The sequence below is a fragment of the Camelus bactrianus genome, chromosome 5 (genome assembly GCF_048773025.1).
Source record: "Camelus bactrianus isolate YW-2024 breed Bactrian camel chromosome 5, ASM4877302v1, whole genome shotgun sequence".
NCBI classification, from domain to species: Eukaryota; Metazoa; Chordata; class Mammalia; order Artiodactyla; family Camelidae; genus Camelus; species Camelus bactrianus.
The window spans coordinates 97,232,094-97,376,272 of record NC_133543.1 but is presented as its reverse complement, the minus strand read 5'-3'; the positions used below and the strand labels follow the sequence as shown (position 1 = coordinate 97,376,272).

The 144,179-nt window shown below is 42.0% G+C and overlaps 1 protein-coding gene, 2 long non-coding RNA genes and 2 pseudogenes across 11 annotated transcripts; 3 read left to right on the top strand and 2 right to left on the bottom strand.

Annotated features, from left to right (window-relative positions):
• Positions 1-24,795: 24,795 nt before the first annotated feature.
• On the top strand, positions 24,796-26,715 carry LOC105069816 (proliferation-associated protein 2G4 pseudogene; annotated as a pseudogene).
• A 12,249-nt stretch (positions 26,716-38,964) lies between these two features.
• On the top strand, positions 38,965-58,213 carry LOC105069815 (nuclear body protein SP140-like protein). The gene is made up of 5 exons (XR_006725229.2): positions 38,965-39,274; positions 50,418-50,571; positions 51,478-51,646; positions 53,940-54,008; positions 58,048-58,213. It is a non-coding gene; the product is annotated as a nuclear body protein SP140-like protein (long non-coding RNA).
• A 97-nt stretch (positions 58,214-58,310) lies between these two features.
• Positions 58,311-68,252, bottom strand: LOC123617139 (nuclear body protein SP140-like protein; annotated as a pseudogene).
• SP100 (SP100 nuclear antigen) lies at positions 66,513-137,989 on the bottom strand. Of its 6 annotated transcripts, none has more exons than XM_045517449.2 (19): positions 137,857-137,989; positions 112,529-112,691; positions 111,266-111,434; positions 108,623-108,706; positions 107,239-107,301; positions 104,204-104,353; positions 103,669-103,752; positions 100,887-101,033; positions 99,802-99,882; positions 97,079-97,153; positions 96,829-96,882; positions 96,126-96,206; positions 92,828-92,881; positions 80,116-80,187; positions 76,429-76,476; positions 75,090-75,194; positions 73,854-73,996; positions 71,580-71,618; positions 66,513-66,594 (listed from the first exon to the last, which is right to left on the bottom strand). In XM_045517449.2, exons 1-18 carry the CDS (start codon positions 137,883-137,885, stop codon positions 71,583-71,585), a joined length of 1,638 nt encoding a protein of 545 aa, XP_045373405.2. In that variant the 5' UTR covers positions 137,886-137,989; the 3' UTR covers positions 66,513-66,594; positions 71,580-71,582. The 6 variants fall into 6 exon arrangements, 5 of the variants coding, with proteins under 5 accessions (XP_045373405.2, XP_010954336.2, XP_045373406.2 ...); XM_010956034.3 differs by lacking the exon at positions 66,513-66,594 and adding an exon at positions 66,744-68,368; XM_045517450.2 differs by lacking the exons at positions 66,513-66,594; positions 73,854-73,996 and adding an exon at positions 66,744-68,368.
• LOC123617143 (uncharacterized) lies at positions 137,115-141,794 on the top strand. Of its 4 annotated transcripts, none has more exons than XR_012507197.1 (3): positions 137,226-137,440; positions 137,717-138,219; positions 138,944-141,794. It is a non-coding gene; the product is annotated as an uncharacterized LOC123617143 (long non-coding RNA). The 4 variants fall into 4 exon arrangements; XR_006725224.2 differs by having other exon boundaries at positions 137,232-137,440; positions 137,717-140,125; positions 140,517-141,794; XR_012507198.1 differs by having other exon boundaries at positions 137,234-137,440; positions 137,717-139,846; positions 140,039-141,794.
• The last annotated feature ends 2,385 nt before the right edge of the window (positions 141,795-144,179 follow it).

Here is a 144,179-nt window from a genome sequence, read left to right as displayed (position 1 = left end):
TTAATATTTAGTGAGCTCTGACAATATAGTACTCTGAAGATGAGTGATAAGCCGGCACACACAGTTCCTGCCCTCACGGGGTTCACAGCCTAATGAGAGAGACCCTTGTCATCAAAGAAGCTTGTAAATTACTATAAAATGACAACTGTGATAAAATGTTCACAGGATGAGCTGCAGCTGAGATGAAGCTCCCCAATTTGGTCTGCTCCCCTGTATTTCCCACCCCTTCCCCTTGCAGTTTATGTTGGAGTCAAGTGATTAATTCTGGCCCTGGACCACAAGGGACGTGATGTGCATTACCTCCAGGGAAAGACTTTAAGAGCTGGTCTTCTTTCAACTCTTTTTGTTCTATTTTGATACCTTGGACACCATGTAGATGGTGTAGCTACAAGTTGAAGGAGAGCTACCCAGCCCAGACTGAGCTCTACATTTAGGGAAAATAAACCTCTATTGTGCTTGCTCACTGAAATCTCCATTTGACTCAGTAGCTTGCCTTATCCAAATACAGAATCACAGTTCCTATGAGGGAAAACATGGAGAGAACTGACCAGGCAAAGGGCCAGGAAAGGCATCCTTAGGAAAGTGATATTTAGGTAAGGGTCCAAAGGAAGAATGGGAGTTAACTTGAAAAACAGTGCGGGGAGGAGCATTCTAGGCAGACTGACAGCCTGTGCAAAGGCCCTGTGGTTAGAGGGTATAGGACACATTTGCTGAAATGGGCAAAGGGCAGAGGGACAGGAAGAGTGCTGTATGAGGGGCTCATCTACCCACTGTCTGGCTGATCTGAGACAAAGTCTGACATCCACAGTGGGACACCACTGCTGCCCAAGTCCCCTGGACTGCCATGGCCTGCAGGATGGGTCACTCAGGCTTGAAATGGGGAGACAGCTTTACTCTGTTCTCCTCCAAGCCCCTCACAGCCAGTTAGTAGCCATTTGAGAAGTGTCTAGCCGGCGGTCTTCCCCTCTGTGTTTCCCTGTCTATTCTGCTATGGGAGCAGGGTCCTGGGGAGGGGATGGGAGCAGGTTCCTGGGGAGGGGATGGGAGCAGGGTCCTGGGGAGCTCCTACCCAATGTTTTTGAGGGATGAAACCAGAATACTGTGAGAGGTGCCTGAGGATTGCTGGGCAAGAGGACCAGCAACAAATGAGAGGCCATGGTGAGGACCGCAGGGCATGGGGAAGAGGCTTAGGGGTGGGTGGCACTATGGCCCATCCACCGTGAGCCACCCTCTTATGGCCTGCCACAGGGCCATTCCTCCCTCTCGTGAACCAAGCAATGGAACAAAGCAGCCTGGGTTGCTCACTTCATGTTTCTGGGGGTGTGCAGAGGCCTAAAGAGGGTGTGGGAGTCTGGGCAGCCCCTGCTCCCTCCCAAACTGGTGCCATGGTCCTCCCCTGTCCACCCTTCGGCTGACCAAGCCTGTGTCTCCATCTCCCTGTGTGCATCTCTACCTATCACACACCTGCTGAAAACTCTGCTAAGAGCTCCCCTTTGAGTACAGAGTAAACTCAGGCCTGGAGTCCAAGGACCCAAAGCTCTGGCCTCGACCACTTTCCCGTTACTCCCCTCCCAATTCTGCCCTCAGCTGGACCCAACAACTGTCCCATCCCTCACTGGCCAGAGTGCCAACCCTTTGGGGCAGGATGAGTTGCATTCACTGCACAGGGGAAGCACTGAGGTAGATCTCATCTTTGTCTAACCAATATCCAATTCCCATTTCTTTCTTGAACTTAATCCCATGCAGTAATGTGCCCAGACTCAGGGCTCAAATTTGTCATGGCAGATCTCTCAATTTTCTTGTAGATAGGGAAAGTTGTGTGCGTCAGCTATCTTAAGAAATGAGGAATCTACTGTGGGAATCTGTGTAGGGATCTATGCGGGAATCTGCTGGAGGTGAGGGAGTATTTTCTGGAAAAGCTTTTTTTTCCCTGTTAACAGGAGACATGCACAGCTGGTACCACCTTTCCTCCTTTCTTCTTTGATTGCAGATGTGATGGTTGGAGCAGGGGCAACCATTTTTGAACCATGAAGAAATGAATGCTAGCAGCCTCTGGGTCATCTAAAGGCTATTGAATCATCACCAACAGCCTTCTACTTCTGGGCTTCTTATTATGCATACTCCTTACTCATTTAAGCCACTGGAGTCATGTTTCTGTTGCTTGCGGCTGAATGTTATTTCTACCTGCTACACCTATGCAGAGCCTAGCCTCAGATTTCTTTATCTCCTCGATTCCAGTGACTCTTACCTCTGCTCCATTTCAGCACCATACCACATTCGAATCCTGGACCTTGTTATCACCTAGAACTATTCCATGCCTGAAATACCTGACACAAACTGCCCATTTTCTGAACCAGATTTTGATCCTTATTCGCGGGATGACTGTAAAAGAGTACTAGTTTTTGGAATTGGAGAGTTATTCTGGACTGTGTTTGGAAACGGTCAGGATCTGCATGTAAGCTCTCACTCATATTTCTTTCCAGTATTCACCTGGGTTGAGCGCTGCTACAGCTCCCATCATCCTGCTTTCCTTGTGTTTCATGGAGACTGTCCCCTTACTGTCCTTGAGGACAAGATGGCCCTCTTCATGATCAAATCCAGTCCCCCTACAAGTGCACTCGATTCTGTTCCTGCTGGCACCTCCAGGACTTGCTCCATCTACTCCTTCCTCTCTCTGATGTCTTCAACCTCTCCCTCCTCACCCGCCACCTGGAAACATGCTCAAGCTTCCCCCAGATACCTTCCTTTGACCCAGCACTTCCCCTTTGCACTCCCTCCTTCCTTTCCTTTTGCCCTGAGCTTAGCAAAAGAGCCGCGATCACTGGGTAACTCTATCCTTCACCAATCACTCCACACCCCTCGGCACTCAAGTCCTGTCCCTACCGCCCCACTGTAACTACCTGCAGAAGTCTCCGGTGACTTCCAGATTATCCAGCCCACTGGGTACTTTTCAGTCCTTATCTTTATGGGCCACTTTGTTGATGTGACATGGTGACACACTCTCATTTTTCAGATTTCTTACTTCCTTGACTTCCAAGATAGCCTCTCGCCTGGCATTCCTTGTAATCATCAACCAATTCTTCCAAGACTCTTTGATGGAGGCTGGGTTACTTAAGACCCACGTCTTGCTCCTTGGAGTTCTATGTTTAGTGTAGCACTCTTTTCTCTCATACTCTGCGTCATTTCTCATCCATGTTAGAATTTCTATCACTTCTATGCTGCCAATGCTCTGATATGTATCTTCAGCCATGATACTGCCTCTAAGGTTTAAAAATTATTCTATTACCTATGGATTGCATCTCTTGCTCCTCCATGAGCATGGCTGGCCACCAAGTCTGAGTTCCTCAGGTTATGTACCCTCAGGTCTCAGCTCCTGCTCCTTCTTTAGTCTGACTCCCTGTCTAGTCATTCCAGACTCACTGGACTTCTCAGGACAAGCCATGATGGCTCATGTCTCTGAGTTTTGATATGTGCGGCCTGAAACTCCCTTCCTCTTCTTCCTTCTCTGCTTCATAACTTACTCATCATTGGTGCTCACCTTAGATATCACCTCTCTGCCAGGAAGCGTCACCTTTCTGGCATCCTCTGGCAGAGCCATGTGCCCAGACTCAGGCATGCCTTTACCACCGCACGTATCACAGCCTGTCTCTCTCCCTCCCTCCCTCTGTCTCTCTCCACCTCTCCATCACTCTGTCTCTGTCTCTCTCTCTTGCAGCCCCTACCACTCTGCACACTTGCTCCACTCTTTCCAAGACAGCTGGGGAAGCTTTGCCTTTATCTGTGGCACTGACTCCAGCTTCCAAGCAGCAGCAGCAGCACATCTGGGACTCGAGACTCACTTCTGCATCCCCTGGCTTCCTCAGGAGAAAGAGATTGGGCCATGTCCGGTCAGGGATGATGCATGGGCAAGTTAGGGGTGGGGATAGAAAAGGGATCTCTTGGAACACAGGGCTGTCTATTTGAGCTGTGGCCAGCAAGAAAGTGATATCCACCTCTGGTATAACTGACTTAAAATAAACCATGAGCAGAAACTTCTAGAAAGAAGCACTGAAGCTGGGTCCTCTTTCCCATGCCCGGAGCCAGCCCCTCTGAGTGGATTATGGTTCCTAGGAAGCTGCTATCTGGGCAGGTTTGTCTTCTGGTGCATCTGACTATTCACGCTGCATTGTGATTCATATGTTTGTTGAAAATCAGAATTTTGTGTCCAGAATTTTGATTCTTTGTCTGAAAGGCTCACAGAAATGATATAGGCTGGATCCTCAGAATTGGTCTCAAGAAAGCCTGAGCTGGTGTTCCTTGAGTGGTCCCAGGATCCTGTGGAAGATGTGTCTTGACTTTCCTGGGCCCTCACTCCTTGGAGACTGGTTGGTGATCATGGATTCAAAAACCCAAGGGATCTTGGGGCTCTCAGGGGGCAAGTGGCTATGCATGTGGCAGCTCTGGTGGTGAGGACCACTCAGCAGGATGCCTTGGCTAGGCCTGGAGGCCCAAAGAGGAACATAGCTGAATGCCTGTCCCCCAGGAGCATGAGGTGAGAGACACACGTAAGTGACCCCCTCAGGTCTCATCCCCTTTGCAGCTTTATCTTCCATTGAACCTCGAATCTGCCGTGTAGCTTACTTACTCATTTATTTTTGTCGCCTTCCCATACACTCTAGAATGTAGAGTCCATAAGGGCAGGAATTGTTTGTTTGCTTGTTTCTTTTGCTCACTGCTGCATCCTTAGGGCCTAGGACAGGTGCATAGTAGGTACTTAAGTATTTGTTGGTGGAATGAATGAAATACTTGGAGGAAGGTCTGTGCAGGGCGCTGAAGATGTTTAGTCCATACTAAGGATTCAGAGATGGCTTTCTGCAGCCAGTGTGCCTAGCTGCGTCTCTCAGCATTAGCCAGGTGATTCCAGGTAGGAGGAAGAAGGCGGGTGTCACAAGCAAAGGCTCAGAAGGAAGGAATAGCCTGGTGTATGCTTGGACTTGTTGCCCTTCGTGCAGAAAGGCTTCTGGCTGTGGGTGCAGCTGCAGGGGCCCAGGCATGCAAATATTGATGAGGTAAAAGTAGAGCTTTGAGGTGGGTAAGGCCAGGGGACACACTCACTCTTGTGTTGGAATTCAGTACAGGACCAGGAGGGGGCTGGGGCATGTGGCAGCCTCTCCCAGTAACTGGACAGCCAAGCCTCCCTGCCTTCAACCCCACTGGACACAGAGCAGGGGCACTTTGGGAGAGAGGCTTAGGATCTTGGTCAGCAGAGGGACAGAAGAGGCCTGGCAACAAGCACCCCAGAAGGCACAGGACCCCAAATGTCAGGGGGACAGTGAATGATGGTGACTTCAATCCAACTCATTTCAGCTGCCCTTGCTCTGCTCCTGCCACATGGAGATGCTGCTGGGAAAGGTTTCCCTGCAGAAGAAGGCTTCCTTGTTCTCACTTGGGATGGTGCCCTGGCTCCACTTTTAGTCCAGACGGCAGAGGAGCCCCACCCTTGGCTTCCCGAGGTATGAATGGTCAATTTACAGGCTCGTGCTCAGCCGCAGTCTCTGAAGGCTACTCCCAGGGGCAGCCGGGTCAGGCCACAGGCTGAGCCCCACATTCTGAGCCTTCCTATTGAACCTGGGTCCCAAGTCCTATCGCCACCTGTCCTCATAGTGAGCTCCCCTCTCAGGCCCTTCCTGCAAGCAGTCTTCATCTGGAACAGTCTCAGTTCATCAGAGATGCTCTTGCGATGCTGAAGGTCAACAGGCCCTGGGGCCAGGGTCAGGCTTGCTTTGGTTCTGGGAGGCTCCTTGGCCCTATGCAAATGTGCCCACTGTCCCAGGCCAGCCCAGCAGAGCAAGGGCACAGGGCAGTGATGTTGAACTCTGTGGCTGTGCCTCCTTGGAGACCATTCTGTGGCCCGCATCGCTCCCAGTGGCGTCACAACACAGACTCACCCTACCCAGCTCCCGCGGGGGCAGAGGGCCCCTCTGAGGCCGGTCGGGAGCTGGCACTTGGTTCCGAGTTAGCAGTTCGCTTACACCCTGACTCTGCTACTATGGCCCCTCTGGGAAGTGCCCCATCTAGACTCGCAGCTCCTTCAAAGTCCAGCCCATGCCCCCAGGTGCCAAGGGTGGCTCTGGTGAAACTCAAGTGTGGGGTGGGCCTTGGCTAACCGAGATGTACTCCCAGGTTGGCATGGATGCGGGTGCCTCCCAGGCAGGTCCAGGCTGCCTGTCCCCAGAGGCCTGAACGGGGAGTAGGAGTGGGAGGGTGGGGAGAGGAGGAGGAAGCTTCCCTCTACCCTCCACCTTTGCTCTGCTTTACATCCTCCCCGCCTCCCACTGGATGGCTCTGTGTCCCACGCCCAGACCCGCCTTCAGCTGAGCTGCTTGATACATCCTGGGCTGGAGGGGCCAGTTCTTCCCTCGTTTCCATGCAGGGTGGGGAGAACACATTTTGATAAAAGCTAACTTGGAGGTCGAGGTCAGAGTAGGGTGGGAGATAGATTAAATAATTTAGAATTCTTTTTCAAGGTAATAGTCTGACGTGCAAGGCTTTTTTTTTTTTTTTTAATTCCTGTATCGAAGTTGAACAGCAGCTCGATTTTTTTTTCTTAACTTTTGTAACAAATCCTAAAATTTCCCCAGGCAGATGGATGAAGCACAGATAAAGGTGGATGTTCCAATCTCATTAAAACTTTTCAAACCCATTGCACACTTTTCTACTCATCCAGTCATCATATATGAAGACAAAGGCCTTGTTCCAAAAAATAAGTTAGTTAAAAGGTTTTGTTTGGCTGTTTGAGGAAAAGAACCGAGATCTCCTCTTCGTTTGCTGCTTCATATTTTCCGGATAACGAATGAGTCAAACAATGAAGGAAACTGCTGGGGGCCGTTTATTCCTGTGTCTCAAGTTCCACTCACCCCGCTCCCTTTCTGGCCTCACTTGTCACCCCCACAGGTGCCCTACATATTTCAGAAGAATGTGGGGTCTCTCTCCCCTGGCCGTCTGCTCTGGAGAAACCGTTCCCCGGGAGAACATGGCAGGATGTCAGGACACCCCCGGACCAGTGAAGAGGGGCGCCCTGCAGCTGTCAAGGGGACTCACAGTGGGGTCAAGGCTTCCCCTGCACTCTGACATCTGGACATTTGCCTGGGGGAGGGGGGTGATAAAGGAGAAATAAGTCATATTTCTTTGTACCTGCCTGTGTTCACTGAGTATTCAGGGAGCACCTGTTGTGTGACATCCAAGACCTGGGCTAGAAGAGACAGTTGTCCCCTTGCCCTGTGGGCCTCCCTCTGCAGGAGAATGCAAAGCTCGCACTGGGAAGACAACCACGGCAGCGCTGACACGGCCGCTCATTCCACGGAGCCTCAGCTGCCTTCTCCCTCACCCCCACCCACTCCGACCTGCGTGGGGCCACACAGCCCCCTTTGCCCTGTGTCCCATCTCTGGCACCCAGTGGTTAAACATCTAGACCTTGTCTTCTGAGTGACCAGTTCAGATCCTGCCTGTGCAACTTACCAGTTTGTGTGACTTCTTTTATCTCTCTGAGCCTCCATTTCCTTGTCAATAAATTGGGGATTAGGACTAGAAATCACATCACAGGGTTTTGTGAAGATTAAATGTGACTGTGTTGGGAAGGGGCTTAGCTCAGTGCCCGGCATGCCAGGAGTCAGGGATTCTGCGAGTAAAACTTAGCACCACCTGCCTGGAGCCCCTGGCAAGCTCTGGCTGGGAGCCCCCAGCTGCAGCAGGAAGAGGAGGGTCTTCAGCTCCAGTTGGAGAAATAAGACTAATTCATGGGAGAAAACAGAGGACAAATTAAGAACTAAATTGTGATACTGGCCACAAAGAAATTATGGATTTATATAAGAAGATAAGGGAGCACTTGGGTGGCTAAGGAGGTCTCAGGGTATGTAGAGTTGGTGACCAACGGGACGAGAGGGATCTTCAGTTAAGTAAAGGCCACTCTTGCGAGGCTAATTTAGGGCCAGCTCAGGCTGAGCCAGCCCTGTGCAGCCCATGCAGTGGGCTCTGACGACCTTCTACGGCCCCAAGGCCGTTTGCACTCAGATTTATTAAGCACCTACTGTGTGACAGGCATACATTTATAGAACAGCTCCAGTTTCACAAAACGTTATTTTGGGAAGTATAAATATGACTTGGAGACTTGCTGTTAAATATATACCTAGAGGCTTCCTGGGTAGATAGATGTCTGGCAGAGCTGAAAAGCTGACTTGTTTTTCTGTGATGAGACCCCAGTTTAGAAGTTTTTCAAAACAAATCTAGGCTTGGTTCGGTATGATTTTACTCTGCAATCCCTGGCCCTCCCTTATTTATCTAGTCATGCAAGTCTTCCTTATTTAGAAAAAATATTAGTTACAAGTTGGGTTTTTTTTTTTTTTTTTCATTCAAATACCCATTACACTTGGTTTTGTGGTCGTGGAGGAGAATGGACCATTCTTAGGAGATGCAGCTGAAGCGTTTAGGGCTGACGTGTCGCCGTGTCTAAACTCACCCTTCAAATGTTTCAAAGGCTGATAGACACAAAGAGAACAGGGCAAAATATTAGCAACTGTTGAATCTAGACGGAGGGTTCATCAGAGTTTGTTGTCCTATTCTTTGCATTTTTCTCTCTGTTTGGAAATTGTCACATGAAAGGGTGGAGAAAACCCATTGACGTCTAAGGGAAAAGATGAGGTAAGAGGAATAGCCATCCTCTCCTGGCCGGTGGGCTTGGGATCTAGCCTAGGGCACTTCCTGTTTCATGCCTGGAGCTGGAGAGGCTTCCCCTCACACTTCAGGGTTCTTCAAAACTTGGGCCATTCCCACCTCTGATTTCTGCTCTCTGCCTTGGGGTCTCCTCTGTGCCTCTCCCTGGATTCATCCTCAGCCTGCTGGTTTTTCTGAGGGTCCACTAGACCCTGCCTCGGCTGCCATGGCAACAGAGGAGCAGCCCCCGGAGGAAGCTGAGAGAGGCTGGAAAGCAACCACTTTTAAGACTTCTAGATGTGGGTTCTTTTGGGGACATGTTGCATGAACCTTGAGAACCCCTGAGCAAGCACCTGTCAGCCCCAAGTTTCAGACAGAGGGCTGGGGCTGGGGAAGAGGACCAAGTCCCTCTCCTTAGGTTTGGAGGGGGAGGCTGAGGAGGCAGGTCCTATGGAGGGAATACGGTCACAACAGACTTACTGAGAGATTGATGTCTTCCTGATGGAGTTTCAAGGGTAATATAAACTCTGAAGCTCTTTTGACCTTATTTGCTAACTTTAGACCTAACCTCTATGTAGCACGCGATGGCCTTGAGTAATGAAGTGCTCATTCATTCCTTCCATGCTTACTGACTGATGCTTATTTTGGGCCCCACATTCTGCCAGCACTGGGGACACAGGGCTCCACTTCAGACTGCAGTTGCCTCAGGCACTGGGGGAGGAGGTGGGGGTCAGGGCAGACTTCCTCAGAGGGGTGGGACTGGGGCAGGTAAAAGAGGGCTTGAAATTAGACAGAAGGAGCTGCTTTCTTGGGGGGTGGGAGTGGAGACACCGTGCGTGAAGGCCCTATTGGATCAATGCATGTTCTCTCGGTGAATGGAGAGTACTGGGCCTCGGTCAAGCTGGGAAAAACCTAAAATTAGCCTGACCAGCTGAGCCTGGGCTGTGCGGGATTCCCCCTTACCCCCCTGGCCTCCTCAGGTTTCAGAAAGCATGAGTGTGTGTGCAGGAGCAGCGTGCTTTGCCCAGGTCAGGGCGGGCGGAACAGAGCACTGGGCCCAGGCAGGGCTGGGGATGGAGGCGTAGCTCCCAGCAGGGACGTGGTCCCCCAGTCCTGTAGGGCCTGACAAGAGCGAAGGGGGAGCCCCTGCCCTTTCCCTCTCCTTCTTGATACCACTTCCCCCTTCGCTGGTCCGTTCCCCTTCCAGATCCGCAGGCCTGGCAGCGTGGCCAGCGGCAGGTCAGATCACTGCCTGAGCCAGCAAACCGGAGCCTGGGGCAGGGCAAGCTTAACCAAGGGGCAGAGGCCTGGACAGGCAACTTCCCGGGGCACTGGGGGAGGAGCGACCAGAAAACCGCATCCTCACCCATGGTACCCTGTGCCCGCCTCCTTTCTGACCTTGCCTGAAATTCCCCCGTTACTCACCACCAGCAAAGAGTGGGTGCTGACATCAAGCCTTAGAAGCTGTTTCAGAAGCTAAACTTGCTTTAGAAGGCGCTGGAGCTGGGCTGAGCGGTCAGGAGCAGGAAGCAGGCGGGTGCGGAGGTGGGAAGGAGACGGCCCAGCCTGCTGGTTGTGGCAGACGTGGGGGCTGGGTAGCTGCCTCTTTAGTGTCCTCCACCCCTTGCCCATGCAGTGCCCGTACCCACACAGACAGCCGCAGTGGGATTCCTCTTATGGGCTGAATTGTGCTCCCCTGGCCCCGATTCATTTGCTGAAGCCCTAACCCCCAGTACCGCAGAATGTAACTTTGGGAGATACGGTCTTTAAAGAGGTAATTATGTAAAATGAGGGTGGGCTCTAATCCAATACGACCAGTGTCCTTATAAGAAGAGGAGACTAGGACACAGACACAGAGAGAGGGAAGACCATGTGAGGACACGGGGAGAAGACGGCCGTCTGCAAGCCACGGAGAGAGGCCTTGGAAGCAACCAACCCTGCCAACTTGATCTTGGACTCCTAGCCCCCAGTACTGGGAGAACATAACTTTCGGTTGTTGAATTCCCCCAGTCTGTGCTGCCTGTCAGGGCGGCCCTGGCCGACTAACGCAGCCCCCTCCTCACAATGCTCTGCCTGGTGCCCTCTGGCTTCTCATCTTCTTCCAATATGGAGCCTCTTCCCCTGGGTCACCAACCCCAGCTTCCACATGGCTCTAAGATGATTTGCAAATGCCACCTCTGGTCATGAGGTCTCTTTGTCTGCAGCTGTGCAGGAAGCTTCTGGAGAATGAAGCAGCATGGAGCACAGGAAGGAGGGCCCAGGAAGGCTTCGGAAGAAAGCGTGATGATCGCGAGCCTCTGACACCCTGCCATAAGTCGCTCAGCCTCAGCTAAGGGCAACAAAAGCCCTTCCGTACTGAGTTGTTGGAGCCTTACTGTGTCCCCTGCACCTGCTAAGCACCCCACATGCCTGGCAGCATAACTTGTTGACATGCTAATTTGGGATTCCTCTCTCCACCTGCCTGCCTGTGCCCACTTTCCAGTACAGCGCCGTGTTTGCATGTCCGGGTCTTGGGAATTGGTGGAGCCTAGAATGGCTGATTACCAATGACAAATTGGCTATGATTCCCGAGGAATAATATTACAACTGGTGCACAATGCCTGCTTCCCAGTTTGACATCCTTTCTTTGGCAGAGTGGAGGGGGAAAACCTCCAAGAATCAGTGATAAGGGGCATTGGCCAACTCCAGCCCCCCAACCCCTGCCATGGGCAGCATGCTCACAGTGTCCGGGAGCCCCCAGGGTGAGTGGTAAAAGTGGAGGCTGCAGGATGCTGGTGCACAGGGGCCCCACGTGTGTGAATGAGACAGGAGGGTATGTGGTTAGAGAAGCAAAAACACCTGCTCACCACTGGCCTGCCCACACCACGCAGGCCCTACAGACCCGCAGCCCTAGGCTCCGTCTCTCTCAGATCTGGACTCTCCTGCCAGTCCTGTGATCATTGCTGCTGCTGGGGGTGGTCCTGGGCCAGGCTTGTGGCTCCAGCACTGGCCTCACCGGGGGTCTGATGCACCTCCCCACCCCCACCCTCACTGTACTGAGCTCTGCAGAGAGCAGCGTGCTAGGCATCTACCCAGTGTCTAGTTTCCCCTTCTTTCTACTAGCAGAACCCTGATTTGGGGGGAGAGATAGCAATGTGCCCAGCTAAAACACTTCCTAGGATCCTTTGTAGCTAGTGGTGGCCTTGTGGACCTAGTTCTGCCCAATGGAATAAGAGGGGAAGTCAGCAAGTGGATATTGAAAAAGGAACTGACTCAACTGATTTGTTCGTCAGCTCTTTACCTCTAATTGCTGACTTTTCCCTTTCCCCTTTCTACCTTCCTGGAAGACAGGTTGGATGCCTGGAGGTGCAGCAGCCATCTTTCAACCATGAGGATAAAAGCCAGGGGCTGAGAGTGGTGGAGGAGAAATATAGAAGGAATCTGGCTGACACCCCTCAGTAGTGGCACCGGCCCTTGACTGCCAACTCAACTTATTTTTTGCACCAGATTAAAAAAAAAAAAACAAAAACCTCTCTTTGTTTAAGCCCCAGTTACTCCAGTTTTCAGTTACTTGCAGCTGAACATAGTCCTAACTGATACACAGTCTTCCCTGCACAAAATCTGATAGCTGCTTCTCAAACATCAGCACCTACCCCAGCCAACCCTAGAGCAGCTCTGCCCAAGGATGGCCATGCCTTCCTGACCCCACCACCCTGAGATGATTGCCCAGAGGAGTGCAGGATGTAGGTGCAAAGGCTCAGAGAGGTTAAGTGACTTGTCCTGCGTCACACAGCCAGTAAGAGCAGAGTCAAGTGTTAAGATAAAATCTTCTGTCTCAGAGGCACCGTTTCTTTTCTGCTACTAGGGTGGGTGAGGGTTGACAGAAATGTGGAAGTTCACAGACCAGCAAATTTGATCTGATTCCCTAGGAATAATAATAATAATAATAATAATAATTATTATAATAATTATAATAATTATAATAATAATTATAATAATAATAATAATAAACAATAGATCTAAGCCTCTTTGAAGGCTTTGGCAAATGTTGCCTCAATGAAGTCTACTCTGAGCACTCTATTCAAAATTTCAATCCTTATTTCCTGATTCCATTACCTTGTTCTATATTTTTCCCATAAAATTGATCACCTTCTAGTGTACCATGTAATTTACTTTTTTAAAATATTTTTTTATTGATTTATAATCATTTTACAATGTTGTATCAAATTCCAGTGTAGAGCACAATTTTTCAGTTATACATGAACATATATATATTCATTGTCACATTTTTTTCTCCATGGGCTACCATAAGATCTTGTATGTATTTCCTTGTGCTATACAGTATAATCTTGTTTATCTATTCTATAATTCTTAAATCCCAGTCTATCCCTTTCCACCCTCCGCCCCCTTGGCAACCACAAGTTTGTATTCTATGTCTATGAGTCTATTTCTGTTTTGTATTTATACTTTGTGTTTTTTTTTTTAGATTCCACATATGAGAGATATCATATGGTATTTTTCTTTCTCTTTCTGGCTTACTTCACTTAGAATGACATTCTCCAGGGACATCCATGTTGCTGCAAATGGCGTTATGTTGTCAGTTTTTATGGCTGAGTAGTATTCCATTGTATAAATATACCACATCTTCTTTATCCAGTCATCTGTTGATGGACATTTAGGCTGTCTCCATGTCTTGGCTATGGTAAATAGTGCTGCTATGAACATTGGGGTGCAGGTGTCATCCTGAAGTAGGGTTCCTTCTGGATATAAGCCCAGGAGCAGGATTCCTGGGTCATACGGTAAGTTTATTCCTAGTCTTTTGAGGAATCTCCATACTGTTTTCCATAGTGGCTGCACCAAACTGCATTTCCACCAGCAGTGTAGGAGGGTTCCCCTTTCTCCGCAGCCTCTCCAGCATTTGTCATTCCGACTGGTGTGAGGTGATACCTCATTGTAGTTTTGATTTGCATTTCTCTGATAATTAGTGATATTGAGCCATGTAATTTACTTTCATCATGCTGGCTGTATGATGTCTGTCACCTCTCTCCCCATCCCCAGGATGAAGTCCCACACAGATAAGGGTCTTGGTCTGCTTTGTTCGTGAATGCATTCTAAGAGCCTAAAATAATGCTGGCATGAAGAAGGTGTTTGTTGAACTGAATTAAATAGTGACGTTCCCTGAGAACCAGCTATTAGGGGCTGAATTGTTTCCTCCTCCCAAAATTCATGTGCTGAAGTCCTGACACCCAGTACCTCATATTGTGACTGGATTAGGAGTCAGGGTCTTTGAAGAGGTGATTAAGGGAAAATGAGGTCTTTGGGGTGAGCCCTGATCCTACGCGGTTGGGTATCCTTATAAGAAGAGGGGACCAGGACACAGACGCAGAGAAGGAAGACCATGTGAAGACACAGACAGACTACAAGCCAGGGAGAGATGCCTCTGAAGAATCCAACCCTGCTGACACCCTGAGTGTGGACTTCCAGCCTCCAGAATTGTGAGAAAGTTAATTTCTGTAGCTTAAGCCACCCAGTCTGTGGTTCTTTGCTGTGGCGGCCCTAGCAAACGAAAATAGCGCCAAGCCTCGCTGTGTTGGAAGGGCTTTGCACAGCTTGTCTCCTTTGAGCTTAACCACAACTCTAAGAGATAAGTCCTTCCTTCTCAGATGCAGAAACTGAGGCCCAGGAAGTGATGATGAGGGGGCCTGAGGAAGGCTGCATCTCGGGCTGCTGGGGGGAGGGAGCCCCAGCTGCTGACCCACCAGGGCCCCCTCCTTATCTGGGGTTTGGTCCTGTCCTCCATCTACCCCTCTCCCAACCCCACCCCTAAACGGGCCTGTGTTGGACCCCTCACCCCCAACCTGCTCTACCAGCAGCTTTGTGCAGAGTCCTGAGATCTGAGATGCTGCCTGGTGCTACCAGAAGAAACAACTCTCTACGGAACCATTTCAGACACTGAGGCCAGTGGAGGAGGAGAAGTAAGGCAGCTTCGAGGGGAAGCATTTCCTCACTGTCCCTTGAAACCGCCAGTCCTGATGCACTGACTCGCAGGCCTGTGCAGAGGCAGATTCTCCAGGACGAGGGTGTGAGTGTCCCACAGGTTCTTCAGCTGCCGCTCCCAGTCAGGGTGACAGTGGTGGTCAGTATTTGTGGAGGTCCTACCAGGTGCCAAGCCTTGTCCCAAGTGCACGATGTCGAGTTTCTCATTTAACCTTCTGAGCAGCCCTCCGAGGTGGTCACGGATACCGTCACCACTTTACAGGTGGGGAAACTGGGGCTTAGGGGGCTCAAGTGACTATTAAGCAGTTGGGTCGGGATCCTGTCTGATTCTAGTGCTGGGTCCATTAACTGACGCCGGCTGTATCCCCTGCCACGTGCTGCCTTAGGCTGCTGTTTGTCGGGCCTGTTCCCTAAGCCCCTTGCTCTTTTAGGAAAGAATTCATGGGAAAGAGACGGAAACTCTGACAGCCCGCGTGACAAAGGTCTGAACTCCTGAACACGTGTTCTGCAACCTCCCCTGCCTGTGCCCCTCCCCCGCTGATCCCTCTACCTGGGAGCTGTGATTGTCCCCTCTGTCTGATGTTTCCCCCTCCAAGGCCACCCCGTGCTCATCCCAGCTAGGGTCACAGGGAGGAGGAGGTGCCCCTGCTGCCAGCTCTCTGTGATCGGTAGCAGTCTGTGGAACAGCCTGGTCAGTCCACAGCAGTGGGGGAGGGCATTGTCCAGGACTTCCCAAGGATCAAGGACCACCTGGGGACAGTGTGAAGCCAGACCTGTGGGTCCTGGTTGGTGGCCCGCTTGTGCTCTGCCCACTCCACTCTGGCCTCCGGGGCCTGTGCCCTTTACTCACTGAAAGAGTGCCCAGGAGGGCCCTCCGGGACCTTCTGACCACGGGCTGTGAAGCATGGTTTTGGGAGTCTGGCCGGGAGCCTCTGCCTTCCCCTGCTGGCCGCACAGCCCTGGACACTCTGCGGGTCGGAATCTGGGTGAAGGTGAACCCGGGCAGGCCCTTCTCCTCTCCCCAGAGCCAGAGGGCAGCTGCCTGTGACCCAGCCGCCTCTCCCCGGGGTGAGTGTGGCAGACTGGTGGGGGGGACCCGTGCCCTCTGTGTGTGTGTAGGGGGGCCACAGGGGATGGAGCGCGTGTGTCCGTGAGCATGGCCACGTCTATGGGCGAGCCTGGCCCCCGGCGCGTCCCTGCCTCCGACGGGAAGGTGCTTGGCACAGGAAGAGGGCGGTGGTGTCAACAGGCCAGGCCGGGACACAGAGGCAGGTGGACTGGATGGCCTTGGTGGGAAGCCAGAGGGCATGACGAGGCTGCCTAAGGCTGCGCCCGCTTGGCCGGGTCTGAGGAAGCAGCGGGGCCCCAGTTCCGGGCGCACCGCCCCCTCCGCCGCCCTACCTGCCCATCGGGGCCGCTCCAGCTGCGGCCGGGGGGCTGGCTTGGCGTGGCGGGTGGAGGACCACATGAGGGGCGCCGCTGTGCCTCCTGGTGGGGCTCTCCCCTCCACCCACACTCATCCTGCCTTATGGGCTGGCTTCCGGGCTCTCCTTCAGGAAAAGTAGTGTAACTGCCTTTCCCTCTGAGCCCTTCATAATTTGCAATCCACTAACCCCTGTCTTCCCTTATCAAACACCCAACACCCCGTGTCTCATTTCCTGGATGATTCTGCAGTTCTAGAAATGATAACCTGTTAATGTTCTGCAAAGGTGCTTTCTGTCTCCCCTGGAAAGTGGGCAACATATATTTTGAGATTCCACAGGACACCTCTGGCTACTTCCAGCTGGAAGGGGCAGAATGAGAGGACCCAGGGCCTGAGTTAGACCGGCTAGGCAGGGTGGGGTGACTCAGACAATGGGTGTGCTTTGAGAAAGCTGGGCGGGCAGGTGCATGGCGGGTACTGGGAGGGGTCTGAGAGGGCAGCGTTGGTGCATTCCTGTTGGGTGGTTGGCCATGGTAGGAGAAAGATGGGAAACCAGGAGCAGGGGGTGGGTAGGGCAGGGGGTCCAGGGACGGCAGCAGAGGTCTGGCTAAAGATGCGAAAGGCACACCAGGCCAGGCAGAGCCGTTCTCAGTGGGAGCTGGAGCGTGGGGCAGGGACTGTCCCAGGAGCTGTGGTCACCAGGGCTGTGGCCGAGGGTCCCAAAGGCATACTTGTGTGGCCTATGAAAGGCCTGCTCAGAGCAGGTCAAGGCTGTTGAGAGGGGTCACTGGAGGCTTGAGAGGAAGCAGGTAGCCTGGACCTATACCTGCTGGGCAGGTGTGCAGGTCGGGGCAGGGTCAGAGACAGAAGGATGAAGAACTTTCCTTTGGAAGAGCCTGCAGAGGGCGTGGCCACCATAGGGGCCACGAGTCTGTGATGGGGGTGCTACACCCAGAGCGGGGCCGGTGGTCGGCGGAGGGAGGTTCGGCCCGTCCAGGAAAGGGTCTTTGCGGGACATCTGCCGTCCGGTCACTGCAGGGCTGTGGCAGAGACCTGTGGTTTGGACGCAATGGCCAATGAGGGGTCTGGGTCTGGAGAGCAGAGGCCCCCACTCGCCCGCAGCCCCCTTTCAGGGGGGACCCTACCCAGTCTAAGAGCTGGATTCTTCCCTTCATGGACTAGTTCCTTCCAGATGCCTGTGAAAACCCTGACATGTGCAGGACTCCGTGGAAGCAGAGCCCGGCTTTCAGCCCCACGACAAGGCAGAAAGGCCAATGCACCCAAAGACGTGAAGACAGAATGTGGGCTCCAGAGTGGGGCCGTCAGGTGGCCGGGGCCATGGAGCAAGAGGCCCGAGCTAGGCCTTGAGGGCCGTGTGAGCCACAGAAAGGGAGACCAGGGGGCCAGGATCATGCGGGGAGTGGCGGCATGAGAAAAGCCTGAAGAGCCACAGCTAAAATGACACCAGCTAAAGCAATGAGGGATTAGCACTGTGCCCCCAGTCAGCAGGGCAGGGAGGAGGCTGTGAAGCGCTGGCTCCAGGCCCGGCAGAGTGAGCAAGTGTTAATGCGGGTAGATGGCCGTGGTCTTCAGCACTGGAGGTGGGTCTCCAGCAAACTGTGAAAGGCGGCCTGAGTTTTGAGTGTCAGCCTCCTTTGGAACCAACCCAGGTGCCCTTTTGCATCCCTTCTGCCCTTCAACCCCTTCCCTGTCCCCGTGGGCAGGGCTGGACCCCTGGTGGACCCAGCCCTCCATTGCCCGGCCCTCCTGAGCTGAGACCCTGTGTGACGGCAAGACAGCTCCATTTTCCTACAAGCCCCGTCCCCCATCTGCCAGGTACCACAGTGCTGGCCCCACTCTACAGTGGATTAAGATGTCCTTTCACCTCTGCCTGGCCGTTTCCACTGGGGGTGGTACCTGGAGAGGGTCAGGGACAAGCTCCTGTGAAACTTGGGGGGCTGCTTCAGCCTCTGGAGAGATGCCTGGATCCCGTGGTTACTCCAAGAGTGCCCTAAGGCACTTTAGAGAGTGCTCCAGAACCCAGGTGAGGAAACCTAACCCTGATCCCAACTCAGAGAGGCCAGCGCATCATTCGAATGACCATCCATGCATCAAAACCTGCTCCCTGTCCAGATGTAGCCCTGTCACCTACCCAGATGTTAATCTCCTCACCTGCTTTGGGACACCCCTCCCACACATATCCAAGTGACCGCAGTTCATTCGACCCAGACTCTACCCCCCACCCCCCAGGCCCTCATCTCCCCTGTTGCCTGTTATTATTACGTTAGTCTCTCAATGTCTGGCTCCCCTCCAGGCGCTCCCCTTCAGGGCCATTCTCCAAAGAGCTAAGCAAGAATCTTTTAGAAGTGCAAACCCCATCACCCGAGTTCCCCTTAATGCCTTTCACTTGCCTTCTAGATAAAACCCCAATCCCTCAGCAGACAAGGCCTCCTCCCTGTGGTCAGCCTGTCCCTCTCCCCTCCTGGCCACTTCTTGGACCTCAGGGCCCAGGCCTCAGAAATCTCCCCCTGAAACCCCTGGACCTTTCTCTCTTGGAACCACGACACTTTTGTACCTGACCCCTCTGCCTGGGACACCTACTCACCCCAAACTTTTTATTCCGTCCTAACTCCAACTCACCTTGAATTTTATTTCCAATGTTTATGTCAAATCTTACTTAGTTTTGTTTTTGTTTTTATTTTCTTAAGTGGAAACGTCTATTGTGCTTGTCGGTGTCCTGCCGGGTGGCTCTGCTCAGGGTCCCTGGGTCCCCGCCTTGGGATGCCTTCCTCACTCCCCTTCTGGGTGCCTCGCACCTGGGCTCCCTGCTGCCTCTGATGAGCACACGGGTAGTTACCCCTGTAATTGTTCATGCCTGTTGGTTTCTCAATATTTTTTCCTCAGTACCCAGTAGTTCCTGAATTATGTCAGGTGTTAAGAAAGGTATTAATTAAAATATCTTTAATGCATATTCTATTTCAAAGCTATAGATCCAAGTGTGTGAATCTTTAAAATTAAAATTTAAAAGAGCTTAATTATTCTACAACTCAATTTCTATCTCAAACCCCCTTCCTGCCTCATGGCGGATACTTTAGCCAGGAAATCCACCCACTCTGTGACTCCCCCTCCCCCATAGTCCAATTTATGCTTTTTATTCTATTTTCTTCCCCTCACTTCTGTAACAGGAACCAAGTCAGGGTGCCTCTCTGAAGTGTCCGGACACTGAGGGGAAGAGCTGGTTCCCTGGAGGCCGTGCAGACACGCCCCTGACGTCTGCCGTGTCCTTTGTCTGGCAGTGGACATCTGTCCCCCAGCCTTTGCTGAGATGCCTTCCCGGCAAATCCAGAAGACAGAAGGGAGCAACCACTGATTATGGGCCGGTGGCTTCAGTCATATCAAAGAGCACCGTCCCTCAACAAACCCCAAACCTCAGGATTCTACCTTGAAAGGGGCCTTAGAGCAGAAAGGGTGGATGTGAGTAATAACCCGCCTGCTTCCCACCTCCTGGCTCCAAAGTGGGGAGGGGCTGGAAGAGAGGCTGAGCCTTGGAGAAGGTGCCCCTTATCTGGGGGAGCACAGTAATGAGACTTTGCATATGAAGGAGCCCTGTGGGGCCCGGGCTGGTGTAGGAAGTTCTGGTGGTAGGAATGGTTCTGCATAACAAAGAGGGAGGGATATTTTTGGAGTGAGTTGGGGGTGGGGTTCAGGGATTGCCCCAGCGGGTGAGTGGAGAGGGTGGAGCCACTGCTGGCAGAAAGGCCAAGGGACTTTGTAAGAATAGGGACGCCTCCTTTGTCCCTGCACCCAAATTGGAGTGCTTATCCTGGGAACAGAAGGGAGGCTCTTTCCATCTCAAGTTCAAACTCCCACTCTCTTGCCCTTGGGGAAGCCCTGGGGGAGGTAGCCTGCGATCCTGGTGTGACTCCAGCAAAATGATCAGTTGTCCCCTGTAAACAGACAGTTCTGGGAAGGGGTCAGCTTTGAGGCGCGAGGTCACTTGGACAAACCTGGGGTATGGAGGAGTCAGCTCCCCAATCTCCTCTATAAACACATTTAGCACCTGGGGTGATTTTAATACAGATTGTACACCAACCACCTGTAAAAGAAAAATGGTCCCCAAACTGGTTGGGGACAGAACTTTTCTTCTGTGATGCAATGAGCAATTTCCTTCTGGAAAGACATCAGCATTCCTGATGAATTGCAGGAGCAAGTTTCTGATAAGCTTTGATGGAGTTAAGACTGGTGGGAAACCAGTGCTCAGCCCACCCAGCTGCCCCTAAGAAGGAGGGGGTGGCAGCTCTGCCTCTGTGCATCTGAGGGGACATGGAAATAGTTCTTTCCCAGCTGCTTCCACAAAGAGAGGTTAAAACACAAAAAACATGCCCTGAAATAGCAATGAAATGTGTGGTAGAGGGTCTACTTGACTCCAACTAGGACTCAAGATAGAAACGGGCTTATGCGACCTGTATGGTCAGATGGGTTTGGGGAGGGAACGCCACACGCTGAGGGATGAGGGAGCTGGACCCCATGAGGGTGACCGTTGTCCATACAGGTGATAGTTGCCTGGCCTGCCTCCCTCCGATGTTGTGATGATCAAATGACATAAGGATCAGATGGTAACATAATTGGAAAAGTAGGAGGTGGTTTGTAAATCAGGGAGTTAGTATTAATCTCATCCGACTCAGAGATGACCCGCCCCATGCCAGAAAAACTCAGGATGCAGGATCCACCCCAGCCTCCCTAAAATAGGCCTCTTTTCTATGGCATGCAATTTCCCCATCATCCAAAGATGCAGTTCCCCCTGTGCAATTTCTCTATGATTTCTCCATGATTTCTCCAGCTCTAAAGCCCTCTGAAGTGCGTGGCTTCCTTCCTTCCTGCAGCAGCTTCCTCACCCCTCTCCTGTAGCCTCCCGTCCAGGCTCCCCCACAGTCAGTCCAGCCCAGGCCCTCCCCAGCCTGCTGCCTGCTCTTCAGCAAAGCCAAGGCCACCGGAGCTGGTATTGGAAGAAAAGGGTTAGTCGCTGCCGTCTCAGCTCCTGGCAGCCCCGACCAGCCTCTCCCCACCCCCAGCTCAGGCACAACGAGGATGTCTGTCTCCCTGCTGATTATGAGATAGCTCATGGCTGTTAGGTCTGCTTGAATAAGTCCTTTTGTCTAAGAGAATTTTCCCATGTCAAACATTTAGTCTGTTGTGTTATGGGTCAGTGAGCAAAGAGATAAGTCTGAATTCTTAAACAACCTTGTGAGCACAAGACATCTGCCTGAAAGGCAATCAAACAACATCTGTCACACTGTCCTCAACTTTCAAGACCCTTTCTTAAAAAACAAATCATCGTTTTATGTTTACATGTCTTTTAAAATTCAAATATTACAGAAATAAATACTTTAAAAAAATGGAAGTATAGTGAGTTACAATGTGTCAATCTCTGGTGTACAGCATAATGTTTCAGTCATACATATACACACATATATTCATTTTCATATTCTTTTTCATTATAGGTTACTAGCAGATATTGAATATAGTTCCCTGGGCTATACAGAAGACATTTGATTTTTTAAATCTATTTTATATATACAGAAATACATACTCTGGAAGATGGAAGTCCCTCATAAATCTGCACCTCCCTTTCCCCCTCCTTCCAGTACCAGAAAACTACTGTTAATACTTTGGAGTCTGTTGCTCAACTTTTCTTTTCTGCACCTACTAACATAGATATTATTATTATCATTAACTTCTTTTTTAAAATATATTTTTACTGAAGTACAGTCAGTGTACAATATTGTGTCAATTTCTGGCATCATTATCTTTTTTATCATCATACCATAGATATGTTTTGCAACTTGCCTTTTGACTTAACATATAACTTGTTTCAGTACTAGGATCTCATTTTTAAACAATTGTAGTGTTCCATTGAGTCTATGAATAATCATGTATTTAATGAGCTTCCTGTTGACAGATACTTGGAACTCAACCCTTTCCAACCCAATTTTTCCTTTATATAAACAATACCGCAGTGGATACGCTGGCACATACTTTTGGGATACTTGTGAGAGGGTTCCTAGGAGTACAGGCTACGTTTCTAGAAGCAGAAATACTGAGTGAAAGGTAGAAACACTTAAAACTGAGTAGGAATTGCCATATTGACTGGGCAAGCATGGATTTCTTGCAGGTAGAAAGTGCTACTGGGCACCTAGAGGGGTCAGTGCCAACAATGGGAAGAAGCGGAAGCTCATCCGGGTACCCCTGGGAGTGTTTCCCCAGCTGCCTACAAGGCTTGAGGACCAACCCAGGAATAAACTATCGGTCTAGAAAGGAGTGAGCCATCAGCGGAGTGAATCCCAGGAAGGTGAGTCCTGAATGACGTGGACATTGTCTGACTAGCACAATCCTTTTGAGAGACACCCCTTCCCACTCCCCATCTCCAACCACCGAGTGCTAGTAGGAGCTGCTGATGCTGTTGTTTGCCGGCCTAGCCAGGGGTCAGCAAATACAATCTCTGGCTGATTAGAAGCCTTCCCTAGCGCTTTTTGATTGGGAAGTAAGAGAAGAGAGGTCTTGTTCCAGGTGAGAGGTTGGAAATGCCTGAGTCCAGAGTCAGCCAGGGGCCATGGTTTGTACCCTGTAGAGGAAGCCATTTGGGGAGACTGCAGTTGACTCCCAAACAGAAACTGAGACAAGAGGCAAAGAGAGCTCCAGAGCCTGGTGATAGAGGTTCTGATTCTTGCCTTCCCTGAGGCCCAAGGGCTAGTCCTTTTGATATGGGCCAAATAATTAGATTTGCTTGGTTTTGACCTTTGTATAAATGGAATTATACGATTTGTACCCATTTGTCCTCTTTGATGCAACAGTAATCAGTGAGATTCATCCACGTTGTTGCACGTGGCAACAGCTTTTTCAGTTTAACTGCCTCGTAGTATCCCAATGAGCTTGAGTACATACCTCTGAAAAGGATTTTGGGGCCGCGTGATAACTCTATGATAACATCTGAGGAACTGCCAAACTGTTTCCCAAAACAATTGCACCATTTTTAAGTTCCCACCAGCAAAGCATGAGAGTCTCAGTTTTTCTACATTCACATCGATACGTGTCATTGTCTGTCTTTTTGATTACAGTCGTCCTAATGGGTATGAAGTGGTGCTCCACGGGGGTTTTGATGCATGGCTAGTGATGCTGAGCATGTTTTCATGTGTTCGTTGGCCATTTGTTAATCCTCTTTGGAGAAAAGCCTATTCAAATCCTTTGCCCATTTAAAAATTGGGTTATTTGTCTCTTTCACTAATGAATTACAAGAATTCCTTAAATAGTCTGGATACTAGACTCTTATCACATGTATGATTCGCAGATATTTTCTCTTATTCTGAGGCTGACTTGTGTTTTCAAAAGATCACTCTGGTTACTCTTTCGGCAGCAGACTGCGGGGAGAGAGCAGAGCTGAAGTAGGGAGAACAGACAGGAGGCTAATGTAGTCATCCAGATGAGAGACGATGCTGGTCAAAACACATTCGGAGTCTCTGAGTTGTAAAGCAGAGCCTTGGGTCTGCTCTAAAATCTCTGTCTGGTTCTGGCCCTGGCACTGCCTTTGACCCTCCCCGGTTCTGACCTGGTTTTTTGTCTGCAGCTTTGCTCACCCCTACCTGATTTCAGTTTATGTCCACGTCTCCATTTTCTCTTTTATTTCCTTATATATTAATTTCATCTCACCAAATTGTGGGCAGTTTTGTGTATCACCCCACATTCCCTCTGTAACGGGCACAAAGCGTGGGGAAATAAAAGGGGTAGAGAGGGAAGCGGGTGCACAGACTCCTGGGCCTTGTGGACTCACAGAAGCTGGACTCTTTCTTCTGATGCTTGCCCTCCCTTAGTTATTTATCTGGCCCTGCTTTCTGGTTCCACTCCCTGGATTCCCAGTTGCCCATGATGTACTGCGAGCCTGGTAAGGGACTCAGAAGTGGAGGGATGCGATAGAGAGCCTTGGGGGACATCCCACAGATACTTGAAGACACAGACACTCCATTCTTTTTCTATCTGTGGGGAAGCCCCTTCCGAATCTGCATGTCACTGAGCTTTAACAGGCACGCGTCGAGCCCTGGACACCCTACTCTCCTCTCCGGGAGTTAAGAGTGGCGGCTACAAAGCTTGCTGGACACAAAGACTGTACCCAAGATTTGATTGAATTTTTACATATTAGAAACAAATTATTAGAGATAAAAACTTTAAGGAACTATCATGTAAGACGGCCAGGGCTGGGACTACGGTAAAGCTAGACCCAGACACATCCGGGCACAAAGTTTAAGGAAGCATTCACTCTTCTTCTAATCTCTTGTTTTACTCTGGTCCTGACCTTAAGAAAGTAAGAAAATATCAAATACCCAGGAAAAAAATCTAATGAAAGAGATTTAAGATTTCTATAATGAATACACTGAACATTTAGAGAGAATTTAAAGTAGGACAAAGCAGGTGAAGAGCTATACTTTGTTCATGGATTAGAGGACTAAACATTGTTACAAACTAAATGTGACAGTTCTTCCTAAATTCACCTATAGATTCAGGGCAACAATAAAAATCCTAACTTGTGACTTGGTGGTAATTGAGAAGACGATTCTGAAATTTATACAGAAATCCAAATAATTTAAAATAGCCAAAGTAATTCTGAATAAAAACAAACCTGGAAGACTTACACTACCTGATTCCAAGACTTACTAAAAAGCTACAGTAATCAAGACAGTCTGGTGGTGGTGCCAGAATAGACAAGTAGTCTGATGGAACAGAAAAGGGGGTCAAGAGACTGTCCTCATATTTATGGTTCTTGAATTTGTGGCGAAAGCTCCATGGCAAGTCAGTAAAGAAATAATTTTTTTCCAATAAATAATGTGGGTCAGTTGAACAACCTTATAAAAAAAATTAATCTTGACCCCTTACCTCACACAATATACATTAATTAATTTGAGATGCATCATAGTCCTAAATGTGAAAGTTAAAGCAGTAAGTATGATGGCTTATCTTGACCTTGGTGGTGGTTATATGCCTCTATGAACATGTTAAAAGTTTGTCCACTTTCCTACAATTCCTCCAGCAATATATCTACGTTGTACACTTTTCTAATTTATGAATTATAGTCCACAGCAAAATTTATTTAATAAGTATAAAAGGAGGCTGTTGCTCACGCTCTGCTTACAGATCGAAGGGGCTCTGGCCACAGCCTGTGGCTGGGAAGGGCAACAGAGGCGGTGGCTCAGGAAAAACGAGGCTGCGGTGGTGGTGGTGGTGGTGGGAAGATGTCGGGCAAGGACGAGCAGCAGGAGCAGACTATCGCCAACGACCTTGTCATGACCAAGTATAAGATGGGGGGCAACATCGCCAACTGGGTACTTCGGTCTTTGGTGGAAGCATCCTGCTCAGGTGTGTCAGTACTGAGCCTGTGTGAAAAAGGTGATGCCGTGATAATGGAAGAGACAGGGAAATTTTTCAAGAAAGAAAAAGAAATGAAGAAAGGTATTGCCTTTCCCATCAGCATTTCAGTAAATAACTGTGTATGTCACTTCTCCCCTTTGAAGAGCAACCAGGACTATATTCTCAAGGAAGGTAACTTGGTAAAAATTGACCTTGGGGTCCACGTGGATGGCTTCATTGCTAATGTGGCTCACACCTTCGTGGTTGATGTAGCTCTGGGGAGTCAAGTAACAGGGCGGAAAGCAGATGTCATTAAGGCAGCTCACCTTTGTGCTGAAGCCGCCCTACGCCTGGTCAAACCTGGAAACCAGAACACACAAGTGACAGAAGCCTGGAACAAAGTTGCCCATACATTTAATTGCACACCAGTAGAAGGTATGCTGTCACACCAATTGAAGCAGCATGTCAGTGACAGAGAGAAAACTATTATCCAGAATCCCACAGACCAGCAGAAGAAGGATCATGAAAAAGCTGAATTTGAGGTCCATGAAGTATATGCTGTGGATGTTCTCGTCAGCTCAGGAGAGGGCAAGGCTAAGGATGCAGGACAGAGAACCACCATTTACAAATGAGACCCTTCTAAGCAGTATGGCCTGAAAATGAAAACTTCACGTGCCTTCTTCAATGAGGTCGAAAGACGTTTTGATGCCATGCCCTTTACTTTAAGAGCATTTGAAGATGAGAAGAAGGCCCGCATGGGTGTGGTGGAGTGTGCCAAACATGAGCTGCTGCAGCCATTTAATGAGAAGGAGGGTCAATTTGTTGCCCAGTTTAAATTTACAGTTCTGCTCATGCCCAATGGCCCCATGCGGGTAACCAGTGGTCCCTTTGAGCCTGACCTTTACAAGTCCCCAGGATGAAGAGCTCAAGGCACTCCTCCAGACTTTTGCAAGTCAGAAAACCCAGAAAAAGAAAAAAAAGAAGGCCTCTAAGACTGCAGAGAATGCCACCAGTGGGGAAACTTTAGAAGAGAATGAAGCTGGGGACTGACGTCGGTCCCATCTCCCCAGCTTGCCACTCCTGCCTCGTCCCCTTCCCACCTCACCCCAGGCTCTGTGAAGTGCATTTCGTCTTCTCCACCCAGGACCGCCAGCAGAGCGGGGTCTCCCTGTCCTCATCCCAGTCCCCCAACCCACCCCCTTCCAACAACACCAGCTAACTGACTCTGGTCTTGGGAGGCCAGGCTTCCCAGCCACCGAAGACTACTTTAAATAGACAAGAGAAATTGAATAGTAAAATCAGGAGTAAAAAAAAAAAAGTATAAAAGGAGTGTCAGAAGTATACATGCAAATGATTAAATTTTACCATGAGTAATTTACACTTTAACAAGAAAATGAAAAAACAAATTAGGTAAGGCTATTGGGCTGTTGGGAGTTAGCCACCCTGACACAGATCAGTCACCAACTTCAACCTGATGAACTGTGCACCATGGCAGCCCTGCCCCCACGTACAATTCATCCCATTCCGAAGACATCATAAGAGGAAGTGGAGAGAGAGCTCAGTGGGCAGGAAGAAGGCAGAAGAGAGGTGTGATGAGTATCTGACTCTATTTAGATTCAGTTTCAAGATGTGATGAGCATGCAGAAGAGAATGGAAAACCCCGCTGCCTCCTGTCCCCAGCTTTCAGACAGGAAACTCAGCTATGAGTAAAACCAGAACGCCAGTGTGATTGATGTGTTGAGTGGAGAAGCAGCAAGATGTCATTTTGTCCCCTCATGCCAACTCAAATCTGCTCTCTGAAACTATCTTATCTTTCCCTGGTGTCGTCTTTTGCCTCTCCCCAGAAACAGACCCAGAGACAGAATTGGAGGGCAAGCCCTTTTTATATGGAGGCAATCCCAGGACACACAGGTAGGGGGAGTGAGGAGGTGAAATAGGGAGGGAATGAGCCAACGGGGAGGGAGTTTTCAGGCCTGGTATCACAGAGCCACCCCAACCGGAGGCCAGGAAGCCGTGGTACTTAATCCTGCCCCTCACTGGTGGAGGACAATTTCCAGGTGCCTGAGTTCTGTGGCACTTCTGGTTTGCTTTGCTCAGGGTCGGACACCCACCCAGGTCAGATCAAAACCCTCAGCCGGCGTTGCAGGTATTGGCAACACACAGCCTTCCTGCACAGGGTTACTCCTGAGGAATCGTGGGCATGACAGCGTCCACTAAAGCTGGTAAAGTCTGAGGAGGGCCCATCGTTTTTCCAGGCCCTATTAATCACAAGAATAGACTCCTGTTAACAATCAAAAAAGTCTGATCGGCTCTAATATTCAATATTCTATTGTACTTAAATCCTCTCTGTGACGTTAGCTGGGACCTGCTGTAGCGTGGACACCAGCAGGATAATAGTCTGATTTTTTTTCTGACTCAATCTTTTCCTCCTTTACTACCTGTTCTTTTTGGTCTCTGTAAGGACTTCAGCTCTGTGGGCTGAAGTGAGCAGAGGAGGAGGTAACGGGCAAGAAAGGCTTTGCTTAACTGGTTCCGTTGTAATTTGGCTCTGGTGTTCTCTGAGCAGGCGAGATGTCCAGTTACTGGATTATTTTCTCAAGGAGCATTTTTGGGGGGATCCTCAGGCATTCTATCTTTGGTGGGAAGTTTACACCTCGTTTCCTTGAAGTGAGCAATGGCTCTCCCTGCTGGCTAAATGATTATCGGCACAAGGCTCCCCCTTCTGCTTTCTGATTCATACCCCGTTGTACTTCTGTGTGATTCTCTTGGGGACACTCTTTCAAGAAGACCTGGCCTGATATCTATCTATCTATCTATCTATCTACCTACCTAGCTACCTAACTACCTATCTATCTATCTATCCATCTACCTAAAGTACATAAATAAACCATGTTTACCGTAGGACAATGGGTGTGTGGGGAATATGATCTTGCTCCCCAGGGGACACTTGGCAATGTCTGGAGACATACTGATTGTCACAAAGACACAGGACAGGCCCCAAAATAAAGAATTGTCTGGCCCCGAATATCAATAGTGCTAAAGGTTGAGACATCATTTGTAGAATAATAGACAATTCAATTGAAGAAGCAAATGTAAAAATAATTACTGCTAGAGATTCCGACCAAATTCTTCCTGATAGTTTTTTAATATAAAAAAAAAAAAACATTTGGAAATGATTACAGATATATGAAGAAAGAAATGTGATTATCATATATATACTGTTTTGTAACTTTCTCTCAATTAATAATATTACTCCATTTCAGTGATTTTATATCTGTCATATCATTTTCCATCCCATCATAAAACACACTTTTAGTGGGGAGAGTATAGCTCAAGTAGTAGAGCACATGCTTAGCATAAACAGAGGCTTGGGTTCAATCCCCAGTACCTCTTCCAAAAATTAATAAACCTAATTACATCCCCCACCAAAAAAATAATAAAATAAAAAAACCACACTTTTAAATAACAAAAGTATACATTCATGTAGTTAAAAGTGAGAATTACAAGAGTGAAAACACGTTCTTTCACAGTGGTTACGTACAAGTTAGTTCGTGTGAATTCTTTAAACACCACAAATTGGATTGTGCAATAACCCTGTCGTGTACTCTGCCTTCATTGCTTAATAATGTATCTGAGGACAATTCCCGTAGCTACACATAGAGACCCACCCCATTCCATACACTGCTGCAGAGCATGACCTGTTACTCTACTGATGGGCAGTTGGCTTTTTCCATGTTTTGCCGTCACCGTCAATGATGAACGGACATTTCTATAGCACTTCTCAGTAGACTCCTGAGACAATTTCCCAAAGATTTGGAATTGGTGAATCAAAAGATATGCACTGGCATATTCGGTAGCTTTTACAAAATTAGTTTTTAAAGAGTGTCTAATTTACATCTGCCATTGTCTCTCTCCCAATAGCCTCACCAATAAAATATTTAAATTTTGCTAATCTGGTTTCATAAACATGGTATCTACTTGTTTCATTTGAATTTCTTTAATTATCAGTGAAGTGAATTAAAAAATGCTTTATGACTATTTTCTTTTTCTTCTATCAACTGTTCATTTCCTTTACCCATTTTTTTTTTCTATTGGATTATCTTTTATGTTGTTGACTATCATGATGTCACTGAATTTAAGGAAGGTAGTCATGCATCTATAAATACATTCTCCTGGTTGGTCTATTCCCTTGCAGAAGTTTACCTTTTTTTTAGACAAAAATTTAAAATTTTTTCAATTTATGTTGTCCAGATATGTTGTACTTTGCAGGCCTTTTGTATACCAAGGACATAACTAAATTCACCCATGTGTTCTTCTTTTATGGTCTTACTTTTTTACATGACATTAAAAAATTGATCTTAAATTTATTTTAGGGATAAGGACAAGAGGCAGTCACCCTGAGACCTTTATGGAGTCATCTCTCTCACTCCACTAATCCGAAATGCACCTTCACTGTAGTTTCTATTCTGTATGTGTTTAGGGGCCATTTCTGGACTTCTGTTCTGTTTCATGGATCGGTCTATTTCTCCACTATTGCCAAATTTTTAATTACTGGCATTTTATAAAATATATTTTTAGATACAGTAAGTCTTATCCTCTCACTACTCTCCAGAATTTTCTGGATAATTTATCTATTTATTTTTAAAATTTATATAATAACTAAATATATTAAAATATATAAAGAAAAATATAGTGAACTCTCAGTTTAAAAAATTAAATTAAACACTGCTAGTACAGCTGAAGCCCCTTGGACCCCACCTCCCTTCCTCTCTCCAGTGGTAACAACTATTCTAACTCTAGTGTTTAGCATTCCATACATTTTAAAATACTCTTAATTAACTTCTCTCTATTGATCCCTTAAATTATATGGAGTATTGTTTTTCAAGTTTTAAATGTGTTTTTTTTTTTTTAGAGAACGTACACATTCTTAAATAAACCAACCACTTGTGATGATTAATTTTATGTGTCAATGTGGCTGGGCCATGGTGTCCAGATATTTGATGAAACATTATTCTGGATGTTTCTGTGAAGGTGTTTTGGGATGAGATTAACATTTAAATCAGTGGACTTTGGGGAGAGCAGGCAACCCTCCATAATGTGGGTGGGTCTCACCCAAACAGCTGAAGGCCTGAGAAACACAAAAGACTGACCTTCCCTAGCAAGAAGGCATTCTGCCAGCAGATGCCTTTGAACTCAACTATGACATGGGCTCTTCCCTGGGCCTCCAGCCTGCCTGCCCATCCTGCAGATTTTGGACTTTCCACCTCCATAATTGCAGGAGGAGTTCCTTAAACTAAGTATCTCTCTCTCTCTATTATATATACACACACACACACACACACACACAGCCTCTGAGTGCCTTAAGTATGTCTCTGAGAAAAAAAGAGGAGCGTATCAGAGACATTTTATGTCAGGATCAGTTTCACCTAATTCATTTGTTCAACAAATATTTACTGAGTATCACTGTTTCCCAAGCACTGCTCTAGGCACTGGGGGAAGAGCAGGGAACACGGCAGGGAGCCCCCATCCTGGGGCAGAGCTGGACAGATGGATAACAATTGCACAGGGACCCCCAGATGCCACTGGGAGGGGGTTGAGGCCGCTCTCAACCTACCAAGACATTACAACAGGAGTTCAAATAAGAAAAAATAAAGGCTCAAAGAGCCGGAAATGGTGTGGGCTCCAGGAGGCTCAGTAGGGAGCTTCGGTGAGGGGCAGCATGGAGGCCTGACTTGGAGGAAAACTTGAAGGAGGCAGAAGAAGAGGCTCTGAATGCATTCAGGAGTCTTCCGTTTAAGGGAAAGAGGGCTTGGGTGGGATAAAGAAATAATGAGACAGAAGAGGGGGAAGGAGACACACAGAGAAAGAGAGAAAGATCAGAAGAAAGTGGTAGACCCAGGGGTGAAGGCCAGGGTAAAAGAACGAAAAGACAGAAACATAAAGACAGGAAAATATAGGGCAAAAAGAGTATTTGAAAGGAAATCGCTGTGAACAGTATTTAAATCAAGTTTTCAGATGTTTGCTATCCATACCTCCAACCATCAGAGGCTGGTGGGGGCTCATAGCTGACCTGTGATATGCCCTGCTCCCCACCATTGGAGGCTGAGAAGACTTTCCAGCATCTCATGGCTTCCCTCCCCTTTACCTGGCTGCTCCCTTCTCTCCCTGAGAGATTTCTGGGGCACTGTGGGAGCTGGCTGGGCTGCAGGCAGCAGGACTTGGAGATTCTGAGCAGTTAGTGCTCCCAGGGGCAACCCCAACCAGTGGGCACAAGAATGAGCTCACGGGTGCTGCCACCTCCCCTCTTCATAGGCCGGTTCAGGAGCGTGTGCCGTAGTTTCTCAGCCACAGTGTCCTGGAGGCCGACAAAGAAAAGTGGGAAGAGGTACAAATCTCCAGTGTCTGAATTTAACCTTTTGCTCATTATGCCCTCATTACAATAAAATTAGCCTTGCAGATTAGAAGTACTCATCATGCACCGATGCCATGACCCTTCTGATCCAAACTAAACAAGGACAAAAATCCCTCCTCCCCTCAGGAAGGTAGAGCTGGGATGAAAATCAGGGAATACGACCCCAAACCCTTCCCTCCTCAATAACTATTCCGCCCATTCATTTTCACACCCTGTGTAACCAACTTGCCAAAGAAACTCAGCACAGCTGCTCACCTGAGTCCGCCCGCTCTCCCCTTGAGAGTGGACTATCTATTGCTTAATAAGTCCCCACCTTACTTTCTTAACTTCCATGTCTCATCTCTGAATTCTTTCAGCAACAAGGCAAGAACTTAATCCTGACAACACCTCTATCATCTTAAGTTTTCAGCTCGGCCTCTAATAAAAATACAGATTAACAGGAGAAAGACTGTTTATTAGCTGACTTAGCACATATAACTGGGAGAAGCCCCAAGGAAAAGTGACTGAAAGTGGAGGCTTACAACCCTGGCTTTTTAGCATCTTTGACAAAGAACAAAAACCTGCAAGAAATGACAGGACAGAGGAGAGCAGTTTTAGGTTTCCGAGGATGGCAAACTGTGGGAAAGTAAATACATGCCGGGCAGCTGATAGTGTAAGATTTGTTTGTAGGTTCCTCTGGTGCTGATAAGAGTGTGTCTCCAGCACCAGGAGAATTTATGTCTTGTCTTTAGGCAGAAAAGAAGAGGGTAGAGAGACCATTTCCTGTTTGGTTCTTAATTGTCCTCAGCTCAAAATAATTTTGTGTTAAAGAGGCGTATTTGGGGGGATATAATCTGATTTCCTTCACCTGCCTCTGGGGCAACCTGAACTAGTGCTGGACCACGGGTCCCCCTAGTCTTTGCAAAACCTCTTACAATAAAAGCAGGTCTAAGGATGAATCCAGGGTGGTCACAGAAGTACAGGGAGGGGTCCTAAAGACTGGCTTGATGACTTTGGCTGAGCAAGGTAGCAACCACTGGAGGATTCTAAGCAAAGGCGTGACAACAGCTGACCCACACTTTAAAGGATCAGTGCTGCGCCAGGAGGAGAGGTGCGTGGGTACAGATGTTCAGATAAGCTCAGGGGAGAAGTCTGGCTCGGTGGTACATTTGCGAATCATCAGCTCAGAGCTGATATCCAAAGCTGGGAGGCTGGAGGAGATCTCTGAGGAAGAGTTAGGAAAGGGAAGGAGTCCAAGAATTGAACCCTGGGGCATGCCTTCCTTCAGAGGCCACGGAGATGGGGAGGAACCAGCAAGAGACTGGGAAAAAGCAGCCCTGGAGGAAATCCAGGAGAAGGTCAAGTCTCAGGAGCCGAGAGCCAGTGTGAGGAGGGAGTGGCCAGTTTTGTCAAACGCTGCCAGATGTTTCAGTTAGATGAAGGCTGAAAGTTGACTGTTGGATTCAGCGACATAAAGTTGGCTCATGACTTTGACAAGAGCAACGTTGGTGAGTGGTGGGAGTAGGAGCTTTACTGCACTAGTTCAAGAGAGAGGGAAGAAGAGGAATTGGAGAAAGAGAGTAGAGACCTCTCTTTGGAGGTCTTCACAGCATTTTGCTGTGAAGGCAAAGAGAGAAATAGGAAAGTAGCTGGAGGGGATAATGGGATAGGAAAAGGTACTTCTAGGATGGGAGAAATAATAGTGTGTTTCTGTGCTGCTGGGAAGGACCCAATGTAGTGGAAAACCTGGGGATGCAGCAGGTGGAAAGCAGAACTTCAGAAGAGATGCCCTTGACGAGGTAAGAAGAATGGGGTCCAGTGTACCAGTGGGAGGTGTGGCCTTAGCCAGGGCACAAGTGAATCGTCCATGGTAACTTTCTGAGTCAGGTAATGGAGTATTACACACGACAGTCCCAGGGTAGGCACTACTGCAGCATGCCAAAAAGGGAGCCAGAGGCGTTTCAGAGCTGTCGGCTTTATGGGCGACCCCGCTCTGTTGGGATGGTTTTGCATGTGGAAGTTTACGACACAGCCCAAGTGCTCCCTCCTTACAGAAGCCTTCTCAGCTCCCACAGTCTATCAAATCACCCCGTTTTATTTGCCTCACAGACTTAGTCACCATCTGAAAAGAGCTCGCTAATCAAATAACTAATTCTTTGATTTCCACCTCCTAGAATGTATGCTCTGCCAGGGTTATGACCTTGACTGGTTTGCTCACTGCTGTAGTCTAAAAAAACAGCGGCTGGCCAATGGGATACTGGTAAACCAACTCTTTGGAAAGAACAAAACAAAACAAAACCAAAAAGAGCAAAAGCCTGATTACTATGGTATAAATATTTCCACCAGGTCCGATTTCAAACTACCAACGTGGCATAACTGAATGCGGAGATGAGAAGAGGTGCACACATTGGTTCTCATGAGCCGGCACACACCACCTGTATTGTGCTTGTAGGAGGTGCTCTATACATACTGGCCGAGTGAAAGAATAAACGAATTACTACTAGCCTGAGCCATTAGTCTATTAAATATAGCTCTCTGGATATTCTTGGAAGGTTTATATTTTTCCGGTTGCCTTTTAATCCCCCATCTTTGCTCCTTTTCCTCTCCCCTGGGCATTCTGTATGTCTCCTGCACTGCTTGGTTGAAAACCTCTCAGTCTGAGCAGTGGACAGGAGTTTGGTCATGTCCTGACCCTGGGCGCATCTCCCTGTTTGTCCCTCTGCTCAGAGCTGCAGCCCACAGGGTTAAGGTTGCCTTCCTTTCTTCTCCATCACCTGCCTCTTTGGAAACTAAATGTTTTCCTCCAGTTCACCTCTCTTCAGGCCCACCAAACTAAGCTTGGAGACCATTCTTCCATAGCCCAGAAGTCAGTAATGTGTCCCTTAATCCCAAACGACATCTTTCTACTCAGCCATCTTAGCATCTTCAAGTATCACAGTCTACGCACGCGCGCGCGCGCACACACACACACACACACACACACACACACACACTCTCTTTCTCTCCTGTGATTTCTCTTTTTCTTTTTATACTGGGCAGGGTTAAATCTGTTGGCAGGGTTGCTACTCTGATTTCCACCTCTGCACTCCTCCACCGAAACTGTTCACATCTTAGAAGGCAAAAATGGCTTCGGTGAAGTTATTTTTTCTTCACTGTAAAAAAGCCTTTTCTTATAAGAACAAAGAGTGTAACTGGGTAGAGAAAGACAATTGCAAAAGCAGTCCCGTGGGTCACACTGAAGTGGTTCTACAGCTTCCTTTCACTGTGAGTGTCTGATGGCATCTCTGGTCGACATGGCTGCCTCAGATCCTGCCTGGAGGGTTCTCTAAATTCAAGACTTCAGAAAGACAACCAAAGAATGAATGGAAATGGACAGCCCTAAGATGAACTTCTGATTCCTCCTCTTGAGTGAAAACTCTCCTGAGCAGGGCTCTGGAATTGTCCCTTCTTTGGTCCCACCCAGACTTCTCTCTGGTCCTGTTGCAGTTCAGCCAATATGTGGATACTGACCTGCCCTGTCCTGCCCCGCCCCGTGTAGTGCTGCTTTGCACTGGGGACTCTATCATCCAAGGGCAGGAGCGTTTCGGTCTTTGTACCTGCAGCTGCTCCAAATGAAATCAAGCTTTTCCAGCTGTGCTGGCGAGTGCTTCGGTCCAGTGCTCTCTGCAAAATACCTGCTGCCAGTTATTTACAGATTTGGAAATGATTTTTCCCCCTATTTGGATGGTTCTCTGCCTCTCTTTAGTATTCTCTGCTAGCTGCCTTTGCCTTTTCCCAAATTTTAAATTGTTAGCCTGGGCTGTGTTCAGAAAGGATGTATAAGTGTGGTCCTTTCTTGTGACAGGTGTTCATGACACACAACATAAGGGTCATTAAACTTCCCGTGTAACTCTTTCAAGATTCCTCCTGAAGGTTAGGAGAACTTGCATTTTATCATTTTAGAGTGAACTATAAACCCCCCTGACAACTTTATGAGCTGACACTCGTCAACTTTTCATTTCTTCTTCAAAATACAATGAGAATGGAAATTATGACAAAAATAATTATTACTTATTTAGTACATACCATGGGCCAGGACTTCTGCTCTTTTCACATATTTTTAAATTTAATTCTTAGAACAACCCCAGAATTATTCTAATTATCCTATAAAGAAACAAACACATGGAAAGTAACATGCCTTAGGTCACTGAAAGTAAATTACAGACCTAGACATCAAACCCAGGTCTGGCTGACTCCTCGCTTTTTAATATTTTCACTAAATTTTGAGATCTGTCTCTTCCAAGGACCATTACCAATTATTTTTCTGGACTGGAGCAACAATGCCAAAAGCTATGACCACCTTAGTGGTAATGAAATTAAATCAAGGTCTAGCATTGCTTAGTGGATAGAGGATTTCTACCTTTAGGTTTCTTGTTTCTAAAACAACTTTTATTTCATTGATTAGCACCCACTGAGGTTGCTTCTTTCAAAATTATTTACATGGAGGCCCAAGACATAGCCAGCATCATGGAAGGTATTTATTGCCCTGCATTAGATGGTCCAGAATGACTAATGTAATGAAATGAGCTTGGTATCCATGATGATGATGATGATGATGATGATGGCAGTGGTGATTTCTTCAGTCTGAGTTTATTTCCTGTCTTTCTAACCAAAGTGTCAGATCTGGGACTTTGCTTAGATGTTTTCATTCCTCTGGAATGTACAATGAGCTATCTTTCCTGGTTATTATTCAGGTTGTAATAAAAAGCCCTTTTCCTAAAATGGGACTATATCCCAGGTATACCTCCTTCTATGGGAACTTGGTAGAGATGAAAATTATTTGGCCCCACCCCAGACCTACTGAGTCTGAACCTCTGGGGTGGGGTCCAGCAAGCTGTGTTTTAAGAAGCTCTCCAGATGCCTCATGGACATGTTGACCTGCACAGTCTACAATATGTATTATCTGGCTCTTTATAACACATTTACCCATCCTAACGTGTCTCCAGAAAGGTCAGATCTAGGTGCTGTTCTGTGCTATATGATGCTGAGCCCTCTAGGATGCCAGCCTGACTGTGGGGACTTCACGTGACCCCCACAGCTAGCAAAAACACGCCAGAGTGGAAACAGTGTTATGGAGGAAAAGCAACCCAGGAGCTCAGAATTTAAAAACAAGCGTTGACATTTGTTTGAACAAAGGAGGATGAAATGCTTACAGCCAGAGGCTGGGGACCATCATGCCTAAATTCCTTAACACATCAGCTTACACATTCTGTTTCACACGCTGGCAGGAGAAATGAAGAGATTACCTGGGTATTCTTTTAGTGCAGTGATGGTTATGCAACTGGGACCTTCCATTACCCCAAATACTTAATAACTCTTAAGAGGTAGAAGTTAACTTGCAGAAAACTGATAATAACACAAATGATTCTTATCCAAAAGCTTTGTAAATAATTCTTATCCATAGTAATGCAAATGCATTTTGTCTGGGAAAGATGAAATTGATTACTATCAGGTAGAAAAAATGACTTCAGAGTTTAATGCCCAGGAGGATATTAACCAGTTTTGCATATATTAGCAAATTCATTTCAGCATTTCTTTGACTTTGACATAAATCTCAGTTCTTCAAAATCTCTTGTGAACTAGTTTTAACATCTTTCTGGTTCTCTCATTAATTAATAAATCAAAGTGTTTTGATTTATTGTTATTAAAATAAACACATGTTCATTTTATATGTATATAAGAGTTTTAAATTCTTTCAGAAATTACAGATATGAATACATGGGTTGCTCTGGGGTCAGCTGAGAAGGAAGAACCTCATGACACACAGGTAAGGAAGATGAGACCTAGTGATACTTAGCAAGGGATGGGACAGTGGAACACTGTGGTCCACAATGAACACTCTTCAGAAAGCTCATATGGAAAGAGTACTGATAACTGACATCTGAAAGAGGTCACGTTATTTGTCCAGCAAAACACTGAGGATTTATAAAGCATTCTTAATATTTGTACTGGGGAGAAACATATTAAGGATTTTTTTGTTACTCGGGGTTTTAACTTTCAGGACTTGTGACATGAAGTTCTTTTGTTTATGGAGGCTGTTTCTCAAGGCTGGGGAGCACTTAACTCCAGGCACCATTGGTTGCACCTGCTCCAGATGCCTGCTTGGCCCTGGCAGATGCTCTGTGTAGATATTATTCCCTGAGGCCATGATGCCATCTCAGTTATAGTCGTCAGTTTGGAAAGACCCACCGTGTTCTCCGTGAGGGACTCCTCATGAATGCACAAAACGTTCGGTTCTGTCTGCCAAATGCACATTTCACAGAGGGAGTTCCCATCGCTAAGGAGACCCTTCTTTACATCACCTCTGGTGTGAAGCCACTTCCCCACCACACATCATCTCCAGAGGAACAGTCATATGCTGCACATCAACTCATGCTAGACGGTACTTACAATGCTGCAGGAATGAAGCCCTCCCCGCAAGATGGTGCCCACTTACAACAATCCACTTCTCGTCTCCCCTTAAAAGACAGCTCTTAGCTGTGGTTATGCTCACCTTCATACCCAGACCTTCCTTCTCTGTTCAAGCCACTGTTGAGACTCCACTTGCAGAAGGAATTCACAGAGTAGAAAATCTGTAGGGCAAGTCGGTGGAAGTCCACAGGCTGTGTGCTGAGGTGGAGGCTGGCCAGATAAGCATCCAGGCGCCTTCTCACTGCTCTGCAGCTTCAGATGCCCTGGTTCACTGCGGGAGTCCTCTGAGGGGAGCTCACCTCAGAGCATTCCCAGCCGGTGGGGGGGGGGGGATCCAGAGGACAGGGATGCTTTGTCTTTGGGGGCTTCTAAGCCCAATGAAGGTCTCGGGGACGTAGGAAGACGGACAGCTCAGAAAGGGGATGGAAAAGAGTCAAAAACACAGGGCATCCTCACAATTTGAACTAAGACTTCTCTGTCCAGATCATACATCTGCTTACAGGCATATGAACTGCCCAACAGGAAAATCATTTCATGCACTAATTCCTCGTACTATTTCACTCACTTTTATTTAGAAGGAAATAATGTCACTTCTAACCTTGATTTTGAGCTATTTGGTTAGAGGGTTAAGAAATGAGTCCTACTTTTCTAGGATAGACAACAGGATGAATGAGGAGACGGAAAGGTTCAAGACATTTCTGAAGGGGATTGTGCAATAGCAACATTCAGCCACCAGAGGGCAGTGTAGACTTTCTAGGGGTTCTGGAGAGAGGAAAGAGGTGCCGAGAGAAAGGAGGGTAAATGCAAATTTAAAGTGAAATTTCACCTGCTAAAATTAGAATTAAAAAACAAGCCCGGTCGTAGGGTCTTTCCTTTCATTCTGCTGTGCGCTCCTGATGAAAGCGGACGCCGGCCGAAGACTGCAGCAGGTTCCTGGAAGACCCCGACATCCGGTCGCTGACTAGGGAGGTCTTGCGGGCGGGGTTGCGGGGTGGGTTAGGGAGAGGACGGGTGCCTAGGGCAGCAGAGGGCGGAGGGAAGCCCTTGAAGGGGCTCAGGGCAGCGGCTATTTACCAGCTGGGTGGAAAGCGTGTTTGATAAGGTGTATTGCTTTGGTGGAAAGTCTTGGCTGACGTCTGCCCTGCAAGGGGGAGGGCGCTCTGGGAGAGTGCGCTGCTGGCTCCGCGCCGGCTGAGGTTGTGCCGGCAGCTGCCTTCCGGTGAGCGCGCTCGTGCGGCGCGAACGGAGGAGAGCGAAGCCGGGGCTGGCGGGAGGCCCCCGCCCGGCTGCCAGCCGGTGTTTGCTGGGAGAAAACCGCCGGTGCCGGATCTCTTATTCCCCAAGCGCCGCTTCAGTGTCTCCTCCTGGGACCCTTGCAGGGACCGCATCAGATCAGGATTCCTTCCTTTGGGGAAGAACGAGGTGCCAGGGACAGGAATTCCTCCTCTGCCTGAGTTTCTTCACTTTTGTTTCCTGTTAAACCATGAAGTTCAACTGGCTACACCTAGTCACCCCAAGGTGTGGCGGCATTTAGGAAGGAGAGGAGCAGACCCCCTGGAAGGCTTGCTTCAAGCTGACGGCCAATGCTTTCCGCCACTGCTTGTCTGTAGATAGTGGAAGCCAGCGGATTAAGAAACTCAGATGTGGCTCTGAGATGGTTCTGATATTTGTCATGACATTAGTGACCTGTAAGTTCTCACTCTTTCCTAGGCTGAGAATTTGCCCTCTCCCTCCCCCACTCCCCCATTTACTTTTCTGTCCCAGAATACGCTCAGCTCTAGTGTACTGGCTTTCCAGAAAGCACCAAGTGACAACTCAGTTGGAATAATTAACATAAAGCTCCAGATTCCAATAATATGAGCACCCTCCAATTATTTTTAAAATTGTGGTAAAATGTATATAACAATGTTTATCATTTAAACCATTTGTTAGTGGATAATTTAGTGATATTAAATACAGTCACAATGTTGTGTAACCATCATCGCTATCTATTTCCAAACCTTTTTTATCACCCTCAACATAAATTATGTGCCCATTAAACAATAACTCCTCCCGCCCAGCTCCTGTAACCTACATCCGCTTCTTGTTTCTATGAATTTTTTTATTTTCGGTTCTTCATATAATTAGAACCATATGTTTGTCCTGTGTCTGGCTTATTTCACTTAGCATGTTTTCAAGGTCCATCTATATAGTGGCATATATTAAAATTCTTATTCTTTTTTATAGCTGGGTAAGATTCTATTGTATGTGCACACCACATTTTGTTTATCCATTCATCTGTTGATGGACACTTGGGTTATTTCCACCTTTTGGCTATTGTGACTAATGCTGCTGTAAACATTGGTGTGCAAATACCCGTTTAATTCCCTGTTTTCTTTTGGGTATACACCTAGGAGTGGGATTGCTAGGTTGTATGGTAGTAAGATATTTATGTTTAACTTTTTGAAGAGCTGCCCAGCTGTCTTCCACAGTGGCTGTACCAGCAATGCACGAGGGTTCCAATTTCTCTACATCATCACTAATACTTGTTATTTTCTGTGTATGTGTGTTTTAAAATTATTTTTATCATAACCATCTTAGTAAATATGAAGTGATATCTCATTGTGATTTTGACTTATGATGTTGGGCATCTTGTCATGTGCTTTTTTGCCGTTTGTATATCCTCTTTGGAGAAATGTCTACTCAAGTCCTTTGCTCATTTTAAAAAAATTGAACTATAGTTTATTTACAATATTGTGTTGTTTTCAGGTATATAGCAAAGTGATTCAGTTATCTATCTATCTATCTATCTATCTATCTATCTATCTATCTATATTATTTTCTATTTCTATATACAAATTATTTTCTATTATAGGTTATTGAATATAGTTCCCTGTTAAACAGTAAATCCTTGTCTACTGTATATTGAATATAGTGCTTCAATATATTGAATATTGTTCCCTCTGTTATACAGTACATCGTTGTTGCTTATCTATTTTATGTATAGTAGTTTGTATCTGTTCATCCCATACTCCTAATTTATCCCTCTCTGCCCATCCCTTTCCCCTGACTATAAGTTTGTTTTCTATGTCTGAGTCTGTTTATGTTTTGTATGTAGATTCGTCTGTATTAGTTTTTAGATTCCACAGATGTGTCATATCATATTTGTCTTTCTCTGTCTAACTTACTTAACTTAGTATAATGATCTCTAAGTCCATCCTTGTTGCTGAAAATGGAAATATTTAATTTTTTCTATGGCTGAGTAATATTCCATTGTGTATGTATATATCACATCTTCTAAAGCCAATTGTCTGTTGATGCTTTGCCCATTTTTGAATTGAGTTGTTGGCATTTTTTTTTTTGCTATTGTGGAGCTTCAGGAATTCTTTACATATTCTGAATATGAATCCCTTATTGGATATGTGGTTTGCAAATATTGTCTCCCATTCTGTAGGTTGTCTTTTCACTTTCTTGATACTGTCATTTGATGCACAAAAGTTCTCAGTTTTGATGAAATCCAATTTATCTATTTTTTATTCTGCTGCCTATGCTTTTGGTGTCATATCCACAAAATCATTGCCAAATCCAGTTTTCATGAAGATTTCATGCATCATGAAGATTTTCCCCAATGTTTTCTTCTAAGAATTTTATAGTTTGCCTTTTATTGTTAAGCCTTTAGTCTATTTTGAGGTAATTCTTATGTATGGAATAAGTTATGGGTCAAATTTCATTCTTTTGTGTGTGGATATTCAGTTTTCCCAGAATCATTTGTTGAAAAGACTATTCTTTCCTCATTGAATAGTCTTGGCACACTTGCTGAAAATCAATTGATCACATATATGAGGATTCATTTCTGGTTTCTCTGTTCTATTTTATTGATCCATATGTCTGCCCTTATGCCAGTACTATACTGTTTTAATTACTGTAGCTTTGTACTATGTTTCAAAGTTGGGAAATGTGAGTCTTCCAAATTTATTCTTCCTTTTTAAGATTGTTTTTGCTATTCAGGGTCCCTTGAAATTCTATGTAAATTTGAGGATCAACTTTTCCATTTCTGTGAAAAAGGCTGTTGGAATTTTAATAGGAGTTGTGATCAATTTGTAGATTGCTTTGCATAGTATTGACATCTTAGCAATGTTAAGTCTTCCAATCCATGAACATGGGCTGTCTTTCCATTTATTTAAGCCTTCTTTAATTTCTTTCAGCACTTTTTGTAATTTTCAGGATACAAATCCTTCACTTCCTTGGTCAGATTTATTCTAAAGTACTCACTTATTTTAGATGGTTTGGGGATGGAATTGCTTTCTTAATTTTTTTTAATTGTTGAAAAATATCTCTGTGCTGGGGATCAGCCTAAGAAGAAATCTTGTGGTCTTTTCAGGTGTTTTCTGAGCCTGTGTCCATCCCTGGGCATGTGCAGTGGCTTTCTAAATCCCCTTATGTATATTGTTGCTTTTGAATGTCCTAATCTTAAATGTCTGGCTTCCAAAAGGGGAGAAAAGGAAACAACAAACAAATGAACACACAAAAAGCAGGTGCAACTCCTTCCTATCCCCAGGAAACCGCTTCAGCCGGTGGGAGTTGCAACCATGACTGTCTCTCTCTATGCCTGCACCTTAGCAGTGAAAAGCAGTGATCTGCGACCAGAACACGGAACCCTAATATTTAGAGGACCAATTCCTTGTTGTCCACCCTGGCTCCAGCAAGCACGCCAGAAGTGTGGGCACAGCTGCTGCCACTGGGCTGGGAGGGATGAGGGTAGGTAGCCACTATAGCACTAAGGGTAAAATTGGCTAAAATTAGCCACACTTTACCAGTCAAGCTTTCTCCTGCGAGCCGCAAACATTCAGATTGACTCCAGATTTCCAAAACAATGACTTCAGACAGTTTCTGCTAGTACAGTCATTGTCAAAGTGGAGAGACAGATTCCTGGCACCTCCCACTTTGTCATCTTCCCTGATGTCCCCTCCCATTGTTTAGCCCCATAGTAAAATTAATGGACTGAAATGAAATCTCCCCTTCTTTGTAGGTTAAATTCCCAAAGAAATTGTCACCCCCAAATCCCCCCTGGTTAATGTCCTTATTCTACTCAGACGTAGCTGCGGAGGATGGGGTGAGGTCCAGATTCTCACTGCCCTGGCTGCTGCAGCCTGTGCCTCTTGGGAGATGTGGCTCTTTTGGCACACCAACCAAGTTCCAGCAAACCCTTGCTCTCTTATGTTCTCCTAAGTCCAAGAAGCAAGAAGATTGCCAAAACTAATAATAATATCACAAGTCGTGTTACAACCCACAAAATTAAAAAAAAGCAAGCAAATCTGAAGCCAACCTAACAATATATAATCTGTGACAATCCCCTGATCCCAGGGCACCAATGGCCATAGACTCTCGCAAAGGCTTCTTCACTGGAGTGTGGGGAACAGACAGATCAAACCGCAGAAGGAAGAAAAATCATTGGTCAATATCCAGAATCCATTGTAGAACTTAATTTTGTTTATTTTGATTTTGGTGGGGAGGTATTTGGGTTTATTTACTTTTTTAATGGAGGTACTAGGGATTGAACACAGGACCTCATGCATGCTAAGCAGGTACTCTACCACTGAGCTGTACCCTCCACCCTGCGGAACTTAATTAAAATTGGGGATAGTTTCCATCTGAAGGTCAATTGTAGCATTATGTTTTCCAGATTCTCGGAGAAATCTACCTATTTGAATGGCTTCCTCTTTCAGAGAGTGGCATCTACCTTCTTGCAAATTTTGTAAATTTTTAGTGACAGCATCTCATGTTCCCAAGGCTTCTTGTGGCTTCCTTCTCCCCTGTAGTGTCCACCTTGAATATTTAAAACCTCTTGGTTTCCATTTGCCCTTTGAGCCCTATACTCTGGGACATCAGTGGTGCGTCAGTGTGGGACCTGTCTAGGGAGGCAGCTTCATGTATAACTGGCACCTCTCCCAGCAAAAACTATAACTATGTATCTCCCTCGGTTTTTGTGGGGATTTGAGGGGGGCCCACAACAACACCTTTAATGCGCTTAATTTCAGACTCACTTAAGGGAGAGATAAGAAGTCAGTAGCTGGAGATCATAACATCAGCTTTATTACTAATCAAAACTGGACTGGGGGACATGGCTTAGCTGCGTGACAATGATGGGTTTCTTTGTCCTGGGAACCACGATTAAGGAACTGCTCCAGCCAGGCAAGGCTGCAACGCCTATACCTGGAGCATCCAACTAGAGGCCTCCTCTCTGCTGCCAGGCTGGCTCCAGAAAGATAGGCAGAAAGAGACCCGCCTCATAGCCTGGGCTCCCTCTCCAAAATGTCTAAGAGCCTATCTGTCATAGACAGGAGGGGGGAGGGAGGGACCAGGGGTGTCACGCCGACTAGTGTCCTCCCTCCTGGAAGGAGATTATCTGGAGCCGGGAATGAATGGCCCCACTCGAGGTAACCTGGCTTCTGCTCTTTCCTTCCAGTTCTCACCCACAGGAGGAAACCCAGTCTTTTTATTTTTCAACCACAGTGACCACCGCTGCTGCTGCTGCCTCTTGGCTTTGAATTCTGCAGGCCCAGGAAGTCTACTTCTCTGGGTAATAAACCCCCGGTCTCAGCTCAGACTCACCCCTCCATACAAAATCCTGAACTGAAGCTGTATTTGGTGAAACTGGGTGAGACTTACCTCAGCGGTCCAGGAGGGACCAACATGCCTGCTGGCCCATGCTTTCCCCCAGCTTCAAATTCTCCTCTTCTGAGTGTTTCAGGCCTCGAATAATCTGAGCTGTTTCTGTGAGAACAGAAATGTTACATGTCAGTCCTTTCCCTGTAGCCATGAAAAGGTCTCTTGTATCACATATGTCTTTCAAGCTGTTCCAGCAGGATCTTTCAAAGTTCAGCCTGCCTCTTGGGTTAGTTCTGCCCTTGCCTTCTCTATGTTCAGCCTGCTTCTTGGGTTAGCTCTGCCCTTGCCTTCTCTATGTTCAGCCTGCCTCTTGGGTTAGTTCTGCCCTTGCCTTCTCTATGTGGGTCTCATGCTGTTCCTGGGATCAGAGCATCTTTCCCCGCCAACTTGTCAAGTCTTGACCTCTACACAAAAACCTAGTTCTTAAACTGATCTTTAAGATTTTTTTCCAATGCCTTTTTTCTTCACATACTGAATTCTGAGGATTTTTAAAGCTCGTATACTTTCTGCTGTAAGTTAACAAATACATTGACTCAAATTGGCCTAAAAAAGAGAAGAGATATATATATATATTTACATATATGTTCAACATATAAAAATATTTTATTGAAGACTAGTTGATTTACAATATTATATTAATTTCAGGTGTACACCATATTGATTCAATATTATAATAGATTATACTCCATTTAAAGTTATTATAGAGTACTGATGTATTTTCTGTGCTGTACAATATACCCCTGTAGCTTATTTACTTTATGCCCAGTAGTTTGTACCTCTGAATTCCCTATCCCTACCCTGTCCCTCCGCCTTGTCCTCTCTTGACTGGTAACCACTAGTTTGTTCTCTGTATCTGTGAGTCTGTTTCTGTTTTGTTATATTCGTTCATTGTTTTATTTTTTAATGATTCCACATATAACTGTTCTCATTTTAAAAAATTTGGTTTTCTCTTTGCTGTCCTGATTGGATGATTTCCATTGTTCTGTCTTCTAGGTCACATATGCACTCTTCTTTGTCACTTAGTTTGCTATTCATACCTTCTTGTGTGTTTTTCATTTCAGTTATTGTATTCCTCAGTTCTGACTGATTCTTTTTTACATTTTCTAGTTCCTCATTGAAATTCATACCATATTCCTCTATTCTTTTCCTTAATTTACTTAGCACTTTTATTGCTAATGCTTTCAACTCTTTATCTGGTAAATTATTTATTTCTGTTTCGTTAGTTGTTTTTTCAGGGGTTTTGTCTTGTCCTTTCATTTGGAACAAATTCCCCTGTCTTCTCATTGTGCTTAACTTTCTTGGTCTCTATGATTTAGGTGAAATATTTACCTATCCCAGTCTTGACTGGGTGTCCTGCTGTGGGAATGGCCCTGTAGAGTCTGCATGTGCCCAGGGGCTTTGGTGGGAGAGCTGGATCTGACATGAGCATGAGCCACATCTTTCCCCAGGGTGTCCTGGCAGCTGTCACCTTGGTAGGAGGTGGGGCTGGACATGGAGGGGCTAGAGCCAGGGTCAGTTGTGAACCAGGGCTTCTCCTCTTCTCAGCGGCCAACACCATCCTACTGGGGGCAGGGGTAGGTTCTACGTTGCTGGAGCAGAAGTTCTCAGGGTTTGTGTCTGTGCTGGCATCATTCCCTCTAAGTTTGTGTTATCCTCCCTCCCAGCGCTGGTACCCTCACCCCAGAGGGGAGCAGTGCTGGAGAGAGAGAGGCTGGATTGGGCACTTGGCATAGGTCAGGGGGGTTTTGGCAGTCCCCGCAGCAGTCAGAGTTCCAGACTACTTTTGATCTGGTGCCTTTGTAGGCGCCAGCAGTGACTCCCTCACCTCGTTCAGTGCAGTGCCAGGTCCAAGCAGGCTTCATCCCCTACAACTGTGTACTTCCCTTGGCTGTGGCAGCCCTTGTCCCAGTGTAGAGCTGTGCCACAGAGCAACCAGGGCCCGACAAGTGCTTGGGTCAGACTAGGGCATGTGCTGGGGCAGTCGTGGTAAACCAACCAGAGTCCCAGGCAGTGTCAGTCTGCTTCCTCCACCTTGTTCGGGAGTATACAAACATGTGCATTCTTCAAGAGCAAGGTCCAGGTTTCTTATAGCCCCAGTGTCAGTCCCACTGGCTGTCAAACCAGCTAACTTGTATTCTTGGTGCTGGACCCCAGGAGTGGGACACTCAGTTTATGGATCGAACTGCTCACTCCCCACAGAGCTGAGCCCGTGTAACCCTCCTCCTCTTCTGTGCCCCTTCCAGGGATGCGGGTATCGACCTGATCACTTCTCTCCCCTTCCTACCCTTTTCTGTGTGGCTCTTTTATACAGCCTTTGCTGTGTAAGAAAGAGTCTTTCTCCCAGTCTTCAGTTTGTTTTCCGTGAGGATTGATCCACATGTGTTTTTAATGTGTTCATGGGGGAGGTGAGCTCCATGTCCTCTTACTCTGCCATCTTGATCTCTCCCCGAAATGAGAAGGTATATTCTCTTTAATAACAAAAAGTCTAGCAGGACACAGGACTCAGGGTTGGCAGATTTAATGGCCCAATGATGTCATTAGGCACTTGGGTACTTTCCATTTTTCCTGCTCTGATGCCTCCGCATTAACCTGAGGTTGATGATTCATCTTGACCTAAGTCTGTTGGTAACCTCATCACAAGACCAGCAGCAACTGGGTGACGAGCTGCCTTGTTTAGACCCACAACTGGCTTGGATGGGTCATCTAGGGCAGAGGAGTTTGGAGGAGCCAACCAGAATGTCCTCCTTCTTTGAGCTGAGTACTCTCAATGTGGATCTTTTAATCTCCTAAGCATTTAGGTTTGTATTAATTCTCCTGATATTTCTTGTACCTTGACCAAGAATCTGATTTATCCCCTATAGCTTAAGGATCCTCATTCTTGTTTTCTGAGGAGGAGGAAATTAGGTTTCTTCATTGATTTCCACTTGGAGGAGGTACAGGGGATTGAACCCGGGACCTCTTGCATGTTGAGCATGTGCTCTACCACTTGAGCTATACCTTTCCCCTAGGATCCTCACTCTTTTTAATCTTTCTGCTAATAAATGCACTGCATTACTGGGGTTGAAACAACAATCAGTTCCTTGCAACTCACCATCATAGTCAGCCCTCTTTCACTGGAGGCATGTGGTTCCATCAAAAGAGGAGAAGTGGGGGTTGAGGCAAGCTTCACTTTCACTGTTTGAACCCAGAGATGGTTCCAAAGACAAAGACAAATAGAAGCTGAGACAGTCAACATTGATTGTCTAGCGATTACAAACTTAAATAGCCCGAAGATGAAAAGAATGCAATGTTTCTCAACGTGGGGTCTATGGACTGCCGCATCAGAGCCAGGGTCCCACCTAGATCTCTGATACCCTGTTGTTTTACTTCATGTCCCCGCTCTCATTTTCTTTCTGCTTCAGTTTATATTTAACTTTTACTTATGTATTTAAAGTATTTTACAAAGTCACTTTAAGCCGTTTGTTGAATGCTGGTGGAGTATGAATGAAAAAATCATTGTCTAGGAACATGAATGTAGCTGGATGTTAGCGGTGTTCACCATGTTCTTTAAGATCTAGATGATCTTGGATCCTGTCCTCTTGGCGCATCCCATGAGGAGCCTTCTTGATTTCCTGAATACTTTGCCTAGAAATCTACTTAACCAGATCACTGAGTTTGTTAGGGCTATTTTCTATGTCCCATGTTACTGCAGATGAGAGTTTTATGACATTTTCCATCACTGCATAGCCAGGGTCTCTTTCCCTCCTGCTTCCTCTAATATTTTTTCCTGTAAGCTCCACTGACAGTTCCTTGGGGACCTTCAGGTTTTCATTCACTGCTTGTTCCCAAGTCAATGCCACCTGTTTTATATTCTTGTTACAACAGCAGCTTCCTTGAAAATCTGTTCTAGTTACACTGTTGTGAAACAAACTACCCCAAAATGTAGTGGCTTAAAACAAACAAAAAAATCACTTACTTTGTGCATTCACCTGCAATTTCAGTAAGAGCTCGGTGGGGATGGTTAGCCTCTGCTCTTTGTGGCATCACTGGTATAACCGAACTGAGGCTGGAGGATCTGCTTCCAATATGGCTCCAAATCTACCTACAATATAGTGCATGCACTGCATGCCTGGCTGGCTGGTGCTGGCCAGAATCTCACGGCCTGGGCCTGGAAACCAGCACAATGTCAGTACTGCCATCTTCCATTTAGTCAAGCAGTTCACAGACCCCAGGTTCAAGAAAACGGAACAGACTTCCCTCTCTATGGGAGGAGTGTCAAAAATTCTGGGGGTGTATTTGCAAGTGCCACACTACCTTTAAAAGGTTGGTTATTTTTTACTAACTTGGCTCCTGCCTCTGGCCTCAGTGGCCTAGAGATCTCTCTGTTCCTCTTTGCTTACTTTCAGAAACTCTAAGAACATTTTCCCCAGTTTATAATGCAGCGCATTATAATTTATAAATCTGCATTTATAATACAGAGCTCTCTCCAGTCTTTTGTGTGTCAGTACTACATTTCCCTGAACTGCTGAGTAGTTTCCGTTGTATGAACATACCACAATTTTTTTAATCAGTTCACCCACTGATGAATATTTGGGTTGTTTCCTGTTTGTGGCACCATGAATAAAGCTGCTATGAACATTCTTGTACAAGCCTTTTTGTGAGCATAAGTTTTTATTTATCTTGATTAAATACCTAGAGTTTCTTTAAATTCAGCAAATGTTTGTGATTTTCAGTGTAGTGTTCTTTCTTGTTATGTTTATTCTTTAAATTTGTTTTCCTCACCTTATTGCATGGGCTACAATCTCCAGTAAATGTAAATAGAAATGGTGACTGTGGACATCTTTGTCTTGTTCTCAGATTGAATGGGAAAGTACTTATTACTTCTCCTTTATGTAAGATGTTAAGAATAGTTTTTTTTTAATTAATGAAGTTACTTTATACTCTTAGTTTTCTGAGAGTTAGAAAAATGAAGATATTGAATTTTATCAAGTGTGTTTTCTGGATCTGTTGAGATTATTATATGGTTTTCTCCTTTATTTTGTCAGTTTTTGCATTCTTAGAATAAATTCTACTTGTCATTATGTTTTATTCTCTTTATCTGTTGCTGGATTTGATTTGATAATGTTCTGTAGGAGTTTTTCTATGTCCATAGAGACATTGACTTGTACGTTTCATCTTTGTAATGTCTTTGTCAGGTTTTTGTATTGGGATTCTGCATTCCTCCTAGAGCAAGTTAGGTTTCTTATTTCTTTATTCACTGAAAGAATTTGTGTAAGATTGTTAACATTCTTCCTTAAGTGTATATTTTGAAGAATTCACAAATGATGTCATCTGGGCCTAGGTTTTCATTTGTTTGCTTTTTTCTTTTTTCCTTTTTTGTATTTTTTTTTGGTGGGGTGGGTAGGGAGTGAGAAGAGCATCTTGAAATCTTGGTGTTTATTTTCTCATTGTATTTTTTTTTTTCCTTAGGATGCTTCCAGTTCAGAAGAAGGAGATTTTCCGTGAGATCCTTTTGAATCACTTTAAGGAAAATAAGGTGGAGATAGCAAGTGCAGTAACAAAGCCATTTCCCTTCCTTGAGAGCCTCAGAGATAGCTCCTTCATCACTGAAAAAATCTATAGTGTGAGTAAAGTTTATTATATTTCCCCATGGTAACCCACCCCCACGCTGATTTGTATTTGACATCCTAAATTCAAAATTTAATGTATCACTAACTGGCTGAGAGTCCTTTTATGCTTTTCTTGGGGAGACTCTTTTAAGTTAGTTAATCATCCTGTAAGTTCAAGGGTGACAGAGAAAGCACATATCACTTCTATTCCAATCAAAGCCCTTCTCTTCTGTGACACATGTTGGAGTGGGGATGGGTGGTAATGGTGATATGGCTGGATTGCAACATATGCTTTGCAAGATGTATAGCAATTTATACAACATAACAAAATTAAACTAAATTAAAATAAGAAAATTGGGGCAGTATTTCATTATAATACCCACTTACGGTAAATGAAATCCCCAGGGAATTTGTGCTAGTATAAATCAAATTTCTGCCTTTTTGTTGTCTCCTCCAGAGTGTTTAAACTTTGTTAGGTGGTTCTGGAGTCTTGGAATTCCAGTAAATTAGATCAGTGGACCCTCCTGGGGAAACAGAGGAGGAAACCATCTCTGCACTGCGTGATTGTGCAGGTCCCTGTGTGCTCCTCGTGGCAGGGGCAGGACCATCTCCCTACATCCTGGAGCCCTTTCAGGGCTTCTCACACCTGGAGGGTAGGCAGTGGTTGCTGGGAAATCCACAGAATTGCTATAAGCTTCATTCTTGAAACAGCCTAGGCAGGATGAAAATTCAAAAAGTCAAGAGGAAGGGTTATTTTAAGCAGCTGATCAAGTATTTAAGAAGTTCTAAAATATGGCATGAAAAATACTAGTCTATCTACATTGAGCAAGTAGAATTAGTGCAAGGTGCAGTTCCTTTCTAGATGTCTCTTTAACTCTGAAACTATTATTTTATATTTTTCCCATTGCACCTTTTAAAAGGATTCTCAAGAAGCCTGTAGAAACTTGGTTCCTGTGGGGAAAGTGATACATCATATTCTCTGTCACCTTGAGAAGACGTTTGATAAATCACTTCTACGAGCCCTGTTCATCAGGGTCCATCTGAAGGAGTATCCTGACTCAATTCCGATTCATAGAAGCTTTGAAAATGGTAATCAATTCTCTCTTTTCCCTTCTGGGGTCTAGGTCATTCATTCCATTCATTCATTCACTGAGTCACTCATTTAGCAGCTATTCATGAGATGCTCCCCCATCCTAGGCCCCGTGCTAGGCAGTGTGATGTAAGTAACTGTGAGCGGTGACATTCTTCAGAGGCAACCAGGCTGTCTTTAATTTCCACAGAAAACTTTATCAAAGGCAAAAAGTTAACTCTCCAAATAAAGAATGAAGAAGTCACAAGAGCCCATCAGCCCAGGAGGGCCAGCATGTGGAAAGGTGTGGGCGTGAGGAAGGGATTCAAGCAAAGCTGAGCTGATTCTGCACATGATGGTTAGAGGCAGACTGTGCAGTTTCTGACATCCTAAACTGAGGAATTGGAGTATAATTTTTATAGTAACAGGGAAGTAACACCAGTTTCTTAAGCAAGGGGAAAAAATCAAAAGAAGCTAATTTAAAGTATGGAGGTTTTTTTTTTTTAGTCATTTTATATTGGTTACGTAAGAAAAAATTGAAGTATAGTTGATTTACAATGTGTTAGTTCCTGGTGTACAGCATTTTGATTCAGTTGTACACGCACATATGTATATTTTCATATTCTTTATCATTAAAGGTTATTGCAAGATACTGAATATAGTTCTCTGTGCTAAACAGTAAGACCTTGTTGTTTTTCTGTTTTATGTATAGTAGTTAGTATCTGCAGATCCCAAACAAGTATGGAGTGTATTGATTTATGAAAATAGTAAATTGATTAAAATTAGAGGAATCTAATTTCTATATTGATACATGAGTTAGAGATAGGAATAGAGTAAATCAAAAATCAAACATCTGGGCACAAATTTTAAGTCACTAATTTTTAAAAGATTTATTAATATATAATTCACATACATTGTCAATATATTTGTACCGGGATGTCCCCAGGTCATAGGAGCAGAGGGAATAGCAGTTACCTTTACTGTCCACATCCCAGGGGCTCTGGTCCTCTTCACCGATTGCAGGAACCCCCCCTCCCTAGGCCCAGGGTCCACAGCACAAGTGTTAGTTTCCGGGGCTCCTGGTTCTGGTGCTCCTGTGACTCCCACCTACATTTGCTGTCACCCACCTGCCCCTGGGAGAGGTCTCTGCCACCACCCCCGGGACCCCGCTGTCCATGGGAGCTGTGGGTCAGTGACTAAAGTCAAGAGGCTGGGGACTGTGGTCCATGGCATGGCATCACTCCACTTGCTCAGTGCCCACCTTCATCCCATTCACAGAAGCCCCCAACCCCTTGCTGGAACACCTGCACACAGGCTTCCTTCTCCGAGCTTTGGGCCCTTTGTTCTCTTCATCTCTTCCACCTGATTTTTCTGGGGTTTGAAGCTGTGTCTTGGGGAAGACAAAGCCCCTGTGGTCCCACAGTCCTGTCCATTCTTGCTCCTGGCAGGCATTGTCCTAGGAGATGCTTCTGCCATCAGTCCTGGGACAGCCTGGGCTCCGTTGCCTCCCATGGTGTCTCTTCTCTCAACTTTTGGCAGGGACTTAGCCCTTAGGCTTCCTGGTTTATTTCCTTCCTCTTACATTTGCTAGGTCATCTATAAGCAGGGGCCCTGGGCTGGTCTTCTGACCTTTCCTTGTTGGCAGCCTTCAAGTTTCCTGGTATGGGAGTCATGGGGATGTCCTGTAGTGCTGTAACACCCACTCCCTGCCTGCAGCTTCAGAATGTTCTTCCTGTGCTCATGGGATCTGGGTCACCCGTGGGAGGTGTCTAGCTCCTTCCCTGCCTTCTGGTTGTCTCTTTTGAAAGTGCTCATCCTTCCTGACCCAATTAAGCCCAACTTTCCTCTCGTCTAGTCCCATCTTTAAAGTTCTTGGGCTTTCTCTTTTATACTCATGGATCTCTCTAGGATCCTAGCCCTTCTCCAGAGAAAATCCCTGTTTCTTCCCTAAGGTTTGTACAGTTCACAGAGACATTCCATTATAGAATTTATATTGAAATAAGCTTTCACTCCTCTCTGATCATCTTGATGAGTAATTAATTACTGTTTATGACCTTTCCTCTGCTTCACCATCCTTAAAAATCAGGAGGCTCATCACCTCTTTTTCAGTGGATTTTTTTTTCTCTTTGCTGTCCCAGGGAAAGGCACAAGCAATACCAAGTCAGGAGCCACTGAGATTTGGAGTGATCCAAGGGCCAGAAGTCCCCCACTGCAGGACATGGGTTTGTGGGTGGTCCAGATGTGTAATTATGAAGTGATGTCCCTGAGCACTTACTTGCTTACAGACTCTAATGAATTTTTTCCTCTGTTCAGTGATCCAAGACACATATTTTTCACAGGAAAGTGATAAAGAGACATTGAAATTGCCCAGCTCTGAACAAGGTAATTATGATGGGACACACACTTGTTTTTTTGGTTACTAAGAGAAAAAGGAGACAAAGGAACTGAGCTCTAGAAGGGAAACCATGATTCTGGAAGAAGAAAATCTGAAGGTCAAGGGCCAGGTAGATAAGTGTCACTTTGTATCAATTCCAAAATGACCCAATTCCATGTAGAACCCAAAATGTTAGCAAGAGGTGGCAACCAGAGACTTTCTGCCCAATAACCTGGAAAGTGGAATAAGAATGTAAATGTGAATTATGAGTTTCCATAGGAGACCTTCAGCATAAAGGTGTGAAGGGTTAAGGACTATGGGCCCAAGGTCAACATCAAGACAGACCGTTGATGATGGCAAAAGAAGGGACTGATTTAAATGTGAGGGATGTTGTTGAAGAGTGGATTATTCAAGGAGAAAGGAAATCACAGAGAAGAGAGGAAGTGGAGGAGACATGGAAAAGAGGATGTGGGTATTTGAGAAGGAGAGGAAGAAGGAGGGCAAATGAGGGACAGGGAGAAAGAGACAAAGGATATAATAAAAAACAACCACATTATCTACAGCTCCCTTGAATGAACGTGTATCCTGGCAGCTGTGGATTTAGGCTCATGGCTGCCATTGGAGGGTATTATCACTTATATGCCCATTTTGCAGATAAGAAAACTGAGCTCTAGAGAGATCATGTAATTAGTTGGCCTGCGGTCAAATGGATCCAGGCATTCTGAACTCACTGCCTGCATTCTTTCTTTTAAATGGAAGTAAAATTCACATAACATAAAGATAACCATTTTAAGTGTAAAATTTAGTCACATTTAGCACATTCACAGTGTTATGCAACCATCACCTCTATCTGGTTCCAAAACATCTTGATCTCCTGAAAAGGAAACCTTATATCTATTAAGCTGTCACTTCCCATTCCCTTCTTCCCACTGTCAGGAGACACTGATATGACTATTTTTAGTGCATCTTCTAGTTTCTGTGGGTTGAGTGGAGAAAATCTCAGACAAATAGAATGCAATTGGAGCCTGACATATAGGTGGGGACATGTAGAGGAAGAGATCTGGGAAGGGAAACAGAGATACAAGGACTGAGTTGGAGAGCATCGCTGGAGGGAAGAAAGAGACAGATACATGAAGCGACTGGAGAAGCCAGGGAGACAGAAGCCAGTGGAGACCCAGATGCAGGTATGTCTTCCTAGGATAGAAGCACCAATACCTGGAGATTGGATCCTGGTAGAAAATTGAGAAGCAGAGTGGAAGAGAATGAGGTCTAACAAGATGGAAAGAGGCAGAGCAGAGCTTGATTGGTTTTCCTTGGGGTTCTGGGAGCAGGTGTGTTTCTTCACAAGGAAGTTTTCATCCTCAGAGCTCACTATGACCACACCTTAGTCTATTTCCTGGCCCTTGGCTCTGGTCTCTCCTTCCTTTTTTTCTTTTCAGTGCCCACTGAATCCAAAGCTCTTGGAATAAAAAAGAGAGATCAGGAGAGTTTCACAGCCTTTCACTAAATGGTAGACAAGGTAATTATGATTAAATCCCACATTGTAAACTACCGGTTACCTGATTAGGTTACTAGGTGGAAGGAGGAAAGTCTGTACATGGGAACACAGCCTCTGACTGCTTTCTATGGCTTGAGGGAGGCAAGGAGGGTGAGGCCTTGGGTATAGATTTTAAAGAGACATTCACTGCATGAACCTCATAGTAAGTGCCTCTCCAATTTGATGACTTAGGCCTCTTGCTTGCCTCATCCTAGCCCTGCCTTGGAGGCAAGGATGAACTCAGTGAAGGAAGATGCCCTGAGTGGAGAACATAAGAAGAGCAAGTTTAGAAAAAACCCCAATAATGAGTTGTAAGAGCAGGCCCAGCTTTACCTAAATAGATGAGATCCAAACTTCTCCAGGGTGGTGGAGGGTTGGCAGGGAGATAATTTTTATCCTACTTGCCAAAAATTGACACAGGAATCTGCAAATAATGTGTGTGACTATCAGATTGGCAAGTGAGAGAGATCAGTGTAGAAGACCTTTAGAAGGGAGGAGGTAGGGGGAGGAGGCTCTAGAGATATGGTCAAAACCACAAGAAGAGACCTTTAGTAGTGGAGGGGTGCAACCTCTGAGATAAGGGTGACGGCAATTGGAAGAGAAGAGGCAGACAGAGGGTAGAAATACCAAGCAAGAAAAAGTGGAGGTGAGATAACAAAGAAACCATGAAGACAAAGATTATGGTTTTATTGCCTTGTAGACATCACCCAGTTTGGCCTCTAATTTAGGGAACTTGTTTCGGTCAGCATGCCTTTTCTGGCTAACTTTGTAAGCCTATGTTCCTTGAATTCTGCGTTGGTGGTTCACATGCACTGCAATTAATAAGGAAATTAATTCATTTATTCTGAGAATATCACAAATGTTGGAAAAGAGAACCAGGAAGCTTCTAGCTCACCACCAAAAACTGGGTCAAGCAAGGCAGACAAGGCTTGGGTTTTAGGATTCCAGGAGTCTGAATTCAGAACTACTTTTTCCTTTTTCATTCTGAGTACCAAACACATGAAAATGAATTAGTGATACTAAAATTCCATTCTCTGCATTTCCTTTACTACATGCACAGAGAGACATAAAATCATTATAAATTCATATTTAACAGTATGAGCACTATTGACTGAAAAGATGTGCTCATATTTTGATGTGGTAGAAATATGCTCATAAAATGAGATCCCTTTGGTTACCTGTTGTCATGCCTAATAACTTCAGTCTTGAATTCATACAGTAATTTTCACCCATTCTCATCCACTTCCTTATCTTTTATGGAGCACAGAAGGCTAAGTAGTCCTTTCTTGGGTAAATAATATTGTTATCATTTGTTCAAAACCCTGAGAAAGCTCAGAAATCCCGCTGTCTCATAACATTCAAATAGAAAGGATTCAAATCAACTAGTGGCAAAATCAACTTTTAGATTTTGATGGATGTCCTCCAGAGAGTTGTCCTTTTTTAATCAGTTTAAGTTTACCAGGGGTGAACAAGCTTGTGGTCCAGCAGTGAGATTTATTGGCTGGTTACAAGACAGTGGGACACACACAAGAAGACTGACCTATGGGACACTTTGCCAAACCAAGATATAGATACAGTTGTTGTAGGTTTTGGGAGAGTTTAATGAAACTTAAAACTTACTTAAACTCTTTGGGAGTTTAAATAAAGTTTACAGGAAGCAGTGGTCTGATAGGTTCAAATTAAGCCAGAACTCTGTGTAAAGAGGGCAGGATCAGGTCTGGATTGTGAAATACACTCAGGGTTCTGTTACGAGGAAACTACAAAATTAAGGAAATGTTGACTATTGTATTCAGAAATCCCAATTTGCAGCTGGATTGGAAATCAATAGTCTATCTCTTTATCAAAATAACTCAGACCCTCTAACTTTTATTCTTGATGATATCATTTCAAACAGCAAGTTTTTTGACAGTGTGAGAATTTTGACAACAAAGTTTCTCAGTGAGTAAGAAAGTGGAAGTCATTCAAAGAAGGATTATTGTGATAACTTAACAGCTGTAGCAAGTTCTTAGGAGAACTACTGTTTCCTATTATTTTTTGCAATTGGTTTTCACTGTATCTGTTATTCCATTCTCATGAATGGCAGGGTAGAGTTTTGCTTTCTTAGATTAAGCTAATTTCTACTTTCTCAATAACATTAAGTAGGTGGTGATTTATCAAAGGAGTCTGCCAAAAAAAAAAAAAAAAGTCTTATTTTAACTTTACAGCAATCATGAGATGTCTTATTTTATATGTGAGGAAGCCAAAGCCCATAAATGTTTGAGGTTCTCCCCACTTCTTGGTTCATCATGCCAAGGAAGAGCTAGAATTATCATCCTTGATTTCTAGAACTCAGTCCCATAGCTGTCTGTTTTCTTTAGAAAGAGGGGAGGGAGAGAGACAGAGAGAGAGAGAGAGAGAGAGAGAGAAGTGATAACCAACACATTTTAATCCTGACTGTGAATTGTGTGAAATGTCAAGATTTACCACTTTTCAGTGTACAGATTATTGGTTTTTGTCTCCTTGCTTTATAGATCCCGTGGACATTGGAAACTCTTTTACTTGGGACAGACATACTAGGAATAAAGATATGTGCAAATCTAGAATTCTTGGTATACAAATGAATCTTTAAAAAATCTATGCAACATTAAATCCAATTGTTTACTACATCATTCAAAATAAAATAATAAATTTTAAAGAGTCCAGATTAATCATTTTTATTAGTTAAGGTAGGTTATCTGTTATATGAAATAGAACCTAAACATTTGTAATTGCTAAAAGGAGAAGTTATTTCTTGCTTGCAGGAACAATCCACAGTGTTCCAGACCATGAGTAGGAGAAGGAGTACTGGGAAGAGGATAGGGTGCTCTGCCCCATGTAGTCATTCGGAGATCAAGTGTACTAGAGACTATGCCATCTTCAACACTTGTCTTCCAAAATTACCCCGGGTGAGAGACAGAGTAAAAGCCAGAAGAGATGTATAGAGACAGGTAGGAAGAGTAAGAAGTGGAATGACAGTGAAGGGTCAGCAAAGTTGAAAGTGAGACAAAGCACAACTCCCCACTGTGGGTAAAATTTTCTGTCTCTGGAGATAGTGCTGAAGTAACAGTAACCTCTGTAGGTGAGGTGCACGTGAGAGTCATACCAGGGTACCTTCAGGCAGGCATAGTCCTACTCCTGAGTTGCTGGATCTTCCCTGGTCATCCCTCACCTTCTCGTTACGTGATTTTCTTTTGTGTTGGCTCCTTGGGCACACATTAAGTCCTCTAAGTGATTTCATTTCTCTGTGCAGAGGTTAATAGAGATGACACTCTGGAAGTCAGACAAGCCCCACAAGCCTCTAGTTTTGCACTGAGAAGTGGTCCACGTAAGGAAGATGCAAAATGTCCATCAATACAAGCTTGAAATCAGAGCTCCTGTCTCCTGATTAATTGAAAGTTTTCCTCTAAGATCAGGAACAAGATAAGGGTATTCACTCTCACCACTTCTATTCAACATAGTCCTGGAATTCCTAATCAGAGCAATCAGACAAGAAAAAGAGATAAAAAAAAAGCACTCAAATCAGAAAGGGAGAAGAAGAATTGTATCTATTTGCAAATGACATGGTCTTATATACAAAAATCCTAAAGACTCTACAAAAAAAAAAAAAAACTATTAGAACTAATAAACAAATTCAGCAAAGTGGCAAGATACAAAATCAACATACAAAAATCAGTTCCATTTCTATACAGTAACAATGAAATATCTGAAAAAGAAATAAAGAGAACAATCCCATTCACAATATCATCAAAAACAATTAAATACTTAGGAATAAATTTAACCAAAGAGGTGAAAGAGCTGTACACTGAAAACTACAAGATTTTGATGAAAGAAATTGAAGAAGACACAAACAAATGGAAAGATATCCTGAGTTCATGGATTGGGAGAAATAACATTGTTAAAATGTCCATACTACCCAAAGCCATCTATAGGTTCAGTGCAATCCTTATCAAAATTCCAATGACATTTTCCACACAAATAGAATAAAATTATAAAATTTGTATTATAAAATTTGTATGTATAAAAGATCCTGACTAGACAAAGGTATCCCCAGAAAGAACAAAGCTAGAAGCATCACACTTCCTGGTTTAAAACTATATTACAAAGCTATAGTAATCAAAACGGTGTGGTACTAAACATATAAATAGACACAGAGACTGATGGAACAGAACTGAGAGCCAGAAATAAGCCCTCCCATATGCAGTCAACTAATATTTGACAAGAGAGCCAAGAATACTTAGTGGGGAAGAGTCTCTTTAATAAATGGTGTTGAGAACACTGGATAATCTGAAGCAGAAGGATAAAATTGGACCCCTTATCTTACACCACTCACAAAAATTAACTTGAAATGGGTTAAAGACTTAAATGTCAAGACCTGAAACTGTAAAACTTTTAGAAGGAAACATAGGGGGAAAACTCAAAACTATTTAACATTGGTCTTGGCAACGAGTTTTTGGATATGACACCAAAAACACAAGCAACAAAAACAAAAATAACAAGTAGGCTATCTCATTAAAATGGCCATACTGCCCAAAGCAATCTACAGATTTAATGTGATCCCTATCAAATCACCCAGGACCCTCTTCACAGAACTAGAATAAATAATCCTAAAAGCTATATGGAATTATAAAAGACCCACAATAGTCAAAGTAATACTAAAGAAAAAGAACAAAGCTGGAGGAATAACCATCACAGACTTCAGACAATACTACAAAGCTACAGTAAACAAAACAGGGTGGTATTGGCACAAAAACAGACACATAGATCAATGGAACAGAATAGAGAGCCAGAAATAAACCCACAGACCTCCTGTCAATTAATCTTTGACAAAGGAGGCAAAAATATACAATGGAGAAAAGACAGTCTCTTCAGCAAGTGGTGCTGGGAGAACTGGACAGACCCATGCAGAACACTTCCTCACACATACACAAAAATAAACTCAAAATGGCTTAAAGACTTAAACATAAGACCCTATAAACCTCCTAGAAGAAAACATAGACAAAACATTCTCTGACATACAAATAGCCAACAGGCACATGAAAAGAAGTTCAACATCGCTAGTTATTAGAGAAATGCAAATCAAAGCCACAATGAGGTATCACCTTGCATTGGTCAAAATGGCCATCATCAAAAAGTCTACAAATAACAAATGCTGGAGAGGGCATGGAGAAAAGTTAACCCTCCTGTACTGTTGGTGAAAATGAAAATTAGTGCAGCCACTATGGAAAACAGTACAGAGTTTCCTTAAAAAAATTAAAAAATAAGCTACCCTTTTATCCAGCAATCCCGCTTCTGGGTATATATTTAGAAAAAATAAAAACTCTGATTCAAAAAGATACATGCACCCTAATGTTTATAGAAAAACTATTCACAATAGCCAATTCAAGTGCCCATCAACAGATGATTGGCTTAAGAAGATGTGGTATACAGATATAATGAGATATTACTTAGCCATAAAAGAGAATGAAATATGCCATTTGCAGCAACTTGGATGGACCTAGAGAATATTATGCTTAGTGAACTAAGTCAGACAGAAAAAGGCAAACACTAAATGATATCACTTACATGTGGAATCTAAAAAATAATGCAGATGAATCTAAATACAAAACAGAAACAGACTCACAGACATAGAAAACAAACTTATGGTTACCAAAGGTGAGAGGGAAGGGAGGAGGGATAAATTAGGAGTATGGGGTCAACAGATACAAATTACTACACATAAAACAGGCAAGCAACAAGGATTTACTGTGTAGCACAGGGAATTATACTAATATGTTGTAATAACCTATAATTGAATCTAATCTAATCTAACCTAATCACTTTGCTGGACACCTGAAACTAACACAACATTGTGAATCAACTGTACTTCAATTTTTAAAAAAGATTCAGACTGTTTATCACTTCCATAGATAGCAAAGCAAGAAGAGCGAAGGTGATAGCTCCCCATGTCCCAGTGGGTAGCACCAATGCCAAGGGGGACGTGGATGACATATGATGAAGCAAGAGTGATGGTACACATTCATGTTACCTCATGCCTCTTCAGAGCTTGGAATATGAGGAAAGTATGTCACAACAGAAGGCAGCGCGTGGGAAATAGCCTTGTAGCAGCTCCTTGCAAGCCTCCCAGGCTTTCATGTTCTGGTGGATGATACGGCTTTCTCAAGACTTAGATGAGATCAGCTGCTGGTAGATCTTGCCTATGTGGACATGCAAGTTCCACAGGATGCCATGGCAGAGCCATTCCTTAACAGAAGCAAGGACTGTCAGAGGTTTGAGTGCCCAGGTGAGGCATGCTTCCATCAGATGTACCAAGTATGATTCTGCAAATTGAAAATTGGAAATGCTACGCATCCACTATGAGCTTCCTGATGGCACTGAGGATGAGGCCACAAGCAATGCTATCCAGTATCCACTAAGGTAACCAGTGACTAAAATATATAAATCACAATAGCTTTCTATAACAGGCAAAACTCAGTAACAAAATATATTGGGAAAAGGTCACATTCACAATAACAAGAAAAAGTATTAAGTACCTGAGAGTAAAATAAGAAATGATTAAATCCTGTGGGGAGGAGAAAAGAAAACTTAAGAGCCTAATAAAAGATTCAAGTAAAGCACATAACACAATCTTTTATAAAAAGATGTATTTTCTTCTGTAAATTTCACCCTAAATTATTCAAGAAGATAATCTGACAATTTTAAATTTCATTTAGAAAAATAAATGAGCAGGAATGTCAACAAAAAACAAGTCTGAAAAAGAAGTGTGATATGCTATTTGTACAGCAGTGGGCATAATGTTCAGTGGGGTCCCAGGCATGATCTCTTGTAGCTGCTGGAGTCTCTGAAGGGGGACCTAGAAATGGGTTATGTCATAAAAAAAATAGGGTGGGGCTCAAACTGAATACTGTTTGTGCTTATTTCCTGGATGACAAAAATGTCTGTGAAGTCATTCTCAAATCTGGCCTCTAGATGAAGTCCCAGCCTGATGAATTTCTCCTTGTCCTGAAAAAGCAAAGACAAAAAACAATAATAGCTATTGCCAGTGGGCTTAGGTTGCCAATGAGCTTGACTCCCAATGTTCCGGATAACCTGGAGTTTCATTTTAGACTATCCCAAATGCTAAGCGAAAATTAATCCAGTTGAGAGTAGCTTATGTTCTTTGATTGCTGGATCATTTTTCTTCATCTTGAATACAGAGGAGCAAAAATAGTACTATACTGCATTCTAATTCTTCATGAGAAATTTATTGATTAATTTTTTAAAATCTAGTTATTTGATTTTTGAACACAGCACATATTCCTTGTAGTACTCTGATTGTGCAGAAATGTCTAAGGCAAATTCATGGTGTTTTCTTTTATCCTTTATTCCCATCCCTTAAGGTAGTCCTTGTTAACTTTATTATACACCACAGAGAAATTCAAATGTAAAGAAATTCAAGATTTTGAAATATGAGAAATGTGATTTGGTATCTTTCTTTAGAGATGAGACACACAAGTTGCGTTTAAAATGTGCTTCTAGCAGATGAGAGAACTGGTCCCACTTCTCCACGAGCACCGAGGCCATAAACATTCTGCTTGTAAGAACTCTACCATGCTCTGAATCCGAAGTGCAGTTCTAGAACCACTGGAAATAGGAAGATGCCCAGGTGTGTGTGTGGGTCCTGTCCACACATTCCTGAGGGTCCGGATGCCAGAGGGCAGGAGCACAAACTGCACAGGAACATACTCTGTATCGCGACACCCAGTCTCCCCAGAATGGTCCCTAAGTCTGGGCTGCGTGGGGACAGGAGCCCAGGCCCAGGGCAGGGACTTTTGAGGCACCCACAGAACTGTCCAGATCCAGTGGAAAAAAAAGAAAGAAAGAAAGAAAGAAAGAAAGAAAGAAAGAAAGAAAGAAAGAAAGAAAGAAAGAAAGAAAGAAAGAAAGAAAGAAAGAAAGAAAGAAAGAAAGAAAGAAAGAAAGAAAGAAAGAAAGAAAGAAAGAAAGAAAGAAAGAAAGAAAGAAAGAAAATCACTTCCATTTCCTGTGGAAGGGACTAGGTCTGCAGTTCACTGTTCTCTGTGGGCAAACCAACTATCTAGAAGGAGTAAACTCTGAGGTCCTCGGGCAACGTTTTCAGTGATACCTTCTGGCCTGTTATTATCTTCCCCACCATAGCCCAGAGGGCTTTTAAAATACTGCCAGAATTTTTACTTTGTGGGCTTGCCAGATGATGAGGGAAATTGCAACTTTTACCTGCTTACAAGAAGGTGAAAGACAAAGCAACTTAATCGAGAGAAAATAGAAGCAGGGAGAACCACTTACGCTGGAATACTGTCTGTGGTTCTGGAAGACGAGACGCATGTCCTGCACAAATCCCTCCACCTGGCGGTAGGTATATCTTCCTCAACTTTTTCTTGAGTCTGTTTAACCATGGGCTTCTTCGGCCCGAGACGCCTCTCTACTCTGTTGACAAAGTGCCAAAGGGCAGGCTATTAGAGGGTTCCAAGTCTACCTTCTGTAGACTCCCACTGTTATGGACTGAGCGCTTGTGTTCCTCAAATTCATATGGTGAAATCATCACCCCTACTGTGATGGTGTCAGGAAGTGGGACCTTTGGGAGATAATTAGGTCATGAGGGTGGAGCCCTCATGGATGAGATTAGTGCCCTTATAAGAGACTTCAGAGAACTCCCTCCCTCCCTTGTGAGGACAAAAAGAAAAGACAGCTCTCTGCAACCTGGAAGAGAGCCCTCACTAGGACCTGACCCTGCTGGCACCCTGATCTTGGACTTCCAGCCCCCAGAACTGTGAGCAATAAATTCCTGTTGTTTAAGCCACCCAGACTATGGCAGTTTGTTATAGCAGCTGAGCTTTGAAGGGCTGACTGAGCTGACTAAGACATTCACCAACAAGACAAAGATAATGGCAACTTGTACCCTCTGGACTCATATCACAAATTTGACAGATGCCAGTTTTGGGTTTTATTGCTTTTACTTATATAATGTGGTTCTGAGACAAAAAAGGGGCTTTTGGGAGAGCAATATAACTTTAAGAGGAGAAACTCACATTTCTGCAAAAGAGAGGAAATTTTAAGTGAAAAGCAGCTTGGAGAGAATGAGCCTTATGTATGCTCAGATAGATGCACAACTCCCAAACGTGCAGATTGTGAAACAGACACCAAGTTTCTGTGGTGTAGAAATGTTGGTGTCAGGTCATGTGATCAGAGCACAGCAAGGGACAGCAGTTTGCCTTGGGCACCTTTCCTCCTGCCCCCTGCAAGGTGGTGCTGCTTCTCTTGTGTAAACAGAAAGGAGGAGGCTTCAGGTTTACATTTCAACTCACCAGCTGCTCCTCAGGCAGCATCTTCCTCTTCAGGACCTCAGATTCCTGATGACATGGTTGGCTTTCTGAGTACCTTTCCTGAAGAGCCTTTATCTTGCAGAAGTTGCAACTCCATGGGTTCCTGAGAGGTTGGACATAAGGTCAGCAAAGGGAGGTTCTCTGTGAATCAACCTTTGTGTCTATAGCCACTGGAGTGCTCTGCTCAGATAGTAGTTTCCAGCTGTACCCTACTTCTCTCTGACACCCCTCAGCACTAGAGCCTCATTTGGGCTCAAATGCCAAAGACAACCCTCCCATCAATAGTAGTAGAAGGCTGACAGTCTAAGTGAGGTGTCACAGTGGGTAAAGACTCTCATTCACCTCAAAACTTAGGGTTCCCATCTGAGCCACTGTGAGTTTGGTAATGACTCCTGCCTGCTAGAATCGAGGGTTGGAAATTAGTACCTTAAGCACTGGAGTCTTGGTCCTTGAAGAGTCATCAGATAACATTAAAAATCAGGAAACCAGCTCTTTCTCTCAACTTAGCTGAATAAGCACAGGGCATAAGCCACAGGCATCCTTTCCTCTGGCACTGCCAACTCTATGTCTAGAATCTGGGCTGCAGAAACTTCTTGAAAAGGAAATCTACCAACAGAGTGCCAGATATCTTCCATTTGCTCCTAGATTCATTCTCTCCTCTCCTCTACCAGGCTCTGTACTGCAGACCTCGCGACAATTAGACGGATACAATGATCCATCCTAGAGGTATCGTTTAGCCTCTTTCCTTGGCCACCCTAGTGGTTGCTCAAGGGGCCCATTACAAAGTAGCCATGGTGCAGGGCTGGAGACTATACATGAGCTCAACGACTTGTCTTCCGCCTCTGCAGACTGTCTAACTGCAGAAATTTATGCTGAATCCATAAGTGTGCACATTCTCTGGTTGCTACATGGGAGCAAGTGAATTATACTAGACTCCTCCCATTATGGAGGGCCATGCTCTATTCTATAGGGACAGACATAATCCTGGTAGAGATCATCCTTCCTGGCTACAGCGAGTCTGCTTACACCACCACTTATAGAATGCCTTATCAATCTATGTGTTATCTCACATATCATCACCTCTGACCAAAGATATATCTTACAGCCAAGAAAATGCAGCAGTGGACTAATACCTACAGAATTCAAGGGTCTTATGTACCCTGTGATTCAGGGTCAACTAACTTGATAGACTGCTGTGATCGCCTTCTGAAAGCTCATCACAGCCCCAGCTTTGTCAGCTTTGGGGTGTTCCCATAGCAGGTGGTGTCTGCTTTAAACCAGCAACTAATGTAGGGAGTCATCACCTCATCAAAGTGTATGGGTCTGGGAACCAAGTGAGGGAGGTGGGGGGGTCACTCCTTTGTTTATTATACCTAAAAACAACTTGAAGACTTTTCTCCTCATTAATCTACTGCTGCTAGCTTTGTTAAGCAGCTCTGTCCCTGTTTCTGGATCCCCATACTTAAGGACTCTGCTTCTCAATCAAGACACATGCAACCAGAGACAATCTTGCAAGCTGAGTGTGCATGGTGGGAGAAGCTGTACCACAAGAAGGAAGGGCAAGAGGGGGCCAGGTCTCACTAACCTGCCAGCATCTTTAGGTTGGATGTGGCATTTCTCATGAAAGATCCTTGAGCAAGTATCACAGGAGAACAGCGCTCCCTTTCCATGGCACACCTCACACTCATTTGAGTTTTCTCACTAGAAAAAGAGATAATATAGACATCACTGGGATCAGTGAGACCCTGGAAGGTTGACACACTGGGACTCTAGAACACGTGGCTTTTGCTTGTACTAAGGTGACACTTGTAAATTTATCTCCTCAAACTATTAAGGAACAACACTGCATGGAGATTTCATTAATTTTTATTTTTAAAAATTAAAAATTAATTTATTTCTTATTGATGAATAGTCAATTACAATGTGTCAATCTGGTGTACAGCATAATGTCCCAGTAATACATATACATACATATATTCATTTTCATACTCTTTTCATTAAAGTTTATTACAAGATATTGAATATAGTCCCCTGTCCTATACAGAAGAAATTTGTTTTATACCTATTTTTATACATAGTGGTTAATATTTGCAAATCTCAAATTCCCAAATTTATCCCTTTCCACCCTCTTTCCCCTCAGTAACCATAAGATTGTTTACTATGTCTGAGAATCTGTTTCTGTTTTGTAGATGAGTTCATTCACGTCTTCTTTTTTCTTTTTTCAGATTCCACGTATGAATGATATCATATGGTATTTTTCTTTCTCTTTTTGGCTTAACTCATGTAGAATGACATTCTCCAGATCTGTCCATGTTGTAGCAAATAACATTCTTTTATTCTTTTTTTGGCTGAGTAGTATTCCATTGTATAAATACACCACATCTTCTTTATCCAGTCATCTGTTGATGAACATTTAGGCTGTTTCCGTGTCTTGGCTATCATATATAGTGTTGCTATGAACATTGAGGTGCATGTATCTTTTCGAATTAGAGTTCCCTCTGGATATATGCCCAAGAATGTGATTGCTGGATCATACAGAAACTTTATTTTTAGTTTTTTGAGGAATCTCCATACTGTTTTCCATAATGGCTACACCAAACTGTATTCCTACCAACAGTGTAGGAGGGTTCCCATTTCTCCATAGCCTCTCCAGAATTTATCATTTGTGGAAGGGATAGCCTGGGATTTCAAAATTTGTAGATACTGACAGGCATATTTAGAATAGATAGACAAGATTATACTCTATAGCACAGGGAAATATATACAAGATCTTGTGTTAGCTCACAGCGAAAAAAAATGTGACAATGAATATATGCATATTCATGTATAACTGAAAAATTGTGCTGTACACTGGAATTCGACACAACATTGTAAAATGACTGTAACTCAATTAAAAAAATGTTTAAAAAAATGATAGCCATTCTCACTGGTCTGAGGTGATACCTCATTGTATTTTTGATTTGCATTTCTCTGATAATCGAGCATTTTTTCATGTGCCTATTGGCCATTTGTATGTCTTTATTGGAGAATTGCTTGTTTAGGTCTTCCGCCCATTTTTGGATTGGTTTTTTTGTTGTTGTTATCAAGTTGTATGAGCTGTTTATATATTCTAGAAATTAAACCTTTGTCAGTTGTATCATTTGCAAATATTTTCTCCCATTCCATAGATTGTCATTTTGTTTTTCTTATGGTTTCCTTTGCTGTGAGAGTGGACATCCTTGTTTCGTTCCAGATTTTAGTGGGAAGGCTTTCAGCTTTTCACCATTGAGTATTATGCTGGCTGTGGGCTTGTCATAAATAGTTTTTACTGTGTTGAGATATGTTGCCTCTGTACCCACTTTGGTAAGAGTTTTTATCATAAATGAGTGGAGATTTCAGAAGACATTCTGGTCTGCAGTGATGTTCAGGAGGAAGTGGCTGTGTGTTACACCTTTAAAGTTTTCTTTATGAAGCCAGAGATTCTTACACAGGTAGGCTAACAACAACAACACAAAAGGAATAAATTAAAGATAGTCTGAGAAATTTATTATTCTGTAGGCAAAACCTGGTTCAGGAATACTGTGTCTTACCTAGTTGTCTACATTGCATCATCTATATTGACTCATTGAAGAGTGATTACTGAGAATTTAATATGAGAGAATAAACTTCTGAGATACCACTGCATCCCATTTTCTTGTCCATAAGTTCTCTGTGAGTTGAAGGACCTGAGGAGGAGTTCCTGGACAATGGATTCCGTGCCTGGAGGGCCCCTGGGCCTGTGACAGAGCCTCTGGGTTGGAAAGACCATGGGCACAGGTGACCAGATGGATGCCAGGGAGGACAGAGCTCTTTGGCTCTGGGAGCCTGAGATAGCCTGCCCCCATGATGTAGCTTAGCACATAAGATGTGGAGGTGCCATCTCTCAAAGTCCAGAGAGAATGGGAGCAGCAGCCACTGGAGTTGAAGGCCAAGGCCCTAACCTCATTTTCTGAGCCTGTGGAAGACCTATTCTTTGTCTTATATAAGGAAGATGACAGGGTTCACAAAATTGACTGATGCTGGATTTTTCATCAATCTCATTATGTGGGACCTTTAGCCAGATTTAATTTCATTTAGTGAACTTAAAAATTTGACAGTGTTTTTGTGTCTAAGTATTGTCGAGTAACAAACTCAAATTAGAACAATAGAATTTATTGACCAAAATAAGAATTGGTCAAGGAATGAGCCCACTGGTGGGCAAAGAAAATCACATTTTTCCCTCTTTTTTTGTGATAATCTCTGTGAGTAACATGTGAATCCCTGTATACTACAATTTCTTTGTATAAGGGTGATGTGCCTATGCTGGAAAAATGCCCAGAGGACGGGCACCCGGCTTCTCTCCTGGGCTACCTGAGCAGAAAGAGAACCGTATGGGGGGGAAACATTTCATCCAATGGGTAGCAGCTCTGCATCTAGATGAATATATCCTGTCTACACAATAGAATGGAAGAAGGAATTCACATCCTTGTGTGACAATCTAGGCACAAAATGATGCATAGACTTAGGGGCTGGCCCATCCAGTGATGGGTAGCTGGGACTCTGGTGGGTGGTGAGGAAGTAGGGAGGTGGCAGGGAGTGCCATTCCACCTCTTCTTTCTAGAAACACACTTAAAGCTTTATTCGATGACACTCCACTCTCTTGGATTTTTTTTTCTAACACCCTGCCTCTTTCTTTTCAGGTTCATCACTTGGAATGTTGGAATTTTGGAGGGCTCTGTCTTATGTCCCCTTCTATGTCCCTTTACTCTCCTAGATGACCACAACTACTCCCATCACCACACTTACCACACTTTGTCCCTAGGCTTTAAGACCTGTGTCTCTAGTCGTCTTTCAAGTCTCCAAGCACCCAAATTGTACTTCCCATCATCTCCAATTAGATGTCTTTCATCATGAATAAAACCCACCTTGCCTCAAACCACATTCCTCGTCTTCCTGTCTTGAATTGGCTCCTCTTTTAGTGCTCCACCATTCACTAAGCACCCCACCATTCCACCCAGGGACCTAAAAGTGAACATGGAGTCCTCCCTTTTCCCATCCCAGATATCCAATTATTACCAGTCCTGCTGATTCCAATTTTTAAATATCTAATCTCATTCTCAGTGATTCTGTGAGATCCACTGCTACAAGAATGCAGGGCCTTTACTTATAAAACAATATTATTAGCCAAAGAAAAATGGTCTGCTCTTTGGGTTCAAATCGTAACAGTCAGAATATCATTTCTGAGCCCAGTGAGCTGAGGTGAATTGCAACATACCTCAATTTGTAAATTCTTTTCATGTACAAATTCAATATAAAAAGAAGAGACACAAAAGCTGCACGTAGGAGGAAATTCTAGGCTGCAAGATGTATCTTGTCCATGTGCTCCCTTTCAATAGGAAAACCTAAGGAATGGCCTGTTAGGGACATCCTTGGGGACATCCCCTAATGGGCTTGAGTTGCCCTGGTATGGGGCCATGTAACTGTTTTTCTGTTTTGTCACAACAGATGAGACTCATGGATGCTGACCACTATTTTTAGGCTACTAGGTCAGAGTTCCTGAACCATCAGTCTTTAAGTACACTGCGAGTGGGCCTGAGGAAGAAAGAATGATGCGTGCAAATTCAATGTTTGAAGCTCCATTGTCTAGGAAGCCTGCAAACTTGGTGCATGTCTCTTTAATCTTTTTAGCAAGAAATTTGTCTTTTCATGCAACAGTGGTTCTACACCTGTTGTACAGTAGAATCACCTGGGGAGCTTTAAGAAAATTCTGATGCCTGGGACCCCATCCTCAGAGATTTTGACTCAATTAGTCTGGGTTGAGTGTGTGTTTTAAAGCAGTGTGTTTTAAATGTTCCCCAGATGGTTTTAATGTGCAGTCATTAGTTGAGACCTTTGGCTTTTTAAAGTAGTGGTCTCTGGACCAGCATAAGCAGCATTACCTGGAACTTTTTTGAAATGTGAATTCTTGGGCTCCATCCCTCACTTACTGAATCAGAAGCCCATGAGATTCTGATGGACACCATAGATTGTACAGCGTGGGTCTACAGTGACCCACACATTTTGTCATGCATTAAAACCACCAGGGGAGTTTTGGAAAATCTTGGTCCTCAGACAGCATCTTAGAACAATAACATCAGAACCTCTGAGGGTAGGTAATTGCAATATGCAGCCAAGAGTGGGAGCCCAAGGTCTAGAGGAACTTCTCCCAGTAAGGGCTGGGAGTTATAGGCAGTCATTATCACCTACAAGCTCTGTCACAAGAAAGGTTATGAAGAGGGGGAGAACATCCTATCTGGAAGAGTTGCCTTTTCATCTTCATAGAGGGCTTGGCCATGTTGGAAGAAATAACCCTCTGTGCCCACCTCAGTCATCAAAAAAGCTACGCAGACCCCAGAGATGAGAGCTATTCCACTACTCAAGGGTCCCATCTCCAGCAGAGGAACAGAAGCAGTGTGAATGTATCTAGAGCTTGCTGGGCAATGCATCTGCTAGAAAACCAGAGGGCATGGAAACCCTTATCTATCCCTCTCTGTTGGTGCCATGTATTAGTCCAGCTACACAACATTATGTAGTGAGAGGCACCTCCTGCAGTTGTGCAAAAAGTGACTGCCTGAAATGTCCTTATTGCAATGAAAGCAATCAAAGTGATATTTAGCTTAGAGAGAGGCAGTAGTTCAAGTGATAATTACCTTTTATCTTTTTATTGACGGATCTGGTAAAAATCCTTTCTGAAAGAGAAATGAGATTCATGCCATTATGGGTCCTTGTTTTTACTTTGTGAACATGGTAATTCCAGCTGCCTTCCAGATGTGTCCCATTGTCAATACAAATTCAAGGTGTCTTCATGGAAAATAACCTCCCTCTCCAAATCTGTAACATGCTGCTCTCTGTTATCCAGACTCAGCTTTCAAACCTGAACCCCCTCTCTTGCTCTCCTTATAAAGTCTTTCCAGGTTTTCCTTCACAACCTCTTCTATACCCACCGCTTCCTTTCTATTCCCACAGTACCCCTCTAGCTTTTATCTTTATACCCTGCGTACTACAGCTACTTCATTGGCACACATCTGGTGAATGACTGACCAGGTGTCAGGCCCCATCAGTGGCTTTGGGCACACAAAGATACCTATGGCTTTGGGGAGACAAGTGGGAAAAGCTGGCACATAACGGGCAAGGATGATAAAGTGTAAACTGTGGTCTCATAGAGTATTTTGGGATCTGGAGATGGGTGTGTATAGAAGGCTAAATAATGCCCCTCCTTGCAAAAATGCCTAGTTCCCACGTCCATGAATGCATTAACTTTCATGGTGAAAGGGGCTTTACAGATGTAATTAAATGAAGGAGCTTGAAATGGGGAGATGATTCTGCTTATCTGGGTGGAGCCAATGTAACCACAAGGGTTAAGAGTGGGGCAGGAGGCTCAGAGTGAGTAGTAGGACACATGATGACAGAACAAGAAGTTGGAGTGATGCAGAGACGGGGCCATGAGCCATGGGGATGAAGGCTGCTTCTAGAAGCTGGAAGAGGCAAGGGACAGATTCTCCCTGGAAGGCTCCAAAAGGAACCAGCCCTGCTGACACCACGACTTGAGTCCAGTGAAATTGATTTCAGAATTCTGGTCTCCAGAACTGTAAGATAATAGACTTATATTGTTTTAAGGCATCAAGTTTGTGGAAAATTGTTATAACAACAATAGGAAACAAATTAAGTGAATTTTAAAGAACTTCATCAAAGTGTGCTGTTTGAGCTGAGCCTTGCAGTTGAGTGAGGGTTTACCAGGCAGAAAGGCAGTGAAGGTCACTTGAGGGGTCCATGGATTAAATGGGCCTCTTCTAGTCCATCTTGCATTCTCTGATCAGATTCATACTTCTAATGCCCTATTTCAACTTTTTCAGTCTGTCCCTAACTCAAACCTCCCATGATCTCCCCATGATTAAATGAAGCGCTCAGCCTCTTTCCTTGGACCTCAAGGCCTCCACACTCAACCCAGCTCATATATTGAGCCTTATTACCCGCAGTTTGACAACCTGTTGGGAGGATTTTCATGCCATCCTTTCAATGTAGAATTTTTCATTCCTACAGTTTTGCTTGTCAGAACCATTCTTCTTCTATGACCCAGCTCAGTGCAAACTGTTCCAAGAAACTGTCTTCAGCCTCAAAGCCAGAAATGACCTTCCCTCCCCTAAGCTGCTGCATCTCTTCCTGCCAGCACCTCTCATTACAGCATCCATGAGCTGTATAGTACTGTGGTTAAAATGTGCAGCCTTACTCCTGGTTAGAAACTGGGAGCCACACTACAGTCCCTGCGGCTTTAGATGTATTTCAACAAATATTTGCTAAGCAAAGAGCTTTTCTTCATCATTAGAGTGGTACAAGGAAGGACCATCTGGGGCACGTGATAGAGTCAGAAGGCACAGGTTCGTCTGTGACAGAGACCTGGCCTGCTTTGTCCACATCAGGGAGCTGATATGAAGACCAAGTAGATATTTTTAAATATATTTTAAATATTCTTTTTCAAGAATGAATTTCAGATGGCTATCAAAATAAATCATGTTGAAATATTCTGTAATCAAGGAAACACCCATATTGGTGTATTATTTTCATATACCTATTTCTACTATTGTTACTTTAAACATTGGCTCCCCAAATCTAAGACCCTCCCCTGCCAAATTTAAATTATTTTCCTGTACCCAGATTGCACAGTGACAATTACTAGTGGCAGAGTCAAGGGTACAATTTACTGTCTTACTTTCAAAAGTGTAAGAGTTTAGGTACTTAGAGGGTGAATCCGTAATGTAAACCAGCAAAGGTAACACCCACATGGCAGGTTAGTAATAATACATGCATTGGGACCCGAGCAAGGCGGGTCATGATGGTTTTCTGGACATTGAAAAATTCTGCTAAACTTTGAAGTTCATGAATCATGATACTAAATCCTTGATTTCAGCCCTTTGTCACTAGAATACCTCAATCAAGTATTTTAGGGGCCATCCACCGCAGCGCACACTCATCTTCCAGTTCTTGGATGCTGCGCGGTTTCCTTCAACTTCAAATTCCCTGAGGGTGAACCGCCTTCCATCCTTACTCTGTACGCACTTCTCAGAGACTCCTGTGAGACCAAGACAATCTAAGGTACCTCTGTCACCACGGTGTGCTCCTGATTATGAAAAACCCCAGAACTTGAAAACTCCCACAATGTGGATTGAGGGCACCCATTTTGGGGTCAGAATCAGCAGCAGGAGAGCTGAGTTCCCTCTCTGAGGCCGCAGAGCAACTTGAAAGGTGAGGGCAGAAGTGGACTTCTTGCTGTGTGCATGCACTTGTTTGACTTTCATGCAATAAGAAGGATAGTAATTACTACCAATATTTACTTTTAACAAATATTTCACTATATTCAAAAGAGAAAAAAATGGACGGTTCTAAAGAAGAACGGTTCTCTTCCCTTCTCTGAGACCTGAGTTTCTGAGGGGGCAGATAAGAGACACAGGTGGCTGTGTTGCAGGTGTCAGCACAGCCACATCTGCCTCGTCTTGTACAAAGTTGATCATCCAGCTAATGGCAATCAATTATTTCTTATATTTTAGGGGGTTGAAAATATCGTGAAAGTGACGAAAGACCTTGTTCACATGGGCTTGGACAAAAAAAACAGTAAGATTTGTGCAAAAGATAAAGGCATTTGGGAACCTGAATTTGGGGAGGGGCCCCATCATTCTCAGAACTTAAAAGAGTGGCTCACTCTGCCTAAACGGTTTATATAAACAGTATGGTTTATGCAGAACATCTGCTCTCCTTCTGGGAGTTCGGAATTTTGGCGTGTGCTAGGCAGAGAGTACTTAGGTAATTAACGCCTGATAGAAACCCTGGACTCTTTGGCTCAGGGCAGCTTCCCTGGCAGACAACATTTCACACTTGTTGTTATGATTTGTAGAAGAATTAAGTGCATCTTGGGAGAGGACTCTTGGAAACTAACACCTGGCTTCCTTTGGGCTTTGTTCCCTGTGCCTTCTCCCTTTGCTGATTTTGCTTTGTATCAATTTAATAAATCGTAGCCGTGAGTTAGACTATATGCTGAGTCCTTTAAGTGTGACTCACCAAACCTGGCGGTGGCCTTAGAGACCTTACAAAAAGTTGTTGACACCCTATACAGTATCTTATTCACATGGGAGTTTTCCAGCTGAAGTATAGATGACTGTGAAACCCACCTTTTTTCATTTTCTCTTTATTTAAAATCCCTTCAACCTCACCGCAAGTCACAGGAAGTTCAGGAAGTCGAAAATCCATATTTGCTTCTTTGGGAATCTTTGAACCTGCAAGGAAGTATTATTATTATTTTTTCATTTCACCTCCCTCTCTAACTTTGCACTGTCTCTCCTCACCCATCTTGAGACCGTTCTTTATAACTGAACTATAACTTAATTCAACTTAAACATTTCTAGGTCTTTCTTTTAAGGCAGATCAGAAACATAAAGATAATGTCATCCTCCACTCCCAATGTCTAAAATTCTGCATACAGACTTCATGTGTAAGGGTCTGAATTCCATAGCTTGCTGGCTACAACTACCTGTTGCAGGAAAATTTTCCCTCTGTTGTTCTGAAGGAAGATTTCTAGTCATATTATTGCTTTGAAGTTATGGAGACAGAGAAGAAAGCCTTCAACTTTTAATTTTTTTCTCCCCATTTGAGGCCTCAAATGGGGAAACTAAGCAGGGTGACAACGGGGCCCCTAGAAGGGCCGGTGTCTGTCCTCTCACCTTGCTCTCTGCTTTGTTTCACTTCTCCCTCATGTGAGCCACCTCAGGGTGGGTGCCCTAGGAGACACTGCAAATTGCTCAGGGAGAGGGCCTCGGCACATCCTTGGGCAAGGGTGCTGGGGTCTGAATCCTCTGAAGCAGGTGTGGAAAGTCTTAGAAAGAACTTCAGTAGAAGGAACACCTACTCTTGCCCTTGTAGCCCACCTTGAGGGGGATCCATTAAAGACATATGCTTGGGTTTCTCTCTGGAGGAGAAGAGTAGGTTGTCCAGAGTCCTTCCAGAGTTAATTCTACAAGAGCTGTGGTGGACGTAGGAGGCCACTCAGTCTAACTCACCTGCCACCCACTCACTTATTGGAGGAAGTGGAAGCAAAAAAGAAGAATGGCGAGCCGAAGTCACACAGTCAAAGGAAGTTTAAGAATTAGGACACAGGTCTTGTATTACCCAGGGTCCCCCTTGGTGGGCAGTCTGTGGCTCTCTATGTGGGCAAGAGAAGGGTCAGATAAACAGCATGTGAGTCATACCCTTTATATATTTTTCTTTCTATTTCCCCCATCAAAAGTTATCAGTGCAATGAGGGGAGCCCTGGAGTCTCTCACAGACCAACTGGCTAATCAGTGGATCACCATCCTTTCATGTTGTGGAAATTAACCAAGGCCAATGAACATCCTAACATTTCTTATTGATTCTATAAACCGATTAAGAAAATTGATTGATCACTTAAACCACAGTATAAAATCAAAGTTTAGATATTTAATTATTAAAAGTGAACTAATCATTTATTTTTACCTCTTCTTCTGCCTCTTTTCAGAGGCCCAGAGTTGATGGTTTTTCTCCCTAAGAAAGTAGAAAAATAACACAAATGTCTCTTATTTATAACATTGCATTGCAAACAGCAGTGTTTTCCCCAAAACACTGTTCAAATGTAACTTTTTAGGAGCCTATCTAGCATATAAGGAAAAATAACAAATGCCTAGATCAGGAGTTAGGAACTTTTCCTGTAAAGGGCCAGATAGTAACTATTTAAGGTGTTGCAGTCCATAATCTCTCTTGTGACTAACTCTGCTGTTTTATTGTGAAAGCATTCATAGATAATACATAAATGAAAAGATGTGGCTGTGGCTGTGTTCTGATAAACTTTATTTACGAAACAGTTTATGGGTTGAATTTGTCCTGTGGACTATAATTTGTGGAACCCTGGCCTAGACTTAGTTATAAAGACGATGCTTAACTGAGATTTATCTTAGATTTCTTTTGCTAATATCTTCAAATCATTCCAAATACAATTGAAAACATGTTTTATGTATTTCCCAAGCAACAGAGCAACAGAGTGAGAAAAGTAATGAAGTTGGACATCTGTTGAGTGCTTATTGTGTGCCAGGAACCATCTTTAAACGTTTAATTTCCTTGATAAATTTACTTCATACTTACAGCAAATTTATCAAATAAACTAATAATATCCTCATTTTGCAAATGAGGAAATTGATATGTAGAGGTAAAAGTACAAATTAAATAAAAATATTCAAGATTTTCTTTGATAAAGAGACAGTGATAAAAGGCAGTAATACTAACTCTCAAGGGAGACCTCATGCTGGACTCTATAGGTCAGAGAGCTGCCATAAACCCTAACCTGAAAGAAGACTTTTGTACCAAAAATGGTAGCAAAAATGACTAAGGACTTAAAAACTAGCCCAATGACCCAATGAAAGAGAACTTATAAAATTCATACTCAAGTTCTACAAGTTGTAGGGTTAGAGACAGCACAAAGGATTGACTTAAGAGATGTCTCAGAAGAAAGTAGTACCTGATTTAAGTATTGATTGTGTCCAAAAAAAGTCATATCCACGTGCATGTTTAGGTCTGCCATTATTCAAATTTATTTGAATGGTGAAGTCAGGGACACACAGTGGGTGTTTTCTTGCTAAAGGTCTGTGCCTATAATTCTGTGCCCATGGCTGGAATCCTGGAGTGCTAATTTGGGTAATACGGGTTGTAGAAGAAAATATCCTATAGATACTCAATCATAACTAATCTTTCCTTTAAGCAGATTATGATCAGTTGAGTCTGGAAAGGAATCTTTTCTTCAAACAATCATAAAAAGCCTTCAGATTGATGATGTTATCTCATATTCTGGGGCTTTGCCATAAAAATTACTCAAGTTTTCCAAAAAATCTCATCAAAATAAAAATGGCCCCATGAGACATTTGCTGATGGCTCCCTTCCCAAGAGAAATCACATCCCAAGATCAAGCAGGTTCTACCTTACAAGATGTTACCTTTAGGAAATTTATCAAGGTATTATGGAGGGACACTGAGAGGAGAGATAACTAAACCTGCATAGAAGAATCATAAGCATGGCTGTGATCCTGAAGACCTAAGAGAAATAAGTAAAATGGAGAAAATATAGATAAAGCTTTTTAAAAAATTGCTCTAGATTGATTGGTTTCAAAGAATGTGATTGTGCAAAATATGACAGTCAGTACAGCTGCCAGGCATAAAAGGTTATCCACACAGATGTGGTTCTCGGTGGAGTAGTCCTCTTCTGTCACTAATGATGCCAAAGTGGCATGTGTACCCAGGAAAAATGGCCACTTCTGACTGTCTGTCTGTCTCTCTCTTTTCCTGCAAGAATCAAGGCCAACTGTCCCACGAGAAGACACTTGAGTTCTCTTGGCTTTCTCCTTCCTCTCCTTTCCCATACAGACCCCAGCTCTGGCTATAAGCTGAATATGTTTAACAGTAGCCATTACTGGCAAACATATATTCTCTTGCTCTTAGTTTCTCTCTGTGAAATCTTTCTGGGACTGTTGAGTGAGCTAGACTTCCCTTTCATCGGAGCCTGTTGAGGACAAATAACTACAGTGTTTGTTTCTGCGCTAGCCAGCACCTTTTCATTATCTTATATCCAGGAAGTAAAAAAATGCCTGGATAAAGTAGGATTTAACTATTCTTGGTTCTACCATTTTAATAACTACCTACTATTACTAAAACCTTACATTAACTCTTACAAGTAATAATGTGGTCAGAAAAATTAAAACTCATTTAAAAATAATTTTCTCAAGAGTTGGAGAGAATCATCAGACATCTGCCTTGAAGTCAAGAGAAAATATGTTGAAAAATCCACATAGGAGATAGATCTCAGTCTTTGGGGATGTCAGGGAAGGAGAGACTATGAGACTTATCTTTAGTAGCATAAAGGTGAAGGTCATGGCTAGAGTGTTCTGTGGGGGGAGAGAGGCTGAGCCAGGAGCCAGCAAGGGCATCAGTGAAGAAGCATGATTCCCATGGCTTGGTGGGGGGCCCTGTGGATGGAGTTGAGCTGGGTGTTCTTGGTACTCTTTCCAAAAGAACCACATAGAGCAATGAGGTAACTGCAGTGGGGTGCTAAGCTTCCAGAAGTACCATCCAATGCCTAAATTCCCAAGCAAGTTGGCCACCACTCACTACTTGAGTGGTGGTAAAACATATTGCTTCTGCTGTGCCAGCGAGAAATTTCTAGCCAAACTTTTTTTTTCTAGAGAAAGAGTTTTAGACTGTAATTTGTCTATAATTTGTCAAATTTGTAGATGTGATTTAGGGACTGGCTGAGCAGTGAGCAGGATCACAATACAGCAGCTTAGCAGGAGATGGTGTTGTCTTAAATGCTTGGCTCACTTCTCCATCACAGTAGCTTTCTCCTGGTTGGAAGGGAAGCTCAGTGGAGTTCTACGGTCATCTGAAAATTGCTCAGGGAGGAAGGAAGCTTTGCCTCTTAAAAACTCTACATGATGTAGTGTCATTGTGTGTGTGGGGGACTGAGAATTTGACTCCACAGAAACAGATGTAAAGGTTTTAAGATTAACTTCACAATGATTAGCTGCTGTTCCTCCCCTTCCAATTCAGCAATGTTGGGAATCCATTAAAGACACTTGGGCTCCCGGTTGGCCATGCAGATGAAAGAGCTGTCCATGGTCCTTCCTGAGTCCATTGGTAGAACCATAGGAAGTGAAGCTGGGATGGGCCTTGGTGGGCAGTTAATCTCTCTATTATTATTTATTATCTCACTTTATTTCACTTTACAGAGAGTAAACTGAGGCAGAAGAGGCAAGGTGACAGACCCAAGTCCACACGTCTACCTCAGGGTGGTAGGAAATGAGGAAGGACAGCTGCATCACTTGTAAGTTCCACAGTGTTTCATGGCTACAACTATTTCCAGCCTTGAAAGTTATCAGTTCAGCAAAGGCAGAACTGCTATAAGCCTCAGGTCCTGGGTTCTGGCTGCAGACTCATCACCATATTACTTGCCTGTGATATAATCTTTCTTTCCCCGTCATATTTTAGAAGCTGACTAAATCTTATTTCTCAATAGTTAGTAGCTACATGAAGCAATTAGAGAAATAAGTTTGTTACTAAAAGCATAGAAAAAAGCACGAGAATTTAGATGTTCAGCTACTGAAATTTTATTAAATATTTATTTATTTATTTATTTATTTATTACCTCTTGGTTTGCCTCTTTTCTTTGGGGCTCTGTTACTCAGAGTTTGGACTCTACGTCTGCCTCTCTTTCTCACTGAAAAAAAAAAAAAAGAAAAATATAAAACAGATGTTGCTGAAAAGCTGCACTGCATGTAATAGTGCTTTTCAAAAATTCCATTTTACTATATATTTTTAAGAGACTGCTGCATAAGGAAAAATATATAACCCATAGCCTTGAATTTGCCAAGCCATTGATGGTTAATCCGGGTTCATCCTAGACTTCATTTTATTTACCCTTATATTAATCCAAATTCATTTATATCCACATTAATAAAAAAAGAATTTAAGACAGAGTTCTATTTCTTATATCTCAAGGAACACTGTGAGAATAGTAATAACGAGAGGTAACAGTTGCTAAGTGCTTATTATATGCTAGACATGAATATAAGACCCTTATATCTACTAATTTATTTTTAGGGACTTTTACTACCCCCATTACCAATGAAGAAACTGAAGCATCTAGAAATTTAAAAATTAAGTAAAATAATGCAGATTTCCTTTGGTTAAGAGGCAAAATCAATGGAAGCAATGTGAGGATTTGGATTGTCAAGGAAGATGAGATGGTGAACTACACGGATGAAACATTAGCCATTATCTTAGCCCTGAATGAAGGTTTTTGGGCTGAAAATATCACGGAAGTTACCAAAGACCTTGTTCACATGGGTTTGGACCAAAAAAAAAAAAATGGGATTTAAAAAACTAACCAAGAGAATATTGCTCAAAGAGAATTAGTAGAAATAGAGGTTTAAGTCCTAGAAAGCCTTAGGGTTAGAGATATCAAAGAAGGATTGACTGAAACCTTATCTCAGCAGGCTCACAGACATAGTAAACAAACATGGTTACCGGGGAGAAAGAGGGATAGGAAGGGATAAATCGTGAGTTTGAAATTGCAACTGTTAACTACTATATATAAAATAGATAAACAAGTATAGCACAGGGCACTATATTCAATATCTTGTAGTAACCTATAATGAAAAGGATTACTAAAAGTACATATACATGTATATGTATGACTGAAACATTACAGTGTACGTGAGAAGTTGAAGCACTGTAAATGGACTATATTTCAATAAAAAAAAAGAGAACCTTTATCTTGGGAGAATATACTCCCAGGTTAAGCAGGTGGCGGGTTTGGGTGGAAAGATGGTGAGGCTTGTACAGGTGAATCTTCTGAATGCCATGTTCAAATATGTTGAAATCCAAAGTAGGGCCATGAAGTGTGCCCCCTTTCTTTCCTTTTCCTTTCCCTTCCCTTCCCTTCCCTCTCCTCTCCTCTCCCTTCTTTCTTTCCTTTCTTCCTTCCTCCCTCCCTCTCTCTCTCTTTTTCTTCTCTCTTTCTTTCTCTCTCTCTTTCTCTTTCTTTCTTTCTTTCTTTCTTTCTTTCTTTCTTTCTTTCTTTCTTTCTTTCTTTCTTTCTTTCTTTCTCTCTTCTCTTTCTCTCTTTCTCTCTTTCTTTCTCTCTCCTTTCTTCAGTTCGATGGAGAGACTACAGTTTGGGCTTTTTCAGCCATAGGTATCTTAGGAAAACACATTTTCCTCTTCTGTATTTATCTGGTTCTATCTGATTCACCTTTCATCAAACCTGTTGAAGCCAAAAACATTAAAGAAATAAAAGTAGTCTGGTTCAGTTTACCAGAGTTCTTTGAGATTTAAGACCTGCTAATAACTGGTTTTTGTGAATTTTCTCACTCAAATACCCCACAGGAAGTAGAGCAGCTGTTCTTGAGTTTCCTGTCCAAATACTATCCATTGACATCAGATACTTGCTATAGGAGTTAAGTGCTCCATGCTCCTCAAGGCAAGTGAGAAGGCTTCAGTCTCCAGGTAATTGATATGTGTCTCCAGGAGTTTGAAGGAGGCAGAGATGTTTAAAGACTCAAACCGGAAAAGTCTAGAGAGGGTGACCACATTGGGAGCCAGCTACACCTCCACTGACATTAGGACCATGAAGAGGCATGCTTCTCATGAGCCTCCCTGGGAAAGGGAGGAGCTCAGTTAGTTGTTGAGAGATATTCTGTCCAGGAGGATTATTTGGATGAAAGAGGTGACCTCAGGATGGGCGTGGGCCTCCTAGAAGCAGAGAGACTGAGAAGGAAGTGGTAAGCAGTCAGTTGAACTTTCTGCATTAGGGGAACTTGAGTTGAGAGTTTGTCTCTAAAGAGGGGAGTCTTTGAAGACCCCACAAATGTGGCTCACGCATCCACCATATCTGGGAGATATGAAGGATCTATTATAAGAGGACAGTTCTTTCTCCTTACCACTTCCTTCTCTCTCTCCTTCCCAGATTTGAACTATCCAAAAGTAACAGGTACTGAATGGTGTTAGAGAGGAAGTGTGAATGAGAGAAGAGGCTGGCCTTACCTTTTGCAGTTTTAATATTATATCAGCTCAGTCTTTCTAATATTGAATGAGAATGTCACTGCTGTTGAAAGGGACTAGCACAACTCTGGAGTTTATCTAAGACTTCATCCTGGGGCATGTAAAGAGCTATTTGAGGGAAAAAAGTTTGATGAGAAAGTAAGTAGGAGAAGGAACAAATGTGATTTGTACTTAGACTGTTCATTCCAACTATTATAATAGATCAAGTATGGCACAAAAGTTCAGAGGACAGAAGTCTTAGACCTGGGTAAGTGTAATCTGGGAAATAACCAAGATGATAAAGGTAAGTATAGATAAAAATGATAGAGATACTAGAAACATATATATATATTTATATTTAAATATGTGTATATATATATATATAGTGTGTGTGTGTGTGTGTGTATATATATATATATATATATATATATATATATATATATATATAGTGTTAGAAATAATCAGAAGAAGGAAAGGAAACAAAATATATCCAAATATGTTTTAACTCCAGAAGAAAAGAAAAAGCTTGCCATATCGACAGTGCCATATAAATGCAACAGCAGCATTTTCTATAATATGATGTTAAAGGATGAACAAAGAAATAAAGAATACAAGAGAAACATAAGTAGAATGAGAGAGGGAAGGGAAAAAGAAGAGAGATAAAGAAGAGGGAAAAAATGAGGAATGGGATACAAATAAAAATTACAGAACTGGATGCCAAGAATGGAGTGTCACTTATCTTTTTCATCTTCTGCTGCACCAGAGTGCTGTGCACTCTGATTGAGTTTGGTTTAAATAACTGAGTGTTTATCAGGCTTAGATCTGAGGTTATAGCCAGAGTTTGGCTTCTACTTAATTGCTTCAAGTTTTTTCTTGTCCGTCTCTCCTTATTCTGTTGAGAGCTGTGTTCGTTAATTACAATAAACTTTTCTAATGCATTCTCCCTCATTTCCTACTCTGGGCTGGCTTGTCTTTGCCATAAAGCTCTGTGCTGCATCCAGGTTCCAGCTCCTTTTATCGCCAAAGGGTCTCAGGTGACAATGGAGTCAGGTTTGAACCAATGGAGAGTATCAATTTTCCTCTTTATTTGAGGAAATCAGTGACTTTGGATGAAAAAGGGGAGAGCAAACAGGTAGATTGCTATTTGTTGCCCACAATCATTCTCCCTTTCTTCCATTGGAATAGAGTTACAGATGGACCCATGGCTGCTTGTTTAGAGATTATAATTCTCAGCCTCTCCTGATGCTAGCTCTGGCAATGTGACTAAGTGTTGACCAATGGGATGTGAGCAGAAGACTTTAGGTTTTTCCATTAAGAGAAACAGGTGGCTGATTTCCCTGTCAATGAAAGACAGTAAAATTATTCGAGTTCTTGAAGAAGAAAATTAAAATAATAGAAGAAATACTTGAACATAAATTCAAGAAAAAAACTTTTTGAAATTACAACAGGAAATAGAATATACATATCATATGGACATATATTTTCACCCTGTGGCAGAGAAATTGACTTCAAACAGTCAACCCTGAAATATATTCCAGCAAGCTTAGTGAGCTTTAAAGATAAAGAAATAATTGAATGGATAGCCTGGGCAAAAAAATCAAGTCATTTTCAAGGGAGAGGGTCTCATTGGCTATAGAATTTTCCACAGCAACATTTAATGCCACAAGAAAGTGGGAAAAAACCTACAAGATAGTTCTAGAAATAGAGTAAGCAAATTATTTTTTATGTATAAATAATAAAACCAAATATTTTTGAATAGAAAAATTCTGGAAATATTGTTCCTTTGAGTCCTTATTGAGAAAACTACCAGAGGATCCACTTCAGCAAACAAGACAGGACTTGAAAAATTTTAGCAAAAGGATTAAAATAAAAGTGTAAATGAGGTGACAGTTCAGAATGATAAGCATATATACCCTGACAATATAGAAATGATATAATAACAAAAAAATTGGGGGGAAGGGAGAAATATGGGTGGTAGAGCAAGGTCATGGTTTGTTTTACAGCTAGGAGTCAAAGGGTATTACTTGGAAAAATCAAGGATATATCTAAAGCACAATTAATAGCCAAGAGGCAAACATAAAGGGAACATCATGGCCTAAACTAGGTGGGAGAGAAAAGAGATTGGACAGAGAAATAAGACATATGTTAATTTCATAAATTTCCTGGGTGGAAAATTAATAGGTCTGTCTAAAGAGAGGACCAAAGGTATCATATAAAGGTAGTTCTAAGAATAATCACTATGACAAAAGTACAAATCTTTGTAAATAACAGAAGTATATATTCCTAACCAGTGGAAATATGGGAAATGAGCAGAGGCACAATCATTCATTTCTTTCAAGGGAAAGACTCAGAAGTGGCTCATGTTTCTTCTGCTCAGATGCCATTGGCCAGCGCTTAAGTCATGTGACAGGGCCTGCATGGAAGTTTGAGAGGGCTGGTCTCAGGTAACCAGCCATGTGCCCAGCTATAACCACTACAACAGAGACGCAAGCCTTCCGAAGTATCACAAGTACACACATGCACATAAATGCTTTGAAGACAGAATGTAGAATGTTGACATTTTTATTATCCAAGACCCTAGGACATATAATATAAATTAACATAACAAAAACAAGATCAAACATTTCAGTCCTATCAATAAAAGTAAATAAGCTTAACACATTTAAATAAAATATTTTGAGATTGAATTACAAAATAAACCCCAAGTTTCAATCATATACAAAAGACTCAAGTAAAAATATATATATTTAAATGCTGAAAATAAATGTATAGGCAAAGGTATGTGCAGCATACATCAACAAAAAGAAACCAGGGATTCATGATCTGAATATTAGAAAAAAAGTATAATTCAGGTCAAAAAGTTTTAAGCAAGTAGAAATTACAAGAGATAGAATGTGAAACAGACAGAAACACACTACTAGAAGACAATTTTATTTTTATCTCCTTCAGTCCACAAGAGATCAAGTGGACAAAATGAGGAGACTATGAAAGACCCAAATAATACATTTTAACAAGGTTGATATGATTGATACATATTCAACTCCATACCCAGAAAGTAGAAATAGAGAATTTTCTCCCACCCTCTCTTAAACAACTCTTGAGTCAAAAAGTAAATACAAATCCACATTGCAGACTATCTAGCAAACAACAGTAATAAAATGTTGCCAATGCAAACTTTTGTATTATTTAATTAAAAATCCCACTAATTCTAGAAAGATTGAAAATATGTATATATACAGCCAATCTTCATTATTCAAAGATTCCATATTTGCAAACTCTGTTCACTTGTTAAAATTTATTTGTAACCTCCAAATCAATAGTCATGGCACTTTTATGATCATGACACATTCATAGATGTACAGAAGAGTGAAAATTTTGAGTTGCCTGATGCAGATGTCCCAAGCTGAGGTTGAACAAGGTAATACTCTGCCTCATTGTTTCAGTTCATTCTGTAAACAAGTGTCCTTTTGCCATCTATTTAGTGCCATGTTTTTCTAAGTTTTTTGCTTTTTTGTTGGTGATTTTGCTGTTTAAAATAGCCCCCAAATCTAGTGTTGAAGTGCTATCTAGTGTTCTTAGACTGCGATGTACCTTATGGAGAAAATAAGTATATTAGATAATCTTCATTCAGGTGTGAGTTATAATGCCTTTGGATGAGAGTTCAACCTTAATAAGTCAACACATATATATTAAACAAGGTGTCTTTAAATAGAGACACTTACAAAACAAAGGTATATATTTATTGGTTAACAAAAATATTGTGACCAGAGGCTCACAGGAACAAAACCCTGTATTTCCTCTGGGAGCAATGACTCAATATTAGCTAATTTTGTGTTTGGAGTGACTTTATAGAACCTAAATCCCATGAATAATGAGAATTGGCTATATACGTCTACAAAGAGACACATACAATGTATTTTCAGAATCCACTCACTTTTCCACTATTTTTTATTTCAGTTATATTTTTCAGTCTCAGAATTTCTATTTGGTTCTTTTAAAAATAATTTCTACTTCTTTATTGATATTTGCTGTTTAGTGAGAAATCATTTTCTTTTCTTCTTTACACTGGCTTACATTAGTTCACTGAACATATTTAAACAGCTGGTTTAAAGTCTTTGTTTAGTAATTCCAGTATCTGGCCTTCCTTAGAGATAGTTTCTATTTTTCCTGAGTATGGGCCACACTTCGTTGTTTCTTTGCATGTCAAATAATTTTTTTTAAAAAGATTGACATTTTAAATATATAAGGTGGTAACTCTGAAAATCAGACATCCCTATTTCCCCAAAGTTTGTTATTATTGCTACTTGTGGTTGTTAGTATTGATTTTTGTTGTTTATTTAGTGCTTTAAAAAAAAATCAATTCTGTGTTTTTTTCCATGAGGCCACTGAAGTCTGCTGTTAGTTTAGTGGCCAGCTAATGACTAGAAAGAGATTTCCTTAAATATCTGGAACTGATAAGTCTCCTCGTCTTTGCCAAGGGGTTCTGTGCATGTGTTGGTGCATAGCTTCAACACACAGCCAGCCAGTTTACAACTCCACCTTACCTCTCACTTCCTGCTTGCACATAGCCTCAAGGTTACCCAGAGGTGAGAGTTCAGGGATTTCTTAAGTCTTTTCTGAGTGTGTGCACAGTCCTGGCTATGTGTACTTCCCTAGACATGTGTGTGGCCTTCTAGATAGCCAGGAATGTGTTAGAGTTTTAGACATATAATATATAAATATATATGTATATATTATATAAAATATTTTATTTAATATATTCATTTATGTATATAAACATATTTGTGTATTATATGATTTTTACATAGTTTACTTATTTATATGTATTTTGTATTTTAACATATCTTATTTACAACTTATTTTATGTATTTATTTTATACATTATACCTATATGAATATATTTCTATATTATATATTTTGTATAATATATAATTAATATGTATAAATAAAATATTTAAATATATATTTATATATGTTGCAATGTTATATACACATGTGTACGTGTGTGTGTGTGTGTTTTCAGAATTCACCCATTTTTGAACTCCTCCAATGCCCCTGGTTAGTCCAATCCACTGTCACACTTGTCTAGACCATTATAATAGCATCCTTACTGGTCTCTTATTCTAGCCTCCTAAAGTATATTCTCCATATAGACTCCAGAGAAATATTTTAAAAATATAATACAGATCATACTATTCTCCAGATCAAAACTCTTCAGTGTCTTCTCTTACTAAGACAAGAATCCAAAGTCATTACTGTAACCTATGAGGTCTACATGCCCCTGACAAACCACTCCCACTCTTTCCCCTCTACTTCCCCAGCCAGTGGCCACCTTGCCATTCTCCAAAAGGACATGCATGTTTTGTCTCAGCCTTTGCACTAAGGTCTTCTCAGCCTCAGCTCTGTGGCTTTGTCCCTCATGTATTTGGATATGTACTTATATGTTGGTTTGCCAGTGAGGGTCTCTCTGGAAACCCTAAGTAAAATGGCCTGTTTCTGTCACTCTGTACCTCCATTACTCTTTATTTTTCTTTACAGTATTGTCACCATCTAAAATGTTGCATATTTATTTGTGTATTATCTATATACCCTCCACTAGAAGGTAAGCTCAATGAGATTTTGTTCATTTATTTATCCCTACTAAGCAGCTTTGGCAATTAACATTTGGAATAAAAGAATGAATAATCTAAAAAGAAAACAATAAATAATGCATGCCATATGTGACATTACACATTATTGGAGAAGCTAGGAAAATTGGTTATCCATGTTGAAAAAAATTTAGACCCCTACCTCATATCACCAAAAAAATGAACTTCAAAAGATTAAAGAGCTAGAAGAGAAAAGAAATAAGGGTGTCTGAGCCAGTTTCTCTAAAAATTAAGTGTCTATATTCAGAAAGTTTATTTTTGAAACCATCTCAAGGATCACGAGTGGAGAACTGGGAAGAGGGAAAGAGGAGGAGAGAAAGCCAATTGTGTTGGTTGCCACTGTGCTCATCTGAACCTCCATTCTGCTGAGAATCCTTTGAAAAGCTATAAAGAGTAATCCTCAAACTATTCATCTTAGAAATGGAAGAAAGAGTATTTACTCAAGATTTCTTAAACAAGAATTGAAAAGCATAATTATAAGGGATTGTATAGACAAATTAGATGACACAAAGATAAGTTGGTAGGTACATAAGAAACATAATAAATCAGGTGAAAAGACAAGCCACAGGTTGATGTAAAATAGGTTGGAGAGGATGTTTAAGGACATAGAGATGATGGAAGGCTTTTCTGAGGAGGAGATGCTTGAGCTGAGGGGAAAGGCATTTTATCTAGTGTCAACAGCAAGTGCAAAGGTTCTGGGGCAGAAACTTAGTTTGTTCAAGAAGGCCAGAGTACTGCGTGAGGGAAAAATGCTAAGAGATAAGATGTAAGAGGTGATCAGAAGCAGCTTATGTAATGCTTTGTAGGCATGGTAAGAAGCTTAGACTTTTTTCTAGGTTCAGCTGGAAACCATTGAAAAAGGTATAAGCAGTTGGGTGGTAGATTGAAGAATGAATTATAGGTGGACAAGAATAGAAGAAAGACTGGTTAAGAGGCTTCTGCAGTGTTCTATATGCATGATAATGGGGCTTGAACTGGGGTAGTGGCAGGGGAGGATAAAGAATAGACAAATTTGATATATAATTTTGAAACAATGATGAATGAAATCGGGGGTTAGAAAAAAGGGAGGAATCAAACACGTTTACTACATTTTTGGCAAGCAATTGAGTAGGCATAGTGCCATTTACTGAGATAAGATGACTGATGGTGGATGACAGGTTTGGGAGTGAAATAAATAAGTCTGTTTCATCATATGTCAAATTTGAGGCATCAAGTAGAAGTTTGGAGAGTAAGAAGTTGAACTTATGACATGGCAGTTCAAGAGAGAGATCAGAGGAGAAGAAATATAATTGGCAGTCAATAACATATTGATGGATGGACAGCTACCAGACTGGAAGAAATCCCTGATGCACTTCAACATGTAGATGTCTGTAAGCCTAGAAGGGACCACCAACAACAACAGTACCATCACTATCAACATTGTCACCAGCATCACCAACAAATGACCAGGACGGAGCTATTAGCAAGTAGGAGATTATGATACTCCAGAAGATAAGAGAGGAGAGTGCATCCATCCATATGTCCTGAAGGGGGACCAAGTTCTCCCAGCTTACTCACCTGATCATGGTGATGCCAAGGCCTGCCAGGTGTTAGGAGGCAAGAGGCAGCCATCAACCTCCCAGCCAGAAAGATCATGATCAGGTGATCACCGCAGGCCACCCTCTGACAAGCCACACCAGCTCCATCCTCTTGACTGGAGAAACTAGCTTGTTAGGAACAGATCCCTTCAGGTCTACAGCCCAGGCTCCAGGAAAAAAACCCTGCCTCCCCATCCACACTGCTCTCCACACCTTCTGTCTACCCCTGTCTCCCCCGTGAGGTCAGCAGGGCCACTCATCTGTGGTCACTCTGTACAGTTCTCCTGGAGTATGTGGTCTAGAGGCAGCCTCATCCTCACAATGAGATCTACAAAGAATCCTCATTAGCCAACAACATTGATTACTACATCAACATCTGTGACAAAGAACTAACAACAAAAATTACCAACCTTCTAATTTGTAGTTTCCTGACATTTCTTTATCCCTTCCTTTATTTTAATGTCTTTTTTTTGGGGGGGCTTTAAGTATATATTTTATACAATCACATATTTGGATTAAACTTTTCACAAACTGATAGAATTAATTTAGTCATTTAAATTACTCTTCCAACACCTTTTGGATGCATAAATATGCAGAGGCTTAACGGTTTCTAATGTAGAGTCTCTCCGTCCTGCCATGCAGCAGGAGGATGGAATTCCTGTGATGCTAGCACCTTCAACTTGGGGCAAGGACAGCTGGAGGAGGAGATAACTCTATAAGCATTTGGGCATGACACTGGTCTAACCTTGCGTAATCAGTCTTTCTCTGTTCCAACATGGTGGAAAAATACGGAGGTTCCCACCTTGCTATTTAGAACTGAAAGTTGCTAGATTGGGGGGCTGTGTCTACAAACACATGTGTCACTGGGAACCAGTGTTGTGACCATATCCTGAGCTGTGTTGCAAATGAGACCCTTGACTCTTTGCCTCTGGGTGAAACTTAGAGCTTAAGAAAAAGGGAAGCTCTGGGTTCACGGCCTTATTCTGTGAAAGCAGGGGTCACTGTGAATTGTCCTGCCATGTTCTATAGGATGAACTATTGTATAAGACAGTTTTTTTAAAAAAGAGACATCATAAGCACCCTCACCTAAATACTGAATAAATCATTCACACTATGTATTTAGGTGAAGGCAAGAAAGGAAGCTGGAAAATAAAAAGATAAAAGATCTGAAGCTGATTCAGATTTAAGCAATAAGATGGGAGGCTATAGTAGAAAGTCCGTATACATCTTATTTTACTGTTTTTAGGTAAAATCTTTTTCAGGCCCTTTTCTGTTTCTGCCAGCAAAATTGAACCCTATGAGCCTCCGTTTCTTATAAGGCTAACTAATCAAATTCCAGAGGCCAGATTTTTAAAATGTAAATCTTCATAACTAACAAGAAATTATTGAAAGAGAGGGAGGAAAAGTCCCCTTGAGCCATAGCTGGAGGAAGAGAGAGAGCATTCTGTATCGTAAAACTAACATAAAGAATCCAATTTGATAGTATTAAATTGAGAAATTTCATAAAAAGATCAGTCTTATGGAGACATGTTCTGTTCTCTGTGATATAAAGTTGTTCTGTTCTCTGTAACATAAATTTGTCCTTGGAAGAGTTATTTGAAGGGGTCTTGTAATACTGCCCCAAGTTAGAAATCATTGCTCTTTCTCATGAAGCCAATTTCCTAAGAAACTTAACTCCAATTGATTGTCTTGATAATTTGGGGTCCTGGCCATAATATTTTAAGTGACATATGGATCTTTATATAAATGCTTGTATGACTTTGTATTGAATCAGAAAAAGATCCTCATGTGCAAATAGGTAACACAATGACCATAGATTTCCTATTTAAATAAAGATTTTGAAAAAAAAAAAGATTTTGAGAATTTTGTCTCATTTAAATTAATTCTAGTTATTCTGTAACGGGAAAAAAGATATTCATAGAAACAAACATAAAATTTTTTTAAAGCATAGGAAAATTCTTAGTGGAAGAACATTAAATAAGACATGAATAAATGGGTAGAAGTGTCTGTTCTCCTCAAATTAATCTGCAAATTGAATGCGAATGAACTTGGGGAGGAGATGGAGGAATCTTCTTGAGTTGATTCTAAAGTTCAGTCCCAGTGAGTCATCAGGCTGGTGCTACTTCTGAGCTCACTTTTCCCTTTCGCAGCCCCTCCGATTATAAAAGGAAAACTGATATATAGACAAGTAACGGCACTGTGTGATCAAGGTGGCGATTGAAATCATGATATAATAGTGTAGGGAATATTTTTAAAATTCCAATCTCACATATACACGAAGAGACAAAACTCACAGGGTTATGGAGGTAAATGTTTAAAATGTTCAGGTACTTCAAACATTTTAGAGTCAAATATAGAACAATATTTTTAAAATCTTCAGCTAGAAATGGCTATCATAAATATCACAAAGAACTAGAGAGAAAAAAAGCTGACAAATTTGACTACCTAAAAATTTATAACTTCTCTAGGACAAAATATTCCATTATAAAACCTAAAAGAAAAATAACAAATGGGACAAAATATTAGGAACATATAAGGCCAAGATTTAATGTCCATATATCACATAAGGATTTCTATATTCATTCAGCATAGTAAGAAAAAGACAAACACCACAATAGGAAACACTGACCCAGCATTCTATGACAAAGAATTCTATGAAGAAGAAAAACAAATGACCAATCAATTGAAAACTACTCAACCACACTAAAAAAAAATCCTTAAAAAAAATTTTTTGTAGCTCAATTTAAAATGTCAAATATTTTTATTTTTCAGGCATCATATATTAATTTTAAATAGCAAGAAAAGGGAAAGTAAGCATAGAATTACCCTATTTAGAAAAATAAAACTACATTCCAAAATCTGTTATTACATACATAAAAAATTCTAGAAAGATATATACCAATGTTTTTAAGACATATATTTTTTAAAATCAGAGTAAAAAACAACGTGAAGATATAATCATTTTGAAAAAAATAGTTACTTTAAAAGGCACTAATTTTTTGTCTTATTAAAGGTATAGCAGACAATAGTAAACTTTAACATTAAAATTGTTTGTAACATAAAAATCAAGTAAATTCTTATGCAGTCTTACTTCTTGTCCCACTGTCTTTTTCCAAAGTAGAATTGCTTCTCGTATCCATGGTATCTAGAAAGTAACAGGTGGTGGTCAGAAACTAAAATTTTTGAAACTGTAAAAACATTAAAAATTGTAAAAACTTTGAAAAATCTCTTCGTTACCCTTGTGCATCAGTTTCCTCATTTATGAAACAGGGATAGCAAAAGTTATCCTGTTCAGGCTTTAAACTTTAAAATTAAGATTGAATAAGGTCCTGTTTGCAAAAGCTAATGAAAAAATCACTATATAAATCAATAACATGCTGCAGGGCATCCTTCAAAACTGTATGCTGAGTTTAAGAATAGTTAGTTACCTGAGGTCTTTTTTCCTGACAGGTAGAAGGACCACTTATTTGTCTTTTGATGCCTCTACAAGGTTATGACAAAGTGATACTATTATCTACCAGCAGAAGAACACATGGATATCTTTGCTCCATGGACAAGGGTGGATGTCACTATATAAATCCAGCAGTTTGTTATTGATATGCTAACACAGTAAACGAGCTACTGCCATTTTTACCAGTGTATTTCAACTACGTCATCCGTGTATAATCAACAGTACCCATTCTGTTAGACACGACTTTATAATAATCTCTTGCTTCCTTGCAGTTCCCCGAAGGATCAGGCCAAGTGAATGCTGAGAACAATGCAAAGAACAGGATTCTGATGTGGACTGGACTCATTCTTTGTCAAAGTGTGTTCAGAGTCAAGTGCAACAGGAATGGGAGCTCTGATTTCAGACTCCTGACAACTTGCAGATCTGGCCCTGTGACCCTCACCCTCCATAACTGGCCACTGCCTGTTGTGAGCTGCTTGATGTTCTCTTTGAACCCTGATCACCCACCACAGCTCCCCCAGGCTCTGTGGTGTCTGCTGAACCACCTCTACCCTAAGTCCTTGGGTGGCCTTACTCATCATGTGAGATGCTTGACTTCCTTCAGTCCCTGCTTCTTGGCCTCTTGGCACACTTTTTGAAAAGCACATGATGCAGGAACACTTCTCAAGTCCTTGGAGCTCTGCTCTTATGATGATTCATAAATAATTTTCATTTTCACCCCCTCCCTTCAGACCATCCACCTTTCCCTGACTCCTACATCACAGGATGGCGCTACCTATGAAGTCTCTCTCTTTTTTATTTTTTTCACTGTCCTTGTCCCTTCCTTTTAGTCTGCTTCTTCTCTTTTCCCTTTTTCTCTTTGCCAAAAGTCCGTATGTTTGTTTTTCTATTTTTTCTTTATATGCTTCTTCAATCCATTCATTGATGACATTTTTACCTATTTGTATTTACTTTTATGTGATACTATTCTTTTCCAGAAATACTGTTTATTACATTTATGTGTATATATGTATATAGTTCAATTAATAAAATACTTTAAATAAATATTCTCATATAAATACTATAATAAACTAATTGTTTCCAGACAAATTTCCAAATGTTGGGATACAGAAAGTGGACTTTTTTTTCCTATTCACTCAACAAGTTCGCAGAGGTTCCCTCACGTGCCACATTTAGCTTCATCTCTCAGTTTACCACTTTCCTTGTCACCACTGCCTGCTCTTTTGACCTTGACCCCACTACTGGCCACTATTACATTTGCCAGTTCCCTATGAGCTTTCTACATCGCAGGCCTGTTATGGACTTCATTACCACGTTTCTGGTAAACTTCTGAGAGGTAACTTGAAAGTTACCCATCTTCCTCTTCAGAACTTCCCAATCTGGTGATATTTGGATTTCATGTCCACTTAGAAAACCCTGAAACTCACTCAGATGTCTTTTAATTCGAAGAAACTTACTCAGATATCTTTCCAGCCTAACTTTTCCATTCTTTCTCCTTACATTATCCACTTAGTGTCACCTCTCTCCATCCAGAAGCCCAGTTCTTTTTCCTCTTTTGGCTCCTTCAAACCTGTCGAAAGCAGCTTAAATCTGTGCATACGTCTGTCTGTATATATGAGCGTCTGTATTTGTGTGTGCATGTGCGGCAATGTTTTGGGGGACAGGTAGGTAAAGAAGGAAGAACTTTTTCTCTGTGCAGACAGGAAAAGAAAGATAATTGATAATTAGTATCATAATTGGCTTCTCCATCACATGCTAAGAGGCTGGCACCTCTTCTGACTCTCTTCCCCTATTCATTTTAAGACCTCTGACTCCACAGGACACTGAAAAGAAATAAGGAAATGACAGACTATCGATGATGACACTTTGATGTGGTCATGCTGATCTGTGTTCATAGTTCAGATGGGCTCAGGAAAAATACACCTGCTCCAACAACTACACCTCACATTCAACAGAAGTTTGCTCTGTCTCCTATGTAGCCACACCTCATCCTCCTCCTTTTCCTCAAATTTCAATCATTGCCTTGCCTAACACATTTCTTTTATTTCCAACGCTTTCATTCTAAGAGCTTCTCTGTCCCTGATTTCTCTTCTGTGTCTTATATTAATATCCACACCAATATTGGTGGCTATACATCCACCAATATATATACATTTATATACACATCTGTATTTACTATTGTTGTTAAATAAGTTTTCTTGCATCAAGCATTGATACATTCCCCTGTGAATGCGCCAGTCCCCTCACATCTCCTCTTTGGCTTCTGATCATGTACTCAGCTCTTATCTTCCTGCCTGTTACATAAAATCCTCACCCCTTTTTACCCTTATGCATTTATACATCCATTTCCTCATCACAAAATGAGGAAGCAAGAGTTAGCCTGCCTAAGTCTTAAAGATTCTGTGATGACAAAGTAAGATCTTATTTGCCAAAGGACTTTAAAAGTATCATGGTACAGTCCAATTACAATGTAATGAATATCTGTCAAAAACTATACTAAAGTTTGAGAATCACTGATCTGAACAAAGCTTTTATTTCTGTCTGTAATTGCACAGCAGGACCAGTTGTCTTTTGAGGCTTTTACAATTACAGATGACGTTAGTGTCAGCCAGTATATCACTGGAGAAATCTAGGATCTTAGTGTTAGGAGACATGACAGTAAGCGTTTTAAAAGGTACCATCATTTTGGTAATTATTTCTACTACAATAGGAATATAAAATTATATACATTTAGTAAGCAAGACTCATTCCTTTAAACATGAATTTATAATACATTCTTGCCTCCTTCCATTATCTAAAATCCAGAAAGTACTTCCCAGGATTAACAGGATACAAATTAGTCAAGGTGTTCAGAATAAAATGCATCTGGAAGCAGTAGCTTTTAATTCAGACTCTTGACATTGTGCAGGCCAAGGCTTGGCATCCTAATCTTCTTTACCTGACCCATTTCTTAGGACTGAGCTAGACGCTTCCCGAGGCTCTTTGTTACTCAATTCTGAAGTGTCAACACCGCTGAAACCTGCAGAAAGAAATAAAATTCCTTTACAATCTCAGTCTGTGTCCTAGGATCAGTCCAGCATGGAATTCTTTAAAAGGAAATTTGGAAAAGGGAAGCTCATGTAGGTAGGGTGCGGATATCTCTACTACCAAGCCACCCTATGGTTCCATCTGACCTGTTGGTCAAAACAGGAACTACCTTCAAGGGTGGGATGGGGCAAAATTTTGCCATGGAAGGCACACCCTTTGGTCACTACTTCTCACATTTCTTACTCTTTCCTCTCGTATGCATGTATTTCTGCTTCCACTCTGTTTCTTACCCAGGAGGATCATGGAAGTAACATTTTCAAGATGTCAGAACCTCCATCAACTGGATCCTCAGTGAGCACCCCTCCACCCTTGGAACTACTCTATCCTTTTATGTGAATGAAGAATAAACTTGTATTGCACTGTGACATTGAACTTCTTGAGGTCTACGTGTGACATCGATTAGCCCAGCTCACCCAATTCAAAATGCATAATGTGAATCATCTGAAATACCAACGAGTTTATTGTTTTATTTTAAAGAATAAAACCAAAAACTGAGTGAAGCTTTTGTAGACAAGAAAGACATTTGTTGCATCAAGAGTTTTAATTGTTCTTACGTCTTTTCCTATTGCTTATTCCATAAATAAATGTATTTTCAAAATCCGAAGAATCTAGGAAGGAAAGGAAAATACAACCAGTAATCTATAAAAGAGTCGTAAATCTTATGATTACTCACATTGTAGACAGGACTAGGACTATAAAGACACAATGATAAAAAAGATACAATGATGTTCATTTCTGTCTCTTTCTCTTGTCTGCATGTATTTCTGCTTCCACTCTGTTTCTTACCCGGGAGGCAGACCTTACCCTCATCATCAGGACCACATCTCAGTGCTGAGCTATAGGATCCGAAGGTCGCCTCGTCCGCTGAAGAGTCAATCACTGCAGAATGGAGAAAATGTGCCTTAAAGTTCTCAGTGCATGACAAAGGAACCAAGAAAGGAAAAACCGGTTTACCTTTAGGTGGTGGTAAACATAAAAAGATACCTTATTTGCGAAGGTATTTTTGAATATCACTCTACAGCCTGATGTTATGTTGGGGGTGATGCTGGGTTGCTGCCCAGCTCCGCCTTTTACCCTCCATGGGAATTTGTAACAGATCCTTAACACATTACCAGCTCCAGTTTCCTCATCTATAAGCTGGGATAACCTGGTTACCCTATCTATCTCCCTGTCAAGGTTTTTGTAAGAACAAAATGCAGGCTATTTACAAAAACCCTGTGAGAAATTGCAGTGTAAGCCAATGGCTTAACTACAATTGGGGTTTGAGAGTACTTGTGTGTGAAGCCATTTTTTCCATCTATAATTTAATAGCAACTCAAAGTATTCCATGAGGACTTTCTAAGCTGGGGACTAATGACAACATTAACAACAGATAGAGGAATATGCGTTTACTAGGCTTTAGAGAATTAAAAACATGCTAGAGAATAAGAGCACTATTTCCATTCTTTAGCTTAATAGATACGATAGTGTGTAGTAAAAAAAAAGTATCATTTTACTAGGGCTCATCCAATTAAACAACCATTTATATATAATGCCTTCTTCCCTCTTTCCATTTCCCAACAGGGCCAGAGAAGTTAAACGGGGAAAATGGTACCCTAGAAGTAATCAAATCAAGGCATGTGGAGAATGCCCAGAATAAGATTCATCAGGAAAACAGAGCTCGGGATTTAGACTGTAAGTATTTGTCATCCAGGGGTGCAATCCGTATCTTCTTATGTGAGTGACTTGGGGTTGTGACAGGTGGCTTCTTGGGCCTTTCTTCCCTCACTTGATTCTAAGGAGTCAAGGTTAGTACTGGTCACTGCACAAAGGAATAGGATTCTTGAGGTGCCTGGGTGTGTGACCAAGGAACCCATTCATCAGGAAGATCCCTAGTAAGAAAACTTGGAAAGTCTTGAAAACTCATGCAAAGCATCGTCGGCACCCTGGCTAGCCTGGTCTGCCTTGTAGGTTAGTGGTGCTCCATTCTCTGCCCCCAGAGCAGAGACAATTCAACTGCAAGGGGCAGCTTTGCTCTGTTTGAAACTTACCATCCTACTACCCTTCTCTCTCTTCTGCTTCTTATTCCTTCTATGGTCTTTCCACACCTCCTTTATCGCTGTTTCCAGTGTGGGGAGACCTTGGAAACCTTGTGATCAAGACTGTGAGCACCCGTCCTCCCCGCCAACTTGGTGCCCCCTTCAACCATTTGCAAGGCTGAGAAATAATCTTCTCACGTGTCTGAGCCACAAATGTGTTTGGGGACAATCTTCTACTAGTACTAAGATAAAAGTGGAAACTGGACTCCCTTAAAACTGAAGCCAATTTACACTTGATTCTGATAGATCTAGAGAGCAATTGCATTGACTGTATTATTTAAAATATTGCTCTTCTGTAGCATCAAGATCAGGTAACATTTTTATTTGTTCTCAGGACTTTTCCTAGTGTGTTTCCCTAAATAGGCATGTTTCTAATATTGTCTGGGTCTAGAAAGTAGAAAGGGAAAAAAAAAAATCACCAATTTATCCTAAAGAGCTACAGATCTTATGACAACTCAGGATACCCATAAGATTGAGGAAACAACATTTTGATAATCATTTCAAGCTCCAGTTTAAAAAAAAATGCAGAATCCAGGACACTAGGCTTGTTATTCCCTGTAGTTGCCCATGAGACTTTGTAGAAGACCTTGAAACATTTACGTGATGGTGTTTCTCATCTAGAAACAAAGGTAGAAATGTCTACCCTGCTTACTCTTTAAGGTTGTTGTAAGATACTGATTATAAAGGTCCCTTGAAAAACCACTATATATGTCATGACTTGTTGAATAATTCTGTCAAAAACAGTACTTTGGGTTTCAGAATACATTATCAGAAGTTTTTATTTCTGCTAACACTAGATAGCGAGGTGAGGTATCTTACGACATGATTCAAGTTTGTGATCAGATGACAATACGACCTTCCAATGAAAGAATACAGCCCACCCTTGAACAATATGGGCTTGAACTGCGCAGGTCCACTTGAACTTAGATTTTTTTCAGTAATAAATACTATAGCACTAAATGATCCATGGTTGGTTAAAACTGTGGATACAGACCTGCGTGTCTGGAGAGATGACTATAATTTACAAGCTGATTTTCAACTGCGCTGAGCATTGGTGCCCTTAACCTGTGCATTGTCCAAGGGGCAACCATATTTAGCTTCCTGTTCCCTACAGAGATCACTGTATAAATCCAACACCCTACAGACACAGCAACTAGTAGTTTGAAATACACTCATTACTTTGCTGGCCTATTTCTCCTGTACAATCAATACAGGGCATACACATACTGATTAATGGGACCCATACATTAAGAGACCTCATTCTCAGATTGAGATATGGATGTCTTATCTCTTTGCATTTCCCTCAAAAGTTCAGTAAAACAAATACGAAGAATGGGATTCCAGGATATCCTGGCCACAGTACAGAAGGGGCTCAGAATACGATGCTCAGGGAATAGCAGCTCTAGTTCAGATTCTTACAGCCCAGGCCTTGCTCTCCCTGTTCCTTACCAGGAATCCTCTGTGCTGATATGGAGGCTTCTGGGGTCTCATCTCCATCACTGGATTCTGCAGAGTCCTCACTGCTGATCACTGCACAGAAGAGCAAAACCCCTTAGGACACTAGGGTGGAGCCCATGCAGCAGGAAACCCCAGAATGAGAACACGGGAAGACCTAGGACTGAAGTTAACTCAGGGCACCGTGGTCTGTGTTAGAATGTGTGTGACTTGCAGGTTGCTCCAGGGCCTGCATAAAAGTGAAGATATTCACACACAGAGGGCAGCTTCGTACACCCTGCTGGCACCTTCTTCCTCCACCATCTTCAGTCTTCCTCCCCCACCTCCTCCTCCCCCTACTTCAATCTACCTCTCAGTCTACCTCTGACTCTCTACTTGGTTCTGCCTCTTTCTTTCATTCTCATTTTACTTCTTCACCTTCCTCTTTGCTTGGCCCATTTCCCCTAGTTATGCCTGTTCCTGCTGATCGTATCCTTTTATACCTTTCTTTAACTTCATGGGTTTCTCTTTCATCTCATCTCATGAATACCTTGGCTTTCTGAATTTTTTCCCTTTTCTTTATCTTCTCCTTTCATACTTTCCTCTCTTGCTTTAGAAATAGTCTCTCAGACATCAATACTCATTATCTATCGTTTCTCTTTTTTTGCATTTTTAACTTTTCATTCTTTTTTATTGACGTGTAGTCGGTTTACAATGTGTCAATTTCTGGTGTATAGCATAACGTTTCAGTCATGCATATGCATGTATTTGTTTTCATATTCTTTTTCATTAGGTTACTACAAGATACTGGATATAGTTCGCTGTACCATATAGTATAAACTTGTTGTTTATCTATTTTTTGTATAGTAGTTAGTATCTGCAAATCTCAAACTCCCAATTTATCCCTTCCCTGGCTACTGATATTTTTCTAGTTCCTGGGGTCTCTGTTCTACCAAACTCACTGTGTAAGGCTGTGGCTCCTTCCCCTTCCTGCTTCTGTCCAAGGCCACCTAGACTGACTTGCTGGATGTTGACAACATGCCCCAGCCTCTTGCCCGATTCCTGTGATTCCTGTTACACATTCTTTCCATCAGACTTACCTATTATGTCAGATGTCTGGTTACATTTGGTGCTTGCTTGGGCTTTCCATTTAACTTCTGAGATAAAAAATGGTTTTTCCTTCTTTATATCCACCAGACAGACAGAACAGGAATTGATTTGGATTCCATGATTGGGTAGATTTGCTCCTGGGTCAAATGTAATAAACAAAGAATTTTCTTTTGTTTCCCCAAAAATGCTAGCACTGTTCACTGGCATTAACAAGCCCTACTTCTTGTAATTCCACCGCAGGGGGAATCTTCACCCCCACCCCCTCCTTTCCTGGTCTTCAACTCTGTCTCTTCCTTTGTGCCTCTCTCAACTCTGAAATTTTATTTTGTTTATTTGTTTTTACTTTTTACCTATTTTCTCACCCTTTTTGATAATTTTTTTTTTTTGCTTTTCAAAAATAAAAATCACAATTGTAGTATAACATAGATAAAAATTTATAAATTATACATTTCGAATTACCACAGAATAAGCTTATCTGGGTAACCATAACTTCGGCCAAGTAACAGATTACTAACACTCCAGAAACCTCTTAGTGATGCCCCACTAACTGTCCCCATCAATCTTGCTCAAGTTAATCACCACTTTAACTTTCAATATCATAAATGATTGATTTTGTCAGTTCAAAATTTATATAAATTTGTATAAATGGAATCATTCACCCTAGTTCTCTTTCTCCGTCTCTCTGTCTTTTGGCAGAGGGTGGATTTAGTTTCTTTTCTCAACATTATGTGTGTGATAGTCATCTGTACCCATTTTGTAATTTATTCTCATTCCTATATAATATTCCATTGTAGAAATTATCCATTAAAAATAAAACCATACAGTATCCATTTGTGCTCATTCAAGCTTTAGACTTCTATTAATAATGTTATGATTACGGAGATGAACTTTCTTTTGTATGTGTTTTGATGAACATAATATACATTTCTGTTGATCTGTTGAGGAATGTAATTGCTAAATCATAGGCTATGTTGTATTTTCAACTTTGGAAGAATATACCAAACTGTTTTCCAAAAGTACATGTAAAGGCAGAAGTATAATTGAGAGGGCTTGGAAAATTCAAGTAACTAAAGGGAGTTGGTGTAGTAGGAATGTGGTGGGAGGGGGAGAGAGGCAGTGATGGGGAACTGTGCAGCTGCATGGCAGGTATCTGCCTAGTATCACACTATACAGCACTGAACTAGTGCTGAGGGCCGCAAGAAGGTACTGGGTTATAAATAGGAAAAGCACATGAACCAGTCTGAATTTATGAAAGGTCCATTCTCTGAAGTGCAGAGAATGAATCTGAAGGAAGCAAGATAGGAGAGAGGAGGCCAGCAGGATACTGTTCCTCTACATGAAGTGAGAAGAGGTAGGGATCTGGATTAGAGTGAGCATGCAGAGAATGGAAAAAAAACCAGGCAGGCTGCAGGTATTTTAAAGAATTGACAGAAGTGACAAAAAAAAGTCATGGTTGTTTTAATCCACTGAATTTTGGAACTGTTTGTTACACAGCAGTAGATAAGTGATACAACCTCTAAACAGAGATGTCCATCAGATCTTTGAGTAAAGACCTTCAGGTACTTGGAGGAATGAATCCAGAGATCAAGTCTGGGCTGGAGATGTGTGTTTCAACAGACCATAGATGGTACTGAAACCATGGAGAGCATCAGATGCCGGGCGAGAAGCGTATTTTTATCTGAGGGGGTTATGGGACCATTCTGATCACTGCTGACACCTCACCCTTCTCAATGGTATTAGGAACAGACCCCTGTGCCTTCTTTCTAGTGATTGTCTCCCCAAATGGGATAATGTCTTGATATCTCTCTTCTCTCTCTGTATTTGGTCCATTCTCTACTGATTTTTCATTCATTGTCCTTTAACTTACTCTTTGTGGCTCTCTCATCCCCATTTTTCTATCTACTGGTTTTCTTTTCCCTTTGTATCTTCTTCTATTCATCTCTTTTCCTCTACATTTTTTTTTAACCACTGTCCCCAGGGCCCAGCAGGGATTAGGGGGAGGCAAAGGAGATGCCCAGGGCACAAGAAGGTGCCAAGAGTGAGATTCTCCTTATATGTGCCCCAGGGTCGCCCTGCCTCACCCTAGACCTGGCCCTGCTGTGCCCTACCTGCTTTTGCGATATATCCATTCTCTGCTATGTTTCCTACTTTTTTCTAGTCTGTTCCTATTTCTTAATGATTAATATGACCTGTGTATATGTCCAATATATTAATTTTGTCTTTCTAAGTAGTTTCCTCATCTCAAGCATTCCAATCATCACCAGAGTTCTCCCCCTGTGCCATTGTCCACCACACCACGTCCCTCCACCTGCCACTTCCTTTCTAAAGGGTCTTTCCTCTGGGCTTCCTTACTTGCAAATCTGACCTGCAGCATCTTGCATGCTTTCCATGTTTCCATTATAACTGCTGAAAAAGAAGTTGCAACTTATTTCTCTTCACCAACTCCACAACAAGGCACTGTTTTGATTCTATGTCAGTTTGTCTAAAATCTATCTCACTCTTGTACTTTACAATTTGGTGCTCTCCAGCACAGCTTTTCCTATTCTCCCTCTTTGCATTTTCTTCCCAGGGATATGCCCTTCATTAATGAGCTCATCCTTACTTCTCCCTTGCATTTTATACCTGCTAAAATCAGTCAGAGGTTGTGTACAAGGCTCTATGTCTTGGATGGTGTTAGGATAGGAAAGATGTTAGTATGGGAGAGCAAAGGAAAGCTTTTGCTCCCATAGATAAAGGTGTAATTAGAAAACTGGTAAGGTAAGTAATAATTACTTTCTTCATCACAGGCCAATGAGCTGGGCGTCTCCTTTCCTGCATCTCCATTATTTGATTGGACAGGTACTTGTTCATAAGACTCTGAGGATAAAAAAAGATCACAGCTGACATCCAACAGAGACTTGCTTTGCCCCATTTCCATTTTCTTGCATGTCACTTGACTTCTCTCTTCTCCTTATGTCTCTACTTATAGTCTCTCTGCATATATTGCCACCTTCACCCTATGAAAGCGTAATGCCTCATTGATTCTGGAGCCAGTCTCCCCCTGACTTCTTCTGGCTTTTATTTCTGTCTCTCTTCCCCGATGAGGCTCTGCAACTCTTCGCCTTCTGTCTCAGTTTTTCCGTTCTCCCTTTCTTCCTCCAGTTCTCTCCCTTCAACGTATCAGGCACCATTCCTGTCCTCTGTGTGTCTGTGTGATTTCCCCATGCTTTGTTAATAGATGTCTCCTTGAGCTGTGCATTACTTTATTCCCTATTACCAGTCAGGACCTCTTGGCCCCTCCACACTCATCAAACCCAGCCAGTCTTACCTGCTGGTTCAGACTCCTGGGCACATTGTTCATTTGCTTGCTGGCTTTCTAGTGCATCATTTTGGTCGCTGGTTGTATCTTTCCTCTTTGCATTTATCTGTGCTGTTCCACGGAGGTGCTCCAAGAATCTATTTTCAGATGGAGTTGTACCTAAACCATGTAGTGATTCACAGATAATTTATTTACCTCTTGTGACAGTCAGGGTCCAATAGGAAAATACAAATCACTCTAAGCTTTTAAAGCATAGGGAATTTAATCCAGGAGACTAGTTACACAGTTGATGGGAGAGCAGAGAAATTCAAATGGGACAATGGGGCAACCTAAAGAATAATCACCAGAAAGCTATGGGAGGGACTGAGAGTGAGCCCAGAGACTGGGGCTCTGGGTAGCTAAAAGCTGGACCATGGCTGACCTGCTTGGTGGACGGTGGAGCCATGCCTGGGATGCTGCTACTGCCAGAATTGCTGCTGGAAGTGGTGATGGGGAAATACCTGGCTTCTCCCTTACCCTCACTCTCTTGTTAATGTCTCCCACGTTAGGAATCCAGCAGGGAGCCAGCAGCAAAGAAGCCTGCAAGCAAGTCTGCAGAGGCCAGTGGCTGGAGATAGAGGGCAGAGCAGAGCAGAGGAGGGTAAGGAATGAATCTCTGGACAACCACCCTGGACCAGCACACACTCAGTTCCCTTATGGCAAACCTCCTCTGCTCATTATGGATTCCATCGACCCATCCCACTCTATTCCCACTAGCCTCAATAATGTATGAGTACATAAGTATATTTTCAGTGCAGTTTCAATTTTTTTCATTTATTGCTATTTTTCTAAACAAAGTTATTTATATAAAGCACGATTTTAAAATTCTTTCTCCAGGTTTTAATACAGAATGTGGGCTCTGGTGTATGTTTTGTGCCACATCTTCAGCACCTCGGAGCCTCCCCTTGGGCTGGTGGGCATGAGACAGAGTTCTTCCCTTGCCTGTGTATGTCACAACCTGCTGTCCTTGCTGGGTCGGACTCTTGGACACACTTATTGATGGTTGGTGTGCATCATTTGACTTGTAAGTGGAAGTTTCTCTGTTAATATTAATTTTTCCCTATCACTGAGATGCTCTGGGTTTCATTTTCTGGCAGGGTTGCCCCCAGATCACACTGTGAGCTTTAAAGTATTTCATTGCCTCCTCCCTTTACACCCTTCACACACACACACACATACACACAGAGAATCCCTTCTCTTCTGCCCATTGCTAGTCACAATTCCATCCCCTCACCCCTTCCTGTTCTCATCAGCAGTACCAATAGATGAATGGCTAATATGTATTCATGCATTTTGAGGGGTATTTTTAAATGTTAACTTTTTGAATAAATGTGATTTGTTAAAAGCATAACTGTGTTTTCAAAAACCACTCTGAAAACTTTTTGTTTTATAAAAATGTATTACTAATTTAGAACAACCTTTCTTAAATAACACATCCCAACTGGAAGCTACGTAAGACACTTTCACAGTGTGGGAAGTTCCCTGAGACTCTATGTTACTCACTTCCTAAGGAGAGTCATGGAAGAAAGACATAAAATTTATTTTAAAAGAAAATTTTGGGGGGGAGAGGTAATTAGATTTATCTATCTATCTATCTATCTATCTATCTATCTATCTATCTATCTATCTATCTAATGGAGGTACTGGGGATTGAAACCAGGACCTCGTGCATGCTAAGCACACACTCTACCACTGGGCTATACCCTTCACCTCAAGACATAAAACTTATTATAGAATGGTGTGCTGTAAGTATGTGGAAAATGTAGCCCTTAATTTAACTTCCTGGGCCAGAAGTTGGTATTGCTTTTATCACAGCTATTCCAGACTAGGGAATCAGTAAATCCAACAGACATCTGTGACAGAAGAAAATCCCAAAGTTTACTGCAATGACTAAAAGCTTAGACTGTGGCACTGGATACAAACAATGATAATTAAATGTAGTAATAATAACGAATGCATGGAACGCTGATGAAGCCCCAGGCACAACTGTGAATGCTTTACGTGATATGACCTATTTAAAATCCACCATCCTCTGAAGTAGGTACTATTATTATGCCCATTTTATAGATGATGAAACCAAGGGACCAAGAGGGGAAGTCACTTCCCCAGGATAACAGTGCAGAATATGAAGCCAGGCCATGGGCATCAGAATTCCTGCTCTGACACTAACCCCAGCAGAATTCAATCCCAAGTCTCAGTTGGGTGAACTTGTACAAATAACCAAACTCTCTAAACTGACTCATTCTATTCTGAAAAACAGGGATCATCTATACCTCATTTTCAGGGTTTGAGGAAGATTAAATGAGCTGTTGGCTGCATCACTGTATGAGATACCATGATCAGAAAAAAAAATCATTATGATTAATGTTTTAAATTAATAATATTTAAATAATAACATTATTAAGAGTGTTATGCATTAAGGGAGGTTTAAGGGACTGTTATGCATCAAGAGTTTTAAAAAGTGGTTATTGGTTGCTACATTACCAAAAGGGTTTGTTTTTTGGAGGCCTGTCTGGTGTTTGGAGGGCAGCTCCTGGTCTCTGCCTCAGGGATGTTGGGAGAGGGTTTGCATGGGAGGCAAATAGTGTCCATGATCCTGCGTGAAGGACACAATGGGGGAGGTACCCCCACCCCCCAGGAATGCTCATCACCTGTATTCCCCTGCCACTCTCCCTGCAGCACTGGCCACTGTTGGACATGAGTCAGAGCACCATGGTTGAGGCCAAATCAAGCAAGACAGAGAAGAAAACTGTGAAGCCAGGTATACGGGCAAAATGTCCAAGCCCTTCAGGAATTAGCAGCAAGTGCATTTAAGGAGTACAGAAGGAGTGACCGTCGCAGGCAATTCATAGCACTAAGACTCTTATCTAAACTCTTGGAAAAACCGCAGATACAAAGATTGACAGTTTTTTTTATACAAAGAAGTAGCTCCCCCACCCCCTAGCACATTCCAGAATGGGACACAAATAGCAAAGGATCACAGAATAGAGTCAATGGGAACAGACCATCATAAGATGAGGACTCTCTGCATGACCAAATCAGACTTTGATATGAGCTTTCACCAGATCCTAGGGGGAAGAAAGTAGAAATCTATTTCAGAAATTGAAGTATGGACTGTGCCATCCTCCCCTAATCTCTTTTTTATAAACAAGAAGCTTAAGACCCCCTGATGATATCAATACAGAGACCATCTGGACCTGGTGGATCTCATCCAATGCTCGCAGTCAGACCTCAGCCCCCAGAGTGGAAGACTCGGGTCAGCTGCATCCCTGGCTGAGAGCACCTCGGCCTGGCCATCTCGCTGCATGTCCTCCACGAGCCATTCAGTAACTAGTGAAGGTTTCTCTTGACTCCCACAAACAGTGAATCTGCCTTTGTCCCCAGAGCTGCCTCTGACTGGCAGCCTTATCTTAGCTCCTGCAAAGCCCTGATGACTCTTCCCCACCCTTCTTCCTCCACCCTCTCCCTGTATTCATCTTTAATTTCTGTTGTTGGCTTTCCTTGAGGATTTAGTGTCTGATTCTCCTCCACTTCCTTCAGCTCTTGGCATTCTTTTCTCTGTCTCTTTCTCTCTGCATATATTTCCTTATTTTTGTTTCATGTTTCTGTCTTTCCTACTGGGTTACCAGGTAGTATCCAGGGCTGCAAACACAGGCTCTAGGTTTAAAATGCCTGGTTCATCCTTACTTGTTTGGCCTCCAGGCCAACTGCATACCCGGTCTCTATAGATTTCAGCTTCCTTATCGGTAAAATGGACACGTAAGTGATAATACTGTCCAATGGCACTAAACCCACAACTGCCAGAATACACGTCCAATTAGGTGAGCCGTTAATAACTTGGCTGTTTTGATTGTGTCCCTTACCCACTCTCCTCCTTCATTTCTTCTTTTTCTTCCTTTCTCTCTCAAAGTACCCACATCCTCTTCTCCACGTCTCTACTGCTTCCTCACCTCTGCATCTATATGACTGCTTTTCTCCTTGAATATTCCTACTCTTGAACAACATCCCCCACATTTAAATCAGTCCCTTCTTCTGCCATCATCAAGCATCTCCTCTTCGATGTTGACTTTGGGCCCATAGTCCTTGGCCTTCACACCTTCACACTGATCTCCTACAGGGATCTTTCTGAATCACAATTACTTCCAGGTCGTCATTCTATTTAAACCTGGTTACTGACACCCTAGGTTCCTCTTGCTGTGTCTTGGTATGGGGCCAACAGTCTCTTGTCACAGCTAGTCCTCCGGGATACAAACACCCCTCCCTGTCTTCTCCATGGCCCTTCAGCATTTCTTCCCTGATTCTCAATCTTTGTTCAGAACGAGGGCCCCACCTCCCATTCTCCTTTTCCTCACAGCAGATGAGAATCGGTTTGTACTTGGTCTCAATCACCTTGCTCAAGTCTCAGTTGGATATTAGGCCTCTCCTGCCTCTCTTCTTGGTCTCTTTCTTCACAATTAAGTTTCTCTTGAATCACTGAAGGGGAGAGAGAAGAGGACATTTAGAAATCTCCACCAGGGACCCAGGACATCATCTCAAAATTACACATTTAGGAATTTCCAGCTCTCAGGTCCACTCAGAGCTCAGTGGGTCCCAGTCTTCATGGTAATGTTCCCCCATCATCCTCGAACAGAAAGAGAAACCCCAACAAGGGAGCTGCTATGTTCCCCACACAGAAAGGAGCCACTCGAATGCAAGAATAAAGGAGTCATGGAAACACCCTGAGCCTGGAAACACCCTGAGCCTGTTGGTCATATAAAATAAACTTCACATGGCTGGGAAAATATATGTCAAAATGAAAAATGAAAGTGAAGTGTATTTACTGAACTGTTCAAACTATAAGGAAAAAACAAAGATTTCCTCTAGAGAAGGGCTGGATCCCAGGGAGATCTGTGTGTATAAAAAGAGGAAGTCCAAGAGCTTTAAAGACAAGACTAGACAAGAGAAAGGTTGGGCTTAATTGTGTTGGGGAGGATGAGCAGCTCTGGAAGAGAAAAACAAGAGGTGGGGGGACAGAGCTCCCATAGGGGTCCAGATCCCACACAGGACTCTGAAGCTGCAAGAGGGAGTGCAGGATGTCCCCACGACTCCTGGACCAGGACCTGGGAGACCTCCAAGGAGGGGAGACCAGGACACCAGCCCAGGGCCCCTGTATGTAGGTAACTCAGCAAATGTAGGAGGAAGGAAATGAACCAGGAAGCCTGGGGAATGGGTCCCTGCTGAGAGTCTGGGAAGGAGACACTGGGAGGTGGTGGGGCCCGGGTGCTGATGGCAGGAGTACCTCTTAAGACAATGCCTACTAGGGGGTGAGATGGACAGGACTTTGGGAGCCACAGAGGCTTTGTCTTCCCCAGCACACGGTTTCAAATCCCAGCAAAATCAAGTGGAAGGTACAAGGAGAACACAGGGCCCAAAGTCCAGAAAATATGAAGGAGGCCCGTGTGCAGGTGTTCTGATGGGGGTGGGGGGCTTCAGCACATGAGATGGAGGTCGGGACCAGGCACTATGAGACCTGTCGCATCCTGGCCTCAGTCCCCAGCCTTTCTGCTTTGGTCTCTGACCTGCAGCTTCCTTGGACAGCAGCAGAGACCACCCCCCCTCCCAGGGTCAGGTGGGTGGCAGCAAGTATAGACTTGGGTCACCCCAGCATGAGTCAGCCTGGAAACTAACATATGTGATGTTGACACTGGATCTGGGAAGGGGATCCCCTGCAGCCTGTGGAGACGACCACAGCCCCTGAGATGTGGCCAGGAAAGGTAACTGCCATTCCCTTTGTCCCCATGACCTGGGGACATACTGGTTACAAATATAATACTGGCTTGAAATTTGTGACTGAGTGTTAGACTTCCTATATATCTGTTTTGACTTGAATGATTTGCTGTAGAAATTACTTTGTTCTAATTAGAAAACATTACCATTGACACAAATCAACAAGCCACGTGCTTTATATCTCCTTTTAAATGTTTTTCCTTGCTTATAAACCCATTAGTGTCTCTTTTTACCTAGTAATTCAAATTGCTTATTTTATATGCTAGACTTTCCAAAATCTTGCTCAGATGCATCTCTCTTGAATCAGCTCCACCGTCTGCTTCTCACACTTTGATTGAGGGAAATGAATTTGCCCTTGTTTTGAAGACAAACTAGAGCCTTTCACACTCTAGGCCATAATCCCATAGCACCCGCCCCGCCTCGGGACACGTGAGCATTTCTCTGGTGATGTCTCTATCTCTTATTTGGAGAACTTCATTGACACCAAATTGTGTTGGAATAAAATATTTTCTAAACAAGTTTATATACATATTTGTACGTGTGTGTGTGTGTGTGTGTGTGTATCTCTACACATTTCTCAACTATGTATCGTTTAAAAAGTATAAATTATGCCTTCCCAGGAAAAAATCATGAATCAAAGATTTAGTTTAATACAGCAACAAAAATAGTCCCTGGAAGACAATGTCTTTTGTGATTATTTGAGTAATGTTTCATCCCTTGTGGAGAACATGTTAATAAAACCATTTTTCCTTTAAGGGCAAATTTGATGAAAGTGGCCTTTCTTCTGTGTTACTAGGCCAACCCTGGGATTAGGGCTAAAAATGACCTGTGACTGGTAAATTGCATGTGGGCTGGGAGGGAATACCGATGGACTATACTTGGGTCTTCCTTCAATGTGGTGATTCTTGTAACTCAGCTTGTCCCTCTAGGGGTCCCTGAAAGTTAAGACTACTGCAAGGGATCTCACAAAAGAGGAGCAACTGATGCTGCCCTGTTGGGATGCTGGGCTTTCTGTCATTTGTTTTTCTGTCTAAATTGGATGCCATGGTGGCTCTGTTGTCCCTTGAGTCTTGAATGCCTAATTAAGCAGATCTCCAGGTGGGTACTGTGCCATAAGCTTTGAGAAGGGTCATGGTTATGTGTGTTTTGTTAACTGTTATATCCCCACTTCCCAGCACCATGTGTGCTATGTGGTAGGAGCTCAATACATGCTTGCTGGAAAAAACTGGCCCTGGACATCAAAAGGTAGATAATAAAGCCAATTACCTTTTTCGAAGCTTTTATAAATGTAACTTAAATCAGGATATTCCTGCATGTTGACCTCGCTGAACAGTGCTTCCAGAAGTGTTACGTCAAATGTGCTCTGCAGTTCATCGAGAACATGGTACACCACTTTTGGTACAGGGACCAGGTTTCTACAAGAATCTTGACAGTCCTTAAAAAATATTGAATGCAGAAAATATAAATGCAAACTTTCAAGTTACAGAAGGGCCCTAGAAATAGACTTCGTGGTTAATGTACTCCATTTTCCCTATATAGGTATCTCCTCATGTAAAGGTTTAGAATTTCCATATTTGTAGGGCTACTATGTGAAACAAGTAAATCCTTCCCCCTTTAAAAGCATTCATTTGTGAATCCAATCTCCTCACTCTCATATTAATGAGATTTAAGAAGAAGCAATTTTGAAGAATAAAAGTCGATTCAAAGTTAATTAATGTGCAGCCCTCTAAAAGCCTGGTCAAATGTTTTAGGAATAGACTTAGCAGGTGATGAGCAGCTGTTCTGTTGACTGGACAGCCTCTTTACCAAGACTGACTTGGCCTGGAAGGGCTCAAGGAAGGCAGGTGACATTTCTCCCTTTTCATGAACTTGGCTATTGAGAAAGCATATTCATAGGACAAGGAGAAGACTTACATCTCTGTCTCTCCAGCAACACCTGTGGCTGAAATTAACCCAAATTCCAAGACTCCAGAAATAGCATAAACAAACAAACAAACAAACAAATAAAACCCCCCTGAAAACTACTGGGGAAAGAATAACAAGCATCTACTCCTAAATCTGTCCTAATAACGTATCAGTTCCCTGTGGGGTTTAATGTCCTCAGATCTAACAATTTAAACCGATTTTCACTGAAAAGAAATGCTGTGTTGATTATTATTTCATGGAATCATCTCACTTAAATTATTCATCAATTCATTAAAATTGCTTTTAATTCTTAGTTTATGCTATATTGTATGCGTCCCTGCAGGGAATTATGCATCTGCGGAGCACACTTGCTTCAGATCCAGCCTATCTCCGTGCTGCTAGTGGTCGCCATCAGCACCATCTCTTCAGTTAGCAGGACTGTCTCCAATGATGCCTGCTTCTCCCCGCCCCCATCTCCCCTTCTACTTTACAACAATACTTGAACATTTGCAACAACACTTGAAAAGGTCTTCTACTCACAGGTGACTCCTTAGTTAATGAGTTGTGCCCATAACTTGGTTTGGAACTGGTTTACCAGACTGTGACGTAATAAACCTCACTTACTTGATACATTTTATTGGTGATAAGTTCACGGTCACGAAGTACCTCAAGGAAAGGAAATGCCTTTTTTATTGCCCTTGATATCTCCACTTTATGTCTTTTGAAGTGATTGAATACTGTCTCGTAGATAAGCTTGTCATCTATGTTCTGATTTTCTCTGGACATCCTAGGGAGGAAGAATATCATGTCAAAATGCTCATTAGGATTCTGGGATGCTTGCGGAGGCCGTCACATTATATATATAAAGGACAGGCTATGAAGAACCAACATATATAAAGTAAGTGGTTTCAGTAGAGACCAGGATAATTGGAATTGAAGCAACAAAGATATAATTGAAGAAAGTGTGGAGTTAAGAAAGACTGAAGCACAGGACTGAAAAAGTCCATTCTAGTCTGTCTCGATCAAAGCCATTCTGAAGATATGTTCCCTTACCTTTTTTTAAGGGCAAAGTTTTTATTTTTTAATTTTTTAATTGAAGTATAGTTGATTTACAATGTGTTAATTTCTGGTGTACAGCACAGTGATTCATTTATACACATATATATTCTTTTTCATATTCTTTTTCATTATAGGCCATTACAAGGTATTGAATATAGTTCCCTGTGCTGTACAGCAGACCTTGTTGTTTAATCTATTTTTGTATAGTAGTCAGAATCTATGAATCCTGAGCTCCCAATTTAACCCTCCCTATCCCCTTTCTTTATCTGGTATACCTTATCTGGTATTTTTTTAATTATAAAAATTTAAAATGTGTGGATAATCAAGATGGAATAAACAGAGGAATGAAAACAATGGAATAAAAAAAATCTAATCTTGAAAATGCTTCTTAATTAACAACTAAGAGAAAATAAAACAAGGTGTCCCCTCTTCTGACCTATGGATGTTAAGAGGAACACTGTCTTGTATTATAAAATGAGTTCATAAATGATAAGATGTGGTTAATAATGATACAATATGAATAAATTGAAATTTCTGCAAGATTATCAACATTCTCCAGGGACTTCTGCTTTGTGTTAATAGAAATCTTTCTGTGCTATTTTATGCAGAGAATCTTTCTATCTGAATTTCAGAAATTGCTGCTATTTTCTGTGATAGTAATTTTAAACCTAAGCCTGTAATTCTGGTTCTTAGTTGATTGTTTTATTGCTCTGATAATGTTTTAATCGACATTCTGTATTCATACAAGTCATGAAGACATTAGCTTTCTTTGTCAAACCAGAAGAGAATTATTGCCATTTCTCAGTACCCAAAATGCATTTGGGAATAATAATAAATGTCACATTATTGTGTCAAATTCCTGTAAAAAAAAAAGGGGGGGAGGGTTCTGGTTAAATATAGCAGATTAAAGAGAAGCATTTGTCTTCTCTTTTATTAACCTCATCCCCACCTAAAATGCTAATTAAGGTACTGGATTCACAATGACAAGGAGAATGGCAGGGGCCAACGAGCAGATGAGAGGTATCTACCAAAATCTATAAAACAAAAAGTGCTCAGAGGATCACTAATTACTATAGTAGGTGGAGGATATCCCTAGAGGGCAAGAAAGCAACCAGTGTGCCCTGCAGAACCGTGGAGAGGCACTGTAGATCACAAGGGAGATGTGGTGCTGAAAATTGACATGTTATTTTATAAATGAAAAACAGAACAGCACACCCTCTATCTCTCAAGTGCATCCTGACCATTTGTACCCAGGCAGCCTCTCAGAGGGAAACACTGCTGTCCTTTCCGTCACCATATGTTAATTTTGCTTGTTCCTGGATTTCAGATACATGAAAATAATACATCATGTGTGCTTTGTATCTGAATTCTTTGTTCATCATCTATGTTGTTGGATGAACAGAAGTTTGTTCTTTTTTATTGTTGAAGATATTCCATTGTGTGGACTTACCACAATTTGTTCATTAATTTTCCTGTTAATGGGCATTTGGGTAGATGCTAGCCTGGGACTAGTTTTAATAAAGCTTGTTATTGTACAGGCTATTTTTTGTGTGTGGCAAGATGTTTTAATTTCTCTCGAGTAAATAACTAGGAATGGAATTGCTGGGTCATTGTGTAGGAATATGTTCAATGGTTTTAGAATCTGTCAAACTACACTTCAAAATCTATTAGAAGCAGTCTTTCTAATTTTAGCCATTTTAGTCTATAAGTGTATAATGTGGTATCTCACATAGTTTTAATTCGTATTTCTTTAATGACTAGTGATACTGAGCATATTTTCGTATGCTTATGGCCAATTTATAATTTTCCTTTGTGAAATGTCTTTTCAAGTCTTTGCCCCATTTATATTATTGGACTGTCTTTTATTACTTATTGACGGGTAGGAGTTTGTGTATAGTATGGAAAGAAGTGTTTTGTTTAATTCAGGAGTTTAAATACAATGTTAAGGAGAAATGGTGAGAATGGAATCCCTTGCCTTGTTTCCAATCTTGGAGAAAAGGCTTTCAGTATCATCATTAAGTATAATGTCATACATGTATGTATAAGTGTCACACGTACACATATAACTGAGGAAGTTTCTGTTTATTCCCAGTTTCCTGAGAGTTTTATCATGGACAGATGTTGAATATTATCAAATGCATCTATCGAACTATTCATACGGTTTTCCTTCTTTATTCTTTAATTGGTCAGTCACATTGATTGATTTCCAAAGCCTCTTCTAAGTGGAAGCAGATAATCACAGGTCAGAAGGAAATTTTCAGAAAATGCTCCAGTAACAAAAAAAAAAAAAAAAAAAAAAAAAAAAAAAAGAGAGAGAGAGAGAGAGAAAAGTTACCCCAGGAGAAACAGACATTACAGGAAATAGGAGCAACTTCCAAAACCTCTAATATTTTCAGAGAGATTTGAGAATACACATCACACCCCCGATTACAAAAAAGAACTAATAGAGAAAGAGATAGTAGTCTTAGATATTTTTGAAATTGATTTTTGGAAATGTACTAAGATTTACTAAAATGGTTGTAAAATAAAGTTGGAGAAATGTCCCAGAAAATTAAGTAAAGAGATTAAAAGAATAAAAAAAGAATAAATCTGAAAGAATATATGGGAGGGTAAGATTAATTTAGGGGTCTAACAGCAACCTAATTAGAATCAAGAAAAATGTGGAAGGAAAGCCAACATATGGAATGGGAGAAAATATTTGCAAACAATGCAACTGACAAGGGTTTAATTTCCAGAGTATTCAAACAGCTCATATAACTCAATAATAAACAGACAAACAACTCAATCATAAAATGGGTAGAAGACATAAACAGACATTTCTCCAGTGAAGACATACAGATGGCCAATAGGCACATGAAAAACTGCTCAGTATCACTAATTATCAGAGAAATGCAAATCAAAACTACAATGAAGTTTCATCTCACACCAGTTAGAATGGTCATCATTAAAAAGTTCACAAATGATAACTGCTGGAGAGGGTGTGGAGAAAAGGGGACCCTCCTACATTTAGTGGGAATGTAGTCTAGCACAGCCACTGTGGAGAACAGTATGGAGATTCCTTAAAAAACTAAAAACAGACTTACCATATGATCCAACAATACAACTCCTGGGAATATATCTGAAGGAAACTAATTTGAAAAGATACTTGCACCCCAATGTTCACAGCAGCACTATTTACAATAGTCAAGACATGGAAGCAACCTAAATGCTCATTGATAGCTGACTGGATAAAGAAGATGTGGTGTCTATATAATACAATGGAATTGTACTACTTAGCCACAAATAATGAAATAATGCCATCTGCAGCAACATGGATGGATCTAGAGATTATTATACTAAGTAAAGTGAGCCAGAAAGAGAAAGAAAAATACCATATGGTATCTCTTATATGTGGAATCTAAAAAAAAAAATCACACAAATGAACTTATTTACAAAACAGAAACAGACTCACAGACGTAGAAAACAGTTACCAGGGGGAAAGGGAGTGGGGAGGGATAGACTGGGAGTTCAGGATTTGCAGATACTGACTACTACATATGAAATAGACAACAGGTCATACTGTATACCACAGGGAACTATATTCAATATCTTATAATAACCTAGACTGAAAAAATATGGAAAGGAACATATACATGTATGTATAACTGAATCACTATGCTGTACACCAGAAACTGGTACAACGTTGTAAATTGACTACACTTCAATTTAAAAAAAAAGATTAGAAGAATTTAATTTGGTCCTGCATGCAGTCTACATTTATGCAAGGAAAAAGGTAGAATATTTGGACTGAATCCTGACTTCATTGTTAAAAAAAGAGAGATATGCAAGGAAATGCAGAAGAAGGAGGACCATATAAAGAGAATTATTTAAGGAGATATATACCATGGAGTAGAAAGACATGAATTTTTTATAGGACTTACAAAAGCGAATTATAAAAGAACCAAACCAAGGCATACCATTATGAAATACCAACACCTTAAAAACAAAGGGAAGAACTTAAAAGCTACCAGAAAGAATTAAGAAACTGGTCACCTGTGGAGGAATGATAGCAAGAATAGGTTGAGACATCTTATCAGTAACAGATCTAGCCCTTCAAAATACAGAGTGAATCAGGACAACTACAGACACGTATGGCTGAGAAATTTTACTTTATGAACATGCATTTTGAGTGTTTTTCCTAAAATTTTCTTTATTTCTTTTATGTGTATGTCAATACATATATTTAAGATTTTTAAATGCAACTTATACACTCTAAAATGTTTATGTAATCACTGTCTTACTTTCTGTTTTTTGTTTTTTCCAACCACATCTCTCCTTCCTATCTATCCACATCACTGTCCTCAACCCTTTTGCATAATCCATTTTAATTACCTTGTATGTATTCTTTCTTAAATTCTCCATAAGCTTATAAATCCACTACCTATTTCTATAACCTACCCATATCTTGCAGAGTTTTTATTTATCATTTTATATTATAGTATTATATAATTTCTTTCCCTGGATTATAAACTGTCTTCTAAATCAAATTTGTCTTTAATACCTTGCAAAACATTCTCTAAGTCATTTAGTATGGTTCTAGTAGGTTTGTTTATTTATCAAATGTATATTATTGAACAGCACACACCCATTTTTAGGAAAATTCAACAGGATGAATTCCAGAAAAGCAGAGAAGTACAGTAATGACGAAGATGTGAAAATTAGAAACCAGTGGATCCAATTCTAGAAACATTAAAGGGAAACCCAAGTTGGCAGTCTGGCAACAATGACCATAGATTGGAACAGGTGATGATTACAGCTTATGGATAAGTGCATTGAATGACAGCAGTGTCACAAGGGATAGGAAAAGGAATTGAGAACACTCTGTTATAAGGTACCTTGCTGCAGATGAATTGGTATAAAATGTGTATTGCAATCTCTAGGCAACTACTAAAAACATTTAAAAGTATAATTGGTATGTTAATAGAAGATTAAGATGGAGTCATACAAAATGCTAAATTAAAGCTAGAGAAGGCAGAAGAGGGAAAGAGACAAAGAAAAAATACAATGAATAAAGAAGTTACAAACATGATAATATAATCCAATACATCAATAATTACTTTCAGTGTGAATAGTCTAAATACTCCAATTAAAATCAGAGATTGTCAAAGTGACAGAGAAAACAAGACCCAACTATATATTGTCAATAAGAAAAACTGTAAATATTAAGACACAGGTTAAGAATGGAGAAGGAGATGCTATTTTAACACTAATTGAAAGAAAGAGTAGCTATTTTATTTCCAGAGAAAAAAGACATTAGAACAATGAAGATTATCACAGAGAAAGAGAGCAGTACATATGATAAAGGGATCAGTTTTCAAAGAAGACATAACAATCCTTAATGTGTATTTACACATGATAAACACACAGCATCAAATTAAGGTAAAAATTGAAATAGAAAAATCCACTATTACAGTTGGATACATGGACAATCCTATTCTAGTCATTCATAGGTCAAGCAAGTAGAGAAACATTAAGAATATAGTTGACCTAAACATCACTACCAATCAATTTGATCTGTTTGATGGTTAGAACACTCCATCTAACAATAGCAGAATGCACATACTCCTCAGTACCATCAAGATAGAACACACTATTGGCTATAAAACAAATATTAAGTTTGAAAGAATAGAAGTCATAAAAATTATGTCTTTCAGACAAAAAGGAATTAACTACAAATCAATAACAGAAAGAGGTGGGAAATTCTCCAAATACTTGGAGATTTAAAAATACACTCCTATATAACACATGGGTCAGAGAAGTATCAAGAGAAATTTTAAAATATTTTGAACTGAATGACAATGAACCTACAACTAATCAAAATTTGTTGGATGTTGAAAAAGCAGTGATTATAAAGAAATATATTTCATTAAATGTACATTTAATAGAAAAGAAGAAAGATATAAAATCAATAATCTAAGTTTCTCTACTTTGGAAACGGGGGGAAGAAAAAGACCAACTTAAGCCTTAAAGCAATGGAAGAAATGAAGTAAAAGAGCAGAAATCAATGAAACTGGAAATAGGAAACAAAAGATAAGACTCCACAAAACCTAAAGCTGGTTCTTGGAAAAGATCAATAAAATTGATAAACTTCTATACAGACTAACTAAAGGAAAAAGAGAAATAAGACACAAATTACCAATGTCAGAAGTGAAAGTAGAATCATCACAACTGATTCTATGAATACTAAAAGTAAAACAAGGAATACTACGAGTAAGTCTATTCCCAAAATTTGATAACTTATATAAAATCGACCAAAGTCGAGAAGGATATAAACAACCAAAACTCACACAAGGAGAAATAGGTAATTTGAATAGGCCTATATCCATTAAAAATTGAATTAATAATTAATAACTTTGAAAAAAGTAAGCACTAAGGCCAGGTGGTTTCATTGGTTAATTATACCAAACATTTAAGGAAGAAATGATACCAATTATCCACAATCTTGTCCAGAAAATAGAAGCAAAGGAAACACTTCTTAATTTTTTCTATAAGCCGAGCACTACTGCAATATCAAAAGCAGATAAAGACAAACTACAGGCCAGATCTCTCATAAATACTGATGCAAAAATCTTCAAGATAATATTAACAAATTGCATCCAACATTGTAAAAAAATATATATATAGCGTGACCAAGTGGAATTTATTCCAAATATGCAAGGCTGGTTCAGTCTTCGAAATCAGTCAGTATAATCCACTGTATCACCAAGCTAAAGAAAAAAGTTAGATGACCATATCATTTGATGCAGAAAAGTCATTTGACAAAGTTCATCACTTTTTCATGTAAATCCCCTCACTCAGAAAACTAGAAATAGAGAAGAATATCTTCAAATTGAGAAAAAATATCTATTTAAAAAAACCCATATGTAGTATCATATTTACTTTTGAAAACCTGGACATCTTCCTAAGATCAGAAACAAGGCAAAGATGTACTCTTTTACCATTCCTATCAAACAATGTACTGGAAGGCACAGCTACTACAAAAAAAAAAAAAAAAGAGAGAGAGAGAGAGAAAAGGAAATTTAATGTACAGAGTTTGGGAAGGAAGAATAAAACTGTCTTTGTTTTCAGATAACATGATTGGCTTTGTAGAAAATCCCAAGGAATGCACACACACAAAAACATCTCCTGGGGCTAATAGGTAAGTATAGCAAGTTTGCTGGACACAAGGTTAATATACAATCAATTGCTTTTGTATATACTAACACTAAAAAATTGGAATTTGAAATGCAAGATGATGCCATTTACAATAGCATAAAAAATGTGAAATCCTTAGGTATGAATCTAACAAAATACATACATGCTCTATATGCAGAAAATTGTTCTAGAAAGAGAAGATTTGTACTTTGAAAAATAATATAATAGTAATTACTTTGATGTAAAATTTCAAATTATAAACAAAATGTTGAGCTGAGTGGTAAAGGGAAATTTGAATTAAATTATTTCTTTAAAATATGAAAAACTTGAACAATATTGTTTCAAATTTAATACTAAAGAATACAGAAATGTAAAGTTAAAATTATTTTGAAAAGTTGAAAGTGACCACTGGTTGAATGAAATCAGGCTCTATAAAACACTAAGAGATAAAAAGTAAACATAGCTTGCATTTTTACAGAGAAAAAAGAAAAACAATAGGAATTCTAAAAGCTAAAACAGAAAAAATATACATAATTTAAGCCACTAAATGTAAAAAAAAAAATCAAAAAAATGGGCAGAAGACCTAAATAAGCAATTTTCCAATAAAGACATACCGATGTCCAATAGGCACGTGAAAAAATGCTTAATTTTGCAACTTATCAGAGAAATGCAAATCAAAACTACAGTGAGGTATCACCTCACACCAGTCAGAATGGCCATCATTAAAAAGTCCACAAATTACAACTGCTGGAGAGGGTGTGAAGAAAAGGGAATCCTCCTACAGTTAGTGGGAATGCAGTCTAGTACAGCCATCATGGAAGACAGGATGGAGATTCCTTAAAAAACTAAAATAGACTTATCATATGATCCAGCAATCCTATTCCTAGGCATATATCTGGAGAGAACTCTAATTCAAAAAGATATATGCACCCCAGTGTTCATAGCAGCACTATTTACGATAGCCAAGACACGGAAACAACCTTAATGGCAATCAACAGATGACTGGATAGAGAAGTTATGGTATTGTTATATAATGGAATACTATTCAGACATAAAAAAGTAAACTAATGCTATTTGCAGCAATATGGATGGACTTGGAGATCATCATTCTAAGTGAAGTAAGCCAGAAGGAGAAAGAAAAATACCATATGATATCACTCACGTGTGTAATCTAAAAAAAAAAAATGACACAAATGAACTTATTTACAAAACAGAATTGGAATCACAGACATAGAGAATGAACTTATGGTTACCAGGGGGTAAATGGGGTGGGAAGGGATAAATTGGAAGTTCAAAATTTGAAGATACTAACCACTATATACAAAATAGATAAACAACAAGTTTCTACTGTATACCACAGGGAACTATATTCAATATCTTGTAGTAACCTATAATGAGAAAGAATATGAAAAGGAATATATTTATGTATATGTATGACTGAAACATTATGCTGTACACCAGAAATTGACACAACATTGTAAACTGACTATACTTCAGTAAAAAACCCACTAAATGTAAATGAAAAATGATATTGAAAGGCACAGGATCAAAATAGAATCCAACAAGAGACACATGAAAGACAAAGTGACACAAAATTTGTTAAAATCAAAGATAAGCAAGTTATAAATGACAAATGCTGGAGAGGCTGTGGAGAAAAGGGAACTCTCTTACACTGCTGGTGGGAATGCAGTTTGGTGCAGCCACTGTGGAAAACAGTATGGAGATTCCTCAAAAGACTAGGAATAGACTTACCATATGACCCAGGAATCCCACTCCTGGGCATATATCCAGAAGGAACCCTACTTCAAAACAACACCTGCACCCCAATGTTCATAGCAGCACTATTTACAATAGTCAAGACATGGAAACAGCCTAAATGTCCATCAACAGATGACTGGATAAAGAAGATGTGGTATATTTGTACAATGGAATACTGTTCAGCCATAAAAACGACAACATAACGCCATTGGCAGCAACATGGATGTCCCTGGAGAATGTCATTCTAAATGAAGTAAGCCAGAAAGAGAAAGAAAAATACCATATGAGATCGCTCATATGTGGAATCTAAAAAAGAAAAGAAAAGAAAAAGACAAATGAACATAAATATAAAACAGAAACAGACTCATAGACATAACATACAAACTTGCAGTTGCCAGAGGGGAAGGGAGCAGGAAGGGACAGACTGGGGGTTTGAAATTTGTAGACACTGACAGGCATATATAGAATAGATAAACAAGATTATACTATATAGCACAGGGAAATGTATACAAGATCTTGTGGTAGCTCATGGTGAAAAAGAATGCGACAATGAATGTTCATGTATAACTGAAAAATTGTGCTCTACAGTGGAAATTGGCACAACATTGTAAACTGACTATAGCTCAATAAAATAAAATTTTAAAAAAGAAAAAAGATAAGCAAATTATGGTATTCAAATATAAACAAAACAAAAAAATAAAGATACTCATATCCATTTCAAAGCAAAACTCAAGAAACAATAGGACAAATGTTTTATCAATACCAAGAAACAATTCACCTGTAGTTTATAACTCTTGACATATTCCAAAGATGATCAAAATATACATGCTTTGGATAAATTGACAGTGATTTATTATTTAATCCTGTGACCTAAAAACAGAACACACCATTTTTTCCCCAATGTCCTTTAAATGCACATCAGAATGGATCATAATGCCAACCACAAAAGAAATCTTAATAAGCTATAATCAGATGCTAAATAGGCTGCATGTTAAAGAAAATAAGCCACCCAGAGATATTATAAAATAGAACAAAAAATAATTGTTGGGTCAAAGATATTTTGTGGTTAGAGGAAACTTGAAATAAAAAGTAGAAGAAAATAGAAAATAGTAAAATGAGAATGAGTAAAGATGGCTTAGCATTAGCAAATTTCTTTACATAAATTGTTACATCAACAAACAAAAGGAGAAAAAAGTATACAAATATATCTGTAAATAATTTTAAAAGGGAATTTGTTGACTTAACAGCTATTTTTATAAAAACTACATGAAACACACAGATGCTTAACACAAATATAAAGTCCCCCAAAATAACAAATATTATAGTAAACATTAAAATGATGAAATAATTTAAATAGAAAAAACCAAGAATGCCTACCATTTCCATAATTGTTATATATATGCATATATTTTAGAAGTTTTGGGTATTGCAGTAGGATAAGAAAATGAAGTCATTGGTATAAATACTACTGTAAAAAAATACACAAAATTTACAGATTTTATTTGGAACATCATAAATTGTAAAGAAATAAAATGATACTTCAAACAACAGCAAATATGCATATATTTATAAATGTCTGAAAAGTATGGACCTATATGAAGAAAAATTATAAAATCTTATTTGAAGGAAATTAAATAAAATCTAAATATACAGAGATATATAAGGTGCCCCCAATGAAGAAAGCATAGTAATTTAAAAATGTCAGTCCTTCTAAAATTATCATAAAAATGTGGTACACTTGCAACTTTTAATCCCATTGAAACTGAATAAAGTTTTATAGAAACATACATGACAGAATAAATATCTGAGTCAAGCCAAGAAAAAAACATAAAAAGAATGTAGGTAGAGGAAGATTTAATAGATTTAAATGTAAAAAAAGCAATCCAGACATTAAAAGACAATGTAGAAAAATATTTTCAACACATAAGACAAAAGGTTAATATATCTGATGTACAAAGATTCCAGCCTACTGATAAAATATGACAAATAACTCCAAAGAAAATGAACTTGAATAGGCAGCTTAGGGAAGAGAAAATGAAAATGTCTAATAAACATATGAATATAAACAAACTAAAACATCAATGAGAAACCATTTCTCACCCATTAGACTGGCAAACATAACTTTGTAAAAGACACTGCAGCGTGGGAGAAGATTCAGAGAAACATTCGTTCATTGCTGGCATGAGTATGAATTGCTAAAGCCTTTTCAGAAAAGATCTGGCAATATCTACTAAATTTTAAGACGCACTACAGATTGACCCAGTAGTCAGTCCTACTTTTGGAATCTATCTTGTGGAAATAAAAATACCAATATGCATTTTACAGAAATAAAAGCTCCAGACATTTCAGTGGCTCCCATTTTCCCCAGAGTAAAAGCTAAGTCCTTACATGGTTCAGATGACCTGAAATGATACACCCCTTCTCTCTTTTCCTCTACCTCACTGCTCTCTGGCCACAGCCTTCTCTTTGCTGTTTCTTTACACCAGGCACACTACAGCTCTAGGAACATGGTGCTGACTCTCTCCTCTGGGTGATAAGTTCTTTGCCCAGAAATCCACACAGTGAACTAACTCCCTCATCTCTTTAAGGTCCTTGCTCCACATCACCTTCTCAATGAGGACTGGTTTGACCAATCTACTGAAAATCACAACCATAGCCTACCACCCTTACCTGAATACTCCCAACCACCTAATCTGGCTCTTTTTTTTTGTCCATGTCCTTATTACTCCCTAACATACTAAAGTAATCAATTACTTATTTTATGTAGTGTTTATTGTCTTCTTCATTGACTATTCACTGATTGTCTACTCCCAAAGTACACATGCCATACTATAGGAATTTTGTCTGGTTTTTCCCTTAATTTTCCTGGAGTCCCTGATACACACAAAGCACTAATAAATATTTATTGATAGATGCCCATAAGTACAAAAGTTTTTATTGAACACTGTGGGGGTTTTTTTTGTAGTAAAGTATACAACAATAACAATATAACACTGACCCCTAAATCTGAAAACAACCAAATTGTCCATTAAGTAGAATGGTTGAGTAAATTATGGTAAATACACATTGCTGGAATATTACATATCTATTTATTTCTAATAATTTGGATGGAAGGGCATTAATTTATTAATGAATAATAAACAAGTTCATATTAATATATTATGACTCAATTTTTATATAAACCCAAAGTAACAAAATCTTTTACTTGTGTGTAAAGTTTAGAACAAATGTTGGGAAAGGCATGAGATGCTACATCGCAGCCTGTTAACACTGGCTTAGTGAAGAGTGTCAGAGTTACCCCCAGGTCCCTTCAGATCCTTATTTTATCATTTTTTGGTAACATCAGAGGAAGTAGAAATAATAGAGGCAACAGAGTAAGACTTCACGGTAAGTATATTTACTACTCTTGCAGCTTATAAGATAACAAACTTCTATAAAACAACTAACTGGAAAACTTAGAAATTTAAAAGTTGTTTTTCCAAATTCAAATATAAACATAGTCAAAATTATAAAATATTTAGGAATAAATTTAACAAATGGAAGATAAGATTTATGTGCCAAAACTACAAAACATTGCTAAGAAAAATTAAATATTGAAATAAATAGAAACATTCTGGAAGACTCAATGTTTCTATTTTTATTTTTATTTATTTATTTTGAGGGGATGGCAGTTAGGTTTATTTACTTATCTTGACAGAGATACTGGGGATTGAACCCAGAACCTTGTGCATGTTAAACATGCACTCTACCACTGAGCTATATCCTTCCCCTCCAATACTCAATGTTTTTAAGATGGCAATTCTCCCCAAACTGATCTATAGATTCAATCAATTCCTATCAAAATCTTAGCAGGCCTTTTTGAAAGAAACTGATTAGCTGATCTTAAAATTTATATGGAAATGCAAAGGACCCAGAATTGTAAAAATAATCTCCTCCTCTCTTAGAGTAATGGAAATAAAAACAAAAATAAACAAATGGGAACTAATTAAACTTAAAAGCTCTTGCACAGTAAAGGAAACCATCAACAAAATGAAAAGACAACCTATGGAATGAGATAAAATATTTGCAAATGATGCAACTGACAGGGGCTTAATTTTCAAAATATACAAACAGCTCATATAGTTCAATATCAAAAAACAAATAACCCAACCAAAAAATGGGCAGAAGGCCTAAATAGACACTTCTCCAAAGAAGAAATACAGCTGGCTAACAGGCACATGAAAAGATATTAAACATTGCTAATTATTAGAGAAATGCAAATCAAAACTACAATGAGGTTTCACCTCACACTGGTCAGAATGGCCATCATCAAAGTCTACAAATAATAAATGCTAGAGAGGGTGTGGAGAAAAGGAAACCTTCCTATTCTGCTGATGGAAATGTAAACTGGTGCAACCTCTACGGAAAACAGTATGAATGATCCTTAAAAAACTAAAAACAGAGACCTGAATGGACACCTGATTGAATCCTTGAGAACAAACAAATAATAGAATAAGAGCTGGAAAGTAAGTAACTCTTCAAAAAACCTTAGAAGAAATAGATGGAATTTTAAAAGACTATTGTCCTTAGTAGTAGAAAGACAATATTGAATTCATTTCACAAAAAGAATGGTATAAAAAAGAAGCAATTTTTCACTACTGGGCATAAATCCAGAGAAAATATAATTTGAAAAAACACACCCACCCCAGTGTTCACAGTGGCACTATTTACAATAGCCAAGACATGGAAACAACCTAAATGTCCATCAACAGATGATTGAATAAAGAAGATGTGATATGTATATATACTGGAATATGGGATACTACTCAGTCATAGAAAGAATAAAATAATGCCATTTGTAGCAACATGGATGGACTTGGAGATTGTCATTCTAAGTGAAGTAAGCCAGAAAGAGAAAGAAAAATACCATGATATTGCTTATATGTGGAATCTAAAAAAAGACACAAATGAACTTATCAAAACAGAAACAGACTCACAGACATAGAGAACAAACTTACGGTTACCAGGGGGTAAATGGGGTGGGAAGGGATAAATTGGGAGTTCAAAATTTGCAGATACTAACTACTATATATAAAATAGACAACAAGTTTCTACTGTATAGTACAGGGAACTATATTCAGTATCTTGTAGTAACCTATAATGAAAATGAATATGAAAACAAATATATGTATGTATATGAATGACTGAAACATGCTGTACACCAGAAATTGACACAATATTGTAAACTGATTACACTTCAATAACAAAGAATGCAAAAAGGTAGCAATTTTTAAAAAGAGCTTTTGGAAATTTAACATATGATACCAGAAATTTAAAAATCATTAGAACGAATGAGCAACCTGAGAAAATTTCACAGATAGTAGATTCAAAAGAAAAAAATACAAACATTTGTCTCAAAACCCTGAAAATCAAGAAGCCTATAGAGGCTCAACCTGGGAGAGCTAATATCCAACTATCAGGAATTCCAAAAAGATAGGAGAAAGCAGAAGGGAGGAAATTACTGAATAAATATTACAAGTAAAATTGTGTGAATTGAAATAAGTAGGTTTCCATCTGAAAGGGCCCTGGAGTACTCAGAACAATGAGTAAAACCAACACTCACTAAGGCAAACCATCATCAAATCTCAGAAATCAAAGGATTGAAGAGAAGAACCAGAAAGTCTCAGAGAGGCAAAACAGCGACATACAAAAAAATAAAAAATAAAAAAGGATGAAGAATCAGAATGGCACAGAAGAGATCAAGATGGCATAGTAGAGGGACTTGAAGCTCACCTCCTCTCACAAATGCATGAAAGATACATCTACATGTGGAATAACTCTAACAGAATATCTACTGAAAGCTTGTGGAAAATCTCATACAACCAAAGCTGTAAGAAAGATCCTCATGTCACTGCACTGGATGAAGGGAAAAGAAGAGGAATTGGGATGGGATATGCACCCCTGGGAGGGAGCTGTGAAAGAGGAGAGGTTCTCTCACCCTGGCAACCTCCTTCACCAGCTAGGAGGTCAGCTAGAACACATAGGAAGCTTCAGAGGCTTGAGAGAAAAGTGTAGAAGCTGGCCTGCCACCCCTTATGGTAGAAAGACACCAGCACAGATGGTCCTTGCCATGTGGCCTTTACTTCCCTGCGTGTGCAGCAACTGAGTGCTGAAACTCAGGCTTCTGCAGACAGACACAGGGAGCGGATTTGGTTTGGGTGCACAGGGACATCCTTAAGGGTCTGGAGTGTGGCCCAGGCCACAGCTGGGGGTGCATGCAGGATGGAGAGTGGGCCCACCATAGGAGCCCCATTGTCAATGAAGGAAGGGAGGGGTGTGAATCTGCCATAGCAGCCTCATTATCAGTGTGCTCACAGTGGGGTTCAGCTCCAGACACTAGGCTTTGCAAATTTTGTGGGCATGCACCCACAGAGGCAGGGCTGAAATCTGAGCTGATTACTGGTGCTTCCCAGTGGAGGTAGCCGCCAAGGGCAGTGCCAGCAACAGTGATTTTTGTGGGCATGCATACTGGGTGGCAGGCAGTGTCACAGAGTTGCACATTCCTGTGGGAAGCTCCTGGGCAAGAACATACAGCAGCTCCTTTTCCAGAGGGAGCAATCCAGTCCTGCCTACCTCACGTTGCATCTAGAGCCAGATCTGGTGGCTTCTACTCCAGTTGTGAAGCAGACCCTGCCCCAATAGGGTTGCAACTACCACAGAGCAAAGAGGAGGCCCCATCCAACATCCAGTGCAGGCTCTAGTCACCTCAACACCAAACACATGCCCTAACAAGGGAACAACGGCCAGCACACACTGAGAAAAGATGGGGCAAGCCCTCATACAAAAAAGAACCCTCATACCAAAATATTAGACTCATACTATGTACACAGGATCATTCCCACATACTTCAAGACCACAGTAGATAACTATTTCTTCTAAATTCATCAAGTCAGAGAAATATAAGCAAAATGAAAAGACAGAGGAATTACATCTAATTAAAAGAAAAAGCAGAATCCCCTGAAAAAACAAACAATGAAACAGACCTCTGCAGTCTACTAGACCCCAAGTTCAAAAAGGAGGTAATAAAAATACTGAAGGAATTAAGAAAGACTATTGATAGAAATGCAGATCACTGTAATAAGGAACTAGAAACACGAAGAGGTGCCAATAAAAATGAGACAACTCAATTGCCAGATGAAAACTGAGCTAAATGCAATAAATAGCATTTAGACAAATACACTAATAATTAGCATTAAATAATGCAGAAGAATGAATAAATGAGCTGGAAAATGGAGTAACAGAAATAATACAATCAGAGCAACACACAGAAAGACAAATGAAATAAACAAACAAACAAACAAAAAAACAAGATCTATGGGACAATATAAAGCTTGCCAATCTACACATGGTGGAATCCCAGAGGAGAAGAAAGCAAATAGGAGATCAAAATGTATTTGAAGAAATTATGGCTGAAAACTTCCCAAATCTAAAGAAGGAAACTGATAAGCAGATACAGGAAGCATGGAGGATCCCTCAAAAAATGAATCCAAACAGATCTACTCCAAGAGATATCATAATTAAAATGGCAACAGTTAAAGATAAAGAGGGTTCTAAAGGCAGCAAAAAACAAAAACAAAAACAGAAAACAAACAAACAAAAAACCAAAGTCAGTTATAAGAGAAGTCCCATAAGGCTAACAGCTGATTTCTTTACAAAAACTTTGCAGGTCAGAGGGAGTGGCAAGATCTATTCAAAGTCCTGAAAGGGAAAAACCTGCAACCTAGGATACTCTATCCAGCAAGACTATCTTTTAGAATAGAAGGAGAGATAAAGAATTTCTCAGACATGCAAAACTAAAAGAATATAGCAAAATCACACCCATCCTAAAAGAAATATTAAAAGGTCTCCTCTAAATAGAAAAAAAGTGAGAATCTATAGGAAAGGGAAAAATCACAATAGGAAAGGTATAGATAGATAGATAGATATAGATATCTATATATAATATAGATAAATATAGCTATAGATTGAAGATCACTTAAATAAGTCAATACACAAATTAAAAAAAATTTTAAAAATCTGTGAAAGCAATTATAACTACAATGAATGGCAAAAGGATAAAATAAGGATGTAAAATAGAACATCAAAATCACAAAACATGGAGGAAGGGGTAAGAAAGTGTAGCTCTTTTAGAATGTGAGTTTATATGACTATCAGTCTAAAGCAAGTAGATACAGTTATGGGTGAACACTCTTGAAGCCAGGGTAACCACACAAATCAAAAACATACAACAGATTCACAAAAACCAAAAAGAAAGAAACTCGAGCATAATACAAAAGAAAACCATCAAACTACAAAAGGAAAAACAAAAACGGAACAAAGAAGAAATCCAAAATCAACCAGAAAACAGGGTTTATAATGGCAATAAATACTTACTTATCAATAATTACTTTAAGGATCAATGGATCAAATGGTCCAATCAAAATACATAGAGTGGCAGACTGGATAACAAAAAAGAACCTACAATGTGCTGCCTACAAGAGACCCACCTTAGGCTGAAATATGCATATGGATTGAAAGTGAGGGGATGAGAAAAGGTATTTTGTGCAAATGGAAATGACAAGAAAGCAAGGATAGCAATACTCATATCAGACAAAATAGACTTTAAAACAAAGGCCATAAAGAAAGACAGAGAAGGACACCATATAATGATAAAAGAATCAATACAAGAAGAGGATATCACACTCATTAACATATATGTACATAATATAGGAGCACCTAAATGCATAAAACAAGTACTAACAGACATAAAGGGAGAAATTGATGGGAATACAATAATAGTAGGAGACTGACATCAATGGATAGGTTTTTCAGACAGAAAATCAGTAAGACAATAGAGATCCTAAATGACGCAATAGAACCGTTAGATTTAATTGATATCTACAGGACACTACACCCAAAAAGAAACAGAATACACATTTTTTCCCAGTGCACATGGGACATTCTCTAGTATAGACCACATACTAGGACAGAAACAAACCTCAATACATTTAAGAGGATAGAAATTATTTCAAGCATCTTTTCTAACCATAATGGCATGAAACTAGAAATCAACCACAAAGAGAAAAATGAGGAAAAAACAATTACATGGAGTCTAAATAACATGCTACTAGAAAACCAATGGGCTAATGATGAAATCAAAGAGGAAATTAAAAACAAAAAAACGAAAAAAACCTCAAGACAAATGACACTGAGAACAATCACACAAAACCTATAGGATGTAACAAAAGTGGTCCTATGATACAGACATTTCTCAAAAAACAAGAAAAAATCCCAAATAAACATCTAAACATTAGAACATTTCCTCAGACTATATACACACACAGACACACACACACACACAAACTCAGAAGGGCTTAAAGATTTAAATATAAGACATGACACCTTAAAACTAGGAGAAAGCACAGGCAAAACATTCTCTGATATAAATCACAGCAATTTTTTCTTAGATCAGTCTCCCAAAGCAAAATAAATAAAAGCAGAAATGAACAAAAGGGACCTATTCAAACTTACAAGGTTTTGTATAGCAAAGGAAACCATAAACAAGATGAAAAGACAGCCTATGAGAGAATATTTGTAAGCAATCCACAAGGGCTTAATTTCCAAAGTATACAAAGAGCTCATACAACTCAATGTCAAAAAAAAAAAAAAAACAATCAAAAAATGGTCCGAAGTTTATAATCATTAAGCTGAAATGAACTCTCAGTGGTGTTCAGTGATCCTACATCTTGCTGTTCATTTCACTTTTTCCCCACATTTTCCTTCACTGAGTGACTGTTTTACAGCTTCTCTATTCTCAAAGTCTAACCATCCCTTCTCTCCCTCCCTTTCTCCCCTCATAACTGGTAACACAGAAGCAACCAGAAGAGTGTAACTGTGTCCCCCTACCAAGGAATACAACAGCCTACCTACATCGGTACCCACTGGACTTCCCTCCCATTACAGTGCAGAGAATGCCTTGCTTCAGTCTAAGGGCAACCCGCCCACTTGGGCACTGCTTTCTATCACCTCTCCTCGACCTAGGCACAATCAGTACAAAACTGCTCCCTCTCACTCCTGTCTCATCAAATTTTCTTCTCTATTGGAATATTCCTATAACCATACAGCTTGGCTCAATATTATCCATTTAAAAAATCTCCCTACACCCCACTCCCCATTCATATACCTCTCCTATTCTGTTTCTTTTTTGAAATTGTTGTCCATATTCTCTGTCTTCACTTTCTCACCTCTCAATCTGTCTTAAATTTATTCAAGTTTTATCCCTACCAATAATATTCCGGGTTTATGTCTTCCCAGACCTCCACACTGCCAAATCCAAAGACCAATTCTCAACCCGCCTCTTACTCCAACCCTCAACCTCTTGTTGTTTACTTCTCCCTTATGAAAATGTTTTCTTCATTTGGCTCCTGAGATGCTATGCCTTTGTGGCTTTCCAGCTCCCTCCCTGGCTATTCCCGCTCTTCCTGCACATACGAGACTGCCTCAGGGCCAGTCCTCTTACCTCTTCTACATCTGCACTCCTTTACCATGTAATCTTATTTGCTTCCATGGCTTTGAATGCCAGCCGTGCATGGACAATTGCGAAGTGTGCATCTCTACCCTACATCTCTCCCCTGGACTCTGGATTTTAATTCAGTCATCTCCAATTTAATGACACTGGTAGGCTTTTTACACTTAGCCAGGTAGGACCTGATTGCTGATCTTCTGAGTCACCTCTTGAAACTTGCTCATCCCCTAATTTTTCCACATATAGGATTTAGTAAATACATATAACATTTATTAAATGCTAACCATCATTCCAAGCACTTAACATATATTAACTCATTGAACTCTGACAGCACTTATGAGGTATATGTTTACTATCCCATTTTATAGATGAAGAAACAGAGGTACAGAGATGTTAAGCAATTTCTCCAAGGCCAAATAACTATTGAAGAACAGGCTTTGTACCAGAGTTCAGGACCTTTAATCACTACACAATATTGCCTTCAATTTCTTTGGCCAAAACCTTTGCAGTCTTCTAAGCACCTCTCTTCCTCCATTTTAGCATTTTATCCATTTTCAAATGTCCCTGGCTCTACCATAGAAATATATCCAGTATCCCAACACTTTTCTTTATATCCATTGCACCAATCTGGTCCCAACTACCATCATCTCTTGCCTGGGCTACTGCAGAGAACTTAAAGGGAGAGAGTTGAAAGCTCTGAAAGGGATGGTCATCTGGCTTTGGGATCTGCCATCTTTTTGTCCCCTGAGAGCACTTGTAAATTCTAGACACAGCTAGAAACTGAGAGTCTGGACGTGGCACAGGCAGAAGGCCATGGCTGGAAGACAGAGAAACTAGCAGAACTTTTGATGGTCATTTGAAGTTGGAGTGCAAAGCAAGAGACCTCAGGGAAATTAAAAACTTGATTGGTTTCCTCAAGAACTTTTTTCAGTTCTACAGCTGCATGAAGCAAGAGGCTGAAAATATGACAAAACCTTTGAAAAGCATGCAATCGAGAAAACTTGACTGCAGTCTCTCAGTTGAAGGCCCTGGGCATCCTCATCTGGGATCAGTGCAAAACAGAGGGATAGTAAATCTTATCAAAAATGCAAGCTAATCTTGAGTTATCTCATGCCTGATTGTGCAATGTAGTCTGCCTCATTATTTCACTTGCCTAGCAGAGGAAAGGGGAATCACTCTTATGTCAAAGAGAACAATGTTTGGAGGCCCTATGTCTTGCATACACAATGTCTGACATTCGATCAAAAGTTAACAGACATGTCAAAAATTAGCACTATAAGACCAAACCAAGAGAAAAAATGATCATGGAAACAGATGCAGAGATAATCCATAAATTGGACTTAGCACACAAAATCTGTGATTAAAATGGACAAGAAAATGGACAAAATGGTGGACAAAATAGAAAATTGAATAATTCCACCAGAGAATGGGAACCTACAAAAAATAATCAAATGGACTTTTTAGTTCGGAAAAATACAAATTTTTAAGTTAAACTCAATGGAAGGATTTAAAAGACAAAATTAGTGAATTGGCTAACTAGAAGACAGATCAATAGAAGATATCCAACGAAAGTACAGAAATTTAAAAAATGGAAAAATATGAAAGGAATACATAAGAAACAGTCAAAAGTCTAATATAACCTGTTTCTGAATCCTAAAAAGAAAGAGGAGGAAGCTGGGGGGAGGGCAGAAGAAATAATGGCTAAGGATTTTCCAAAATGGATAAAAGTCATCAATTCACAAATTCAAGCAACTGTGAAAACACTAACAAGATAGATGCAAAACAAAAACAATCAAAAAAACAAAACCAACCCAAAACAAATGTAGACTCATTACAGTACAAATGCTAACAGAAAAATCTTAGAAGCCATCAGAGAAAAACTTCATGAGCCACAATCAAACGTTAAGCCATAAACTTTGAAAAATGGCAGTTAATCAATCAATCACTCAATTTCTGGTGTGATGGGGCAAGATTCAAAACACCTCAATCTCCCCCAATTCCCACAAGCAATACAGCTTTCTGTTGAAAAAACTTGAGTTGGAAAAGGCATTTAAAAATATTATTAATCCTCAAGGAGATGAAACCATGGTGAGGATTTGCCAGGCAAAAGCAAAAGGGAAGGAGAAACCAGAGAGGTAAGCAGAGCACAGACACAGTTTTGACTTGAGGGCTTTGCTGATCCCAGAGAATCAGGACCTCAGGTTTGACAGCCTTAAGAGGTGGGAGGGACAGAAAAAAAGCCTAGAGTCCGCAAAGGGTGGAGAGCCCAGTGGGAGCCCAGATCCTGACCATGACATCTTCATATGAGAATAAAGTGGAGGGAACAGCTCTGGATTTACTTAATTGCATTCCCAGTTAAATCACCTGGGTTCCTCCAGGTTCTCTCAGACACGGGACTTGTGTTAAAGAATTCCTACGCTGGTGTGCCCTGAGGCACCTGGATGTAGCAAACAGAAATCCTTTCCAAAGCCTACTGCCTTCACTGCAGTCCCAAATTTACCTATAAATGACTTTTTCCGAATACAATGTTAGCACACAGTCAAAGATAACCAGCTATATAAACAAAATAATCTTTGTGAAGAGAGTGTGGAAAGGAACAATAGTAACTTTATCGTGGAAAAGCCTGGAAAACGCCACTTACACCAAATGATCAAGGTCAACATCCTTGGTGTTAAGTCAGGTTGACGTGTCCCCTGATGTGATGTGAGGAGAAGGACATTTTCACCTTAACTACAGTCTAATCATGAGAAAGACGTCAAGACGAACCTGAATTGACAGATTCTACAAAATGCCTGATCAGTACTCTTCAAACCGTCAAGGTCATGAAAGGAGAGGAAAGACTGAGAAACTGCCACAGACCAGAAGAAAACAGGTAACAGGATGGCTGGATGCAATGTGGCGTCCTGGACTGAATCCTGGAACAGAATATGGACATTGGTGAAAGTGAAAAAAAAAAAAAAAAACCTGGGCTTCAGTTAATGGTGATGTACCATTATTTTCAGTTTTGACAAATATACCACAGTCACGTAAAAGGCTAACACCACAGGAAATGAAATTGGGTGTTTCTATATAATTACGGAAACTTCTGACGATCTTTGCAACTTCTCTGTAAATACAAAATTATTCCCAAACTGAAAGTTTATTTGAAAAGAAGAAACTCTGTGAGTGAGAACTGGCAGAAACAGAAAAAAGGGCCACAAACACCTCATATGTTGAAAGTATCAGATGCCAACTATAAAACTTCTTTAATCTGCATAAGGCTTTTTATCAAAAAAGAAAACGTATAGCAAGCATCATCCATATTTGCGCAATGATAAAAGTTTTCCCTTTGGGATAGGAATCAAGATACAGATGGTTACTACATTACTATCTACCATACACAAACTGCTAGCCCACACAGTAAGGTAAGAAAAAGAAGCAGGAAGTATAAAAATTAGATTGGAAGTAACAAAATTGTCATTATGTATACATTATGTAAATATATATATATACACACACACACACAAAATATATATCTCCATTCAAGTTATTAGAATTTTTTAAAGTTTGCTGAAGTTTCAATGTATTTTTATATCTTCATAACAAGTAGCTAGTTTGAGTTATCTGGATATAATTGCATGAAGATCTTGAGTATCTATGAATAAATCTATCAGAAGGAGCCCAAGACCTCTGGGCAGAAAAGTTTAAATTTTATTAGAAAATATTTTAAAATTAATAATATACATATTCCATATTAATGAGATAGAAGACACAATATTATAAAGATGTCAATTCTCTTCAAATTGAGCTGTAGATTCAATGCAATCCTAAAGAAAATCTGGACAAGCGTTTGACAAACTGATTTGGCGATGGAAAGGGCCAACACACTTTGGAAGAAGAAAAGAATGTGGGAAGGTTTACTCCACCAGTTATCAAGCAAGCTTTCACATGAAGCTGCTGTCATAATGAAAGTGTAGAGATGAAAAAGGAGAGGCTGTCATAGGTCAATGGCAGAGAAGAGAGGGCACAGAAACAGACCCTGCACACATGGCCTCTTGGCTAATGAGAAAGGTGGCTTTGCAGATCAGTAGGGGAATGAATGGTTTAACCGTTTAAAGAATACTCAGAAAAAAATTGGTACGAATGAAAATAGAGGCTTCACACTGTAGATCAGACGGGGAGCAATCTGGTCTCAGATAAGACAGGAAATTTGAAAGAAAAAAAAGAACCCCAAAACTCATTCAGCTTAAAACTGGGGCATGATGGGAGAGCTGCCCAGGTAAGCCTGAGAGATATGGCTTAAAATCATGGCCGGCATGTGAACAAGGAAGCAAAGCAACACTGAAACCAAACTGCAAACAGAAGCAGTCTGGAAGGATAGCTCAGAGAACGAAGAAAACATCCCCGGAACACATAATGTCACATAAAAACCTTAAAAAATAAAGCAAGAGCGTGAAGTGGGATGATAAAATAAGAAAATGTGGTTTAAAATGGAGTTGGAAGAGCTTCAGAAACAAATTAAGATTCCCTCCCCAAATAAACACAATCAACTATTTTTGAAAAACAAGAAATCAAAAACTACTAAAAATTAAATGCCGTACGGAAAAGTTTGAGACAACCATTGTGAACAGAAAGTAAAAACCTAAAGAGATGAAAATTTAGGGACATAAAAGCTGTGGATCACTATGCTGAACACCAGAAACATGCTGCTGGAGGGTAGGTGGTGAATAGGGAATGCATAATGTGTTTCTTCTCCATTAAAAAAATCTAAAAATTTAAAATATTAAGCAGTGTTATTTCTGACCCATCACTAGAGAAAAAGAGGGGATTTCTAGCCTTTTCCTTGTGGAGGAAGAACTGATTCCACAACAGAAAATAAAGAAAAATGAAACTACTCCGCCTGTGCCAGCCCTTTGCAGTTCGGGGCCTTTCTCTTCCCACCAGGATGGCTGGAGGAGGAGCCCAGGCTCCCAGCCAGAGGCAGGAACAGCGCCAGGGCTGACAGAGGCCCGGCCACAGGACAGGTAGGCGCCCCCACCACCCACGGTTGGAAAGCAAGTCTGAATTTTTTATTTTCTAAACTATGTGAAGGTAGAGCTGACCTTAGCGTGCTCAGGGGTCACGAGGAAATAAATCCTTGCCCCAAAGCCTGATGGAGAGCAGGCGCCTCCCGCAGGCCAGCCGGCTGAGCCGCGGCTGCGAAACACAAGTCACGGCTCATGGGCGCTGCGGCAGCGGGACTCGGCCGGCAGCTGCCCCGCCGCAGTTTAAAACCTGGTTTCCTCCTTGTCTCATTACAGATTCCTGCCCTTCACTTACTGCAGGCGAGAGATCCTGTACATTAGGTGTAAAGTGAAGTGAAATGCAGAGGCCAAAGGACGGCCGCTGAAGCAGCGGCGCGGCCAGAGGGAAAGGCGGGAGCAAGCGGGGACAGACTGACCTGGAGCTGAGCTCCCTGGCACCGGCCATCTTCCCGCCCCAGCCCGGCCTGCGCCTCCGAGCCCTCCGGTCGGCCCAGCCCGGGGCCCGGGAGGCTGCCTGAGCCCTGCGCAGGAAGTCTGCTCTTCGACTGACCCACACAGGGCTCCGCCCAAGCGGCGAAAAGGGAAGTGAAAGTATCTGCCCGCGAGCTGTGCTGTGCAGACGCGGGCTCCCTCCTCCCACAGCTCCGCGGAGCTTCCTGCCCTCCTGACTTGTGGGCCCCGGGATGGAAGACGGGGAGTGACAGCCAGGGCCTGGAGGGCAGGGAGGAGGACTGGGGAGGAGCAGGGCCGGCCTCCAGGGGCCCACTGTTTGTGCAAAGGTAACAGCGACATCTGTGTGACCCCTGCTGTCCTCAGTCTCCTGCCCTCTCTGCGGTTCAGAGTTTAGTACAGGGTCAGGGGTAAAGTCTCTATTTGCCCTGTCCTCTTATGGAGATGGCTGGGGGGGGGGGGGGGGAGAAAGAAGGTCAAAGCTTCTCTCTGGCCTGTGGGAGGGCCTGAACCCGTCAGAGTTACGTCCCAGCGTATGGACACGGGGCAGGAGAGAGTCCAAATGCTCAGCTTTGTAAGCTGGGGAGAATGTTCGTAGCATTCCTGGAACTCAGCCAGAGGTAAGAGAGAAATCGGCAAGGTCCTGGGGCCAGAGGCTGGAGCCAACTTGGTGACAAGGGTTGACATCTTCTGTGCAGCGGTCTGAGGTGCCCTGACAAGGGGGTCACTTCACGACTGCAGCCAGGGGTGCTGAGGAGAGACCTGTCAGTCAGACACTGGAATGCTGAGAGGCAAAGGCTTCTCTTCAGATGGAGATAGAGTTTGGAATCAAGATGATCTAGAAATGAGAGAGCAGGTGAGACCAGGTGAGAGGGTAACCCTTGGCCTGGAAGTTCTGTCTGTCCACAGATTTGTTCACTCAGATTCTGACTCAGCATTCCACAAAGGGTGAGGAGTGACCAGATGTCTCATTTGAATCAACATAAAAGCAAATCACATTTGAAGATATAACGGAGGGTTTCTACCCTCTCTCCACTTCTTTCTTTCCCCCAGAGGAGCGAGCATCACTGTGCTGGGACAGATTCCAGGACACTGATGGGGCCATCTTTACCAGTGGGCAGGGTCTCAGTGGTACCAGATGCTGCACACGTGTGGATCCCTCTCTCCCTCCCCGACTTTAGGGTACAAGGACTAGTAAGCTGAGCCTCTGCTGGGCACGACTGTCCTCTGCTCCCAGGCTCCCTGGGTCACGGAGCTCAGACACGGCTGACACAGACCACGCCTGCCTTTTGTAGTGTCTCTCTTTTCTGTCCCTGGGCAGCAGATGGACCAGGCCACCGCTATGCTAGGAGCTGGCATGTATGTGCCAGCTTTCCTGTGGGTTTGCTTAGGGCCCCAAGATGAACACCTGGAAATAAGAGACCAGCTGGCAGCAGCTGGGTGGGAGCGCACAGGGTGGGCACCCCTGAGCGGGGCTGCTGCTGGCCATAGGGGGAGACCTTCCTGGTGGTCAGAGAAAGCTGGGCATGCGCCACACTCTGCGACAGCAGGGGTGGTTTGTGAAGCATCCTTAGGCCTCTGTGGAGAAGGCAGTTTCTCTGCCCCAGGAAACAACATCAGACCCACTCAGGTTCAGAAAAGGACAGGACCAACTTAAGAAGCAGGTTAAACTCCTAAACACCCTGCTGGAGTGACTGAGAGAGGTTAGGAGGCGCCTGGGGTGTTTTCCGTGTCTGCACAGAGAACTGACAACGGGGACCATTCCTGCTGTTGCGAAAGGATCCCAGCTGCTGGGCCTGGAAACCTGCAGAGCAGGAGAGACCGAGACTGAGGAGGGACCTGGGACAGAGGACCCGCCAAGACGGCCGGCTTTGAAAGCTTCACCAGGAGCAACTTCCGCTCAGACTTCAGTTGTGGGGCTGAGTCTCCACTGGGAGACCCCTGTGGGGACCAGAGGTTTGTCTCTGAGACAAGACAATAGGATCTGGGGTCTGAGATTAAAGGGCAGGAGGAAGCTGCAGTCACTTTGACCACTGGGGCCAGAGGAACAAGACCCCCGGCACCTCTGTGGGTGTGGAAGTGGAGAGGGAGCAGGGCACCTGGGAACTGAGTGGGAGCACTCAGGCCTTGCTCAGTGTCCCCTTCCAGGGGCAGCACATCCATCAGCAGGACTCACCTGGACCTCTGCCCCCATCCTGCCTGGGAGACTCTCTGCTTGGGGACAGGGTGGAAGGGGTGAGTCTGCTTCTTGTTGGGTCCCCCTGGGCTGGTCCCGCCAGCAGAGGCCAGGGCTCTGTCAGCTCCCCAATGCCAAGTGCACAGTAACAGGGGCCTGGGGAGTGGGGTGCATTGGTGGGTAGGGGTATATGATTGATTGGGGTTGTCTGAGGCTGTGTGGATAAACCCAACGTTGAGGTTCAGGTTTAGGGCTCTCTTTTGGCCGCAGCGCTAAGCCTAGTCCAGCTGAAGACAGCTAGCGCTTTGATCCCCGTCTGTCTCATCTGTTTGCCTGTCCGTTGGTTGCTGAAACTCAAGTGAAGGAGATCTGGGGAGGGTTATACACCGAATTGAGGACTCCTCTCCATGAGTTTCAGTTTCCTGGGATTTTCCCTTCTTTCCCCAAAAGGCTAGTTGCCCTGGGCTTCTTCCCTGGCTCTGCTGACTGGAGAAAAGGTGTGCTTCCTACCGAAGTTCCAGCCATCCTACACGGGACGGGGGCTGCTCTCAGAGTCAAGTGATAACACACAGGAAATATCTTGTTCTCGCTGCTTCCTCTGAGTTTCGACTTCCCTCCACAGGCAGCCTGCTTTTGTTCACTTTCTAGAAGGCTCAGGCAGTTGCTCTTTGAATATTGTCTTCACAGAGATGTCTTCCCATCCAGTTTATACAGAGAGAGCTGGAGAACCCTATCGTCTTCTCCGGATGGCAGGCCCTGCTCTCTCCACCCAGGTGTGGAGGCGTGTGCTGATGCCCTGGGAGCTTCCCTGGGAGGTGCAGGCTGAAGGGTTGTTATCAAGTGGCCCAGGTCCTCAGAAACGTCAGGTCTCCTGCAGCTCCCAAGGACACAGGCGTGTCCCCCTAGATAAAACCACAGCCAGATTCCTTTGTAGCCAACAGCCCACATCTGAGTCCAGGTAGTTGGGGAACTGACAAGAGTGAAAGGCTTAGTGGCCACACTTGGCCTTGGCTGTCCAGGGGGATGGGGTAGAAGCTCTCCTTCTAACCTGATGCCCAACTCAGCCTCTATATCCACTGCAGAGGCAAAGGAACCACAATCCACCTGCTCCACCTGGTTCCAGGAATGCTCCTCCAGGCTCTGCAGCCCCTTTGACTGGCCCGGGACACCCCATTCTTCCCCTGAGACATCAGGACCCAGCTCTGGGGTCCCTGGGGTGGGTTCTGTCAGTCAGTTGTGTCTTCCTTGGCTGTCCAGCCTCCTCTGTCCCTTTCTCAAGACACCTGGATTCCTTGGGCTGGGCAGGAGAAGAGGGACTGTGTGCAGGAGAAGAGGGACTGTTGATCAAGGTGCTGGCCCTTGAGGAAGCCAGGTCAGCTGGACTTTCTTTGAGGAGCCGGACTCTCAAGTGAAGTTTGTTAAGGCATTAAAATGCAGTTGGATAAAATTTGTTTGGTGGCACCTCCTTAACAAGACGGCAGGGATGTTCCTGGTGCTCAGTTCCTGGAGCTGCTTTGCTTCGCGCCTGGTTCTGGGGATATTTGCAGGCTCTGAGTCCAGCCTCCTGCCCTTTCATGAGCCACTGTGATCCCATCAGTGAAGTCCTTTTCTGTCTAACCTGGATAAAGTTGGTCTCGCTGGCAAGCCCTCATTGATGCAAGGATGTTTGTGTATAAATTGTCTTAATTTACTTACTGTCAACCCTCATAAAGATCCAGTGAACCATTATGTACTATTAGTATCTCCATTTTACAAATGAAACTACTGCATGGGGAGGGTAAGTAACTTGTCCAAGGACACACAGCTGGTACATGAGGAGTGAGTTTCCACCCACATGGGCTCACTGTTGTCTGTGTTTCCTGTACACTAGGCTCCGCTGCTTCTCAGTACAAGTTAGCACTGTTCACAACACCAGAAATAGTCAGGAAGGGCCAACTGCAGTCAAGGCTTGATGAAAGCTGGGAGCTGTGATAGGGATGACGTGGAGCTATATTTACTGACCTGTAACAATGCCCGTTATGTACAACTAAGTGGAAAACACTGATTAGAACAGATTTTATTATTTATATGGTATGACTACTGTCTCTCCATCCTCCACCTTACTCCCACCCCCAAACACACACACATGCATGCACACACACACACACACACTACAAAGTCTAGAATCATTTTCATCAAATTATCAACCATGATTCTTCTCCGTATCTGCAGAGACCTGCACAGCCTTGTGCTTCTCAGTGGCAGGAGGTGCAAGGTACAAAAGCTTAAGAGTTTTGGAGGGGATAATCTAGTATGTTCCAGACTATTGAACCTCTAAAAACATACCCATATGCATGTCTCTGAATCTTACAGGGTTTCTTTCTCATCCCGCAGTGTGCATGTGACTCAACCAGGCTTTCAGAACACTCAATGCATTTTGCTCATCGGGTTCAGTTAACATGCAGTCACTGTGATGGCTAATTTTATGTGTCAAATTGACTGGACCCTAGGGTGCCCAGATTATTTCTGGGGAGTCTTTGATGATGTTTCTGGATGACATTAGCATTTAGATAGGTGGGCTCAGCAAAGTAGGTTGCCCTCCCAATGGTAAGTAGACACCGTTCAATCTGTGAATGGCCTGAATAGAACAAAAAGTGAAGGAAGGGAAATTTGCTCCCTGGTTTTTGGGCCTTCAGACTTGGACTGGAATTACACATCACTTTCACTGGGTCTCTAGCTTGCAGATGGCATATCATGGGATTTCTCAGCCTCCATAATCACATAAGCCAATTTCATGTTTTATATATAAACAAATACATATATGCATGTGTGTGTGTGTGTGTGTGTGTGTGTGTGTGTGTATACACAGACACATACATACACATTCAAGAACTGGGGAAATGACTGCTGGGTGCCTCCGTGGATTGAGTATACTCACTGTTAGATGGACATTACCTTGCTTTACCTTAGACACTCTAACAGGAGCCATGATGGTGCTTTGTGTCCCAGGTATTAGCATTATCTTAGCTGCTGTATCGACAACTGTTAAAAGACATGTGTGTTTTCCTTTGTCTGGCATATGGTTACTTGAATAAATGGTCATAGGTCCCTTTGGTGAGGAACTCAGGGAATCACTGCATGTATACTTTCTTCTGAGACCTGCCCTCATTGCCCTGAGCAGTTCCAAGATTTGGACCAGATCTGGAAACTGGACAAAGGATCTTGATTTTTTTATTGGGGCAGGTGATTTCAGTCATCTGCTCATCTATTTTTAATCTCTTTTGATGGTGTATATGAGGCAATATCCTCATTGGCTGCCCACCTGTCTTCCTGTAAGGACACCGTGTCCTGTTAGCTATCTCCATAGACATCTATGGGCCAGGGCCCTGGCTGTCGTCCTAACCTTGCTGCACATTACAAGTATTACTTCATCTTGCTCTGACAGTTATATGCTGCCACCTGGCTTCTATGACTCTGGAATCCTATCACTTCCATTGGTACTAGGGAATCCAGTTCTGTAAAACATTCCTCCATTCTGCCAACCTACAGAACAGCCCCTGCTAAGCATCTAAAGGATGCTGGTGCCCCTCAGCCATGTGCTGCTTATCACCTTGTTAAGTTACTGTCTCTGAGGCCTCCTGCGGAGCACAGTCACCTGGTGGATGGGTTTTCTAGTTGGAGAGTAGAGCCCTGCCAACCTCCCTAGGCTTTTTCACCCCCCTTTTCCACAGTCTGCCCGGCAGGTCTGGCATCTCAGCTTCCACTTCATCTAGGCTGTACCATGGCTTACACCAAGCCTTTAAGAGCCACCCAGAAGCATACTAGAATTGTCCCCTTTGGCTCTTGCCAGGCTAATTAAGCCTGACGGCACAGGAGAGTGTTCCTGTATTGACAGTTTTCCCTTTTCCAGTTTCATATTCCTCTTTCTTTGTCCAGGACCCACCCCGAGATACAATCTCCTGACACCCACTGGTACCTATTAGTCCGCCCTGCAGTTCTATTGAAGTAAATTCTCTCTTCCACTGGCAGGACGACCCAGCACTTTCCCAGTGGGGTCATGCTGGGAGGACTCTGCATAGTCTTCATTCAAGTAAGATTTGGGTGGGGGTAGGTAAGGGTCTGTCTTCCAACAAG

Bases quoted from the DNA above. Each gene is read 5' to 3' on its own strand.
- SP100 (XM_045517449.2), bottom strand. From the start codon at position 137,885: ATGGCCGGTGCCAGGGAGCTCAGCTCCAG. The intron at 111,435-112,528 runs GTAAGTGAGGTT...ATATTTTTTAAG, and splicing joins TCACCAATAAAATGTATCAA to GACTGTCAAGATTCTTGTAG. The intron at 75,195-76,428 runs GTAAAAATAAAT...ACTTCCTTGCAG, and splicing joins GAAAAGAGGCAGAAGAAGAG to GTTCAAAGATTCCCAAAGAA.